Below are 117,500 nucleotides of genomic sequence, written 5' to 3' on the forward strand. Positions count from 1 at the left end.
AGACAGTATATGTAATGTGTCTCTGTAGTGAGTTTGTTAATATAGTGGCCCTCTACATCATTAAACAGACAGTATATGTAATGTGTCTCTGCAGTGAGCGTGTTAATATAGTGGTCCTCTACATCATTAAACAGACAGTATATGTAATGTGTCTCTGTAGTGAGCGTGTTAATATAGAGGTCCTCTACATCATTAAACAGACAGTATATGTAATGTGTCTCTGTAGTGAGTGTGTTAATATAGAGGTCCTCTACATCATTAAACAGACAGTATATGTAATGTGTCTCTGTAGTGAGTGTGTAAATATAGTGGTCCTCTACATCATTAAACAGACAGTATATGTAATGTGTCTCTGTAGTGAGTGTGTTAATATAGTGGTCCTCTACATCATTAAACAGACAGTATATGTAATGTGTCTCTGTAGTGAGTGTGTTAATATAGAGGTCCTCTACATCATTAAACAGACAGTATATGTAACGTGTCTCTGTAGTGAGTGTGTTAATATAGAGGTCCTCTACATCATTAAACAGACAGTATATGTAATGTGTCTCTGTAGTGAGTGTGTTAATATAGTGGTCCTCTACATCATTAAACAGACAGTATATGTAATGTGTCTCTGTAGTGAGTGTGTTAATATAGTGTCCTCTACATCATTAAACAGACAGTATATGTAATGTGTCTCTGTAGTGAGTGTGTTAATATAGTGGTCCTCTACATCATTAAACAGACAGTATATGTAATGTGTCTCTGTAGTGAGTGTGTTAATATAGAGGTCCTCTACATCATTAAACAGACAGTATATGTAATGTGTCTCTGTAGTGAGTGTGTTAATATAGTGGTCCTCTACATCATTAAACAGACAGTATATGTAATGTGTCTCTGTAGTGAGTGTGTTAATATAGTGGTCCTCTACATCATTAAACAGACAGTATATGTAATGTGTCTCTGTAGTGAGTGTGTTAATATAGTGGTCCTCTACATCATTAAACAGACAGTATATGTAATGTGTCTCTGTAGTGAGTGTGTTAATATAGAGGTCCTCTACATCATTAAACAGACAGTATATGTAATGTGTCTCTGTAGTGAGTGTGTTAATATAGTGGTCCTCTACATCATTAAACAGACAGTATATGTAATGTGTCTCTGTAGTGAGTGTGTTAATATAGAGGTCCTCTACATCATTAAACAGACAGTATATGTAATGTGTCTCTGTAGTGAGTGTGTAAATATAGTGGTCCTCTACATCATTAAACAGACAGTATATGTAATGTGTCTCTGTAGTGAGTGTGTTAATATAGTGGTCCTCTACATCATTAAACAGACAGTATATGTAATGTGTCTCTGTAGTGAGTGTGTTAATATAGAGGTCCTCTACATCATTAAACAGACAGTATATGTAATGTGTCTCTGTAGTGAGTGTGTTAATATAGAGGTCCTCTACATCATTAAACAGACAGTATATGTAATGTGTCTCTGTAGTGAGTGTGTTAATATAGTGGTCCTCTACATCATTAAACAGACAGTATATGTAATGTGTCTCTGTAGTGAGTGTGTTAATATAGTGGTCCTCTACATCATTAAACAGACAGTATATGTAATGTGTCTCTGTAGTGAGTGTGTTAATATAGTGGTCCTCTACATCATTAAACAGACAGTATATGTAATGTGTCTCTGTAGTGAGTGTGTTAATATAGAGGTCCTCTACATCATTAAACAGACAGTATATGTAATGTGTCTCTGTAGTGAGTGTGTTAATATAGAGGTCCTCTACATCATTAAACAGACAGTATATGTAATGTGTCTCTGTAGTGAGTGTGTTAATATAGTGGTCCTCTACATCATTAAACAGACAGTAAATGTAATGTGTCTCTGTAGTGAGTGTGTTAATATAGAGGTCCTCTACATCATTAAACAGACAGTATATGTAATGTGTCTCTGTAGTGAGTGTGTTAATATAGAGGTCCTCTACATCATTAAACAGACAGTATATGTAATGTGTCTCTGTAGTGAGTGTGTTAATATAGTGGTCCTCTACATCATTAAACAGACAGTATATGTAATGTGTCTCTGTAGTGAGTGTGTTAATATAGAGGTCCTCTACATCATTAAACAGACAGTATATGTAATGTGTCTCTGTAGTGAGTGTGTTAATATAGTGGTCCTCTACATCATTAAACAGACAGTATATGTAATGTGTCTCTGTAGTGAGTGTGTTAATATAGAGGTCCTCTACATCATTAAACAGACAGTATATGTAATGTGCCTCTGTAGTGAGTGTGTAAATATAGAGGTCCTCTACATCATTAAACAGACAGTATATGTAATGTGTCTCTGTAGTGAGTGTGTTAATATAGAGGTCCTCTACATCATTAAACAGACAGTAAATGTAATGTGTCTCTGTAGTGAGTGTGTTAATATAGAGGTCCTCTACATCATTAAACAGACAGTATACAGACAGTATACTTGCTCTATGTATTACTGGGTTCCTTAATCATGGTGTCTTACCAGATTCAATGTTATCTGTGCTGCTAGTGCCAGTTATCAAGGACAAAATAGGGAAAATAAATATAGACCGATTGCTCTAGCTAGTATTCTCTCCAAAGTCCTGGAGAAAATCCTGCTGGACAGATTGGACGGGTTTATTACCACAGTAGACAACCAGTTTGGTTTTAAAAGGAAACATGGTACCGATATGTGTATATATGCTTTGAAAGACATTTTAGCAAATTATAGAAGTCACAATTCCACCATGTTTTTGTGTTTTATAGATGCTTCTCGAGCATTTGACGGATTGAATCACTTCAAATTATTTGATAAGATGTGCCAAAGAGGGGTACCCATGTACATTATAAGGATACTTGCCTTTTGGTATGCTCATCAGACTATGCAGGTGAAGTGGGGTAATACTGTGTCTGAACATTTCTATGTAAATAATGGGGTGAAGCAAGGGGGGATTTTATCTCCCCTACTGTTTAATTTATACATGGACGATTTATCAAGGAATCTGAACCTGTGTAAAACTGGTTGTGTCATAGGGGACTCTGTTGTCAACCACCTTATGTATGCGGATGATTTAATTATCTTTTCTCAGTACAGTGCAGGCTTACAACAGCTTCTGAGGGTGTGTTCGCAGTATGGCATTGAATTCAATATTAAGTATAATACCAAAAAGAGCAGCATCATGATTGTACGAAGTAAAGAGGATAGAAGGGCTGTATTCCCTAATTTTATTCTCAGTAGCAACATACTATCTGTGTGCAGGGAGATTAAGTACCTTGGTCACTATATCTCTGATGATCTTACAGATGACAAAGACATCAATAGACAAAGATCCAAATTATATGCTCAGGCAAATATACTAATGAGGAAATTTCACAAATGTTCTGTACATGTCAAGGTATCACTTTTTAAAGCTTTCTGTACACCTTTGTTGACGGCTCACCTATGGAGTAATTACAAGGTTAGCAGCATGCAAAAACTCAAAGTAGCATATAATGATGCTCTACGGTTGCTGGTGAGGGTACCAAGATGACACAGTGCCAGTCAGCTGTTTGTTAACTTGGGGGTACCTACCTGTCAAGCCCTACTAAGAAACTAAATGTACAAATTCATATGTCGTCTTGAAGAGTCTGACAATCAGGTTATCAAGATTTTAATTAATCCTATCATGAGCTCCACTAGGTTCTCGTCCATGATATGGAAACATTGGCGAAACAGCCTCTACAGACTGTGAGCAGCTGTAGAAGGACTGACTTATTGTTTTATGTTTTATGTTTTGTTTTATATCGTTGTTTTTATCTGAGTTTTAGCAATGAGCAACTGTCATATGTATTGTTTTATGGACTTTGAGTCTGAAATAAAGATTGAATTGAATTGAATGTAATGTGTCTCTGTAGTGAGTGTGTTAATATAGAGGTCCTCTACATCATTAAACAGACAGTATATGTAATGTGTCTCTGCAGTGAGTGTGTTAATATAGTGGTCCTCTACATCATTAAACAGACAGTATATGTAATGTGTCTCTGTAGTGAGTGTGTAAATATAGTGGTCCTCTACATCATTAAACAGACAGTATATGTAATGTGTCTCTGTAGTGAGTGTGTTAATATAGTGGTCCTCTACATCATTAAACAGACAGTATATGTAATGTGTCTCTGTAGTGAGTGTGTTAATATAGAGGTCCTCTACATCATTAAACAGACAGTATATGTAATGTGTCTCTGTAGTGAGTGTGTAAATATAGTGTTCCTCTACATCATTAAACAGACAGTATATGTAATGTGTCTCTGTAGTGAGTGTGTTAATATAGTGGTCCTCTACATCATTAAACAGACAGTATATGTAATGTGTCTCTGTAGTGAGTGTGTTAATATAGAGGTCCTCTACATCATTAAACAGACAGTATATGTAATGTGTCTCTGTAGTGAGTGTGTTAATATAGTGGTCCTCTACATCATTAAACAGACAGTATATGTAATGTGTCTCTGTAGTGAGTGTGTTAATATAGAGGTCCTCTACATCATTAAACAGACAGTATATGTAATGTGTCTCTGTAGTGAGTGTGTTAATATAGTGGTCCTCTACATCATTAAACAGACAGTATATGTAATGTGTCTCTGTAGTGAGTGTGTTAATATAGAGGTCCTCTACATCATTAAACAGACAGTATATGTAATGTGTCTCTGTAGTGAGTGTGTTAATATAGAGGTCCTCTACATCATTAAACAGACAGTATATGTAATGTGTCTCTGTAGTGAGTGTGTAAATATAGTGTTCCTCTACATCATTAAACAGACAGTATATGTAATGTGTCTCTGTAGTGAGTGTGTTAATATAGTGGTCCTCTACATCATTAAACAGACAGTATATGTAATGTGTCTCTGTAGTGAGTGTGTTAATATAGAGGTCCTCTACATCATTAAACAGACAGTATATGTAATGTGTCTCTGTAGTGAGTGTGTTAATATAGTGGTCCTCTACATCATTAAACAGACAGTATATGTAATGTGTCTCTGTAGTGAGTGTGTTAATATAGAGGTCCTCTACATCATTAAACAGACAGTATATGTAATGTGTCTCTGTAGTGAGTGTGTTAATATAGTGGTCCTCTACATCATTAAACAGACAGTATATGTAATGTGTCTCTGTAGTGAGTGTGTTAATATAGAGGTCCTCTACATCATTAAACAGACAGTATATGTAATGTGTCTCTGTAGTGAGTGTGTTAATATAGAGGTCCTCTACATCATTAAACAGACAGTATATGTAATGTGTCTCTGTAGTGAGTGTGTTAATATAGTGGTCCTCTACATCATTAAACAGACAGTATATGTAATGTGTCTCTGTAGTGAGTGTGTTAATATAGAGGTCCTCTACATCATTAAACAGACAGTATATGTAATGTGTCTCTGTAGTGAGTGTGTTAATATAGTGGTCCTCTACATCATTAAACAGACAGTATATGTAATGTGTCTCTGTAGTGAGTGTGTTAATATAGAGGTCCTCTACATCATTAAACAGACAGTATATGTAATGTGTCTCTGTAGTGAGTGTGTAAATATAGTGGTCCTCTACATCATTAAACAGACAGTATATGTAATGTGTCTCTGTAGTGAGTGTGTTAATATAGTGGTCCTCTACATCATTAAACAGACAGTATATGTAATGTGTCTCTGTAGTGAGTGTGTTAATATAGAGGTCCTCTACATCATTAAACAGACAGTATATGTAATGTGTCTCTGTAGTGAGTGTGTTAATATAGAGGTCCTCTACATCATTAAACAGACAGTATATGTAATGTGTCTCTGTAGTGAGTGTGTTAATATAGTGGTCCTCTACATCATTAAACAGACAGTATATGTAATGTGTCTCTGTAGTGAGTGTGTTAATATAGTGGTCCTCTACATCATTAAACAGACAGTATATGTAATGTGTCTCTGTAGTGAGTGTGTTAATATAGTGGTCCTCTACATCATTAAACAGACAGTATATGTAATGTGTCTCTGTAGTGAGTGTGTTAATATAGAGGTCCTCTACATCATTAAACAGACAGTATATGTAATGTGTCTCTGTAGTGAGTGTGTTAATATAGAGGTCCTCTACATCATTAAACAGACAGTATATGTAATGTGTCTCTGTAGTGAGTGTGTTAATATAGTGGTCCTCTACATCATTAAACAGACAGTATATGTAATGTGTCTCTGTAGTGAGTGTGTTAATATAGAGGTCCTCTACATCATTAAACAGACAGTATATGTAATGTGTCTCTGTAGTGAGTGTGTTAATATAGAGGTCCTCTACATCATTAAACAGACAGTATATGTAATGTGTCTCTGTAGTGAGTGTGTTAATATAGTGGTCCTCTACATCATTAAACAGACAGTATATGTAATGTGTCTCTGTAGTGAGTGTGTTAATATAGAGGTCCTCTACATCATTAAACAGACAGTATATGTAATGTGTCTCTGTAGTGAGTGTGTTAATATAGTGGTCCTCTACATCATTAAACAGACAGTATATGTAATGTGTCTCTGTAGTGAGTGTGTTAATATAGTGGTCCTCTACATCTTTAAACAGACAGTATATGTAATGTGTCTCTGTAGTGAGTGTGTTAATATAGTGGTCCTCTACATCATTAAACAGACAGTATATGTAATGTGTCTCTGTAGTGAGTGTGTTAATATAGAGGTCCTCTACATCATTAAACAGACAGTATATGTAATGTGTCTCTGTAGTGAGTGTGTTAATATAGTGGCCCTCTACATCATTAAACAGACAGTATATGTAATGTGTCTCTGTAGTGAGTGTGTAAATATAGTGGTCCTGCTACATCATTAAACAGACAGTATATGTAATGTGTCTCTGTAGTGAGTGTGTTAATATAGTGGTCCTCTACATCATTAAACAGACAGTATATGTAATGTGTCTCTGTAGTGAGTGTGTTAATATAGTGGCCCTCTACATCATTAAAAAGACAGTATATGTAATGTGTCTCTGTAGGGAGTGTTTTAATATAGAGGTCCTCTACATCATTAAACAGACAGTATATGTAATGTGTCTCTGTAGTGAGTGTGTTAATATAGTGGTCCTCTACATCATTAAACAGACAGTATATGTAATGTGTCTCTGTAGTGAGTGTGTTAATATAGTGGCCCTCTACATCATTAAACAGACAGTATATGTAATGTGTCTCTGTAGTGAGTGTGTAAATATAGTGGTCCTCTACATCATTAAACAGACAGTATATGTAATGTGTCTCTGTAGTGAGTGTGTTAATATAGAGGTCCTCTACATCATTAAACAGACAGTATATGTAATGGGTCTCTGTAGTGAGTGTGTTAATATAGTGGTCCTCTACATCATTAAACAGACAGTATATGTAATGTGTCTCTGTAGTGAGTGTGTTAATATAGTGGTCCTCTACATCATTAAACAGACAGTATATGTAATGTGTCTCTGTAGTGAGTGTGTTAATATAGTGGTCCTCTACATCATTAAACAGACAGTATATGTAATGTGTCTCTGTAGTGAGTGTGTTAATATAGTTAGGGTCGCTCACAGAGAAAATCTCTACCTATGTGGATTCCTTTTTAAAACCACATGTCACTTCCCTCCCAGCCTATGTAAGAGACTCAATGGACATGATAAACACCCTGAAGAAAATGGGGGATATGGAAGGTGAAGTGATAATGGCCACTTTGGATGTGGAGAGCCTATATACCTGTATACCCCACACTGGGGGACTGGAAGCGCTCTCTTACTATTTGAACAAACGTGACACCCAGCTCTCACCAAGTACAAATTGTATCAGAGATCTGGCCGAACTAGTTCTAACAAGAAACTTTTTTATGTTTGAGAATGACTATTATCTCCAAACACGTGGCACCGCGATGGGTAGCCGTATGGCCCCAAATTACGCAGGTCTTTATATGGGTCTATTTGAACAAGATTCTGTGTTGGGTCCCAACAATCCCTTCTTGACCCATATACAACTCTGGCGGCGATATGTGGATGACATTTCTCTACTGTGGGGGGGCACTGAACACGATTTACAAATGTTCTTCGAATATATAAACTCGTGTAACCAGTCACTAAATTTCACCATGACTTCCGACAAAATGGAAGTGAATTTTCTGGACATCCGCATAATGCGTAACGGCAAAGGTTTTAAAACAGACGTCTACAGAAAACCCACAGACAGTAATGCCTTGCTGAGAGCTGACAGTTTCCATCCTCTACCTCTGAAACGCAGCCTTCCTATAAGCCAACATAGCCGCATTAGGAGAATTTGTAGTGATGGAACTGACTACAAAACACAAGCGGACCTCCTAGATATGCGCTTTAGAAATAGAGGCTATCCAGACGAGTGGCTAAAAAAGGCACGCGACAGATTCAGTGACTGTACACAGGAGGAAGTCTTACAGTCCAAACGGGACGCCTCCCCAAGTAACGCTCCCTATGCATTGTACAATATTCAGCCCTTGGTAAGGAGTTTGAACGCGCGCTGCGCACAATGTAATTTTACTGAAAAGAGCCACACTTTTACGCACCCTTCAACGGGTAAACGTTTTGATATTAACAACACATTGAGTGCCAAAAACGGTCCGGACCGTTTTTCATAATCCAAAAACGGTTATGGCCGTTTTTGGTGAAAAATATGATTTTTTCAATTTTTTTTTCATTTTTTTTTTTTTTTTTTTTTCACAGCACCAGGAGATATCATTTTACGAAGATTTAGACTCCAATCCACCTCCTGGTTGAGTTATGACTTCAAAAGCCTGTATCTCGGCTCCTGTGTACTTGTGTGCTCCTGTGTGCTAAGGTAAAAGTGACGTATATCAGCTACATACTTTCTTAAACATATGAGACAAATAGGAAAATCAAATGAGCAAGAGCTAAGACAAATAAGTGTATCAAATAAACAAGATCCAATAAAATAAAATAAGAGTTTGTACAACAAGGCTAAGAGGAAGGGTATGTTTCCTGAAGAGGTGAAAGACGGGCAGTGACTCTGCTGTCCTGACATCTTTAAAGCCATGAGACGTGATGCTGTTCTAAACCAGAGGACCCCCTGATTAAAATGTATTTGACCACGGACCCCCGTCAGAAAATGTTTTGTGTCAGAGAGAGAGAGAGAGAGAGAAAAGGGGAGAGAGAGAGAGCAAGAGAGAGAGAGAGAGAGAGAGAGAGAGAGAGAGAGAGAGAGAGAGAGAAAGAGACAGAGACAGAGACAGAGAGAGAGAGAGAGAGAGAGAGAGAGAGAGAGAGAGAGAGAGAGAGAGCGAGCGAGCTCTGGGATTTCTGTAAACCCAGAGGTGTTTCTGTTCAGTGGTGTTACAGCGCCCCCCAGCGGCCGCCAGGAAAATAGCTCAAGACAAAACTACACAAATAAACAACTACACTTTATTCTTCTGACCCGCCCCCTAACCCCATGAACCCTGACCCCATGAACCCTAACCCCATGAACCCTGACCCCATGAACCCTGACCCCATGAACCCTGACCCCATGAACCCTAACCCCATGAACCCTAACCACATGAACCCTAACGCCATGAACCCTAACCCCATACCCTAACCCCATGAACCCTGACCCTAACCACATGAATGCAGATGATTGATGCATGTTTAGTATGGCAGAGGGTCATTTCATATATATTATGTAGGGTTATAACAAGGGTCTGTCTTGTCTAACCTAACCCTTATGTAGAGTCCTCTGTATACATGGCACCTGTTTAAGATGTGGGACATGGTTTCAGCTGTTTGACCATGATGTATACAGTGAGGAGCATGGTTCCCTGGAAACCAGATGGAGAGTTTAAGTTTAGATGGTAAAACCTGCATCCTGGCTTTCAGAGTAAAGACAACAATGCACTCCTTCTAAAGCAACATTTTTGAACACAAAGTGAGAGAGAGAGACAGAATCGTCCGCAGCAGGGAGACATGCAGTCTGCAGAGAGAGAGACAGAATGGACAGCAGGGAGACATGCAGTCTTCAGAGAGACAGACAGAATGGACAGCAGGGAGACATGCAGTCTTCAGAGAGAGAGACAGAATGGACAGCAGGGAGACATGCAGTCTTCAGAGAGAGAGACAGAATGGACAGCAGGGAGACATGCAGTCTTCAGAGAGACAGACAGAATGGACAGCAGGGAGACATGCAGTCTTCAGAGAGACAGACAGAATGGACAGCAGGGAGACATGCAGTCTTCAGAGAGACAGACAGAATGGACAGCAGGGAGACATGCAGTCTTCAGAGAGACAGACAGAATGGACAGCAGGGAGACATGCAGTCTTCAGAGAGACAGACAGAATGGACAGCAGGGAGACATGCAGTCTTCAGAGAGAGACAGACATAATGGACAGCAGGGAGACATGCAGTCTTCAGAGAGAGAGAGAGAGAGACAGAATGGACAGCAGGGAGACATGCAGTCTTCAGAGAGACAGACAGAATGGACAGCAGGGAGACATGCAGTCTTCAGAGAGAGAGACAGAATGGACAGCAGGGAGACATGCAGTCTTCAGAGAGACAGACAGAATGGACAGCAGGGAGACATGCAGTCTTCAGAGAGACAGACAGAATGGACAGCAGGGAGACATGCAGTCTTCAGAGAGACAGACAGAATGGACAGCAGGGAGACATGCAGTCTTCAGAGACAGAGACAGACAGAATGGACAGCAGGGAGACATGCAGTCTTCAGAGAGACAGACAGAATGGACAGCAGGGAGACTTGCAGTCTCAGCTCAGTCCAGTGTTGTCTCTGTCTTTGCTGTTGAGCCCATAAGAGGCGCTGGGTCAACAACAACAACAACAACAACAACAAAACCCTGAACAACCAATAAAACAGCATGAATGTAACAAAGACAAACAGCAGGAGCATCATATTCATAAACTGCTCAAAGGGAACACGTTGATCCTTTAGGGGTGCATTTCTCCTTTCCGACATGTCTCCTTTCCGACGTTGACGAACCCTATACCTAACCCTAACCCTAACCCTAACCGCACGCGGAAGCCACTAGTCGGAGTGGTGAGATGTCGGAATGGAGAGTGAACACCATCCTTTAGTTATGTTGACACACATTCTGCTAACAAACTACTCAAAAGAATGAAGGGATCAAAGTGTTCCCTTCATTATTATGAGCAGTTTATATAGACATTCTGTTAGTAAATAAATCTTACCTGATGGATGAAACACCAAACATACAGCCTTGTATTCCATGTGTACACTCTCACAGTTACAGACCTGTAAGGGTTCATTTGGTTCCATAAGGGTTCATTTGGTTCCATAAGGGTTCATTTGGTTTGATCTATTGACCTATTGATCTATTGATCTATTGAAAGATAATCCTGTACGGAATGTATGGACAGAAAATAGATCATAACATGTCTCTATGGTGGCTTTCTGTACAGCTGTCATGTTGGGGACATGTCTGTTTGACTGTATCATACATCCAAACATGTCTGTTTGACTGTATCATACATCCAAACATGTCTGTTTCACTGTATCATACATCCAAACATGTCTGTTTGACTGTATCATACATCCAAACATGTCTGTTTCACTGTATCATACATCCAAACATGTCTGTTTGACTGTATCATACATCCAAACATGTCTGTTTGACTGTATCATACATCCAAACATGTCTGTTTGATTGTATCATACATCCAAACATGTCTGTTTGATTGTATCATACATCCAAACATGTCTGTTTGACTGTATCATACAATCAAACATGTCTGTTTGACTGTATCATACATCCAAACATGTCTGTTTGACTGTATCATACATCCAAACATGTCTGTTTGACTGTATCATACATCCAAACATGTCTGTTTGACTGTATCATACATCCAAACATGTCTGCTTGGATGTTGTCCATATAAATGTATACATATTTAATTGTATGAATACATATTAATTGATGTCAATACATGTTAATGTATAAAACTAAATATTAAATTCTATAAATACATATTAATTGATATCAATACATGTTAATGTATAAAACTACATATTAATTACTATAAATACATATTAATTTGAGGAGCTCTGGTTTCATCCATACATGAAGAACCTATTAGTCCTCTTTCTTCTGTTGTCATTTTACCTGAACCCTGAACCAGCTGCACCAAACATTACTAATGACACACACACACACACACACACACACACACACACACACACACACACACACACACACACACACACACACACACACACACACACACACACACACACACACACACACACACACACACACACACACACACACACAGACAGACAGACAGACAGACAGACAGACAGACAGACAGACAGACAGACAGGTAAGTTAAAGGTACATGATCCAGGAAAAGATAAAGGCAACATTTCATAAATATACAATTTTACAACAAAGTATAAATCTCATGATAATGTTTTATAGTAATTATGACCAGGAGGAGAACTTCGTTCTCCATTGACCATTATGACTGTATAGTTATGGAGTCATAGCACCCTCTGCTGGACTAACTGTGTCATTGCACCACTTATTAGCTATTTAAATGACATGTTTAACATTGTGGTCCAGAAAAAACATGAGAACAAATGACCATATATGGTCATTAGGACAAAGTACTCAACTCCAGTACTTGAGTATAAAGTATCTCTGGTCCATAGCGTTAGGAGAACTCCTTCTAACGCTAAGGACCAGAGCTAAGTATAAAGTATAAATATTCCCGGTCAAATATTACTTCAACTATTCAGTGAAAGTTACTTTGTCAAACGCTTTTAAAAGTATACATTACACAGTACTTTGTTTTGATAAATATTAATGCACTCCTGTATTGAAATGTAGAACTTTTACAAACTAATGAAACTATTTTACAGACAATTTTAAACAAAACAAAATCACATAATTATCACCATCTGTTTTAAGACTCCTGTCTGGGACAGGTTTCCAGTGGTGTAAAGTACAGTAACTAAGTACATTTACTCAAGTACTGCACTTAAGTCATTTTTTTAGGTATTTGTACTTTACTTGAGTATTTTCACATTCCAATACTTTTACTTCTACTCCACTACATCTCAGAGCTAAATATTGTACTTTTACTCCACTACAATTATTTGAAAACTTGAGTTACTAGTTACTTTGCTGATATAAATTATATTATAAAACATACATTAACCACTTTAGACCTATTTTATACCTAGGCTATTTAAAAATAGCCGATCTACAAGCTCACAACGAGTGAGCTAGTGAGCTTGTAGATCGGCTATGTTCAAATATCCAATGTATTTGTATATAGGTTTAAAGTGCTCATGTGGCCTAGTCGCTTCTTTTGGGCCTGTTTTCATAGACCTGGGCCCTATTCCACGAAAGGTGAATTAGAGCTAAAGCCTGGCTTTAACACCTATCCTGGCTTAATTTAGCCAGGATTAGGGATGACACACGTCTCTGCTTCTAGTGACTGATATTGTCCTTCTGATGAATGTTAGACTCATTAAAACACACGTCTCTGCTTCTAGTGACTGATATTGTCCTTCTAATGAACGTTAGACTCATTAAAACACACGTCTCTGCTTCTGGTGACTGATATTGTCCTTCTAATGAACGTTAGACTCATTAAAACACACGTCTCTGCTTCTAGTGACTGATATTGTCCTTCTAATGAACGTTAGACTCATTAAAACACACGTCTCTGCTTCTGGTGACTGATATTGTCCTTCTAATGAACGTTAGACTCATTAAAACACACGTCTCTGCTTCTGGTGACTGATATTGTCCTTCTAATGAACGTTAGACTCATTAAAACACACGTCTCTGCTTCTAGTGACTGATATTGTCCTTCTAATGAACGTTAGACTCATTAAAACACACGTCTCTGCTTCTAGTGACTGATATTGTCCTTCTAATGAACGTTAGACTCATTAAAACACACGTCTCTGCTTCTGGTGACTGATATTGTCCTTCAAATGAATGTTAGACTCATTAAAACACACGTCTCTGCTTCTAGTGACTGATATTGTCCTTCTAATGAATGTTAGACTCATTAAAACACACGTCTCTGCTTCTAGTGACTGATATTGTCCTTCTAATGAATGTTACACTCATTAAAACACACGTCTCTGCTTCTGGTGACAAATGTTGGACAGTATCTAAGTACATTTACTTGAGTATTTCTTTCTTTCTTTCTTTCCGCTACATTTCCAATATTATTTTAACTCTGCACTACATTTCTGAGAAGAGACTCTTGGAACTCACACTTAGATAAATATAATCATGAATTATCTGCTTCAGTCCTGTTTCAAATATGGTGAAAATAGCAGATATAAAAGCTCACAACACGTCGCACCCCAACACATTGTGAGCTTGTAGATCTATTTCATCATATTTGAAAATGAATGTGATTTTCAGAATGTTTTTTTTTACATGTAAGTTTTTTCTAAAGAACAACATTCTCTTCATGACAAAACAACCATTTTAAACACACATGATTATGGTTTTATAGTAGTTATTTGAATACAACGATATTGATAAACAAACATGATTGTGAGGATGATATACTGTATATTATATACTGTATATTATATACTGTATATTGTATACTGTATTATATACTGTATATTATATACTGTATATAACATAATAGTTTCTATAAGGCAAGGCTCTCAAACTGTTTCACATCAAGCTCAAAGCGTCTCAACTCGACGCTCCATAAGCTTGTAGATCTGATATTGTGATACTTTTGTGTTAGGCTGCAGGATGATCATTTACCAACACAAAGTTAAAACATGGAGATGAGACGTTTCTGCCCGACGACAACCATAAGTACTTTTTCCTGGATTAATTTACACCTACGTTTTGAGTGTTGGTATAAGTTATCAGACCGGTGTGATCCAGTCTACAGCCTGCTTTACATAAACGGTCATTTGCATAATGCACACATGATAATTAGTAATGTAACATTGGAGTCGCCTCTCCTTGTTCCTCATTGGTATTAGTTAGCTCCACCCCCTTTCCTGATCGGTCGATGTTTTTTTTTTTTTTTTTTTTTTTTCCCAAGATTTTGTAACCCTTTTTTTCACCCTTTTTTCACAATAAAAGCTATAGTTATTCCAAAATAGAATTCACAAACCCAGTTAAAACAAGAAAAATAAAAGTTCCATACATTTTTAACAATCTCCAAATATATATATATATATATATATATATATATATATATTTAAATAAAACCCCTCTCATTGTTTTCTTTTCAAAATTAAATCCCCAAAACCAGATAAAAAAGCTGCTCCTCAGAGCACAGGTCTCCGCCAGGTCAGATAGGTTATTGTGGATCAGCAATGTTCGGAATTTGCCAATCAGGATGGAATAAAAAATAGGACAGAACCATCTTGATCACTTGACTATAGAGGTAATGGGTACCGATTTGCGTGAAATTTGAAAAAAATCGGAAGGCTAAATATTAAAAAAATGTGTTTTACATAAGTCGGCCTCCAGGTGGCGCTATGAAAGGCAAATGTGAAAAATGCAGGGCAGATGTTTTTCCTTGGCCTCTAGACAGATCCGTGCGGTTATAGTTAAGAACGCAAATCGGCCTTTTATAGCGCCACCATGAGAATGATTAGAAAAATATCAAGTGGCATTTCTTCCTCGGCCTAGTGGGAATGTGTGTGTGTGAAATGTCACAGAAATCGCATGTTGCGTTCATGATTTGAGGCATTTTGTCCAAAACGGACCAATCCTGCAAACTTTGGAAGCCAACCTTAGCCAATCAGGATGGCATATGGAAAAACGGACCAATCTGTGTTGATCACATGACTATAGAGATACTGTGTACTGATTTGCGTGAAGTTTGGATAAAATCTGTAGGAGTAATGTCAAAAAAATTGTTTTGCAAAAAGCGGCCTCCTGGTGGCGCTAGATTTGGGGCAGAGGTTCTGCTCTGGCATCCAGGGAGTGTGTGTGCACAGTTTTGTTGTGATCAAGCCAACGGTGGTGGAGATTAGCTGTACACAGAATGACAGAATAACAGACAGGGGGTAAACATACTCTCGCCATGCCTTTCGGCCTGGCGGAGACAATAAAAGTCCCATACATCAATAACAACAATCCACCAAAAAAATAAATCAAAATAAAAGCATCTACATGGTTGCCCACAGATGTAGTATTTTTGTTTTCAAAATAAAAGCCATAGATATTATCCTTTGTAAATATAATACAAATCCAGTTTTTCTAAATATAAACTCTTTGTTTAGTTTGAAAGGAAAAAGATACCATGACATTTAGTTTGACATATTAACCTTATATTCTCATTAAATACCTGCAATATCCCCACGGCCCACCAGGGGGCGCCGGCCCACAGGTTGAGAAGCGGTGCTATAGAGAAGCAGGTCTGTGTGTCATGTTCTTTTTTTTCTACTTTTTTCCTTTTAACCCTTTTGTCCCCAATTTACTGTGTGTTGTCACTGTGTTGTTTCCTACTGACTCACCTACCAGTGAGGAGCCCCTACCGAGAGGACCTAGAGCCTTCATCCTACTCCTCCCACCCAACACTCCCTGCTGACAGGCTCCGCCCACCCCACCCCATAGGAGTACATACAGTGACAAATACCCCCCACCCCCCCCACCCCATAGGAGTACATACAGTGACAAATACCCCCCCCCCCCCCCCCCCCCACCCCATAGGAGTACATACAGTGACAAATACCCCCCCCCCCCCCCCCACCCCATAGGAGTACATACAGTGACAACCCCCCCCCCCTTCCCCTCCTCTCCTCACACAGGTCAGTCATGTAGACGTAGACGCTCCACAAAGCAGACACACGGCGCTGGATTCAAACCCACAACCTCCAGGATGTTTAGGTTGAGCGGGGTTTGGTCAAAGCCTCCAAGATCATGGACACACACAGTAAGAACAGCATAAAGGTTTAAACAGAACGGTGGACAACATGTGTAGTAAAGTGTTCTATGAGGATTCATTACAGATCAAACAGAACAATGCTTATCCGTAGGAACACACACTGAGGAGAGAAGAGCTTTGAATCAACATCTGAACCTTACCTTGGTCTCCAAAGCTCTCTGTCTCTGGTCAAAGTCTCTCCGCTGTGCAGTGAACTGTTCGGTCAGTTGTTTTTCCATTCTGTCCACTCTGCCAGAACACACACAGATTGATTGATTGATTGATTGATTGATTGATTGATTGATGTTGAAGTAACACACATACATGTAAAGAATGTACAGAATAGTGACACAATGTATGACAATAGTGATACTAATCTAGTAAACACTAGACTAGACCATACCCGTGGGGGGATATGCGCACTAGACCACCCACCAGTCCCGACTCACGAAAATGCTCTCACATAAGCGCTCGTATATTTCTAAAATAGCAGACCTACAAGCTCACAATGTGTCGTGATGCGACGCGTTATGAGCTTGTAGATCTGCTAGTTTCAAACAGCCAATGCAGCCAGATCTGCAATCGTATCTAAATGAATGTTAAAGCAGTTTGTTTAAATGAGTTTATAAAATGTTATGTTTTCACAGGGATTATTTGTCTGTCAAACAGTCAGACATGCTGCTCCACAGGTCTATGATGGAACAAACTGGTTCAGACAAAGTCTGCACGTCCTCAGACCTGACGTGAGATCTGAGCGAGCCTTAGGCTGAAGACAAAGTCAGGATATATTGATAAATGCCGAAAACTGTACAGTAAGTGATCTCACCGTACGGACATTGGTCATATTTGGTCTACACCACGTTGATAAATGAGGGCCACTGTGTATAGTTTCTCATACACGCACGCACACGCACGTACACACACAGGCTGGAAAGACACCAGACTTTTTTCACACACACGCACATATACGCACACACGCACTTTTAGATCCAGTCCTATTTTAAAGACTGCGTATGCGGGACTCGCATATCCGCGCGCCTGGTGTAGCCGCTATCATTGATATCAATTGGATCCAAACAAACGCGCTCTACGCGCCACGCATACGCGCGCTTAGAAAAGTCTGGTGTAGATCGGCCGACACACACACACACACACTCGCTTGCGCTTGCAAGCGCACGCGCACACGCGCACGCGCACGCACACACACACACACACACACACACACACACACACACACACACACACACACACACACACACACACACACACACACACAGATCCATTCAGTTAGAGCACATCTGTAGTCTGAGGTGAATGTAGTGATTGACATGAAGTCATTGCCATCTCACCTGTCAGTCATCTGATTAAACCTCTGGTCAATTGTTCCTGTCTGCTGTTGCAGCTTACTGTCCACTCTGTTACACACACACACACACACACACACACACACACACACACACACACACACACACACACACACACACACATGTTGTACAACTTCATTCGATTCAATATGATTATGTGTGTGTGTGTGTGTGTGTGTGTGTGTGTGTGTGTGTGTGTGTGTGTGTGTGTGTGTGTGTGTGTGTGTGTGTGTGTGTGTGTGTGTGTGTGTGTGTGTTTCCCTCATTTCATTCAGGTCGGTGCAGCAGAGAGACATTTTACATCACATTTATTATAGTATTTATTATCTTACTTGTCAGAAATCTGCTGAATCCTCTGGTCAAAGTTTCTGCTTTCAGTCAGCTGTTCCTGCACACTGTCCACACACACACACACACACACACACACACACACACACACACACACACACACACACACACACACACACACACACACACACACACACACACACACACTTCAATACAATACAATTCAGTACACTACACTAAACTACACTACAATACTGTTACGAAGGACGCCAGCGATATCCGGTACTACGCCCGTATATGGATACAACGCCAGCGTGACGTTATCTTACGACCGCATGGCATCATATCCTACCTATAAATACTATGGTCGTCAATTAGGATGGTAGTTGGCAATTGTAGTAATAATAATAATTAGATAAAAAATATCAGGGCCTTTTCACTCATATTCAAGGTGTGTGATTAAAGAACCATTTCTAGAACTATATAACCATATAACCTATAGAAATACAGTCCTTATATCTTGCAGTAACAAATATACAAATACAATGCAATAAACAGCCATTGAGTGATTTAGTGATTAACATGCAGTCGTCATCATCATCATCATCTTACTTGTCAAAAATCTGTTTAATCCTCAGAGTCACTGCTTCTCTCTGTCTCCCTCTGAGCTGTCAGGAACTTCTTCTTCTGATCCGTCTCCCATTTCTGAACTGCTTCCTCCGTGTAACGTCTATTAATGTCCTCCATGAATCCTAACCATTGGGGAAAATGGTTAAATGATTATCACGCACCATGAACATAATGCATACAGTATCTCAGCAGGTGTGAGCTGATGTTGGGCTGAAAAGCTTGGCCTGTACACTGTCGAGGGTAAAAAGAGCAGACCAAGTAAAACATCTGAACACACAATTTTAAACAATATAGAGGGGGTCCCTGCTTCATCTCTCTCAGCTAGGGGGTCCTTGGCCTGAAAACGTTGACTTGTCCCACCTCAGATTGCACACCCCCACAGTAGCAGCAGTCCATATGGACAATTCCAGGGGCACTCGCCAGCATCCATGCCCATAAACCCACACCCCACTACATCTGCCTTTATTCGCACAGCTAACGAAACCCCACACCCCACTACACCGGCCTTATTTCACACATCTGACGAAACACCACTCTACAGCAACAATGACACAAGACACCCCACAGCAACAAACATCCTCTTTTTCATACAGAGCACTGTTTGAAGACGACTGAAGCACTGAGCTTCACTTTGTTAAGTACGCAAGATGTTCACTTTATCTGTCATAAAGGACAGCTAACATGGTGCTTATTTGTATTACCTCATTTTATAAGGACGGTCTGGAAGTGGTTGCAGCCATGTTTTATTTTTCATTTAACACTTTGAACATCTCACAACTTTTATAATGGCATAAGCACTGTTTGAAGATGACTGAGCTTCACTTTATTGTGCTGTACTACGCAAGTTGCAGAACAAATTAAGGCCAAAAAGCATTCAAAACAGTACGCTTGAACACTACAATAGTTTTGTTATTCCTAACAATGGCTAAAATGTGACACTATATTATTGTAATGCTGTTATATCATGTATCATACACATATTTTGTGTACATTTACGCATTTGAAATGAATTGCCAAAGAGGAAAAGACAAAAAAGCACTGTTTGCTGTTAAATTGCTATTCTGGAGAATTGTTCAAGCACAGTTGTTGACTTAAGCACAAGGGGTTGTACTACGTACCCCCTCCTGGCCTGTGTGTGTGTGTGTGTGTGTGTGTGTGTGTGTGTGTGTGTGTGTGTGTGTGTGTGTGTGTGTCAGGGATTCCGTTAGCCGGTATTTACCGGCCATTGACGGGTAAAATGTTTAATTGGCCGGTAATTATAATTGTTTATTGATGAAAATGCTGTTATTAGGCTATTTTATCATTTAAGCCTATTATCAATATTATTATTTGCATAAGGTAGTTGGCTACAACCATTACAATCATAATCATTTAAAGTCTTTATCATGATCTGACTGTGTGGTTTAATTCTGAGCTGCTGCTGCTGCTGTGCGCTGCAGTTATAGATTAGCCTATTCGTTGTACGATGGTGTCGCACGTTGAAAATATCAGAGCTACAAGCTCACAGCACGTCTCAACGCGCCGCGTTGTGAGCTTGTATGTCTGCGATTTTTGATACGCCACAACAAAGCTGAGAGACACAGCTGTGTCTCCTCCTAATCCGCGCTGAGTAGGGTGGTTCGCTCGGGTGTTGATAAACAGAACCGGGATTTTCCGAGGTGATAGAATCTGAACCAAACCGGACCCAATTGTCGATAAAGGGACCCGTCCCGAACACGTGTGGGGCGTTGATATTATGCAAGCACAGTGACTGTCTGTCTGCAATGCGAACAGCCTTTTTCCATGCAGTTGAAGCACAAGGGGGCGGGCTATGTTAGTGCAGTGAGTGGCAGTTGGGGCAAACGCAGTCCCCACAACATCATTTACGATTCTGTGCCTATCGATACATAACTCGGACGGCGCTTAGTCGACTAGCAGACCATCGGCCGGTCGGCGCAACTCCTCGGCCTCAAGGTCTGCTGAGTAAAAGGATGGGGCGATACAACTAGATTGACTTACATCAACAGAAAGCGGGTCTTCATCAGAAAGTGATACTTACAGAAAAACAGGCATCTATCTACAGGGTGCAATACGTTAGTCCGACAGCGCATTCCTCCGACAGCGCAGTGCTCCGACATTAAACAGTAAACCCAAACCAAACCCGCACCCTAACCCTAACCGCACGCGGATGCCACATAGTCGGAGAAAAGGTCTGTCGGATTAACGCATGCCTCCCCTATCTACATGGGCTGCACGAAGCTGAAGCGGCATGGTAACACCACAAACTTTGCAGATGGATTCGGCCATCTTGCTGAATTCATGAGCTTCAGGAGAAAGTGGGGAGGTATCCAACTCAGTGGCATCAGTTCAGCAAGAGCTAAGGTATGGCAAGGTTAGGGTTGCCAACTCCCACAGATTTAAATAAGGGACACCTATCCTGGGCGAGCAGCAAAGCCGCACGGACAAACTTTTTTGGCCGTGCGGTGAGCCTCCGTTGTCCACTTCCTCCTTGATTAAACATATACAGTACATATTTTCATGAGGACAAAATGTTGAGAAAATAGTGGTTGAGCAACGGCTTAGAATATAGAGCTATTTAACACTTAACAAAATATATAACTTAACACCTGTTGCTGCCACAGGTTCAACAAAATGTCCACTCATCATACAGATGTCTTTTCTGGTATGTATTCCATCAAAACTCTCCAAACTGACACCATACAAGACACCGTGAAAACTATAAAGAAATAAAACATACATTTGTTCAGTTCAATCATTATGAAACAGTCCTCTAATCAGTAAGTCCACACAGGTGCATTCAATTATTCACATGCAGTTACACTGAAGTCTCTCAAACAAAGTTTAACTTGTACATTACAATAAAACACAACAAATAGACACATAAATCAATGAAAGGCACAAATACAATAAGCATTTACCGTGTGCGCCTCTTGAACCATGTGCAGAATATTATTCTCTCTCTCTCTGGAGTTTCTTAAATGTGACCTCTGTGACCTCTCTGGATCAACTCAGCTTGCTTCTGACTTTGATTGACAGCTTGTCAGCTTCACTCTGATCATGTGACTCTGTGATTACCACAAACCCTCTAAGCAAAGGGCAGAGCATTTTGACCTTAAACCCTTGTAATATAGACCTTTTTAATATATGTATTGTACCTTTTAGAACTATTTATTCACGTTGAAATTAATCTTTTTAACCCAGTGTGTACATGAATTTGACATAAACAAAACATATCTATAATTATCTTCTTCTGGGACAGTTACAACAGCGTTTTTTCACTGGGTAATCATTGCTACAAAGTGATTGTTTAGTAACAGGCATTTCCACATTTCTCCAGCTCTTTACAATTTAGGCATTTGGCAGACTTACAGTCTTTAGTAAACAGAACATACGTGTAGGTCAGAGGTCAGACAGTCAGGACAGAGAACTTGTACAGGAAAAACAAGTTGTGTCAGAAGTGACAACTTTTCTGTTGGAACCCTATAGATTTGAAGCTGAAAAATAGCTTCTCTCCTGATTGAATGAAACTGGTGACCCACCTGATAATGTCAATGGATGCACACACACACACACACACACACACACACACACACACACACACACACACACACACACACACACACACACACACACACACACACACAAAGACATGTTCACGTCGTTACCAATTGTCTGCCGTGCTTCTTCCACTTCAAATGGGGTAACTGAAATGTTAGAAATAGACAAAGAAAGAAAATGATGCTGGAATGTCGACAACCAAATAACTTATGAGTTGCAGGGTTGTATGATAATAATGTAAATCATCTACAGCATTTAAACACCACACAACAAAACCGGGAATAATTTATCATCCAGATGTCAAGGAAAGCTTAGGGAAACATTTGGATAAGAATTGATTCCTGGTTTTGATATCTTTCCACACTAGCATCCCTCCCAGTTTCAGACACATGCAAATAATATTGTTTACCCTCCGTTGATGTGCTAGCACGGGCATCACGATGCTTGGGCTTTAATTGAGATGTTGTTCGGGAACCTGACAGACAAAATATCATAAGGTCATGGTAATTATTTAGTATATCAACCTTTCAGTGGGCTGCAAGAACATCAACTGCCCCTTTCATGCCTGGTTATACCCCACACACACACACACACACACACACACACACACACACACACACACACACACACACACACACACACACACACACACACACACACACACACACACACACACACAGCAGGGCCCGAGACTAAAGGAATTCTGACGTCCCAGGGACATAAACATATGGATTTTGGCACAAATTAATGTCCCCTGGGACACAGACGGGACAAAGAGGTTTATTTGCCGATATCAATGTCACTGCGCAAAATCGCAGCACGATAAAAATGCTTAAAAAGGTTAACGGAGGCAGTACTGATCCGCTGCACTATTTGAAGAGGTTAACACAGAGAACATAGGTTCATAGGTTATCAATTGTTTTTATTATCCTATCAGCAATATAATTATGTTTAAATGAATACATTTTCAACAAAAACAAGATACAAACACATACACAACTTGAAAACAACACAGAAGGTTAAATAAAATAATAATAATAAACCCACCACCCCTCCCAGGACCAACAATGTCTCGAAATGCAAGGGCCAAACAGCATGCCTATACCTGGGTAACCGCCTTCCATTCCGACATCTCACTACTCCGACTAGTGGCTTCCGCGTGCGGTTAGGGTTAGGGTTAGGTATAGGGTTTGTTAACGTCGGAAAGGCGACATGTCGGAAAGGCGACATGTAACCCTATACCTGTGCAAAGATCACAACACTGTATACAACACTTAAACCAAGCCCTTAAGCTTATCTGCCACGTTAGACCACATATCAATGTTCCTCTCACTTGCTCCATGTAATACTCATTGCAAACTTAATCAGCACACTAGAATATGCATCTGAAAACATTTTAGGTTACAAATGCAACTTGGTTAGACAAACATTCTCTCTCCCTTGAGCAGCGTATAGTCTCTCAAATGGTCTTCATGGTTCCACCTGGTTTTGCCACTTTCTCCATCTACAACCCGTACGTCTTCATAAACGTTCAGATTATCAAATATAAAGTGCTTACCCCACGGCCATGGATGTAACAAGTTGAATCGGGTGTGTCTGAGTATCCGTATATTCCGTATTGTTCAATAAAAAGCATTTTAATCCAACCGGTGGCCATTTGTCCCAATTGTCTCCATAAGCTTTCGACTACGCGACCCTATCGGTTGGGAGGTGTATTGCACTATTGATACATTATCACTTTATGAGAAAATGGCCGGCGATCGGATTAAAATGCTTTTTATTGAACATTACGGAATATACAGGTACTTAGACGCACCCGATTCAAATTGTAACATCCGTGGCCAGGGGGTCAGCACTTTATATTTGAAACATGAACGTTTATGTAGATGTACGGGTTGTAATGGAGAAAGTGCCAAAGCTATTTTAGGGCTAAAAAAAAATGGTCTCAGCAAGCTTTAAGTAGTAACCTTTATGTCCGTGTTGTTTCAAAACAGCAACCAACTCATAATGACAGCAGTCAGTCAGATACACACATTCACACTAGATACACACTAGACTAGATACACACTATACACACATTCACACTAGATACACACTAGATGCACACATTCACATTAGATAACCCTTCGTTACCTTATTGACCAAATTACTTGAATTAAAGAAATTAAAACGTGTTTCTTCCAAACAAACTTTCAACCAAGCTGTTGCTGATTACTGAGTGAGTCACTTAATTGCGCAGTGTGTATGCTCATATTAAGCCACGCCCAGCTCAAGTGACGTTACAGATCAATATAAAGTGTTCTAAAATACAAATAATAAGTAAACAATACTTAAACCACCGAGCAATTTATGTTTACTCGCTCTTGTAAGTGTTCTAAAATACAAATAATACATCAATAATATTAATCACTATCACTAATTACTTTGAAGATGTTGATTATTATCACAAAACATATGGTACAAAAAGACCTTTGTTATACTTTGTCTATTCAGAAATAGCCGATCTACAAGCTCACAATGTTGTCAGCTTGTAGATCTGCTATTTTCAAAATGTGTCAAATTGGACATTCTGTATAATTTGTACTTTTAGTATATACATTTTATATTATAATGCCATTACTTTTGTACTTTTACTCAAGTATAATTTTGAATACAGGACTTTTAATTAGTACAAGTGAAGTTTACTAATATAAAGTAAAGTAAAGTATAAAGTTCTAAAACACAAGTGCAATTAAATGTTACTCGCTCTGGGCAAGTAAACAAAGATATCTTTACTCAAAACAATAAGTAAATTGTATGTTTTAGTACAGATTACTTGATTAAACCTAGTATTGTAACAAATGAGTAAAGCTAACTCATTTATCTAAGTCTAGATAGATATTGGATTTTACACACACACACACACACACACACACACACACACACACACACACACACACACACACACACACACACACACACACACACACACACACACTCACACTCTCTCTCTCTGTTTCTCTATTTCTCATACTCTCTCACCCACACTGTCTCTCTCTCTCTCTCTCTCTCTCTCTCTCTCTCTCTCTCTCTCTCTCTCTCACACACACACACACTGGGGGTCTGTGAGCCTTGGAGACACAAATAGACCAATGACAGACAGTCCCTTACATGTTTTACTGCCCGGCTGCTACTGGACACCCCACACACACACACACACACACACACACACACACACACACACACACACACACACACACACACACACACACACACACACACACACACACACACACACACACACACACACACACACACACACACACACACACACACACACACACACACACACACACACACACACAGGTTATTTGTGTCTCAGAGCGTTCAGGGCGTTCAGAGACTCAACAAAGTGAAACATTTGAACCTTTAAAACAGTGAGTTTCTTATTCATTCTTTCTGTTTAAACGACCTTGTTTTATCAGAGTGTGGATCTTTATATCTAACAACAGGTGGTTTCTATCAACAGGCGTCTTCAGGGATCAATATTCTACTAAGGATTAAAGGGTTCAACATGGCAGAAGCTTCAGTCACAACACGGTGAGTTCTGAACCTTTTTAATGTCCAGGGTTCAAATTTGATCCCATTGTTTTGTTTCTTTGTTTGTTTTATTAGTCGTTGGGACCCTCCCTCATGTGGGCTGTGTTCATGTGACTCTGAGAGTGTACAAATGGAACCAAATGGACCCTTTGTACACTCTCAGAGTTACAGACCTGTAAGGATCCATTTCGTTCCTATAACTCTGCATGGGGACCCCCTGGAACCCATCAAGGACCGCCTGGGGTCCCCCAGACCTCAAGTTGAAAACCAGTGACTCATGTGATTACGTCACACCGGTTCACTGATGATGTCACACTCATATATGTCCAAATATGGACGTAAAGCCACAACAAAACACACTTGGTTTGATTTTAAAAGTCTATGATTATTATTCTGAGAACCAGATGGTGTTCAGTGAGCTTGTAGATCTATGATTATAATTATTCTGAGAACCAGCTGGTGTTCCAAGTGACTGTCAGTGAGCTTGTAGATCGAATATCTTTATTTATTGTTTTAATATTTTTTAATGCATTGACATGAAAACAAAGAAAACATACTTATAGTGAATTGTATTTCTGAATATGTGGGTATTTACCAGTGGTAAAGTAACTAAGTACATTTACTCAAGTATTGTACCAAGTACAATTTTGAGGTATTTGGACTTTACTGGAGTATTTCCAATTGTCAGTACTTTTACTTCTACTCCACTACATCTCAGAGGAAGATATTGTACTTTTACTCCACTACAATTATTTGAAAACTTTAGTTACTAGTTACTTATACATTGCATTATATTTATGAAACAATCATTAACCACTTCAGCCCTATTTTATACTATTTGAAAATAGCAGATCTACAAGCTCACAACGCGTCGCGATATCTGAGTACTTCTTCCACCACTGGTATTTACTTTGACTTTGTTTACGATTACAATCAGACGCTGTTAATCCAGAGAGAGATATAATAATAATATATAATATAATATCAATAATAATACTTTGTTTCTACCCAGACTTTACTGTATCATAAACAATGCTTTGGCTCCACATCACTGCAGTAGTGTAAAGTAACTAAGTACATGTACTCAAGTACTGTACTTACAGTACAATTTGTTTTTGTTTTTTAACTTACTTCAGTATTTAAAATTGTCAATACTTTTACTTCTACTCCACTACATCTCAGAGGAAGATATTGTACTTTTACTCCACTACAATTAAATTAAAACGTTAGTTACTAGTTACTTTGTAGATTTTGATTATTATTACAAAACATACATTAACCACTTCAGCCCTACAGTATATACATGTATATACATTTCGGCCATTTGAAAATAGCAGATCTACAAGCTCACAATGCACATTGTAAATCGGCTATTTTCAAAAGATATTTTTTAACTTGTGAAATGGGACATTCTGCACTTTTGGTACTTTAAGTATATTTTGATGGCGATACTTTTGTACTTTTACTCAAGTATTTTTTTTCGGGAATTCTACTTGTAACAGAGTAATTCTACATTGCAGTATTGATACTTTTACTTAAGTAAGTACTTTTCCCACCACTGTGTATCATGTAAGACCTGGAGTGGATCTCAGACAGAGGAATGTGTTGGCTGAGTAAAAGTACTAAAGTACTGAGTACTAAAGGCTGAGTAAAGACCTGGAGTGGATCTCAGACAGAGGAATGTGTTGGCTGAGTAAAAGTACTAAAGTACTGAGTACTAAAGGCTGAGTAAAGACCTGGAGTGGATCTCAGACAGAGGAATGTGTTGGCTGAGTAAAAGTACTAAAGTACTGAGTACTAAAGGCTGAGTAAAGACCTGGAGTGGATCTCAGACAGAGGAATGTGTTGGCTGAGTGTCTCCACAGAACCTGATCCGCTTAGCAACACCACCGGTACTTTCCCACAGCATCTGCTAGCATATTTATACACTCAACTACTGAGTGCTTCTACTCTAAAGTATTTATACTTTAAAGTACTGACCGTAGCACACTCATCAGCTGGGGGCACACCTGGGCTGCCCCGAGTGCCAGAGGTCAGCTCCACGGCCTAACCAACGCAGCCCGCTGGTCCCCCTACCCATCACTGGCACTCCTTAGTCGAGAGGTTGAACCACACACTTAAACAAATGCTGAAAAAACTGGTAGAAGCTGATGGCAAGAATTGGGACCCGCTGCTGCCCTACATCCTGTTGGCCATACGGGAGGTGCCCCAGGCGTCCACGGGCTTCTCCCCGTTTGAATTAGCCTGATTATCAGACTTAAGCTGCGTGGAGCTTCAGTCTGACATTGGCTCCAGTGTAGGCGATCACAAGGGGGAGGTGATTAGAACTTCCCTAAACCAATGATAATTGGTTTCAAATTTCCCTAAACCAATCACAAGGGACCCGCATCCCCACCTCTGATTCGGTACGTTTTGTACCAAATAAATCCTAGGCTCACATTACAACACCAGACCAAGAGGGGCAGGTCCTCTCAGAGAGTGGGCGGGGTCTATGGTCTGGAACCAGGCTACGTTTGAATTGCTCTACGGCCGAAACCCCCGGGGGGGCTACTGGACCCGGCCAAGGAGGCGTGGGAGAGCCAGCCCTCGCCCCACCGCAGCGTAATAGAACAGGTTGACGTCTTACAGGAGAGGGCGAGGCGCGTCTGGCCCATCGTCCGGGAGCACACGGAGAAGGCACAGGCGGCCCAATGTCTCACCTACAACCGGGGGGCCTGCGTCCGGGAATTCCAGGTGGGGGAGAAGGTCCTGGCTCTAATGCCTTGCAGTGAGTGTAAGTGGCAGGGACCCCATGAAATCGTGGAGAAGGTGGGTCCCGTCAACTACAGGGTGAGCCAGCCGGGCCGGCGAAAAGGTCATCGGTTGTACCATGTAAACATTCTTAAAAAATGGACCCCGGCTGGACCTCTGCCCTCCCCGGCCCTGTTAACGTCCGTTTCTCCCCAGGCCCCACCCCCAGTCGTCAGAGGAGAGGACCTCGCACACTCACAACTCCGGGACATGAAGGAGATGCTGGGTCGGAGCCGGGATGTTTTATCCGGCCTCTCCGGCCAAACCGGTGTCATCCAGCACAATATCCAAACCTCGCCAGGGGAGCTGGTGAGGCCACGCCCCTACCGCATCCCGGAGACCGGAAGGGAAGCGATCAGAGAGGAGGTCAAGATGATGCTGCAGCTAGGCGTCATCCAAGAGTCCTTCAGCCCGTGGTCCAGCCCAATAGTGATTGTGCCGAAACCAGACGGCTCACTAAGGTTCTGTAATGACTTTCTCAAACTCAATGAGGTCTCCGTCTTCGACGCCTACCCCATGCCCCGGGTGGACGAGTTGATCGAGCGGTTAGACCCCGCCCGATTCGTCAGCACCTTAGGCCTGACCAAAGGCTATTGGCAGGTGCCCCCGACCGAGAGGTCCAAACCAAAGACGGCTTTCACCACCCCAGACGGTCTCTTCCGATACACCGTCCTCCCATTTGGCGTCCACGGAGCCCCCGCTACATTCCAGCGCCTGATGGACAGAGTGCTCCGGCCCCACCGTGCATACGCTGCTGCTCATCTTGACGACATCGTCACAGCGCCACCTGGACTGACCATCTGCTGCACCTGGAAGCCGTCTTGGGGGCGGGCTGGCTGCTAATGCAAAGAAGTGTCGGGGGGGGGGTCGCCTGTCTAAGGTTGTTTGAGGTCAAGTTGTTATTGGCTACAACGTTTATGCACCTGCTTGTCAATTCATGCATTAAAAATGATTGTCTGTTATTTTTAATCAGATGTCTGATACTTTGATTGTTCAGGGGCCACTTGAACCCCTTCCAGGACCCCTGGGGGTCCCTGGACCACACATTGAGACCCTCTGGCCTACTGTACTGTTTATGGACTGTAGGAGTTCAGCCTCATAAACCCAGACACCCTGCATGCTTTAAAATAGACACACTGGCATGCGTGTGTGTGTGTGTGTGTGTGTGTGTGTGTGTGTGTGTGTGTGTGTGTGTGTGTGTGTGTGTGTGTGTGTGTGTGTGTGTGTGTGTGTACACAAAGGTCAGCACAGCACTGACCTAGTTCAAAACCCATTTATAGTAATGATTCATAGCTGGCAATTAAAGGTTGTTTTTTAACCCAACGCCAGGATCAATAGTGGACCAGCCCACCAGCAGTAGTTCATTATATACATATATATGTGTGTGTGTGTGTGTGTGTGTGTGTGTGTGTGTGTGTGTGTGTGTGTGTGTGTGTGTGTGTGTGTGTGTGTGTGTGTGTGTGTGTGTGTGTGTGTGTGTGTGTGTGTGTGTGTGTGTGTGTGTGTGTGTATGTAGCTAATATCAGATGGAGATGTGCATTCCACAGTGAAACTCCTCTATATTTTATGAGGAACTGCCCCCTACTGGTGGGACACAGTGGGACATGCTGTTGTTGTTTGCTTGTCTGGTTGGATGGTGGTGAAAGCTGGGATTTGGCTGGAAATACAGTTTGAAATGATCTGGGAGGTGGGTGTACTGGTATTTAGTTTTATAGGTGAAGAGACATGTTTGGAGTAAATTTATATTGAAAACAGAGGTGAGGACGGGTCCCGTGGACTGGAATTTGTTGCTAATCTGACAAACCTTTTTCATATTATATATCATTTATGAAGAGAAGGAGGATAGGTACTAGACTACTAGCCCACACAATATTACAGTAGGGTTAGGTAAGGATGTATTAGGCTGTAGTAAAGGGTTTTTAGACAGGCATTTAGAAATGGACTGATTTCTCTAATAATCCTCACTGATTTTGAAACCTTTTTTGTTGCCTGTTCCATGTGTTCTTTCCACCTGTATTTTTCATCAATCATTATTCCCAAGAATGGGGTGGAGCCTAGGCTACTCTACTTATTTCCATACCCTCAATACTGAGCTTAGCTTCCTCTTTCTTTATTGAAATTTATTGAAATTTATTGAAAATGTTCTGGCACAGGATGCAATCCTCTACGCCAGACTCAACACAATATAAAAATATTTCTTTTCAAATTGCGACATTCACAATTCACAATGTACAACCCTTCAACCCACCCCACCCCACATACAATCCCCCACTATACATACGGTACACACAATTTCATTTTCATTTTTTTTTTTTTTTTTTTTTCCCTCAATTACAAATTTCATTTTCACATAAAAAATGTTTTAAAAATCTGTTGGTTAACCAGTCTATGAAGTTACAAGCCAGCCCTATAATTGTACAGAAAGTCTTTTGATGACCAGAATTTGTCAAGTCTATTCTTGAAGGTATTGACTGAAGGAGCCTGGACCACTTCCTCTGGAAGTTTGTTCCATGTTCTTACAGCTCGAATTGTAAAGAAATTCTTTCTCTTTTCAGAGTTACAGTTTAGTGGTAGCAATTTTAGGGAATTCCCTCTTAACTCGTACCTATTATCCCAGAAGTGGACAACAGGCTCGGCTGTGAAGTCATATATCTGGTGAACAAGTTTATAGACCTCAATCATATCTCCTCTGTGTCTCCTATATACTAACGTTGGTAGCTGTAAATGTCTTAACCTTCCTTCATATGACATTTCTTTCAGACCTGGAATTAATTTCGTAGCCCTTCTCTGAACCTTCTCGATTTTCTCTATATATTTGATTTTGTAAGGACACCAGACTGAGCTTGCAAATTCAAGATGAGACCTCACCAAGGATTTGTATAGTGGTATAAATAGTTCTTTGCGTAAATTTAAAAAGGTTCTTCTGATTATCGCCAACATGGAATTTGCTTTTTTTACTTTTTCAGAGATGTGTGTTTGAAATTCTAATGAATTGTCAACGACAACACCTATGTCCTTTTCTTCCTCTATTTGATGAATCACCAAATCTCCAACTGTATAGTTGGCCAAGTTGGCACTTGTTTTCCCAATGTGTAATTGTTTACATTTGTCTGGATTTAATTTCAATAGCCACCTATCACACCAGTTGCTAGTACTCTGGAGATCTGCTTGAAGTTGAGCTATGTCAGTGTCCTTGGTAATAATTCTAAATATTTTCGTGTCATCCGCAAAAAGGTAAGCATCAGATTGTATCACACTTGGTAAATCATTTATGTAAATAACAAAAAGCACAGGGCCTAATACGGATCCCTGTGGGACTCCAGAGGTCACTGCCTTCCAATCTGAAGTAGCTCCATTAACCACCACCTGCTGTTTCCTGTTACTAAGAAAATCTTGAATCCAACTGATAACTCTGTCATCTATGCAGTAGGACCTTAATTTTGATATTAATCTCTTATGGGGAACTTTATCAAAAGCTTTTTGGAAGTCCATATATATGCAATCAACTGACTCTCCTCTATCTAAAGCTGCTGACCATTTATCAAGAACCGTGAGAAGTTGGAGTGTGGTCGATCTTCCAGATATAAAACCATACTGTTTATTACTTAAGAGCTTATTGGACTTCATATGATCTACAATGTATGCCCTAATTAATTTTTCCATTGTTTTACATAACACAGATGTCAGACTAACAGGTCTGTAGTTCCCTGCTATTGCCTTACTTCCTTTCTTGAAAATTGCACTGATTTGTGCCTCTTTCCAACCACAAGGTACAGTTGCTTCCTCCAAAGTGTTATTAAATAGCATTGTTACTGGTTCAGCAATCACACTAGCTAGTTCCTTTACAATCCTAGGATGTATTGCATCAGGCCCTGGAGATTTGTAAATGTTCATGCTCTGTAGCAGTTTTTTTGTGTCCTCAGTGGTTATTATAAGACATTCTGTGTGCTGAACTTACACTCTTGGCAGTTCAGGTATCACATGCCCTTCAGGTTCATTCACAAATACACTGCTAAAATAATCTGAGAGTATTTCAGCTTTTTCCGAGTCCTTCTCTGTTTTGGGGGAGTTCTTGTTTTCCTGGTTAACATATAGATCTCCTACTGCTGTTTTAATTTTTGTCCTCTTATTAATGTAATCCTAAATAACTTTTGGTTTGTGTTTAGATTGTCTTGCTAAGTCTTCTTCATATAGATTTCTTAAATTCCGGGTTCTCGATCTCACACAATTTCTAACTCTCCGATATTCTTTTTGTACCTCTGGGTCTTTACTTTTTATAGCCTTTCTTGCAAGAGAGTTTTTTTCCTTAATTTTTGTTTTTGTAATAGTGTCTAAGGGAAAGTTGTGCTTCCTATTCAAAGGCCTGCTCTTGATATTTGGCACATATTTGTCCTCTGTTTCTTTCAGCTTCAACTTTAATAATCTCCATTTATTGTCTACATCATAGTCAGAGAAATAATTTTTCCAATCAAATATTTCCAATTCTCTAATTGCTGCCTCAAAATTCCCCTTGACCTTAAACAGCAAAACACAGTGATCGCTTTTACCTAATGGGCCTAGATATTGAACATCCTCAATCAAATTTTCCTCGTTTGTGAATATAAGATCCAACACATGTGGTGTGTCACACCCTCTCCACCTTGTTGGTTCAAGAACATGTTGAAACAGCAATGCATTCTGAACACAGTCCAAAAACCTATTGTCTAGTGTAGCTCCATCTCCCTTTGCATCAAGCAAATTCCAATCTATATTTGGCAAGTTAAAATCTCCCATAATTAATTCATGTAAATACTTCCTAGATGACACTTCCTCCATTAAAACCAGAAGGTTTTCGTTATTAGTCTCTGTACCACTGTCAGAAGGTGACCTATAGATAAAACCCACAAGCATAGACTCTTTGTTGTTACATTTTATCTCCACAAAAATATTCTCTTGGAACTCTGTCACTAATGTAACTTCCTTGACTTCTAATGACCTATGAATATAAAGCAACAATCCTCTCCCTACGTCATTGTCAATATTCTTGGAAAAAATATTATAACCTTCTACGTCATCCAAATTAAAATCCACTGGATTCATTCTGTGCTTCGATTTTTTTGGTTTAACTTCAGTAATACCAATAATATGAATAAGTGGGAGCACTTTCAAACGAGCAGTAAATTCATGCATTTTGTTATGGAGTTGGTCCGCATTTGTATATAAACCCAAGATATTTTCTAAGGGGGGGAAATTACCGTCCTGATGAGTCTGGGGTGCAAGTTCATGTTCATGATCAAGTCAATCCGTCTTGGGGATTCTCACCACTCTCCTAGCCCAGGGGGGGCCTCGGACTTTGTAGGTGGATTCCCCAGATGATTTTCGCGTCTTTTCTTTCGCCTCTTCATACAGCTCCTTCTCTTTCTCTCTCTCGGTCCTTGTAAGGTCATTTGCAATCCTTATGTTTTGATACTTCTCCGTTTGATGTAATGCGGAGATCTTCCTGAACAAGTTTGTCTTTAGTTCCATGCTCTGCAGCGTGACCAGAACGGGTCTCCCGGATCGTTCTGGGTCCTCCGTGCCTCCGCTGTTGTGTTTTCCAAGCCGTATCACTCTCGCAAATGAATCTGCATTCATACGGACTTTGCAAGTTTTGAAAACGTCCCTTACAATTTCCATATCTTTTTGTTGTCGCTCTTCTCCGCTGTCCTCCAGGCTTTGTTCCTTTATACCAAACACCACGATATTTCTTTCCCTTGATTTTCGCTCGTCTATCTCCGTCAGGACACTGTTAAAGGCAAGTGATTTTTCCTTTGGATCGGCATTTTTAACAATATCAGCCCAGCTTGGCGTGGCCTTTTCCTCGTCTTTCAGATGCTCCTGGATGATATCAAGAACTCTCTTCTCCAACTTCGACTCAAACTCACGCAGCCGCTCCTCGAGTTGTTGAGTAATTAGTTGGCATTTCTCTTCCATCATTTGTTCCACCGCAATGCTCTTTTCCACGCTTTCTTCACAATGTAGACAAAACCACATTATGCCTGTGTCTTGTTTCTGCAGGATCGCATACTCCATTTCATCCTTCTTTAAGCACGTTATGCAGTAGTTTTTCTTACATCGTTTACAGATCAGTGACTTTTTGTCCTGTCCACCTGTGGGGGTTTGGCAAAGTTCGCAGGCACTGTTCACCTGTGCTCCACAGCCGACCAGTGACTTCTCCCCCACGCCATTCTCCGTATTACTTGATCTCGTTCCAATGTGATTACCACTTGCACTTCCTTTTACTTTGTTTTTATCGCCCATATTTCTCCTTCAGATCTAGTGAAGTGCTTAGTTATTCAACTACACTTATTTCACTTTTAAGCTGAAAGAATTAAAGCCCCACTCAGCCAAAAAACCTCCCGGCCGCCATCTTGATATACGAGATGTAGACAGACATGTTTAATGATAGTGTTTAATGATAGTTTATTAAGTTGGAACCATTTGGAGAGTATTTGCAAACCTTGATTAGCTTCATTGATGAGAGAATTGTTTTTTTTTGTGGGAAAGGATGGCACTTGTGTCGTCGGCAAATAGGATTGAAAACAAAGTATTTGAGGCTTCGGGTAGATCGTTTATATCAATTAGAAATAGCAGTGGGCCAAGAATCGATCCTTGCGCCACTCCACATGATAATATTGCTCTGGATGATTCAGTATTTTTGACTGTCTGTCAGTGAAGACAGGACCACCAAACCCATATATGTAACATATATAATATATAATATAATATATATAATATATTGACTGTCTGTCAGTGAAGACAGGACCACCAAACCCATATATATGTAAGCAGTATATTATAATTGACCGTGTCAAAAGCCTGGGAAAGGTCTAGAAAAAGTCCTAGTGCATTTGATATTTAAGTAAAGCCATGTAAGCCGCGTGTTTTTTACGGAAGCCATATTGATGATTATAAAGTATATTATATGAGTTTATATGTTGGAGGATTCTTTTGTAAACAAGTTTTTCTAGGATTTTTGAAAAAGACGGTAATATTGATATAGAGGGCGATAGTTGGTAAAGTGGTTGTGATCCTCTGATTTAAAAATAGGGACGACTTTAGCGATGTTTAGGTCACTTGGTACCACTCCAGTTTTCAGTGAGATAACAGTACAGATGTTACAGATAACAGTTAGTGGGTCTATGATAGTTTTTTTTTTACCTCCTTAATGAGTGAAGTTCTGATTTCATCATGGCCGGCTGCAGTTGGTTTCAGCTTGTCTATGATGTCCAGTACCTCCTGTGGGGCAGGGCATTCACAGTTATAGAACATGGAGCAGAAGAAGAAAGAGAATAGAACAGGAGGAGAAGCAGAAGAAGGAGAAAAGAAAAGGATCAAGTCCACAAGCCTCTACTTGCAAGCATGTATTGCTGAACACAAGAACGTAACAGGTTTTGTCTCCTCTCCTCCCATTTCGTACACTTCATTTTGGAGGAATTTCAAACCCTAGGGTCAGAAAATAGCAACGAAGTCTGACGTCATTGCCACTAGAGGGCGCTGTTTCACGGGTTTGTGGCTTTATTTTTTGTGTTGAAATCCCCATTTGTGAATGTTAGATCAGGTCATATAAGAACTGTGTTCTAAACATAAACACACCACCCTGGCGTTTCTGTCAGGGGGCGTGGCTCTGCATCGTTTATGATATTCATTCATATTTGATACAGTCTGTTTCTCCTTAGAAGTCTGAAGAACTTTCCGGGTCTGATATCACTGTCCCTACAGCAGCCGCGTTCATGGGAAATGTAGTCTTTGTTTCTAGTGTTTATATTGTGTTACTCTTTGGGTAAATGTGTACATTTACACCTTCAGTCGATGCTTCATATCATATGAGTAAAACACCAGGGTGGTGTGTTTATTGTTGGAACACAGTTCTTATATGATGTGATCTAAGATTCTCCAATGAGGATATCAACACAAAAAGTAAAGCCACGAACCTGCGGAAAAGCGCCCTCTACTGGCAGTGATGTCAGGACTTCGGTGCTCTATTGGGTAAACAAATAATATGTTGGGTACAAAAATAACCCAATACCATATAAATAACCCAGAATGGGTTAGACATTTCATAACCCCATGGTTGGGTAGATGAAATAACCCTACTGTTTTTTTAGAGTAACTATTAACTGTAGGTACTTTTACTAGTAGGCTACCATGGTGCTCATGTCTGGGTTGAGACTGTCCTCCATCACCTTCAATAATAATTAGACCTATTTGATCCCATGGGAGAAATTCTGTTCTCAGTTACAGTAGGTGTCCAGTGTATTGCATAGGGACACAGTTACAGTATAGTCTAGGACGTGTGGAGCGTTGTCCAGAGTGTTTTAGAGAAGAGAGAAGAGTCTAGGACGTGTGGAGCGTTGTCCAGGGTGTTTTAGAGAAGAGAGAAGAGTCTAGGACGTGTGGAGCGTTGTCCAGGGTGTTTTAGAGAAGAGAGAAGAGTCTAGGACGTGTGGAGCGTTGTCCAGGGTGTTTTAGAGAAGAGAGAAGAGTCTAGGACGTGTGGAGCGTTGTCCAGGGTGTTTTATAGAAGAGAGAAGAGTCTAGGACGTGTGGAGCGTTGTCCAGGGTGTTTTAGAGAAGAGAGAAGAGTCTAGGACGTGTGGAGCGTTGTCCAGGGTGTTTTAGAGAAGAGAGAAGAGTCTAGGACGTGTGGAGCGTTGTCCAGAGTGTTTTAGAGAAGAGAGAAGAGTCTAGGACGTGTGGAGCGTTGTCCAGAGTGTTTTAGAGAAGAGAGTAGAGTCTAGGACGTGTGGAGCGTTGTCCAGAGTGTTTTAGAGAAGAGAGAAGAGTCTAGGACGTGTGGAGCGTTGTCCAGAGTGTTTTAGAGAAGAGAGAAGAGTCTAGGACGTGTGGAGCGATGTCCAGGGTGTTTTAGAGAAGAGAGAAGAGTCTAGGACGTGTGGAGCGTTGTCCAGGGTGTTTTAGAGAAGAGAGAAGAGTCTAGGACGTCTGGAGCGTTGTCCAGAGTGTTTTAGAGAAGAGAGAAGAGTCTAGGAATTGTGGAGCGTTGTCCAGGGTGTTTTAGCGAAGAGAGAAGAGTCTAGGACGTGTGGAGCGTTGTCCAGAGTGTTTTAGAGAAGAGAGAAGAGTCTAGGAATTGTGGAGCGTTGTCCAGGGTGTTTTAGCGAAGAGAGAAGAGTCTAGGACGTGTGGAGCGTTGTCCAGGGTGTTTTAGAGAAGAGAGAAGAGTCTAGGACGTGTGGAGCGTTGTCCAGAGTGTTTTAGAGAAGAGAGAAGAGTCTAGGACGTGTGGAGCGTTGTCCAGGGTGTTTTAGAGAAGAGAGAAGAGTCTAGGACGTGTGGAACGTTGTCCAGGGTGTTTTAGAGAAGAGAGAAGAGTCTAGGACGTCTGGAACGTTGTCCAGAGTGTTTTAGAGAAGAGAGAAGAGTCTAGGAATTGTGGAGCGTTGTCCAGGGTGTTTTAGCGAAGAGAGAAGAGTCTAGGACGTGTGGAGCGTTGTCCAGAGTGTTTTAGAGAAGAGAGAAGAGTCTAGGAATTGTGGAGCGTTGTCCAGGGTGTTTTAGCGAAGAGAGAAGAGTCTAGGACGTGTGGAGCGTTGTCCAGGGTGTTTTAGAGAAGAGAGAAGAGTCTAGGACGTGTGGAGCGTTGTCCAGATTATTTTAACAAAGGTCCTGTGTTATCTTATCTGATATGCAGACAGTGATGTGGCCCGTTTTTCACGTTCCCAAAATTTAAGCTGTTTATTAGCATTTTTGTGTAAACACCGGAGATTCAGAATTTGGGCTATATACATACATACATACATACATACATACATACATACATACATACATACATACATACATACATACATACATACATACGTACACATACATGTATATGTGTGTGTGTGTGTGTGTGTGTGTGTGTGTGTGTGTGTGTGTGTGTGTGTGTGTGTGTGTGTGTGTGTGTGTGTGTGTGTGTGTGTGTGTGTGTGTATGTATGTATGTATGTATGTATGTGTGTATGTATGTATGTATGTATGTATGTATGTATGTATGTATGTATGTATGTATGTATGTACGTACCTACATACCTACCTACCTACATACATACATACATACATACATACATACATACGTAAGTACATACGTACATATCTATATATATACAATTTGAATCCTGCGCCATGTCGGTTGTCAGTATGTTTGTCAGTATGTTGTATGTACGTTGCATCACTCCGAATATGGACACAACGCCAGTGTGACGTAATCTCACGACAGCATGACATCACGCATGACATCACATCCTACCTATAAATTCTAGGATGCCGTCAGATCGCACCAGTTCGACGGCTTCCATAGTGGGTTTTGGTCATTGGAGAGGTGATGCACGTCACCTCTTTCTGAAGTGGGTACTTTCAAAGCCTGCCGTGGATTTAGGAGAGCCGTCAGATCGCACCAGTTCGACGGCTTCCATAGTGGGTTTTGGTCATTGGAGAGGTGATGCACGTCACCTCTTTCTGAAGTGGGTACTTTCAAAGCCTGCCGTGGATTTAGGAGAGCACAAAACTCTCTCTCACACTGTGAGGTGCCTGTAAGGTGGCACTGCAAAGTGAACGACGCGTCACGCTAGACGTTCGGGCCGCGTAGCGGCCCGAACTTCTAGTGTATGTACATTTGTACATGCGTACATACATATGTATGTACATAGACAGATATTCCATGCTTTTACTGTCATATTAATGTGCCTGTTTTTTTCAGGAATTTGACGTTTCCCCACAAACTTCCAGACGAGCAGCAGGGGGCAGCACTGAGCGTCTGATCGCCCTCAGACCAGACGAGAGAGAGAGAGAGACCGGCGATGCGAGGGTCTCCCCGCCCACACGGCCTGTGACATCATCCATGACATCATCATCATGAGCTGCGTGGTGGAAAAACGCCACGGTGGTTACCGTGGTTATGCGGCTGGGGGCGGAGCCATGCTGCACCACCGTTTCCCCAACGGCTTTGCCGACCTGCTGATGGACGAGATGGACCGTGAGGTCATTATTATTGTCTCCGCCAGGAGACATTGTTTTCACTTTCCACATGTCAAGCTAACATTGGTCAAGCCTCACGTGACACGTGACAATACGGTGAAATAGTGTGATCTGATTGGCTAGTGACGTATAGCGGCCTATAAATACATGTGTCACTTTGAAAGAGTCTTTGCCTCTTTCAAAGTGAGGTAAGACAGGAATAATCACGAAATGGCTGAGAAATGGCGGATACTGTAACAATTGGATAGGACACTTACACAGACAGGACAGATAGGACACTTACACAGACAGGACGGATAGGACACTTATACAGACAGGACAGATAGGACACTTATACAGACAGGACGGATAGGACACTTATACAGACAGGACGGATAGGACACTTATACAGACAGGACGGATAGGACACAACACAAGTCTGCTGGCGGAGACTTGTGCTCCGAGGAGCACTTTTTCTAGTTATCTTTATTATCAATTTAATTACATTTAATTCTCTTCTCATCTGTCCAGGTCAGTACACTCACCCTGCTTAATTATTGTAATTATTGTGAGATTATGAGATTATTACCCCCTGTCTATCCGTCCGTGTGTCATTCTGTCATTCTGTGAACAGCTAATCTCCGGCACCGTTGGCTTGATCGCAGCGAAACTGTGCACACACACTCCCTGGATGCCAGAGCAGAACCTCTGCCCCAAATCTTTCACATGGGCCTGTTATAGCGCCACCAGGAGGCCGCTTTTGCAAAACTCATTTTTTGACAGTACTCCTACAGATTTCATCCAAACATCACGCAAATCAGTACACAGTATCTCTGTGGTCATGTGATCAACACGGATCTGTCAGATAATATTTCATCCTGATTGGCTAATAAGGTTGGCCTCCAAAGTTTGCAGGATTGGTCCGTTTTGAACAAAATGCCTGAAATCATGAAAGCAGCATGCAATTTCTGTGAAATTTCACACGCACATTCCCACTAGGCAATTTTCATATCAGCCTCATGGTGGGCCTATAAAAGACCGATTTGCGTTTTTAACTATAACTGCACCGATCTGCGTGAAACTTTGCGCACACACTCCCTAGAAGACATTTGCCTTTTATAGCCACCAGGAGGCCGACTTATGTTAAACACATAGTTAGATATTAAGCCTTCAGATTGTATAAAAATTGTATGCAAATCGATACACATGATCTCTATAGTCATGTGATCAAGACGGATCTCTAAGATCTAAAGTTTGCAGGAGTGGATCATAAACGCAGCGTCCGATTGCGGTGAAACTTGCCACGCACATTCGCACTACGTTGAGGAACAAATGCCACCAGGAGGCCGATATTTGCAACACTTTTCTTTTTCATATTACTCCTACAAATTTTGTCCAAACATCATGCAAATCGGTACATATTATCTCTATAGTCAAGTGATCAAGATGGTTGCGTCCTATTTTTCATATTCCATGCTGATTGGCAAATTCCGAACATTGCTGGCCCACAATAACCTACCTGACCTGGCGGAGACCTTTGCTCCGCCAGCACTTTTTATAGTTATTATTAATTTAATTTAATTTAATTTAATTTAATTTAATTTAATTTAATTTAATTTAATTTAATTTAATTTAATTTAATTCTGTCCAGGTCACCCAGCTTCATTATTATTATTAGAATGAATTAAATGATCTATTCCATTGTATTTATTCTCTCCTCATCTGTCCAGGTCAGCACGCTCACTGACCGGGCGTTCCGCAGCCTGTGCGTCGGAGACGATGCCGTTTACAACGATGAGTTGACGTATGGCGGTTACTCCCCGTTCAGCTGCACCAAGCCGCTGGTGGAGGAGCCGGTCAGAAAGGCCTCATCCAGGAAGCAGGGGACGCATCAGGGCCCCAACCCAGCGGCCAAAGACGCAGGACGGTCGTCATGGAAACAGACGCAGGAGAAGCGTGACGACGTGTCCGACGTGTCGTGTTTCCTCCAGGCACTCGGTGACGCGGCTAAGTCGCGTCGCCGCTGCGACGACGGGATGCCGATCAGAAACGGAGACTTCTGTAACGAGGACTCCAACGGGGAGTCCTGGGACAAGTCGGCGCTGCGCAGCATCCGCCAGGAACTCTCAGAGTTTTCCTCGGACTACCGCGGCGATCTAGCGGCCGCAGCCGCGGACGGACACTTCGGCCGCGGTCACAACCGTCACCACCGGGGGGCGGGGCCTTCTTCTGGCGACGACTCGGCCGGCAAGGCGGCCAAGGTGAAGAACGGGAAAGCGGCCGTCAAACTGAAGAAGCTGAACATTAAGAACTTGTTCCTTCACAGCGAGCTCAGCCCCTTCCAGGCCTGGAGAGACTTCAACCGCTTCCCTTTCAGAGGAGAGCCTGTGGCCTCCATGCTGCCCACAGACAGCGCCCCCACATGGTAAGTACAAGTACTACGGAATTGGTTTTAACCTTAAACCGAATGCATGGTTTAATACGCCTTCATGAACCGTGGATTTAAATGTAATATGAGCGAGCTGGACTCTCTCACAGGATCCCTGCTAAACTCTTTGTGACAGTACCTCCCTCTTCCCTGCAGGGGTGTGAGGCGTAGTGAGCATAATGAAAGGAAGAAAATACTGGAATGTGTCAGAATATATAAAATATAAAATTTAAATAGATGTTTGTTTTTTTACTGTACCGAAACGTGACCCAAAAAACTAAGGCGTGGCCAAGACTGATTTCGCGCCTGTCCGTCAGTGTGTGTCCATCTGTTAGTCCGTCCGTCTGTCCGTAGCTAATCTCCGGTTGCGTTGGAATGATTGGCTCGTACCTCTACCCCAAATGTCTCTCCTGTTATAGCGCCACCTGGAGACCAATGTTTGATCATTTTGTCCAAACATCACGTACATTGGTACATCATCTCTATGGTCATGTGATTCATTTTGTCTGTGAACAGCTAACATCCGGCACTGTTGGACCGATCGACGTGTAACTGTGCACACACCCTCCCTGGAGACCAGAGCAGAATATCTGACCCACATTTTCCACGTTGGCCTGTTATAGTGCCACCAGGAGGCCAATTAAAAAAAAACCTATATTTTTTTGTTACTCGGTACACATTACTTCTGGGGTCATGTGATCAAGACGTATGAGTCAGATTTTTCAGATCCCTTTCCAAGTGTCTATGACAGCCCTGGGTAGGCAACCCGGCCTGGCGGAGACCTGTGTTAAGAGGAGCACACTTTTCTATTTTTAGTTTTTTTGCAAGCTGATGATTTTCACTACATTTCTAATATAAATGTTGTACTTTTGACTCCACTACATTTCTAATATAAATGTTGTACTTTTGACTCCACTACATTTCTAATATAAATGTTGTACTTTTGACTCCACTACATTTCTAATATAAATGTTGTACTTTTGACTACATTTCTAGGAAGAGACTCTTGGGACCCAAACTTAAAAACATTGAATGAACCACTTATGCCTATTTCAAATGTAGTGAAAATAGCCAATTTTCAAGCTCACAAGCTATTTTCACAATTTCTGAAAATGTACTTTGTAATTCTCACCATTTGAATACTTGAGTATTTACTTGAGTACTGTATAAATATGTTGTCCACCACAGGTACGACTCAGCGTTCTACAAAGAGCTGACCGATCAAATAGAGACTCACCAGCAGGGGGCGACAGAGGCCCCTCCTCCTCGTAGTGCTGCTGCTGCTAAACCGGCCCCTCCCCCTCCCCCGCCCAAGCTCCTCCCCAAACCGTCCATGACTCCCGCTCAGAAGAGATGCTCGTCGGACGTGGGCGAGGCCTGCAGCGCCCCCTGGAGGAGACACAGAACCAGAGCGCAGAGCGCCGTGCCGGCCGGCCAGTCGGGGATACTGTCTCCTCCTCGAGGAGGTGGAGCTACGGGGGAGGAGAGGAGGAAGGGGGAGGAGGTGGAGGCCAGGGAGGAGATCAGCTCCTCAGCCTCCACTCCCTTCAGTATCTGCCAGCTGATGACTCCTCTGATCCCCTCCCGACAAAACACCCAGACCTCTGAGATACTGGAGCTAACGTACAGGTAGGATTACATATGATCTACTGTATCTAATGCTATACAGTATCTATACTGTAGGAATATATATGATCTACTGTATCTAATGCTATACAGTATCTATACTGTAGGAATACATATGATCTACTGCCACGGTTCTCAAAGTGGGGTCCGCGACGCATAGCCAGGGGGTCCGTGAACTAATTCACAGATTTAATTTTTTTTTTTTTTTTGATTAAAAAAAAAAATTGATCCTTCTTTTTTTTGGTTATGGGGGGGGGGGGGGGGGGGGTAGTGAAAGTTGCTTAAGTTCTAACTGTATGGTGTGTGTGATATGAAATGTGAGTTTACCATAATCACAGTAATCCTTAATCATATTCCATCATATTCAAAGGTTTTTGCAGAGAAATGAGACAGACTCCACTCACTTTCAAATTAGAGCACTGCAGAGGGCAGGTGTGTGTGTCTGTTTCCAGCTGACGCTCGTTGACGCTCGTTAATGTTATAGGCATCTGAGGCAATTATGCTTTTGCACTGTCAAATAGGCCAACATCTAATCTAAGATTAGTGGACTCATTCAAATGACCACCAGTGAGTCCCAGGACTAATTTAATTGAAAACCTAACAACATCACTGTATACATATTAGATGTATTAGATATTTATTAGATATTACATTTTTAATTACATGATTTTATAGCTATTTTATCTGATTAAATATGTGATGTTGTTACCTGACAATTAGTTGACTTTTGGTGAAAAGATATGGTACCGCATATATCGGTATCGGTTGATATGAGATATTGCCAAAAAAGTCAATATCGAATATCCCTAACAATACGTTTATTTTTAAATTGAAGCACCTACTAAAAGTCACCAGACTGGTCATTTTACATGTCTGTTTTTATTAGGACTAAAGAAAGGTTCATTTTCTGAAGTCTGAACCATTAAGATCAGTTACTTGAAAACTGTGCAGTCAGGTTTTGCACAAAAGCAATTTGAATAAAATGACTATTGGCACATGATTCATATATAGTAGTAGTGGTTTCTGTTTATGACTATGAAATGCGTCTGAATGATTTCGATTGACACGTTTTTTAATACAAATAGTTCCAATGGCATCTGAATGTACACATGTGGTTGTAAGTATATGCTTATCGGTGCTGCGAGGGTGAGGGGGTACCTGGAAAAAAATCTCCCCTCCAAGGGGTACCTGGGCCAAAAAAGTTTGAGAAACCCTGATGCTATAGTTAGTATCTATAGTATCTATATAGATACCATATAAAACACCCAGACTTCTGAGATACTGCTGTACAGCTACAATTACATAGTATCTTTGTTACAGTATCTTATCTAATCTGTCTGTCTGTCTGTCTGTCTGTCTGTGTAGGCCGGACTCTGAGCCCAAAGTGACCCCGGAGCCTCCGGTGGTCAAGCGTGACAACTACAAGTCCCTGGCCTCCAGCGTTCTGTTCAACCTCAAAGACAACAGGAAGCGGGTGAAGAGTCGCTACACCCCCCCGAGGTTCAGGACCTCAGAGCTGCCCTCAGAGCTGCCTGATCGGGGCACTCAGTCTCCCACGTTGGATCCCCCGAAAACCACCCAAGCTGAGGAGGGCAGCGCCTCGGGCCTCAGCACTCCGGCCATCCTGATAGATGGACAGGCCGTCTGTAGCCCTGTTTCATACCCGTCCAACCCACCAACGGTCGTACTGAACAGAGGCGATAACGAGTTGCCAACAGCTGACGATTATTTGATATCAAATCTGTTACAAACTAAAGGAGAGGCTGCAGGCAGCAGGAGCGTCGGGGAGGAGAATCATTACCCCTTGTTGTTGCAGTCCAGAAAAAATAAGAGTCCCAACAAACAGAGCTACCCATCTCTGAACCTGTACAAGAAGGCCAGTCCTATTGACAATGAAATTAAACACTTTCTAGTTCCACCACTAGGTGGTGCCGATTCACTTTCCCCCCTGAACACAGACGATTCTGTGGCACAAAATAAAGGTCTTCCAACATACAGCAAAACACTTTCACCTCACGCAGTGGCCACCAACACAGGACTGTCCCCAAATACTGCACCAAATAATGCTTCAAATATTGCTCCAAATACTGCATCAAAAACTGTGCCAAATTCCACTCCCATCCACAAAGTACTTTCACCAAAAACGAATACTTCACCCATCCAGAAAGGACTTTCACCCAACGTTGCACCCATTGAGAAAGGACTTTCACCCAACGTTGCACCCGTCCAGAAAGTAGTTTCACCAAACATTGCAGGGGGCAGTAAAGTACTTTCCGCCTATGGACTGGAGGAGAAAGATGGAGTTTCACTCAATTTGCCAGGAAACAAAAGACATTCAGCAGGTTTAACAGACTATGATATTGGCCCGCAGAGTGTTTCTAGTAAGGAGAAGGATGTGAGTGTTCTGCCTAAGAGTACGATGGATGTGATACGGGCGGCGAAGGAAGCGATTCATGCAGTGAAAAACAAAGCCCTGTCTGCAACTCAGTCAGAGAGCAACCAAAACACTCTGTCAGATGAAATAACAGAGACCAGAGAGAGAGACAGTAACAAACATGGCGGCGATTCAACAGAAATGTTCATTAATAATAAGGAAACGTCAGTAACAGAGATAAAGCACACCCTGTCTCCAAACAGAACCCAAGAAGCAACTACAGTCAGTAAGAATTGTGTCAAAAAAGATCCCCCGCCAGTGCCAAAGAGAAGTTTTGCTAAATCCGATATTCAACACTCACTCGAAAATCAGCCAGTTCTCAACGATGAACTGGACGACACAAAACAAGACGTTCCGGTGCCAAACGCTAACGATAAGGAGCCTAACGTCAATCCTGGGCGATTCAAACACGTCTTCTCAGCGCGACAGAACAATTACATCAAGAGTCAACGGTACGTGACGACTGAAGACGAACAGGAAATAGATCGCGAGGAAGGTGGGCAAAAAACCAACACGAAAGTGGAGAGGCGGGAGGAAGTGACAACACCGCGGGAAATAAACGACAGCGACCACATCATCAACGACCTGCAAGCTCTGAAAGAGCTGGAGAGAGCCCGCTTCAGTGACCGCATCATCGAGAACGCCAAGAATAAACTGAGCGCGGTAAACATTGAAGAGGAGACGAAGGCCAAGAACGACCTGATCTCCAGAGAGCTGAAGAACATCAAGAGGGGCATGATGTCCATGAGAGGAAACACCTTCACCAAGAGAGACGCCACGTCCAAGAGAGAGGAGAGCAAACACCAAATGTTCTCCCAGATCGACAGCAACGTGGTCGTCAACAAAGCACTTATAAACAACAACTACGACAGGGCTAAGATGGCGCTCGAGGAGATCATATCAGAGAGGCTGAAAAACAAATTTGTGAAAGAGGAAGAAGGTGAGGGAAACTCCCATGAGGACAGTTACGTGGCGAGAGCAGAGCACCCTAAAAAGGCTTTGCGGGATTCTGCGACGGAGGTTAAGGAAAGACAAAACGGCAGCGTGTCCACGTTACGAGAGAAAGATGCAAGAGGGCGGTTGGGTGATCTTCACCTGAAACAGATTCTGTTGCAGTCCGAGGCCAAACTCGGTGATGCTCATTGGTCCAGCGCTAAGGCAGCTCCACCAGGTGTGGAGAAAGTGAACAAAGAACTGGTCAAACAAACCAACCAAACTAAACCAGATGAACCAGTTGCTAACTTTAACCATACAGCTGTGGAGACTGGAGAAGACAGCAAGAGACATGTGGTCAGGAGGGCAGGCGACGAAAACAGAGAAATTCCAATGAACAGAAAGGAAACTGATGGGAAAAAGAAAGACGCTCCACCGGTTCCTCCGAGAAGCAAGAAAGGAGTCATGAGTAGAGAGGATAGCATTACAGCCGAGGCAGAACATGAACAGGAATTCTTTGTTAAAGATAAAACATATTTAAATGTAGCGACAGACACTAAAAAAGAAACCAAATATACAGAATCAGGGAAACAAGAACAAAAAAGACGTGTGTATGCAAAGGATCTGGAGCAAAGTCAAATCAGTTCCAATAACCGTATTTGGGATAATGAAAATATTGAAAAGACAAAACACGTTTCTGAAACACTTGTACCTGAATATGTTCGATCCCCAGAACTCCATCATCAGTCTAAAAATAAACCTTCACCTTTACCGACGAGGGCTGACAGAAGAGATGAAATAAAAGCAGGTAGCGGGCAGCCAACTGTAAGAACTGCAAGTGAAGCCAAATCAGATCATAACAATAGCTGTAATTCAGAACAGCAGGAGCAGCGCAAAGTCAAACGTAAGGCCCCATTAAAGCCAGACAATTTAATCTCAGCGGAACGGACAAAACAAGACACTACTACGAGTCCGGAAGGCACAGCAACAGCGACTGTAGTGTCAGAGGAGCCGAATGAAACCGGTGAGCGATTCCACGAGGATGAGGAAGTGTTCAACCACCTCCCCGGGAAGACGGTGTCGCCCGTTTTACTATTGAACGGAGTTCACTTCAATCAAAGCCCCCCTGATCAGGGGAGCTTGTCTTCCAAGTCATCGTATTTTTCGGTGGAGAGCGCTCTGCACCGGAACTCAACCACAGAATCCAACATTTACCACTCGCTGGAGAATCTGGACGACCTGGACGATCTGTCAGGAACCCTGAAGAGGGATTCAGACAAGAACGAACAGGAACGTTATTATTCTGTGAGCGATCAGGAAACCGAACCGGAAGTTGGCAAGCAAACGGTGGTCTCTCCTCTCAGAGGGAAAGAAGCGCTGTGGGCTGCGGCCGTTCACGATGGCGAACAAAGCGGTACAGAAATGGACAATGCCGGCGTCAGTCGAAGCTGGTCCGACGACGCCGACAAACGAATAGCGATGTCACCGGCCTCCGGCACCATGTCCCCGCTCACCTCCAGCACTTTCTCACCCGTCCTGGGCGTCCCCGTTTTGTTCAAAGTCAAAGACAACACCGTCATTAACAAGGCGGTGAGACCGGTGCATCCGTTCTCTCCTAGGGAGAACCCGATTGGTTTGGAATGGAAGGGAGAGGCGGAGGTACATCATATGAAGGATAATCCGCTGCCTCCACGGGACAATGAAACAACAACTAGCAGTAGCGGCAGAGCTAAAGGCCGCGTTACCGACACCGCCGACCTCCCAGGCGCTAGTTTTAAACACAACCACACTTTACGACCTCTTCCTCCCCTCGCACCTCTCTCTCCTCCACAACCTCTAAACCTCTCTCCTCCACAACCTCTAAACCTCTCTCCTCCACAATCTCTAAACCTCTCTCCTCCACAACTCAGCGACAGCCAGAAGAAAAGCCCGTTGTGCGGAGTGTTCCTCACGGTACCGCGGTGCAACAGCGGCAGAGTGTCAGGAGAGAGCCTGCTGTCGGAGGGGGTGGAGAGTTCTCTCGACGCCTCTGACGGAACGCCGCTCCTTCCCGCCACGCCGGCGGACGAGGTCGACGTTTCTTCCAAGGTCCCTAGCGAGCGCTCAGGGTCTCCCTGCAGCACCGGGAATGACAGTCAATCAGGACTCCCCAGACCACCGGTGGTCCTGCCCAAGTCGGAGAAGGCTCTCCTGAAGGCCATGAAGCTAGCCAATAGGAGGATCAGAAAGGAGGAGGCGCAGGCCAAGTCATCCAATCACAGGTCGTCCCGTGTTGGCGGGAGACACAGAGGGGATAAACACACACGGCCAGACGGCTCCGAGCAGAAATCGTCAGAGCAGAAATCGTCAGAGCAGAAATCGTCAGAGCGTAAAAGCAGCGGCGGGAACCACAACGAGAGAACGACCCAGAGTCCTCATGATGGAGACAAGGTAACGGTACATCTGTGCAATTATGATGTAAAAACAACCAGCAGGTAGAACATGAGAAAGGATTGTCTTGGAACTAAAACATATATAAAGATATGAAAAAACAATGTCACATTTTGTTCTACCCTGGGTAGGGGTATGTCCTAATTTCGGGGTATTGGTTCCTGCACTAATATTTACATACCACAATATGACATAAATGTAAGGCGCTATAAAGTAACAATGTAATTCAGGGGTGCCATGGATGAAAACGTTATTTACAGGGATGACCTGAGATAAAAACATTTGAGGACCACTGGGGTAGTGTATGTGTATGTGTGTATCTATGTTACAACCACTGCTGTAAGAGACTAATGATCCTTCTTCATTCTAGCAGAGCAGCAACAGGAGCGAGAGGAGAGGCTCTCATGGCGGCGACAGCCACCAGGGCAGCAGACTCGATCTCCCCGAGGAGCAGAGTGGCAGGAGGAGAAGCGGCGACGGCGAACGCCGAGGCCGCAGCGGCGAAAAACATACCCGGGAGAAGCCGGAGCATCGGCACTACAGCACTGAGCGCGTCTTCAGCAACGTTCCCGTCTATAAATCTCACGTCGGCGAGAGACGACCGGCGGCCGAGCGTCCGTTCCAGCGGTCTCAAAGCTTCGACAGGAGTGTCGGCGATAAAAAAACAACGGAGCGCAGGCTCAGCACCGACACGTCCACCAACGAATCGGCGACGGACTCCCGGGCTCGGCGGATCGAGAGATCCATCATGGACGAACTGCAGCTCAGAGGCCGGGCCAGAGATCGGCCGACCGACAGGGACAAACGCAGTCACAGCATCGACACGTCGTACGTCAGCGACGTCTCCTACTCCCACCCCTCCCCCCACCCCTCCAATGTCTCCCGTCAGTCCAGCACCACGGGGGGGCAGCTGTCCCGTCAGTCCAGCACCACGGGGGGGCAGCTGTCCCGTCAGTCCAGCATGGAACCCACCACCATCATGACGCAACGCAAACTCCTCCAGGACCCCGACTCAGGGCAGTACTTCTTCGTGGACATGCCCGTCCAGGTGAGTGGTGGTATAATCACCTGGTACCGATTTTAGGGGGACGGGGGGACGACACCATCTGTGAAGAAGTGCACAGTCTGGTATGGTTAACTTGGAACACATTGGAAATAGAGTTCATATAAAAGGAACTGAGTCGAGCATAGACTACAGGTAAAGTGGCAGTTGTATCTGTAAATAGCAGGTGTACACAACCCGAACCTCTACCAAAGTGGTCTAGCCCTTTTAAGTAAAGGTAACCACACAATCTAAACCTCTACCAAAGTGGTCTAGCCCTTTAAGTAAAGGTAATACACAACCCGAACCTCTACCAAAGTGGTCTAGCCCTTTAAGTAAATGATCTTCATTATTGTCCCCCTACAGGTCAAGACCAAAACCTTCTTCGACCCAGAGACGGGGAGTTACGTGCAGCTGCCGGTGCAGCCGTCCGACGGTTCGATTCCGCAGGCGTCTCCAATGGAGCTGCTGAACACACCGGTGGTGGTGTACCACCACCGCTTCGTCCCCGTGGCGCTGTCTTCCGCCCAGCAGGTGGAGCCAGAGTACGTACCGCTGTCCTCCGGCCATCAGGGGGAGCCAGAGTACAAGAGGTCTGGCGGCAGGCCGATGCGTGGCGCGTCAGAGGGATGCCCGTACCTGGAGCCTGTGTACGGTCAGGCTGACCTTCTGCTGGGAGAGTTCTATGGAACAGAGGAGCTGGACTGTGCAGGATAAACCATGCCCCCACTGTGTAGAATAAACCACGCCCCCCACTGTGCAGGATAAACCACGCCCCCTCTGTGCAGGATAAACCACACCCCCAGAACCACTGTGCAGGATAAACCACACCCCCAGAACCGTGTGGATTAGTGAAGCTGCGTCACCTGGTGGTCAAATCTGGGATTGAAGACTTCCGTTTAAAACGCTACTGCGCGTGCTTCTATTGTCTGAAACCCTAGTGCGCCTGCTCGGTGGTCAAGTCTCCCGCATTTGGGCACCAAAATTTGGTGCTGAAATGCGTAAGAATATGTATTGTTTACTAAGAGTCATAGAAGACAATGTACTGACATTAGTATGTATTGTTTACTATGAGCCTTCATCAGAGCAACAGCTGTGTAAGAGACCCTGTCCATCCTAAAAACGCACACATTTCAGCTCTCAGCAAAAGCACATCAAAACGCTGTGTTGTAAACAATTCAAGAAAAACAACCTCTTAGTGGACACGCCCCTAAATGCTCTCTTTGCCCTGAATGTGTAAACATTGTTGATTTGAGACAAATTCTTCAATGGAAATGTATTTTGTCCACTTTGATTTGAAGTTTTGAACATTTTGGAATTATGTTGACGGTTGGTTTGTTTTTATTTGTTTGTTTGCTAGTTTTTCTTGCTAATTTAACAAATCAGGGGCTTTGAGGAGCTCTGTGGAACTGCCATGGTGCCTTTCATATAAAATAAGAATGAAGTTAAGATGATTAATGTCTGAGGAAAGTGAAGGTGGAGGTCATTTATTCAGTGATTAGTGAAGGTGGAGGTCAAAGGTGAAGGTGCAGAGTGTAAATTCAGGGAATCGTGTACAGCCAATACTGAGGACATATTGAACTTTGACCTTATTCCATTTATTATGGAGCTTAATACTTTTGAACATAGAGGTCATAGAGGTCAAATATACTGTAATAACACCTTGTTGAGTGAAGTGTTACAGAACGCCAAGAGAAGTTTGATGTACATAATGTATTTATACATGTACTGTACATATGTGTGTGTACATATGTGTGTACATATGTGTGTACATATGGCTGCTGTCGGTGACAACCTCCAATGTCCAAAACGGTTACTTTCCGGGATTTAAAAAAATGCAAAAAAGTAGCAGATCTACAATCGTTGTGAGCGTGCGGATTCGCTGACTCACTGCCAGTGAGCAGTATTGGTGGGCAGGCACTTTACCACTGTTCCACATAGTGGTGGTGGGTGGTACTTTACCACTGTTCCACATAGTGGTGGTGGGTGGTACTATACCACTGTTCCACATAGTGGTGGTGGGTGGTACTATACCACTGTTCCACCTAGTGGTGGTGGGTGGTACTATACCACTGTTCCACCTAGTGGCACTTTTTGCTACTTTTAAAAGTTAAATTATGGAGAGAACAGGTTTGTGCCCGACAGCAACGATATGAACATGTATGTTTTCTACTTGTTAACAGAGACAATAAGAACATGTACATGTATGTTTTCTACATGTATGTTTTCTACATGTTAAAGGAGACATCCGGACATTTTAAGTGTTATCTTTGATGTGTCGCTAATCACTCACCAACATTGAAAGGGTCATTGAGTTATTCAATTCAATTCAATTCAATTTTATTAAAGTGTCAAATCACAACAAGTTGTCTCAAGACACTTTACATGTAGAGAAGAGACCCAACATCCCACCCTGAGCAAGCAATTTTACCCAGAGAGTCCCCTTCGTCCCGTCTGTTTCTCTTCCAGAACCTGGCAACTCGGTGTTGCCAGGGAGAGAAACAAGCAACCAGCGTTAGCTCGTTGTGCATTAGCGTTAGCTCGTCGGGGACTTTCAGTGTCTGTTAGGGTATCATGAGACTCCACAATGAGTAAAAAAACAGACTTTGCATTTGTTAAAATAGGCGAATTTCAGCTTTCCACGGGCTCCCATTATGCCAACGGAGGGGGTCGTTAGACGGGACGAAGGGGACTCTCTGGGAATAACTCAACGACCCTTTCAATGTTGGTGAGTGATTAGCGACACATCAAAGATAACACTTAAAATGTCCGGATGTCTCCTTTAACAGAGACGATATGAACATGTACATGTATGTGTTCTACATGTTAACAAAGACAATAAGAACATGTATGTTTTCTACATGTTAACAAAGACAATAAGAACATGTATGTTTTCTACATGTTAACAAAGACAATAAGAACATGTATGTTTTCTACATGTTAACAAAGACAATAAGAACATGTATGTTTTCTACATGTTAACAAAGACAATAAGAACATGTATGTTTTCTACATGTTAACAAAGAAGGATGCTTGAATGTAAATGATGCAGATTTAATATAAATAATAAGAGTTTATTTTATTCACCACCATGATTCAGGTCTGATTGATTTGAGTTTTAGTACTTGCAATGTTTTAGTTTTTCCATTTGCCAGTAGAATCACCGTTAGAACTACTTTACAGACGTGATCAAAACCACGGAGGTTTGGTCTGCGTTTAATTTGGCCACGTTTTAATTTAATCACTAAAGTACACATATTTTGTTTTGTTTTATTGTTTAATTTGGTTACGTTTTAATGTAAAGTACACATTGTTTTGTTTTGTTGTTTCATTTGGTTACATTTTAATGTAAAGTACACATTGTTTTGTTTTGTTTTATTGTTTCATTTGGTTACATTTTAATGTAAAGTACACATTGTTTTGTTTTGTTTTATTGTTTCATTTGGTTACATTTTAATGTAAAGTACACATTGTTTTGCATGCAGACAGCTTAGTGCAGGTTGTGTTGAAACGTCATGTTTTAGTTTTGTAACTCATGATACTTTGTAGGATAATAATTGTTGCATTTGATTCCTAGTCAAGTAAAGCAGGGCTGGTTTGTGTCTGTTTACCATTCCAATAAATAAACTCCTTTAATCCATTCCTCTGCCTTCTGCCTCTTTAAGTACTATAACCATAACCTCTATATACCTACATTACCTATTTTAAAAAAAAGTGAAATATCCCTTTTGAGTTCTCTTTTGGGTCTTGAGCTAAAAAGGTTTGGGAACAACTGATGTACAGGGTTATTGAATGTGAAGAAGATAACATAATGACATGTAGAACCATATAATATATCTTCTCTTCTCTACAGAGTTGTTGAATGTGGGGAAGATAAACATAATGACAGTGTAGAGCTCCTCCGGGAGCAGATGGGTTAGTGCCCCAGCCTGTGTCTTCCGTGAGGAAGCAGCCCAACAAAGCCACGGTGAGGCCTTTAAAGGGCAAGACCACTTTGGTAGAGGTTTGGGTTGTGTGGTTACCTTGCCATGATGTAACTCCAAAGGTGGGCAAGAAATAAAAAATAATTGCTCCATTGATTAGAAATTGATAATTCAAAATATGCTCCTCATTGACTTAAATTGTACGGTAAAACTGCTCTCAAAGTCACTCTTTTAGCACAGAAACGAACGCAAACAAAGTTGATTCAGACAATATAGAACATCACCAAACCAAGTACTGTTTTTTTTTTATAAAAATGTCAACTTCCTGTTGATTTTGCCATTTTTAACAAGTAGAAAACCCGGACTGGATCGGCGGATCCGGATCCAGATCTCCAAATAGCAAAATCAACAGGAAGTTGACATTTTTATTAAAAAAAAAAACAGTACTGGGTTTGGTGGTGCTCTATATTGTCTGAATCAGCTATGTTTGGGTTCATTTATGTGCTAAAAGAGTGACTTTGAGAGCGGTTTTACCTTACAATGTAAGTCAATGAGGAGCATATTTTGAATTATCAATTTCTAATCGATAGAGCAATTATTTTTGATTTCTTGCCCACCTTTGGAGTTACATCATGGCAAGGTAACTACACAACCCAAACCTCTACCAAAGTGGTCTTACCCTTTAAGGAGGGCCTTTCAGGCAAGCCGCAAGTGGAGCCTGCAGTACCACCACGGCCCAAGAAACCATCAAGCCAGAATGAAATGTTTGGAACGGGGGGAATCTGGTGCAACGCTCAGGTCCTGGACCTGGTGAGACGAAGGAGGAGCCCGGCCAGGAGGCCATCCACAGAGCCTAGTCCCTCCACGTGCCAGAGCATCTCCTCTCCCCCAGCCCCAGCAGAGTATTTCCAGAGAAGCGGACTGAGTGGCTCTGTCTTTCCCTAAAGGACTGACCGTGGGTACAGTAGCTACTGGGACGTAAGTCTGTCTTTCCCTCAGAAGACTGACCGTGGGTACAGTAGCTACTGGGACGTAAGTCTGTCTTTCCCTCAGAAGACTGACCGTGGGTACAGTAGCTACTGGGACATAAGTCGGGGCTTGATCAACCCCGGCTGGGTCACCTGGGTGGGGGGGGGTTCTCCTTCTATTCCGACATCTCGCCACTCCGACTAGTGGTTTCCGCGTGCGGTTAAGGTTAGGGTTAGGGTTAGGTATAGGGTTCGTTAACGTCGGAAAGGCGAAATGCACCCGGGTGGGGGTGTATGTTGTTGTGAGACCCCAAACACCCGATGACCACAGGCTACAACACTAATGATACGTCCCAGTTGCATCCAGTGGTGGAAAGTAACTAAGTACATTAACTAAGTAAAATGTTGAGTTATTTGTACTTTACTTGAGTATTTCCAATTTCCAATACTTTTACTTCTACTCCATTACATCGCAGAGGCAAATATTGTACTTTTACTCCACTACAATTATTTGAAAACTTTAGCTACTAGTTACTTTTCAGATATAAATTATTTGTATATTTTGAAACATACATTAACCACTTTAGCCCTATTTTTTATGCATAGGCTATCGCGATGCTCACAACGCGTCGCGACACGTTGTGAGCTTGTAGATCTGCTATTTTCAAATATTTTAGTACTTTTACTTTTGGTACTTTAAGTACATTTTGATGCCAATACTTTTGTACTTTAACTGAAGTAAATTTAGAATTCTGGACTTTTACTTGTAACAGAGTATATTTCTATATTGCAGTATTGGTACATTACATCAAGTAAAGAATTTGAGCACTTTTTCTACCACTGGTGCATCTTTCTCCTCTCTTCTCTTCTCTACAGGGTTATTGAGTGTGAAGAAGATAACATAATGACATGTAGAACTCATATAATATCTCTTCTCTTCTCTACAGGGTTATTGAGTGTGAAGAAGATAACATAATGACATGTAGAACTCATATAATATCTCTTCTCTTCAGGGTTATTGAGTGTGAAGAAGATAACATAATGACATGTAGAACTCATATAATATCTCTTCTCTTCAGGGTTATTGAGTGTGAAGAAGATAACATAATGACATGTAGAACTCATATAGTACTCTTATAGCACTCTGCTTCGTCCAGAGATGGAGTCGGCCAACATCACCATGCACATGGTGTTCCAGAACCAGAATCTCAGCAAAAACTGAGATCATTGTGTCTTGTAAATAGAGATAGCATATTTATGCTGTACATTTGCTGGAAATGCACATTTTCCTTCTAATAAAAGTAACTTTGTTAAAAAAAAAGGAATAGGAGTGGTTGCTCTGTTGAAAATATGTCCTACTTTTTGTTTTCAAAGTGTAAATTGATCTGTGGAAGGGACTGTAAACTTCACAGGTGATTTGTTGGCCTGTGAGTTTCACCCCAGCTTTAACTGTTTACAATGATGAACAACTAAGTACAGCTTTAACTGTTTACAATGATGAACAACTAAGTACAGCTTTAACTGTTTACAATGATGAACAACTAAGTACAGCTTTAACTGTTTACAATGATGAACAACTAAGTACAGCTTTAAGGATAAGGATAATTCCTTTTAACAGGTCGTTCATGAAAGTCCTTGCGGTCTTGTTTCCAATGAGAACCTGTGAGCAATTAGGGGTTAAGAGTCTTGCTCAGGGACAAATTTAATTTCATCGACACATATGCTGGCCTGGCCGGGAATCGAACCTGGGGCAACCAGGGCCTCTGGCTCCCTAGGCGGGCTCACTAACCACTCAGCTATGGCCGCCCCAGCTTTAACTGTTTACAATGATGAACAACTAAGTACAGCTTTAACTGTTTACAATGATGAACAGTAACTAAGTACAGCTTTTGTGTCACCTCATTTTCTTAGCAGTATTCAAAATATGTCAATTATGTAGTTATTGTAAAACATCTATACGTTTTTTAATTAACTAATTCTTATTTTTGCCCTCAAAATATTAAGTGTCTTCTCGCACGCACGCACGCACGCGCACGCACGCACGCACGCACGCACGCACGCACGCACGCACGCACGCACACACACACACACACACACACTCATTTTGCTAGGATTGGACGGCTTAGGGTTGAGGACAGAGTGCAACGTGCTATGGGCCTGGTCTTCAAGATACACCACAACATTGGGATCCCCCTGTATTTGTCAAAATACTTCCAAAATGTTAATGATGTCCATGATCACAACACCAGAGGCAGCTCCACAAACCTTGTCCAACCCTTTTTTGGCTCAACAAAGGGAAGTAACTCGTTCTCATGCTATTCATCAAAAATGTGGAATGCCCTACCAAAAGGAGTAAAGGAGTGTAAAACCCTACTCTCTTTCAAAACTGCCCTAAAGATACACCTTCAGGAGGCTGCAATTGAAAAATGGCCCCTGTCCAAGTCCTAACCTACCCCATGTCCTAACCTAACCTACCCCCTACCCCCCCCCCCCTCTCTTTCTCCTTTTGTACATATTTTTCACTCTTCATACCAGTAACCTGTAAACTGATTGTATGACATTCTATAGTAGTGTGTATATCTGTATGTCTCTTATATGTATAGTAGTGTGTATATCTGTCTGTCTCTTATATGTATAGTAGTGTGTATATCTGTATGTCTCTTATAGTGTGTATATCTGTCTGTCTCTTATATGTCATCATGATTTGTGTGCATGGGGATCTCATTTGAAACAAGCCCAGTGCTCTAATGAGTCTTCCAGTTTAGTAGACCTTGTATTGCGAATTTGTACTTCCATGTACTGTTGTTCTCATGTCTTACCAAATAAAGTACATCAATCAATCAACACACAGGCAGTTCAGGCCGTTGTATTTGTTCAGAGCAGATGTTTTCCACAGAGCAACACTGCCACTCTGTGGTCAGTGTGATGAACTGTTTGTTAATGACCTGTATTATTGTGTTATTTTGTTTTATGTTGATGAATTGAATACATGATAGGACCACAATGGAAACAAGTCCCCTGGTGTTATAATGGAAAGTTGTGAGTCAGTGAATATGTATTATTCATTCATACTATATTTACTATATTAATTATTATATTAACTGGTGACAGCCAGTTAATATGAAGATAGATGCATATTATGTTTTTTTACTGTGTCAACTAACTAACACACAAACAAACAAACAAACAAACAAACAAACAAACAAACAAACAAACAAACTAAATCAAAACACAGAACATTAATATTCATGAAAAAAATCTATTCATTAAGTTCTAATATAAAACAACTAGTTTATTCACATCCATTCATAAAGTCACTTTCCACCACGTGCTGGTACATTGATTTATCCACCGTCGTAGGACGGCGTGCGCCTAAATTAGCAGATCTACAAGCCCACAACGCGTCAAGGATGCGACGCGTTGTGGCCTTGTAGATCTGCTATTGTTTTCACCAGAAAGCCCGTTTCCTGGTTCCTCTTCTTTGACACTCAGAGAAAGGGACGAGGGCTCAGTGTCGCCCTCCTGTGGTTCATCATTACCTCCACACTCTGTGCTTTGAGTTTGTAAAATTGTGATGTAAAATGCATTAAAATGTGGATGATGGCGCCCTCTGGTGGTAGATTTACCAAGTCTATGTAATATAAAGTAAACACAGTCAGCTGACTTATTAGCTAGATAGCAAGTTAGCTAGCTTAGCTAGCTTCTTAAATGATGTAAAAAAAAAAACAAGTCCTGCATTTGTTGTAAAACGTTCTTTATTTCAATCGACAGTTGTGTTAAATAACCTTCTGTCCTTTAGTGCAATAATAAAACACATAACACCTGCTAATAGATATGAAGATAAAATAAAGCTGACTGTAGCTAAGGCTAACGCATACTGCGCAAAAGCGGAAATGCTTGCGTGACGTTAGACTTTGGACGCTTAACTTGACGTGCAGACCATGATTTTATTTTGAAAACCCTTCACCGGAAGTGGCCAAAGGACTGCTCACTTTTGACAGAACATTTGACTTGACTCATTGTGTTTACATCCGGTAGCCTCATATGAAGATAAAATAAAGCTGACTGTAGCTAAAGCTAACGCATACTGCGCAACAGCGGAAATGCTTGCGTGACGTTAGACTTTGGACGCTTACCTTGACGCGCAGACCATGATTTTATTTTGAAAACCCTCCACCGGAAGTGGCCAGAGGACTGCTCACTTTTGACAGAACATTTGACTTGACTCATTGTGTTTACATCCGGTAGCTTGTTAGCCTGTTAGCCTGCTAGCTTCAAAAATGAAGTAAAAACGTCCTGTATTTGTTATAAAACTGTTCTTTGTTTCAATGAATCCAACAGTTGTGTTAAATAATCGCCAATCTTGTACTATAAGAATAAAAAAACAAGTTATTATGAAGCTAAAATAACACTAACAATAAATAAAGACAACGCTTTATATTACATAGACTTGGTAAATCAACCGCCAGAGGGCGCTATCATTCACTTTTTAATGCATTTTGCATCACAATGCAACTCAAAGCACAGAGTGTGGAGGTAATGATGAACCACAGGAGGGCGACACTGAGCCCTCGTCCTTTTCTGAGAACCAGGAAACGGTTTTCTGGTGAAAACAATAGCAGATCTACAAGGCCACAACGCGTCTCATCCTTGATGCCTTGTGGGCTTGTAGATCTGCTATTTTAGGCACGCGACACCGTCATACGACGGTGGATAAATCAATGTACTGGTGGTGGAAAGTGACTTTATGAATGGAAGTGAATAAACTAGTTCTATTAATGAATAGCATTAGAATAGATTCTTTTTAATTAATATGTTTTGTGTTTTCATTTAGTTAGTTAGTTAGTTAGTTAGTTAGTTAGTTGACACAGTATAAAAACATAATATGCATCTGACTATCTTAATATTAACTGGCTGTCACCAGTTAATATGAATTAATATAGTAAATATACAGTATGAATGAATAATGCATTGTATTCACAAATTCACTGACAAACGGGTCCATTTGGTTCCATTTGTACACTCTCAGAGTTAAATTAACATTGATTTTACATTATGAATTGGGGTCCCAGAGGTATGAATGCCATTAAATGGGGGTCCGTAGCCTAATGCATGTTAAACTGGGAGTCCTTGAAATTAAAATGGTTGAGAATCACTGCTAGAGAGCCGTCAATACCTTCTCTTATTGGGGTCCCTGGCTTATCTTTTCAAATGGGGGTCCGCAGGCTAATAAGTGTAACTTTGGGGGTCCTTGACATGGAAAAGTTTGAGAACCACTGGTCTAGTGCCCACTCTTCTCTAGTGCCCACTCTTCTCTAGTGCCCAGTCTTTTCCCCAAAACAATGGTGCCCAGATGTCCCTAGTGCCCACCTATCCTGATGTTAGGGGCCCAGGTGTCCCTAGTGCCCACCTATCCTGATGTTAGGGGCCCAGGTGTCCCTAGTGCCCACCTATCCTGATGTTAGGGGCCCAGCTCCCTAGTGCCCACCTATCCTGTATTGGTGAGGACCAATTACATGAAGATAAGGTTGAAAATGAGCAAAGTGCTCCTTTAAGTATTTAGGTAAATGTACTCAGTTACTTTCCACTGCTGACATCATCAGTGTGCGTCACTGGGCTTCCCTTCAAGACTATCTGTGTTCAGCACATGGCTAATGTAAACATTACACACACACACACACACACACACACACACACACACACACACACACACACACACACACACACACACACACACACACACACACACACACACACACACACACACACACACACACACACACACACACACACAGTAAATGGTTCATTTATATAGAGTACAGAAGTCCTGACGTCACTCGTTCATCCCCTGAGTCGTAAAGTAATGTCTCTATGGAGAATAACATTGGGTCATCTTAGAATCGTCTCATATAAGAATTGTGTTCCAAACATAAACAAACTGTCTCTGTGATATTGTCAGGGAGGAGGTTCTGTATCGTTTATATTATATATAGATATAGATATTGTCAGGGAGGCTCTGTATCGTTTATATTATATATAGATATAGATATTGTGCTTCAAATCCATAAGAGACAAACCGCTGGGGTCATTTGTTTATTTTTGGAACACAGTTCTTATTTGACGTGATATTAAACACGTCTATGGGGATTCAGAATGGGGGAAAAAACACGACCCAGGTAGGATGTGTAAATTACGTCAAACTTCGGTGCTCTATAGCGCTTTTATCCAGAGCGCTATACATAGATTGTGCATTACATTCACCCATTCACACACACACACACACACACACACACACACACACCCATTCACACACACGTTAACACACACACACACACACACACACACACACACACACACACACACACACACACACACACACACACACACTCACACCGATGGAGGAGGAAACCATACAAGGCACCAACCTGCTCATCAGGAGCAGTTAGGGGTTCAGTGTCTTGCTCAAGGACACTTCTACACTAACTCTGGGGGAACCGGGGATCCAACTGGGAAGGCTGCTCTACCACTGAGCCACTGCCGCACACACACACACACACACACACACACACACACACACACACACACACACACACACACACACACACACACACACACACACACACACACACACACACACACACACACACACACACACAATCCAGAGTGATTTATTGTAACATGTTAACATGTTGGCTGGTTGAGGCAAATTGTTGTGGTTTGTCAAGTTTAGTCTGGGATGCGTGCGTGCGTGCGTGCGTGCGTGCGTGTGTGTGTGTGTGTGTGTGCGCGCGCGACGGTACGGGACGGCAACGGGACGCACGGGACGGGACGCCGCGGGGGGTTGGCGAGACACGCAATAACCCCACATTTGCAAGACCACTTTGGTAGAGGTTTGGGTTGTGTAGTTACCTTGCCATCATGATGTAACTCCAAAGGTGGACAAGAAATAAAAAATAATTTCTCCATTGACTAGAAATTGATCATTTAAAATATGCTCCTCATTGACTTACATTCAGTGAAAAAAAAAAATCTGTTATATGTTATCAAACATCTAACAACAATATGAACTATAGTGTTAACAGAGTGACAATGACATCCCATGAGTCATTGTGAAACAATTATGATTCATGGTCACACACTATTTCAGTAATATAATTAATTTGATTATATCTGATTGTATTTATTTCATTTTATTTGAATGCAAGGTCATTAAAATGAGTCCATATTCAAACACATGTGTAGAATTAACTGTGGAAAAACTTGAAGAACAAGGCACTGGATTAAGTAAGCTTGGCTGTTAGCCTGCTCCTGACCAGGCTAACTTCACAGCTAAATTGCCATGGTAACTAAGGTAGGATTGCTTCAATTCTCTTTTGAGGAATCGGCTCATGGCTAAACTTAGCCCGGGTGAACTGGCTAAACTAATCTTCAAGCTAATTCAGCTTTTGAGGAACCGATTCAGCCCTAATCCTGGCTAAATTAAGCCAGGATAGGTGTTAAAGCCAGGCTTAAGCTTTAATTCTCTTTTGAGGAACAGGCCTCAGGTTAAGTTTAGTTTAGTCTGGGATGACTCAGGATAGAGGACAGGGTTAAGTTTAGTCTGGGATGACTCAGGATAGAGGACAGGGTTAAGTTTAGTTTAGTCTGGGATGACTCAGGATAGAGGACAGGGTTAAGTTAAATTTAGTCTGGGATGACTCAGGATAGAGGACAGGGTTAAGTTTAGTTTAGTCTGGGATGACTCAGGATAGAGGACAGGGTTAAGTTAAGTTTAGTCTGGGATGACTCAGGATAGAGGACAGGGTTAAGTTAAGTTTAGTCTGGGATGACTCAGGATAGAGGACAGGGTTAAGTTTAGTTTAGTCTGGGATGACTCAGGATAGAGGACAGGGTTAAGTTAAGTTTAGTCTGGGATGACTCAGGATAGAGGACAGGGTTAAGTTAAGTTTAGTCTGGGATGACTCAGGATAGAGGACAGGGTTAAGTTTAGTTTAGTCTGGGATGACTCAGGATAGAGGACAGGGTTAAGTTTAGTTTAGTCTGGGATGACTCAGGATAGAGGACAGGGTTAAGTTTAGTTTAGTCTGGGATGACTCAGGATAGAGGACAGGGTTAAGTTTAGTTTAGTCTGGGATGACTCAGGATAGAGGACAGGGTTAAGTTTAGTTTAGTCTGGGATGACTCAGGATAGAGGACAGGGTTAAGTTTAGTCTGGGATGACTCAGGATAGAGGACAGGGTTAAGTTTAGTTTAGTCTGGGATGACTCAGGATAGAGGACAGGGTTAAGTTAAGTTTAGTCTGGGATGACTCAGGATAGAGGACAGGGTTAAGTTTAGTTTAGTCTGGGATGACTCAGGATAGAGGACAGGGTTAAGTTAAGTTTAGTCTGGGATGACTCAGGATAGAGGACAGGGTTAAGTTAAGTTTAGTCTGGGATGACTCAGGATAGAGGACAGGGTTAAGTTTAGTTTAGTCTGGGATGACTCAGGATAGAGGACAGGGTTAAGTTAAGTTTAGTCTGGGATGACTCAGGATAGAGGACAGGGTTAAGTTAAGTTTAGTCTGGGATGACTCAGGATAGAGGACAGGGTTAAGTTTAGTTTAGTCTGGGATGACTCAGGATAGAGGACAGGGTTAAGTTTAGTTTAGTCTGGGATGACTCAGGATAGAGGACAGGGTTAAGTTTAGTTTAGTCTGGGATGACTCAGGATAGAGGACAGGGTTAAGTTAAGTTTAGTCTGGGATGACTCAGGATAGAGGACAGGGTTAAGTTAAGTTTAGTCTGGGATGACTCAGGATAGAGGACAGGGTTAAGTTAAGTTTAGTCTGGGATGACTCAGGATAGAGGACAGGGTTAAGTTAAGTTTAGTCTGGGATGACTCAGGATAGAGGACAGGGTTCAGGTATTTAAGATACTCTATAATCAATACCTGTATACACAAATCAGCGGAGCGCTGCCCTGTAGGGGGCGCCGCCATTGCTGCGGTGTCAGACTCAGTCAGCTGCTGCTGTGGTTCTGTCCGTCTGTTGACGTTACTGTTTACCTGCTTGGCTATTTCTCTGTACATCTTCTGTATTCTACATCTTTGTAAAGTTAGTGTTAGTAAAAGTTAGTAAAAAGCAGGTGAAAGAGTAACGTGAGCAGGCAGTCAGTCAGTCAGTCAGTCAGTCAGTCAGTCAGTCAGTCAGTCAGTCAGTCAGTCAGTCAGTCAGTGACTGCAGCTCACTGACACCTGCTTATGGATCCCACCAACGCTCCAGGATTTAGACCCGCCCTACCTGTCTGATTGGCTCCCTGGCAGGCATAGTTTTACTGAGGTTAGGGTCAGGGTTAAGGTTAGGTATAGGCATAGTTGCAAAAACGAGAACTGTCAATCACAGCGACTACTGACCAATCACAGCATAATAACGCCTCACTGACACCGAGCAGCAGCAGCTGACAGAGTCTGACACACCGCAGCAATGGTGGCGCCCCCTACAGGGCAGCGCTCCGTGGATTTGCGTATAACTACATCTCCACAGTGACACCCAGACACACCACTAGGGGGAGCCACTACGATCTGATAACACCTTCTAGAACAAACATGTGACCTTCTCATTCATTTAGACACCAAACTCCTACAAAGTGTTTCTTTTACAGTCTGTTAACCCTATGGTGGCCTTAATGAACAGCTCTCCCTCAGTGCTGCCTCTAGAAACTCTGTATTTCATTTATTTTATATGTTGTAATGTTTTTTGAAAAAAAAAATCAGAACATTTTATTTTTCTTTAAATAAAATGTTATTCTCAAAATGTTTTTTTCCAGCTTGTAGATCTGCTATTTTCAAAAGTTTTTTTTCTAGCTTGTAGATCGGCTATTTAAAAAAAAAAAAAAAAAATCTAGCTTGTAGATCTGCTATTTTCAAATGGCCGACATGTATATAGGTCTGAAGTGGTTAATGTCGGTTTTGTAATAATAATCTACATCTACAAAGTAACTAGTAAATAATTATAATCGAGTAAAAGTACAATATTTGCCTCCGAGATGTAGTGGAGTAGAAGTAAAAGTACTGAAAATTGGAAATACTCCAGTAGTAAAGTAGAAAATACCTCTCAATTGTATTTTACATGCAGTACTTGAGTACATGTTCTTAGTTACTTAGAGTGTGTGTGTGTGTGTGTGTGTGTGTGTGTGTGTGTGTGTGTGTGTGTGTGTGTGTGTGTGTGTGTGTGTGTGTGTGTGTGTGTGTGTGTGTGTGTGTGTGTGTGTGTGTGTGTGTGTGTGAGAGAGAGAGAGTATTGGTGTTAATGGGGGGATCATGGGATTAATTAATTTAATTAACAATAGAACTCATTGATCATGTGATCTGACGCATTTCTGATCCCTTTTGTTCTCTGATTGACGGCTGATGATCCTTAATTACCCTGACTGTCTGGTGTGTGTGTGTGTGTGTGTGTGTGTGTGTGTGTGTGTGTGTGTGTGTGTGTGTGTGTGTGTGTGTGTGTGTGTGTGTGTGTGTGTGTGTGTGTGTGTACCAACTCCACTGACGCACATGATCGTTTGTTTTTCTTTTTTTCTCAGCCCTTTAATGAATAATATTTAAAGTCACAGAAACGCTTTAAATACATTATATATATATATATATATATATATATATATATATATATATATATATATATATATATATATATATATATATATATATATATATATATATATTATAAATGTATTATTTATATAATCCTTTATTTAAGTTGTTTCTATTCATTACTCTCAGCATAATCTCTTGTTTATTATTGTATGTTATTGTAAGTATTTAAACGAGTTAATAGTTACTTTGTAGAATTAGATGATCATTTATTAAGCACTTTGCAGACTTATATTTCGGCCATTTGAAAATAGCAGATCTAAAAGCTCACAATGTAGATCTGATATTTCCAAAAGATTGTTATATGTTTCAAGCAGAGATATTTAAAGTGAAACTTCTAAACAGACAGAAGTTCATTTAAAACATAAAGATGGATGAAGTGGTCCATGGACTGGAAGGTACAGTAACTGTATATGGAATACAAATAAATAAATAAAACCCCTCAAACTTCTACTCAAGTATTCACATTATATTCACATATATTCACATATATGAGGGCCCCCCTCATGGCCATTAACACCATGAGGGGAGGGGGGGGGGTAATATGTAATTCATGTTAATGATACATATTCATTATTCATAACGCTTTGCGTTGATCCGACCTATTAATCACTTGATCCAGGCTGATCCGACTTCAAAGGCGGAGCCGTGGCTTTATTAAGAGAGAGAGAAGGTTCTCTGTCCATCATCTACACTTCTTATCACAGAGCAGAGAGGAGAGGAAGGGTCTCCATCATCTACATCACTTTATCAGAGAGAGAGGAAGGGTCTCCATCATCTACATCACTTTATCAGAGAGAGAGGAAGGGTCTTTATCAGAGAGCAGAGGAACTTAAGGGTCTGATCTCCTCACATTAAGGATCTCCTCATCATGTCAGGCTATCTGTGGAGGATCTTGTTCTTCTCGCCGCTCCTCGTCCAGATGATCATCTCACACGCGTCTCCGCTCGTCATCCCGCATCCAGACAGCGGGACGCGCGGAGAGGATTACCCGGAGAAAGAGGCTCTAAAGCCGGGCAGAGCAGCGCTGTTTGACGGGAAGAACATGGAGGAATTCAGGGAGAAAGACGCTCCGTTCCACATGGAGCAACATAAGGTTATTATTTATGATTATTATTATTATTAATATTATTAGTTTTAATTGCTTTTAAAGCAGGTTGGGTCTATAGTTTTTAAAGTGTGAAAAGTCTTCGTTTAGTTTAGTTTCTTTTAAAGTTTTTTTAGTGTTAATTACATGTTTTTTTTTATAGTCAGGGGTCTGATTCAACTATAAACATAGCCGATCTACAAGCTCAAAACTGTCCCATGTAATGAGCTTGTAGATCTGCTTTTTGTTTTTGTTATATTTGAAGATGTGTGAAAGAAAAGGACATTTTTCTCAATGGGTTTAGTTCCTTTTAGTTTTCTAAACACGTCAGTTTGATGTTAAATATTATGTTTGTGTTAAAACCTGATTTATGTTTATTTTTAATTCAACTTATAATTATAATATTATAACAACACAAGTTTTTCAGAAAACTGTTTTAAAACGGATTTAGAAGATATGTATAGAATCTGCCTCAGATCTTAATGGGTTAAATTACTGTGTTTTCTCTTTATGTAATAATAATATTATTTTCTTCATGCAGAGGTCCATGCATCTTATTATAATAATTATAATAATATTATTTTCTTCATGCAGAGGTCCATGCATCTTATTATAATAATTATAATAATATTATTTTCTTCATGCAGAGGTCCATGCATCTTATTATAATAATAATAATAATAATAATAATAATGTTTTCTTCATACAGAGTCACAGGAAGGCTCTATATTACATATATCATATGTAATATATTACATATATCAATATATTACATATTGTAACATATGTAGTGTTTTCTTCATACAGAGTCACAGGAAGGCTCTATATTACATATATCATATGTAATATATTACATATATCAATATATTACATATTGTAACATATGTAGTGTTTTCTTCATGCAGAGTCACAGGAAGGCTCCTCTCTTCATGGTGGATTTGTTCAACACGGTGCAGCAGGCTGGGGGTCTCAGGGGGTCCTCAGGCTCCGGCCGGGGGTCCCTGAGGAACCCCAGGACCCCCAGGAGCCAGAAGGACATCCTGCAGGGTAACATCGTCCGCAGCCTTCAGGATAAAGGTGAGAACAACACTCTCTCTCTCTCTCTCTCTCTCTCTCTCTCTCTCTCTGTCTCTGTCTCTCTCTCTCTCTCTCTCTCTCTGCTGTCCTGGTCCCAGTGTTGTCAAAGCCTTTAAAAGCCTTTAATGTATTTAAAACATAAAGCCAAGACATACAGGCTGAAACAAGGCTGAAAACCACGTGAGACTGCAGAGCGTTGTGACGTCCACTTCAGTCCAGCCGCTACGACCCGTTAGGGTCCATTTGGTTCCACTTGATGCCCACTCTGAGTACACAGAGATCATTACAGGGTTCTAAAAGGACCCTTAAGGTCTGAGTGTTTAAGTCTGAACTCAACTGTTCCTTTTTTTAAATGTATTTTTCACTTCATGTTTGAGCTCATTTTATCGTGTTTGAACCTCAGACCTTCACTTACTATTTACATATTTGATATTATATTATCAGACACGCACCCTTCCTATAGACACACATTGTGTGAATCATGTTAGATTCATTTATCTCTAATATTATCCTTAAATTGCGTTTTTTCAATCATTATTTTTTAATTAGTTTGGGAAATGAAAAAGATTTAATAAGGTATCATTAATGTTTTATTGACCTACAGGTCCTGGAAGGTATATTTAATACATGTTTTATTGACCTACAGGTCCTGGAAGGTATCATTTCTTCAACCTGTCGTCAGTAGGCAGAGAGGAGAAGGTCATCAAAGCTGAGTTCCGTTGGTTCAGAACCAAACAACCATCTAACCCCAAGAACAAGCACTTCTACAAGGTACACACACACACACACACACACACACACACACACACACACACACACACACACACACACACACACACACACACACACACACACACACACACACACACACACACACACACACACACACACACAGACTAAGTTTTACACTTCCTGAAATGAAAAGTTTTCCACTGACAGAGTGATTTGTACAACATGTTGAACATTAACATGTTATTTTTCATTAATAAGGTGATTTGTACAACATGTTGAACATGAACATGTTATTTTTCATTAATAAGGTGATTTGTACAACATGTTGAACATGAACATGTTATTTTTCATTAATAAGGTGATTTGTACAACATGTTGAACATTAACATGTTATTTTTCATTAATAAGGTGATTTGTACAACATGTTGAACATGAACATGTTATTTTTCATTAATAAGGTGATTTGTACAACATGTTGAATATTAACATGTTATTTTTCATTAATAAGGTGATTTGTACAACATGTTGAACATTAACATGTTATTTTTCATTAATAAGGTGATTTGTACAACATGTTGAACATTAACATGTTATTTTTCATTAATAAGGTGATTTGTACAACATGTTGAACATTAACATGTTATTTTTCATTAATAAGGTGATTTGTACAACATGTTAAATATGAATGTGATATTTTTGGTCATCAGGTGGATTTGTACGAAGTGGAGGGCGGTAGCGCCTCACCGTGGCGAGGAAAACTCATTTCCTCTAGACTCCTCCCACTTCACACCCAAGGATGGGAGGTGTTCAATGTTACACTAACGGTACGACACACACACACACACACACACACACACACACACACACACACACACACACACACACACACACACACACACACACACACACACACACACACACACACACACACACACACACACACACACACACACACACACACACGAATACACATTCTGACTGAATGAATGTCTGTGTTTGATTGACAGGTGTCAACATGGCTTCAAAACAACCAGGAGAACAATGGCTTTCTGCTGGTGTCCAGCCTGCATTCTGCCTCACGGCCACAGAGGGAGCCAGAGAGCAGCCTGCATTCTGCCTCACGGCCACAGAGGGAGCCAGAGAGCAGCCTGCATTCTGCCTCACGGCCACAGAGGGAGCCAGAGTTGCAGCACAGAAATGCATACCTGGTGTTATTCTCTGATGACGCGCCAACAGGTTGGTGACACGTTTACTATTTACTATGTAGCCATTTATCAGCCATTTATTTTACAGTAAACAAGGTAAACACATAGAATACAGAGAGACAGTGTAGTGTCTCAGTAAACTATAGGATCATAGAATACAGAGAGACAGTGTAGTGTCTCAGTAAACTATAGGATCATAGAATACAGAGACAGTGTAGTGTCTCAGTAAACTATAGGATCATAGAATACAGAGAGACAGTGTAGTGTCTCAGTAAACTATAGGATCATAGAATACAGAGAGACAGTGTAGTGTCTCAGTAAACTATAGGATCATAGAATACAGAGAGACAGTGTAGTGTCTCAGTAAACTATAGGATCATAGAATACAGAGAGACAGTGTAGTGTCTCAGTAAACTATAGGATCATAGAATACAGAGAGACAGTGTAGTGTCTCAGTAAACTATAGGATCATAGAATACAGAGACAGTGTAGTGTCTCAGTAAACTATAGGATCATAGAATACAGAGACAGTGTAGTGTCTCAGTAAACTATAGGATCATAGAATACAGAGACAGTTTAGTGTCTCAGTAAACTATAGGATCATAGAATACAGAGACAGTGTAGTGTCTCAGTAAACTATAGGATCATAGAATACAGAGAGACAGTGTAGTGTCTCAGTAAACTGTAGGATCATAGAATACAGAGAGACAGTGTAGTGTCTCAGTAAACTATAGGATCATAGAATACAGAGACAGTGTAGTGTCTCAGTAAACTATAGGATCATAGAATACAGAGACAGTGTAGTGTCTCAGTAAACTATAGGATCATAGAATACAGAGACATACTATACTGTACATCTATAAATGTATACATGTATACTGTATAATCTAAACAGTCTTTTTGGTTGTTTTTAAATCAACAGTTGAACCTGGCGCTCCGGGCGACTCCCCCGACACAAACCCCTCCCCCGCCAGGAGGAGGAGGAGGAGGCGGAGCCCGGCTCCGTGGCCCCACCCCCAGCCCCGCCCCCAGCCCTGCCGGCGCGTGCCGCTCTTCGTGGACTTCGAGGAGATCGGCTGGGGCGGCTGGATCATCTCGCCGCGCGGCTACAACGCCTACAGCTGCGAGGGGGCGTGTCCCTTCCCGCTGGGCGAGAACCTGCGCGCCACCAACCACGCCACGGTGCGCAGCATCATGCACGCGCTCAGGCTGACCCGGGAGGACGCGGGCGGCGCCCCCTGCTGCGTGCCCGACAAGCTGCAGGCCATCAGCCTGCTGTACTTTGACGAGGACGAGAACGTCGTTCTGAAGCAGTACGACGACATGGTGGCTCTGAGCTGTGGGTGTCAGTGACCACATGGTGACGCCATACGCTGTGGGCGTCAGTGACCACATGGTGGCGCCATACGCTGTGACCAGGCACGTTGCACACATAGACATAAAGGGGGTTTGAGCCCCGTCTACAGATCATGAACGCAGCATTTGGTGAAAGAAATGCAAATGCTCGCTTTTCCTTTTTCCTTTCCATGCCGGACCCCAAGGCAGCGTTCAGGGAAATTGCCTTTTTCCGAACTCTCCTGAACTCTGAACTCTGAACTCTCCTGAACCTGAACGCAACATTTCAGTGGCGTGCACAGACATTTTGAGGGGCAGGTGCTCAAGTAAATTATACTTTTTTTTGTTGACTTGGTCTGCTCTTTTTTCCCTCTACACCTACACCTCTTTGCCAAAAATAGCCGATCTACAAGCTCACAACGCCTCGCAGCGCGAGGCGTTGTGAGCTTGAAGATCGGCTATTTTTGGCTAAAGTTCTCCTCAGAAAAGGGATGCTAGGTTTCAAGTGGTTATGGTAAAAAGAAAAATCCTATCACATAAAGATTTGGCGGACCCCCTGTAGTAACTCTGAGGACCCCCTAGGGGTCCCGGACCCCCTGTTGAAGACCCCTGCTGTAAACAGAAAAAAAACACTTTTTTTTTTTTTCAAAAGGGCACTTCTGGTCAAGAGGGCAAAGGGCAGGTGCTCTAGCACCACCTAGAGTCTATCTGTGCACGTCCCTGCAACATTTTACTTTGAAACACCTTGTCGTCCGTGCAGAAATCCATGTCAAAATCTTTCAAACTTTTCCGATATTTTTCAAGGAATGTAAAAAGTAGCAGATCTACAAGCTCACAGCACACTCCTAGTCTACGGGCTGGGGGCGGAGCCTATCCTCAGGGAGTGTTCAACGTGAGGATAACCAGTAGGGTACAACAGCACGTCCTCCCGGTGGAGTGAGCCAGTAATATACAACAGCGGCGGGAGGATTTAATGGGTTAAAACATATTGGTACTAATAAAACAATTACAAATTAAAAAATAAATCAATAAAAAATGTTATCTTTCACTGGAATATTTTTCCCAATAACCATTTCATACTATTTTCCCCCGTTGTTTTTTTTTTTTTTACAACTTCTCCACAATATTTATTATCATAAGTGTCACTCGCCCCAAAATGCCACACAGACATGTATGTATTTACTTATTTATTTATTCAATCATTTATTTATTTTATTTATTTGTCATTTTATTTATTTTAAGCATTTTCTGAAACCTCCTGGGCACCAGGACCCATTCTGAAACCTCCTGGGCACCAGGACCCTGCAGCATTGGTTTTGTAGTGGTTTTGTTTTGAACTGAATTGTAGGAATCGCAGTTCTAACAGACAGACCACTGTAACAGAGCTGCCAGTATACACTCCTGAAATGAAAGTCACACAGTTAAGTTCTATACTAGGTAGTACAATGGTGTTGCTCAAAAGCACAGATCTACAAGCTAACAACGTGTCGCATGGCGACACGTTGTTAGCTTGTAGATCTGTGCTTTTTTGGCGAGACACCATCGTGTGATGTAATATAAAGTCCTTTTTTGGGGGGCGACTTGATGTGAAATGAATGTTTTATTTGAGTCGACAAATCACTATCTATTTTGGTGGAATACGTTTAAATACTATTTTGAGAAATAAAATGAAAAGAAAAAAAACTGTACAACATATTTTGTGGTCTGTTGTGTTTGTTTTACAAGTGTGTGGCAAAGTAGAGCAAATAGCTGATCTACAAGCTCACCCTGCAAGATCAGTAGACTTGTAGATTGGATGTTTGCCATTTTTAGAATTTCTTTCAAAGTGAATGTTGTTTAAAGGCATAGAATGTAATCTCTCAAGAACAGATTCTGCTCTCCGCTTGAATCTGTCGGGGGGGTTCGTCATATCGGCTTACAAGTGGGCGTGCCTTCAGATCAGGAAGCAGGCCACGCTTTACCCAATCAAATGTAGTGGCCGGGATTTACGTGTGTGCCGATCCTTCCCCACTAGAAACAAACCTAAACTCATTTAACAATAGCGTCCTCGGAGCAGACAAAACCACAGAAAGATTTTCACATTTTAACTTGCTCTTTCATCATAGAAACAAGTGGGCTTATGACCAAAACCATCCATGTTCTCTGGGAGAAGTGGTGTTAGTGTTCCGTGTAGAAATATTGTTAGTGGGAATGAAAACATAGTCGCACCACCGGAAGTGAAAGGCTGAAGGCAGACCAAAAACCCGGTTTCCTTGTGCACGTGTGCTCCATTTTGCTCCCCCCAGAGCTAAGTGAAAATGTAAAAAACAGCCTTTTTTATTTAGGGGCGGCCATAGCTGAATGGTTAGTGAGCCCGCCTAGGGAGCCAGAGTCCCTGATTGCCCCAGGTTCGATTCCAGGCCAGGCCAGCAGGCCACACAAATCTACCTCTCCACCAAAACCATCACCGCAGCCACCCATTCCACCATCACCGCATGCCTCACTGAACTCAAAACCTGGATGCAAAACAACTTTTTAAAACTCAACTGCAATAAATCCGAAATAATCATCATCGGCCCGACTCCCTCACCCGCTCCACCCAGGACTTCTCACTCAATATCGACGGCTCCCTCATCAAAACCTCCCCCCACATCCGCAACCTTGGTGTAATCTTTGACCCCACCCTGTCATTTCTCCCACACGTCAACAACATCACCAAAATAGCCTTTTTATCACCTCCGGAACATTGCCCGTCTCCGTCCCTCCCTGACATTTTCTGCTGCCGAAACCCTCATCCATGCCTTCATCTCATCCCGGTTAGATTATTGCAACAGCATCCTCCACGGTACCACCGCCAAAACCCTCAATTAACTCCAATATGTACAGAACTCAGCCGCCCGCCTGCTCACCCACACCCGCTCCAGAGACCACATCACACCAGTCCTACACGACCTCCACTGGCTCCCGGTCAAACACAGAATAAAATTCAAAATCCTCATCACCACCTACAAAGCCCTCAACCACCAGGCACCCCAATACATCTCCGACCTCCTTCACAACCACGTTCCCACCCGTTCCCTCAGATCCAGCGATGCCAACCTCCTCAAATTCCCCACCAAAAAAACAAAGCGCACCTGGGGTGATAGGGCATTCTCCGTTGCAGCACCCACCCTCTGGAACCCACTTCCACCTCACATCAAAACCGCCCCCACCCTTGCCGTGTTCAAAACCTCCCTCAAAACCCACCTCTTCAGAACCGCTTTCCCCACCTAACTGTTCTCCTACCATCCTAGTCTCAACTTGTGTTGTATTCCCTGGCCTTCTGTAGCCTTTTTAACTTTTTAATCTCTGTATTTTCTCATTAAAGTTGTTTTGTTTTGATTTTATTCCACTTAGTTTATCCATGTAGAGCGACTTTGAGTACTCAGAAAAGCGCTATATAAATCTCAGGTATTATTATTATTATTATTATTATTATTATTATATGTGTCGATGAAATGAAATTTGTCCCTGAGCAAGACTCTTAACCCCTAATTGCTCACAGGTTCTCATTGGAAACAAGACCGCAAGGACTTTCATGAACGACCTGTTAAAAGGAATTATCCTTATCCTTATTTGGCAATTGGTTCCCAGATTGCATAGAATGTAACTTTTGCCTTGTGTTTACATATAAAGAACGGATACATTGTTTTAACCATCATTGTTATCAGCCACTGGAGTCGTGTAGGAGTGAGCCATTTAGCAGAATCCATCGACACGTCTTTTCTATTAATCATTTGGGGTTTCAACTTATCCAATGTTGGAATCGTTGCAAACAGACCCCTAGGGCAGTGGTTCTCAAACTTTTTCATGTCAAGGACCCCCAAATTGACACTTATTACCCCGCGGACCCCCATTTGAAAAGATAAGCCAGGGACCCCAATAAGAGAAGGTTTTTACGGCTCTCTAGCAGTGATTCTCAACCATTTTAATTACAAGGAGCCCCAGTTTGACATGTATTAGGGCTACGGACCCCCATTTAATGGCATTTATCCAATTCATGTTGTAAAATCAATTTTAATTTAACTCTGAGAGTGTCCAAATGGAACCAAATGGACCCGTTAGGGTCCATTTGGTTCCATTTGTACACTCTCAGAGTTACAGACCCATAAGGGTCCATTTGGTTCCTATCCCTCATTTAGCTGGGGACCCCCTGGAACACCCTCAAGTACCCCTGGGAGTCCCCGGACCCCACTTTAAGAACCAATGCCCTAGGGGGCGAGCCCAACTCGTTTGCAATGGTTTTTGAAAAGCTTATGCCGACACAATGCCAACAATCTAAAACTAGTTACCAAAGTGCACCATGTTACCATGTAAATGATTTTTAACATATCCCCTCCCAGCTTATAGACATTTTAAGCTCCCGGCGGCCATCGTGGACGCCATGTTGAAAACGATGCCTTTCCACAAGTTAGATATTCCTAGATTCTGAGTAGCTTTAGCTGCATGCCCAATAGTAACACAATCCATTGAAACATAATGTTTGATCAATCAACCACCTATCTAATATTGGAGTTATTGCAAACGGACCACCAGGGGGCGAGCCCAACTCCTTTGCCAAGGTTTTTACCATAACACCTTAAACGACCCCATTAGAAACAAGCCGTTAGGCCATAGGGGCCTTCAACGTTTTCAGGCCAAGGACCCCTTGGTTGAGAGCGAGACAAAGCAGGGACCCCCGTTATATATTGTATCATTATTTTGTTTGCCCCATAGATTTCATAGGCAGCTTCATCGTTTCACAGCTCTGTCATGTTGATGTGTATTTCCAGACATTTAACCACTTAAGCACTTAAACAATACTTAGCAAACCTGACCTTTCACTCTGTACTTAGTCTGCTCCCCCCCCCCCCCCCCACACACTATACCAAACCACTTTGCCGAAAATCTACAAGCGCTGCGAGGCGTTGTGCGCTTGTAGATCTGCTATTTTCGGCTAAAGTTCGCCTCAGGATAGGGATGCTTGGTTGGAGTGGTTCATGTACAAATCACACAAAGATTTGGCGGACCCCCTGTAGTAACTCTGAGGACCCCCTAGGGGTCCCGGACCACCTGTTGAAGACCCCTGCGTTAGGCTTTCATGGGCTTTTTAATCCTAATTAGTTGGCCTTGTATTTAAACTGTTCTTTCATGTGCTTTTTCTGTGCAAACTTCTAAATAAAGTATTCAATCAATCAATCAATCAATCAATCAATCAATCAATCAATCAATCAAACACCATACCAAAAATCACAAACTTGTCACCAAGAGACAAATCTTGGTGATTTTCGACGGTTTCCCTCCCAGCTATCACCTAACATTATATATATATATATTATATATATATATATATATATATATATATATATATATATATATATATATATATATATATATATATATATATATATATATATATATATATATATATATATATATTAACATATCTATCACCTAACATTATATATATATATATATATATTAACATATCTATCACCTAACATTACACAAAGGACGAACAGGACGTAACAGCAGTCGCTGTGACAACTAGTCTATGAAATTAATTCAAGGACCCCAATGGAAACAGGCCCGCAAGGACTTTTTTGGCCGGACCTTTTAGACAAAAGCATTATAAATGTAACTGTGTTGTTTTACATTCTTTTGCCTAATAAAAATTTCAATCAATCAAAAAAAACATGATGGGATCCAGCTCTTGTCTGTTAGTCAACACGCCGCCATTTATACCCAGCTGAGCTTAGATTGCACCATGTCGAGCTGTGTTTTATATAAATATATCAATAAACATACAATAAATACATATCCCACATAAATGATCTCAAAACTCTCAATGAACAACAAGTACAATTCAATTCTTCACGCTACTACAACAATTACACCACAACAATATCCTTAGCCATTACAAATGCATATGATATGCATTATTCATGTTATTATTATTAATATAGTGATATGCATTGATTTAGAAGACTGATTGTAGAATCCCCCAGAAGCAAAGATTTGAGTTACAAATGTTCACTTAAAAATATATACATTCAAAGATTTGCACAAAGTTTCACGATTTTTCAAAGATGGCCAAAATAAATCTAAAAATCACAGCCAGTGTGAAGTGGGCGGTGTGGTCATCACAGTGATGGAAGCTCACTTCAAAAAAAGTAGTTAAAAATAACCTATAAATAGTTCCCTATTTACAGGGACGTGCACAGATAGACTCTAGGTGGTGCTAGAGCAGCTGCCCTTTGCCCTCTTGACCAGAAGTGCCCTTTTGATCAGTTTACAGCTGGGGTCTTCAACAGGGGGTCCGGGACCCCTAGGGGGTCCTCAGAGTTACTACAGGGGGTCAGCCAAATCTTTATTTGTCTATATATCTATATTCTACTATTCATCTAAAATGTGGAATGCCCTACCAAAAGGAGTAAAGGAGTGTAAAACCCTACTCACTTTCAAAAATGCCCTAAAGATACACCTTCAGGAGGCTGCAATTCAAAAATGGCCCCTGTCCAAGTCCTAACCTACCCCATGTCCTAACCTAACCTACCCCCCCCCCCCCCCCCTCTCTTTCTTTTTTGTACATATTTTTCACCCTTCATACTTCATACCAGTAACCTGTAAACTGATTGTATGACATTCTGTATAGTAGTGTGTATATCTGTCTGTCTCTTATATGTCAACATGATTTGTGTGCATGGTGATCTCATCTTAAACAAGCTACGTGCTTAATGAGCTATCCAGTTTAGTAGACCTTGTACTGCGAATTTGTACTTCCATGTACTGTTATGTACTGCCATGTACTGTTCTCATGTCTTACTAAATAAAGTACATCAATCAATCAATGCGATATGATTTTTCTTTTTACCATAACCACTCGAAACCTAGCATCCCTTTTCTGAGGAGAACTTTATCCAAAAATAGCCGATCTACAAGCCCACAACGCCTCGCGCTGCGAGGCGTTGTGGGCTATTTTTGGCAAAGAGGTATAGGTGCAGAGGGAAAAAAGAGCAGACCAAGTAAACAAAAAAAAGTATAATTTACTTAAGCACTTGCCCCTCAAAATGTCTGTGCACGCCACTGCCTATTTATAGGTTATTTATTTCATCATGTGGTGTACTAATGTAGAGGGGTGTACTATCATGGGCCAATCACAGTGCAGCGATGTCCCATGTCCCAACCCCACTTATAGGGGTGGCTACACCGCCCAAAAATGATATTATACGTTCCCGCTCTAAATGAGTTAAAAGGCATTCAATAAATACTTCAAATTAATATTAAAGAGAGAGAGAGAGAGAGAGAGAGAGAGAGAGAGAGAGACAGACAGACAGACAGACAGACAGACAGACAGACAGACAGACAGACAGACAGACAGACAGACAGACAGACAGACAGACAGACAGACAGACAGGGAGAGACAGGGAGTGTGAGTGTGAGTGTGTGTGTGTGTGTGTGTGTGTGTGTGTGTGTGTGTGTGTGTGTGTGTGTGTGTGTGTGTGTGCGCGTGTGTAATGTTTACATTAGCCATGTGCTGATCACAGATATACTTGAAGGGAAGCCCAGTGACGCACACTGATGATGTCAGCAGTGGAAAGTAACTGAGTACATTTACCTGAGTACTGTACTTCACTCAATCAATCAATCTTTACGTATATCTTATTTCATACTCAATGCACTTCACATAAATAAACAGGTTATTTAAGATTTAGTTTAAAAATGTCCGCACGCGCACGCACACACACACACACACACACACACACACACACACACACACACACACACACACACACACACACACACACACACACACACACACACACACACACACACACACACACACACACACACACAGACACAGACACACACACACACACACACACACAAAGCTGTCACCTCAACCTGCAGCAGACGATTGGTTGCGATATCGCCCTGACAACCAACAACAACCAATAAAAACCCACGGCTGACTCAGCTGACTGTCCCTTCGGGCTATAGGATCTATTCTAAACTACGGTCTCCTGGGGATGGGATCCTAAAACTGTAGTCAGGCTTTGCATTTTACGTATGAAAGAGAGCAAAATGAAGCCGTAAAGTAAGGTTAATGTTTTACAAAGCTGTAAAAAGAATCCCTCATCTGACTGACCATCCTGTCAGCATCTGATAGCTTAGTGAAAGTAAAGTAAATTAGCTCTGGTCAAACCCCATACATTAATTCATTTTGCAGTTTTAGCGGCCTTGTAACATAAAACCATCAGAATAAACATGTTACATTCTGTTTACGGTTCATCAGTAGAGTTGCAGCTTAATTACATACATTTATTAGATAGATTAGATTTATTACACAGCCACAGAAAACACGCATTTTCCTCTTGGATTGTCAGTGCTCATTGTGTAGGATATAGGCTACTCTTCCATAATTAATTGCACAACTTTGGGTCAGCTGTTTTTACTACATGTTCTGGCAGAAAACGTGTATTTAGTCAAATATCTCCACTTTTCTATGATATTCACTCAGACAACATTCTCTGCGTGATGGGATGACATTCATAGCAGCGCACTCACTCACTCACTCACTCACTCACTCACTCACTCACTCACTCACTCACTCACTCACTCACTCACTCACTCACTCACTCACTCACTCACTCACTCACTCACTCACTCACTCACTCACACACACACACTCACACACACACACACACACACACACACACACACACACACACACACACACACACACACACACACACACACACACACACACACACACACACACACACACACACACACACACACATTATTGTCTCCGCCAGGCCGAAGGCATGGCGAGAGAGTAAGTTTTGCATGTCCATCTGTCTGCGAGCGACTAATCTCCGGCACCGTTGGCCCGGTCGCTGCGAAACTGTGCACACGCACTCCCTGGATGCCAATTCAGAACCTCTGGCCCAAGTTTTTGACATGGGCCTGTTATAGCGCCACCAGGAGGCCGATTTGTGCAAAACCCATTTTTTTTAATTACTCCTACATATTTTATCCAAACATCACACAAATCAGTACACAGTATCTCTATAGTCATGTGATCAACACGGATCTGATTTTCCATATTCCATCCTGATTGGCTAAGGTTGGCTTCCAAAGTTTGCAGGATTGGTCCATTTTTAACTAAATGCCTCAAATCATGAACGCAGCTTGCGCTTTCTGTGAAATTTCACACACACATTCCCACTAGGCCAAGGAAGAAATGGCACTTGAACATTTTCAAATCAGCCTCATGGTGGCGCTATAAAAGGCCAATTTGCATTTTTAACTGTAACTGCACCGATCTGCATGAAACTTTGCACGCAGACTCTCTAGAGGCCAAAAAAAAAACATCTGCCCTGTATTTTTCACATTAGCCTTTTATAGCGCCACCATGGATCTGTTTGATTTTTCATATTCCATCTTGATTGGCTAACATTGTTTGCAGGAGTGGCCCGTTTTGAACAAAATGCCACAAATCATGAACGCAGCGTCCGATTGCGGTGGAACTTTGCACGCACATTCGCACTACGTTGAAGAACAAACGCCACCCTTTTAACATTGCCCTATTATAGCGCCACCAGGAGGCCGATTTTTCTTTTTTATATTACTCCTACAATTTTTTTCCATGCAAATCAGTACACATTATCTCTATAGTCATGTGATCAAGATGGTTCTGTCCGATTTCTTATATTCCAGCCTGATTGCCACATTCCGAACACTGCTGGCCCACAATAACCTACCTGACCTGGCGGAGACCTGTGCTCCGAGGAGAACTTTTTCTAGTTAGCGATGTTGTCACATCACAACAGATGCACAATGTCTTGTCACAACACAACTACACACTGGCACAACTACACAACACAACTACACACTGCTGGACTGCTTCAATGGAACAGGACCTGAAGGCCTGGAATGCCTTGCAGGAGAGCGGAGAGGAGTGTGTGGACATTTAACATGAGAAGAGACATGAGCTGGATCTCCTCATGCACTGAGGACACTAGCTGGAGCTCTCATCCAATGACATCACCTCACGGTCTGTAAAACTACAGACCTCACAGTGGAGTCAGTACTGCTGTATGGAGCTGAGACATGGACCCTCACAGTGGAGTCAGTACTGCTGTATGGAGCTGAGACATGGACCCTCACAGTGGAGTCAGTACTGCTGTATGGAGCTGAGACATGGACCCTCACAGTGGAGTCAGTACTGCTGTATGGAGCTGAGACATGGACCCTCACAGTGGAATCAGTACTGATGTATGAGGCTGAGACATGGACCCTCACAGTGGAGTCAGTACTGCTGTATGGAGCTGAGACATGGACCCTCACAGTGGAGTCAGTACTGCTGTATGAGGCTGAGACATGGACCCTCACAGTGGGGTCAGTACTGCTGTATGAGGCTGAGACATGGACCCTCACAGTGGAGTCAGTACTGCTGTATGGAGCTGAGACATGGACCCTCACAGTGGAGTCAGTACTGCTGTATGAGGCTGAGACATGGACCCTCACAGTGGGGTCAGTACTGCTGTATGAGGCTGAGACATGGACCCTCACAGTGGAGTCAGTACTGCTGTATGGAGCTGAGACATGGACCCTCACAGTGGAGTCAGTACTGCTGTATGGAGCTGAGACATGGACCCTCACAGTGGAGTCAGTACTGCTGTATGGAGCTGAGACATGGACCCTCACAGTGGAGTCAGTACTGCTGTATGAGGCTGAGACATGGACCCTCACAGTGGAGTCAGTACTGCTGTATGAGGCTGAGACATGGACCCTCACAGTGGAGTCAGTACTGCTGTATGGAGCTGAGACATGGACCCTCACAGTGGAGTCAGTACTGCTGTATGAGGCTGAGACATGGACCCTCACAGTGGGATTTTATGTAGAGAATGCGAGTCTGAAAAGACGGGCTTTGAGAGTGGTTTTGAAGGTGGTGAGGGGTGGGGGGGGGGCAGCTCTGATGTGAGCTGGGAGTGTGTTCCACAGTGAGGGGGCGTGGCCACTGAGAAGGCCCTGGCGCCCCAGGTTCGCTTGTTTGTCCTGAGGGAGCGGGAAGGGGCGTGTCTTAGGGACCAGGGTGTCCAGGCGCTCTGCACCAGTGATCCAACTGATATGGCCATATATGGAGATCTCTATCTGTCATTGGTTGCAGGAGAACAGGCTAATTATTTAATGTAACTTACTTGCTTTAATTGCTAAGAAATACTGGTGCTTATTTCAATTCTTCAACGTGTTGCACGCGCTCTCTGTGTGTTTGTTATCAGCTCACTACCCCTCCCCCGTTGTGTACAGCCCTGTATAGGTACTCACGCAAGGTGAGAGAGAGCATTTTATAAAAGTAGGCCAAAGTCGCTTATAATTAGCGGACATGGCAACACTGTGCTGAATCTCGCTCTGAAAAGTAGGCCAAAGTAGCTTATAATTAGCGGACATGGCAACACTGAGCAAAGAGTACAGCAGTGCAGACAGCGTCACTTGCAGTACATAAAACACACTACAGTATGGCCCATCAGAACACAATAATAGACTATAGCAGACACTTGGCACAGCGGCCCATCAGACATAAACACAGTTTGGCCCAGAGGCCCATCAGACATAAACACAGTTTGGCACAGAGGCCCATCAGACATAAACACAGTTTGGCACAGAGGCCCATCAGACATAAACACAGTTTGGCACAGAGGCCCATCAGACATAAACACAGGTTGCCACTGCAGTGGCCCATCAGACATAAACACAGTGGCCCATCAGACATAAACACAGTTTGGCACAGAGGCCCATCAGACATAAACACAGCTTGGCACAGAGGCCCATCAGACATAAACACAGTTTGGCACAGAGGCCCATCAGACATAAACACAGGTTGCCACTGCAGTGGCCCATCAGACATAAACACAGGTTGCCACTGCAGTGGCCCATCAGACATAAACACAGGTTGCCACTGCAGTGGCCCATCAGACATAAACACAGGTTGCCACTGCAGTGGCCCATCAGACATAAACACAGGTTGCCACTGCAGTGGCCCATCAGACATAAACACAGGTTGCCACTGCAGTGGCCCATCAGACATAAACACAGTTTGGCACAGTGGCCCATCAGACATAAACACAGGTTGCCACTGCAGTGGCCCATCAGACATAAACACAGTTTGGCACAGTGGCCCATCAGACATAAACACAGTTTGGCACAGTGGCCCATCAGACATAAACACAGGTTGCCACTGCAGTGGCTAAACATGTTGCTTAATGACAAACGTTAAACACAGCAAGTCAAGTTGCAACACATGTGGAAGTGAACTGCAAGAGTATTGGGTAATAATTAGCTTCATATTAAAGGAGAATATTGGACTAAGGTTTTCTTAACGTTTCTATGATGTTATGATATGTTATCAAATAGCCACTGCTTATAGGGGTTAAAGTTATATCAACCCATTTTGCTGGGGACCCAACTTGAACCCCCTCAAGGACCCCACTTTGAGAAGCACTGATATAAAAGATTAAAATGTGAATCCTCTCACCAGCCTGCAGCAGATTCCTTTGTTTCCTTTGATGTTTGTGTTTGTCTCCATAACTAGATCATAATGATTCATCTAGATTAACATTTACTAGATTAATGATTCTATAAATCTGTCCTTATTTCAGGAGTTAAACATGAAATGCTTTAAAGTTCTGAGTCTGGAAACACTTTCTGATCAAAACAAACCAAACACTCTTTCACCCTCAACCCCATCACTTCCTGTTACTATTACATCACTTCCTGGAACTATTACCTCACCTCCTGGAACCCCACCATGGAGCCAGACTGCAGCCTTGAGTTTGGTGGAATGCATTGGAGTTAATGAGAGCCCAGTGGACCAGCTCATGTTAATGAGGAGTTAATGAGAGCCCAGTGGACCAGCTCATGTTAATGAGGAGTTAATGAGAGCCCAGTGGACCAGCTCATGTTAATGAGGAGTTAATGAGAGCCCAGTGGACCAGCTCATGAACTAAATATATTTCTGAATGACTGAGACCTTTGTAAAGTTGCTTCTGGAAATAAGAAGACATATCACACATTGTTTTCTGCTGTGTTGCTTTTCCATGTGTCCACTGTATAGTTTATTGAGCTATCTAAAGAGCACAACGTATGCGATACTGCAAAGCCAGAAACCAGTGTTGCCATGTCTGCTTATTATAACTTATAAGTGAAGTGACTTTGGGCTTATTTTTCTGTGAAGTTGCTTGTAAATATTGGTTGGGCTTTTTTCTAAAGTGTAGTTGATTATTTGGACTTCACAATTCTAAAATGATTTTAACCAGTGGTTCTCAATAATTCTTATGTCATGGACCCACAAATTAATATATATATATATATATATATATATAATATAACCCCCATCTGAAAAGATTTTGTGCCAGGGAGCCCCGTACCAGATTTGCGTTGTTAGAGTGTTTTCTTCAAATATTTCACATTTTATTTCAAGAGCCACAGAACAGCATAGTGGGAAACCAGTACAAATGAATCTCATCTACACAGCCACAGAACAGCAGTGGGAAACCAGTACAAATGAATGCATGAGCTTTGGACAAAATCTGCAGGAGTAATACTTCTACTAGCCTGGCCCGCACATCGGAGAGAGAGACAACAGAGCGTGTGGACGTTCATTGCAAAACCGGTGCTTGTTTCTCGCACATGATGCCCCCGGACCCCCGCAAATACATCGCAGGGCCGGGGTCTAGCTCACAAAATCACCACTTGTTCCACTGTCGAGGAACAGGCGTCCATAGGTCACCATTGTTGGTGTAACCCAGAGATCCAGACAAAAAAGCCCAGACAAACAAACAGCCGCACATGGATGTAAACAAATACAAGAACTGTCACCCCAAAACACACTCGCCCCGGGTCAAATCTGGTGACCTTGGAATCGTCGCCATGAGGTATTCCTAAACGTAACCTCAGTCTAAACCTAACCTTATTCCTAACCTTACCCTCAGTAAATCAGAATCAGAATCAGGTTTGTTGTCACATCACAGGTTTACAAGGTAAAAAAGTGGGTGAAATTCGTTTTTGTACGTCATTCCCATCGCAACGTTAATTTCCATAGAAAGAAGAGGGGGGGACGAAGAAGAAGAAGAGGGGGGATGGGGGGCAAGTGGGAAGGAGATCAAACAAGAGAACAACAGAAGCCCAAACAAGTTGTCTACATATTTACAAAGTACCTGAGATAAGAAACAAACTAAGGTGCCTGAGCATAGCAGCAATGTGTGTATACTGTGCATGATATATTTAAGGACGTTGAGGTGCTTAGAGAAAAAAAAGAGCACAATAAAAAAAAATACAAAGTCAGTGCGTTATACATGGGATTAAGGTGCAAAAGGTCAGTGCGTGTCCACCTAAGGTGGACTGACCCTGGTATAATCCGCAAGTAGCTCCATGAGGGAGAGCAACAGAAAAAAGTAATTTGTACCTGGTGTAGTCCACAGGTATGTCCGAGGGGGAGCTAAATCCAAGTAATTTGTCCCTGGTATAATCCACAGGTGTGTTCAGGAAGAGCCAGAAAAGTCTGCGACCAGCTGTACAGTACCGCCTGTTGTCAGGTTGCTGAACAAGGCTCATGCCTCATTCAGCATTCTGACAGCAGCCGGATTAAAACTGCACCAGAACCTGGTGGTGGAACTCTTGATACTGCGGTCGGGCCCCTTGCCCGGCCGCGGTTGTTGTAGGCTTTTGAACAGTTTGTGACTTGGGTGGTGCTTGTCCTTGATGATACGCTTAGCTTTGACCACGCACCGCTTTTTGTACAGATCCTGGAGCGCTGGGAGCTCGTCTCCCAATATTCGCTCTGCCGATCGCACTACTCGCTGTTGGCTGATCTTTTCTCGGGCAGTGCAGTTCCCATACCAGGCCGTGACACAGCCTGTTAGGACGCCTTCAACCGAACTGTTGTAATACAGCCTGAGGATGCGATGTCCTACTCCGAGCTTCTTCGGGCGGCGGAGCCAGTACAGTCGCTGCTGAGCCTTTTTCTTCACGTGTGTGGTGTGCGTCTCCCATTTTAGGTCCTCCTCGATGTGTACTCCGAGGAACTTGAACTCGCTGACCCTTTCCACTGCAGCACCGTCGATGAGGATGGGCGCATGGTCTCTCTGCGGCCTCCTGAAATCCACGATCAGTTCTTTGGTCTTGTCGACGTTAAGAGCGAGGTTGTTCCCCCGGCACCAGAGTGCCAGTGAGTTGATCTCCTCCCTGTAGTCAGACTCGTCGTTGTTGACGATTCGGCCTATCACTGTCGTGTCGTCCGCATACTTTATGATGGTGTTTGAGACATGTGTGGCTATGCAGTCATACGTATACAGGGAGTAGAGGAGAGGGCTCAGCACGCATCCCTGGGGTGCTCCGGTGTTCAGGGTCAGGGGGTCAGATGTGATGCTGCCCATTCTCACCACCTGATGTCGGTTGGACAAGAAGTCCTGTATTCACACATGCTTGGGTGTAGCCCTAGGTCTCTGAGCTTTTTGTCAAGTATTGCTGGGACAATGGTGTTGAATGCTGAGCTGTAGTCCACGAACAGCATACGTACATATTTGTCCTTCAGCAGCTTGTTGTCCATGTGCGAGAGGACGGTGTGGAAAGCCATGGCAATAGCGTCGTCGGTGGATCTGTTTTTGCGGTATGCATACTGCCACGGGTCCAGTGAGGCAGGTAGCGTGGAGCTGATGTATTCCCTCACCAGTTACTCGAAGCACTTGCTGACGATCGGTGTGAGAGCGACAGCTCTCCAGTCATTCAGGCATGTCACTCTGGCCTTTTTGGGAATGGGCACAATGGTTGACATTTTGAACCCTGCAGGGACCACAGCCTGGGATAGGGAGAGGTTAAAGATGTCAGCGAAGACACCCGCCAGCTGGTCTGCACATGCCTTAAGGACCCGGCCTGGAATCCCATCAGGTCCGGCTGCCTTTTGGATGTTGACCCGTGCGAAGGCTGTACGCACTTCTCTCTCCGAGATGGTTAGAGGGTTCTCCTCTGCTGGTGCTGCTGATGGCCTCGCGTGGCTGCCGCGGTTGGAGCTGATCTCGAACCGGCCGTAGAAAGTGTTCCGTTCGTTGGGGAGGGAGGCAGGCGGGTTCACCTCGCTTCTGGTTCTTGTTTTGCAGTCTGTCAAGGTGTGTACCGCCTGCCACGTGCTCCTGATGTCGCCATTGCTGAGTTGGTCTTGCATCTTTTCAGTGTAGGCCTTTTTCGCCTTCCTGATGGCGCTGTTTAGGGCCGCACGCGTCGTGTTGCGCGTTTCCACGTCGCCAGATTTGAAACCAGCATCCCGTGCATGCAGATGTACACGTACTCCGCTGTCTATCCATGGTTTCTGATTGGGATAGATCCGAACTGTCTTTTTTGGGACTATGTCGTCTAAGCACTTACTGATAAAGCCAGTGACTGAGTCTGAGAGTTTATTGATATTATTCCCAGCGGCGTTTTTAAACATCTCCCAGTCAGTCTGGTAGAAGCAGGATTGTAGCAGAGCGTCTGTGTCCTCAGACCAGATTCGGATCTCCTTCTCAACGACCGGCTCCCTTTTTAGCCTCTGTTTGTAGGCAGGTAGCAGCTGGATGGCGTAGTGGTCAGAGCTTCCTAGCGGTGGGCGGCGGAGAGCTTTGCATCCATCCTTGAAAGGCGTGTAGCAGTGGTCAAGAATATTGTCACCGCGGGTACTGCAGGTGACATGCTGGTGGAATTTGGAAAAGGCCTTTTTTAGGTCTGTCCGGTTGAAGTCGCCTAGGCAGATGACTGCGCAGTCCGGGTGACGATTCTCTTGTGCACTGATAGCCTGGTGTAATGCCCTCATAGCTGTGTCCTTATTAGCTCCAGGATGAATGTAAACAACAGCTAAAATCACAATGCTGAAGTCACGTGGTAGGTAGAAAGGACGGCAGGCTATGATTAAAAGTTCAAGGTCTGGTGAGCAGTGGCTATCCAGGATTTTAACATCTTTGCACCAGTTGTTGTTGATCAGGGCACAAAGTCGCCCCCCCCACGTTGCTTACCGCTCAGTACACTATGTCTAAACCTAACCTTATTCCTAACCTTACCCTCAGTAAAACTATATCTAAACCTAACCTTATTCCTAAACCTACCCTCAGTAAAACTATGTCTAAACCTAACCTTATTCCTAACCTTAACTTCAGTAAAACTATGTCTAAACCTAACCTTATTCCTAACCTTACCCTCAGTAAAACTATGTCTAAACCTAACCTTATTCCTAAACCTACCCTCAGTAAAACTATGTCTAAACCTAACCTTATTCCTAAACCTACCCTCAGTAAAACTATGTCTAAACCTAACCTTATTCCTAACCTTAAAGGAGACACACCATGAATTAAAAAAATATATTTGATATTCAATATCATATGGTGTATGTCCCTCAAACCATTTTCAAAAGGTTTGAGCCTAAATCAACACTAAGATATACTCACCCCGAGTCAATTCTCTCAGGCTTATAAAGCACTTTCAGCTGCAATACCAAAACATCCTGTTGGGCAGAGGGGTGCTACGGAGCAATTCTGTCTTCTGGGCAGAAAGTTTGGTGATGTAAGCAAACATGCCCATTCTGAGATGGCCTGTTCAGACACGCCCATTCTGAAAATCTCTGAAATGAGAATGAATGACTCAATGTTAAAAAAAAATATTTTTTGGGGTACAAGAGACACTGGGGAGCCAAAAAAATACCAAATAAATAAAAAAAAGTGAAATTCATGGTGTGTCTCCTTTAACTTCAGTAAAACTATGTCTAAACCTAACCTTATTCCTAACCTTACCCTCAGTAAAACTATGTCTAAACCTAACCTTATTCCTAACCTTACCCTCAGTAAAACTATGTCTAAACCTAACCTTATTCCTAACCTTAACCTCAGTAAAACCATGTCTAAACCTAACCTTATTCCTAACCTTAACCTCAGTAAAACCATGTCTAAACCTAACCTTAACCTCAGTAAAACCATGTCTAAACCTAACCTTATTCCTAACCTTAACTTCAATAAAACTATGTCTAAACCTAACCTTATTCCTAACCTTAACCTCAGTAAAACTATGTCTAAACCTAACCTTATTCCTAACCTTACCCTCAGTAAAACTATGTCTAAACCTAACCTTATTCCTAACCTTAACCTCAGTAAAAACTATGTCTAAACCTAACCTTATTCCTAACCTTAACCTCAGTAAAACTATGTCTAAACCTAACCTTATTCCTAACCTTAACCTTAGTAAAACTATGTCTAAACCTAACCTTATTCCTAACCTTAACCTCAGTAAAACTATGTCTAAACCTAACCTTATTCCTTACCTTAACCTCAGTAAAACTATGTCTAAACCTAATCTTATTCCTAACCTTAACTTCAATAAAACTATGTCTAAACCTAACCTTATTCCTTACCTTAACCTCAGTAAAACTATGTCTAAACCTAACCTTATTCCTAACCTTACCCTCAGTAAAACTATGTCTAAACCTAACCTTATTCCTAACCTTAACCTCAGTAAAACTATGTCTAAACCTAACCTTATTCCTAACCTTAACCTCAGTAAAACTATGTCTAAACCTAACCTTATTCCTAACCTTAACCTCAGTAAAACTATGTCTAAACCTAACCTTATTCCTAACCTTAACTTCAGTAAAACTATGTCTAAACCTAACCTTATTCCTAACCTTAACCTCAGTAAAACTATGTCTAAACCTAACCTTATTCCTAACCTTAACCTCAGTAAAACTATGTCTAAATCTAACCTTATTCCTAACTTTAACCTCAGTAAAACTATGTCTAAACCTAACCTTATTCCTAACCTTAACTTCAGTAAAACTATGTCTAAACCTAACCTTATTCCTAACCTTAACTTCAGTAAAACTATGTCTAAACCTAACCTTATTCCTAACCTTATCCTCAGTAAAACTATTGGTGCTGATATAGGGGAAGAAAACACCCCCTCAGTCTTATAGAGAGAAATGTTTGGCCTCGTGTAACATCCTTCGACACGGGTGTATGTTTGTGGAACAAACTTTTCCTAGTCGGTGTGGCTCGCTTTTAGCCAAGATCCGAGTAGGATTAGGGGCTTCTACAAACCGCAAGAGCAGTGAACACTCCACCCAGAGCCCTGAAACCTCTACGGCACCAGTCTCCTGCAAGATGGCGGCAGCAGTTGGGCGCGGGCTGCCAGCTTCTCTGGCCGTACTAAGCCTGAAGTGTACCGAACAACCGATAACAAGGTGATTGTGGAAGATGAACTATTGAACTTCCTTGTCATTAAAATGAAAACTTTGAACCATGATGATATTGTCTTGCTGGCCTCCACTAACTTCACATCTGAGTGGATTGAAGCCTCGAAGAAGACACTGTTTGAGCTGTGTCCACAAACGGTGCAGCGCTGTGTTGCACACAAAGGAGCACAGAAGGATGCTAACAACATAAAAACATGCTTGAAGGTTCTAAATGAATGTGGGGAGAATATACCTAGGTTTGTATCCCACTACTTGGATGACCTCCCACCAGTATCATATGATCACATTGATGTGTCAGCATTGCTGGGGAGGATGGAACAGCTGAATAAAGATATGAGGAGTGTGAAAAAAACGCTCGAAGCTCAAACAGTTGCCTGTGAGGGGCTACGGGCGACGACCACGGCCATCGACGACCGTGTGGCAGTCATCGAGAGATCCAGTGGACCGACCAGAGTGGACCCAGGAGCTGGGTACGTGAGGCCAGGCAAGAGAGCGCGGCCAGCAGCGGAGAACGCCGACCAGGAGGAAACAGAGGCGGGAGGAGGCTCCAGCAGCTCAGCGGGAGTCGAGTCCACTCCTCTGGCACCTAAATCTCCTCTATGGTCCCGGGTCGTGAAGGCAGGACACCGACGCAACAAGGCGACACCTGAGCAAAAGCCAGCTGCACGTCAACGTGGACCACAAGCACCACAGAAACGGGAGAGGAAGAAGGCGACGGGTATTGTTGGAACTGGCCCAGGGAGGGCTGATATACTCGTTGTAAACACGAAGATGGTGAGTGTGTTTTCCACTAAGTTTGCCCCTCAACTGGAAGCTAACATGCTTGCTGTCTACCTGAAAGAGAAACTTGACCGAGCAGTTACTTGTAGGAAGATTGAGTCGCTCCATCAGAGCAGATTCAGCTCATTTCATATCACTGCTGAATGTAAAGAAGTGGCTGAAATGTATGACCCAGCACTGTGGCCTGAAAGGCATATATGTCAGACGCTATTATGAGCCAAGACGGCCAGCTACCAGTAGGTTGCTTGGGGGTGATAGCACAGTTACAAATAATGTGATGGCTCCTGTCTCATCTGTGGATGAAAATGCCCGTACCACATAAACAGTATGATGCGGGTGGTGTCTTATAACACGCGGGGCCTACGTGTGGGGCACAGTGCTGGGGACAAAGCGAGGCGACTGGTTGTTGATAAACTGTTGGAGGAAAGTGACATTCTATGCTTGCAAGAGACATGGTTACCTAAACAAGACCTGGAAAGGCTGAATTCACTACATGCCAATTTTCATGGTGTAGGAGAATCTACTATTGATCTTAGTGATAGAATAGCACATGGGAGAATACCAGGGGGTGTGGCAATTCTCTGGAACAGTAAATATGATCCTCTGGTTACAGTGGTAAGACTAGATGTCAACTGGGCCATTGGTATAGAGATCAAGTATGAAAATAGGTCATTTATTATTGTAAACGTGTACACACCATATGAATCATATCAAAATGAAGATGAATATCGCAATAGAATGGCATTTGTTAATGCATTCATCAAGGAAAATGCCACAACCTGAGTCCTATAAAAGTCCTATAAATTACATTCAGGGCTATATCATATATCAGTAAGTATGATGAATATTTGCATTATTCTTTGGCCGGTTGTGTTATTTGTTCAGAGACATAAGAATGACTATGTTGCAGTGGAATCAGCTGATGTCTTACTCTAGCCGTATGTAAGAAATTGATGTCATTTTTGAGTTTTGAGAGTCATGTAGTTGACCTGAATGCTGATATATCAGATGATAAATCATTGAGAGTCATGTAGTTGACCTGAATGCTGATATATCAGATGATAAATCATTGAGAGTCATGTAGTTGACCTGAATGCTGATATATCAGATGTAGATGTAGATGTAGATCAGATGAGAGTCATGTAGTTGACCTGAATGCTGATATATCAGATGATAAATCATTGTTTGGTAAATGTTTACTGCAATTCTGTAATGATAATAACCTTATATTGTCAAGTAAATCTCTATTACCTGAGAAAAGCTATACATATATCAGTGAGGCATGGCATACTGTGTCATGGTTAGATCACTGTATATGCACAGCTGATGCACACGCTTCCCTGGATAACATAAATATATGCTATGATCTGGCCACTACAGACCATATCCCGATAGTAATGACCCTAAATGTTGAAAATATACCAGTTCTATCTGTGGATGACAGTAAAACATACACAGGGAGGCTGGATTGGACTAAACTAAGTGAGCAGGATATTAATCACTATACCTCACTCACAGACAAATCATTAGACTCTGTTGTTCTTCCAAGGGAAGCCATGCAGTGCAGTGACACTGTAGTATATTAGAATAAGCATATAGTCTTGTAATGAACACACATGAGGAACCCACATGGTCTGAGTTGAACCACACAAAGAACATACCTACAGACCCAGAGACTCTCCTCCCCCGCAGGATGCCACACACAGAAAATCACTGATCACTTGTTAATGAGGAACAGGCATTTAAACAGCACATGGTCCTTGTACTTACTTACATACATCCATACATAATATCATATATCAATATACACTAATGCACTAGTACTTATATTGTAATGCACTTACATTACAATATAACTAGGCATACTACTACTGAAGGTTTAATAGACACAGTCCATTGATTACTAGTTTGCCTAGCAAGGCATTCCTGATTAGGCACAGAAACCTTAAACCCTTCCATAAGATAAAGGCCCATTCTCTTAGGAGGTCCAGATGGCCAGTATCTCCTGGGGTCATCTGACCTTAGTTGACCAATATATTGTTCTAACCAACTCTCACAATAGACTCACACACACACCAAACTACTTAATCTAGCACATACACATTTACACACATAGTCTAACACACACACCTACGTGCACACTGAAGTACATCCAAACATGCCTATACATACACACAGGACACACCCCCTTTAGACATCTGGATCAGAACACATACACCTCGTGCACAAACCTATAGAAAACAGCGTGCATGTGCATACACACAGGGTATAAATATGTTCTCTAAAGTTGAATTCTGTCTCTTTCCTGCTGAAGCTGCGATGTGATGTTAACTCTTTACTCTCCTTGAATAAAGTAACCAAGTAGAAGCCATGCCTGGACTCCTTCATTCTCCTTAAACAAGGGCAAATAGTCTCACAGATTAATGCATTTTACCACAACACTAACTGTAAAAATGTGCAACATGGTAGAGATTTATGTTCAACTTATGATCTTATCATTAATGTTCTAAATGACTCAGGTAAAGGTCTTTATAAGGGAAAGAAAAAAGAGTTTGGTATAAAACCTGGTTGGAATGAACATGTGACTGAGCTACACACTGCTGCTAGAGCTGCTCTTAAAGTATGGTCAGAATCAGGCAGGCCAAGACATGGGTCTGTGTTTGAACAGAAAAAGGCCACGAATGCCAAATATAAGTATGCTGTCCGGTTCATTAAAAAGAATGAGGACACAATGAGGGCTGACTCACTTGCCAGAAAGCTGCGAAACAACAGTTGTTTTGACTTCTGGCAAGAGGTCAAAACTATAAATAGTAGTAAAACTCCTTTACCTTCTTCCATTGAAGGAGTGTGTGGGCCAGGCAATATTGTGGCGGAAACACTACTACGAGTTGTTCAACTGTGTTAAGAGTGACCCTTTTGTGGTGGAAAAAGTTGACCCCACTGAAAATGTGACAGTTAGAGCTGAGGAAGTTTACAACACTATAATGAAGCTAGAAAATAACAAAGCTTGTGGCCTGGATAACATCTCAGCTGAACACTTAAAACATGCCAGTCTTAAGCTTGCTCCGTTACTTGCTCTATGTATTACTGGATTCCTGTTTCATGTCTTACCAGATTCCATGTTATCTGTGCTGCTAGTGCCAGTTATCAAGGACAAAGTTGGGAAAATAAATAGCATTGATAATTACAGACCTATTGCTCTAGCTAGCATTCTATCCAAGGTAATTGAGAAAATCCTGCTGGACAGATTGGACAGGTATATTACCACAGCAGACAACCAATTTGGTTTTAAAAAGAAACATGGTACGGATATGTGTATTTTTGCTTTAAAGGCCATTGTAGCAAAATATAGAAGCCATAATAATGTTTTTGTGTTTTATTGATGCTTCAAGAGCATTTGATAGATTGAACCACTTCAAATGATTTGACAAAATGTGCCAAAGAGGGGTACCCATGTACATTATAAGGATTCTAGCCTTTTGGTATGCACACCAGACTATGCAGGTGAAGTGGGGCAATACTGTGTCTGAACATTTCTATGTAAGTAATGGGGTTAAAGGGTAAGACCACTTTGGTAGAGGTTTGGGTTGTGTATTTACCTTGCCATGATGTAACTCCAAAGGTGGACAAGAAATGAAAAATAATTGCTCCATTGATTAGAAATTGATAATTCAAAATATGCTCCTCATTGACTTACATTGTACGGTAAAACAGATCTCAAAGTCACTCTTTTAGCATGTAAACAAACGCAAACAAAGCTGATTCAGACAATATAGAACCTCACCAAACCCAGTACTGTTTTGTTTTTTTATAAAAATGTTAATTTCCTGTTGATTTTGCTATTTTATTAAGAAGAAAACCTGGACTGGATTTGCGGATCCGGATCCGGATCTTCAAATAGTAAAATCAGCAGGAAGTTAATATTTTTATTTTAAAAAAAAACAGTACTGGGTTTGGTGATGTTCTATACTGTCTGAATCAACTTTGTTCGTGTTCGTTTACGTGCTTAAAGAGTGACTTTGAGAGCTGTTTTACCGTACAATGTAAGTCAATGAGGAGCAAATTTTGAATTAGCAATTTCTAATCAATGGAGCAATTATTTTTCATTTCTTGTCCACCTTTGGAGTTACATCATGGCAAGGTAAATACACAACCCAAACCTCTACCAAAGTGGTCTTACCCTTTAAGCAAGGGGGGATTTTATCTCCTCTATTGTTTAATTTATACATGGATGATCTGTCTAGGAATCTGAACCTGTGTAATACTGGATGTGTCATAGGTGATACTGTTGTCAACCACCTTATGTATGCGGATGATTTAATTATCTTCTCCCCGTACAGTGCAGGCTTACAACAGCTTCTGAGGGTCTGTTCCCAGTATGACATTGAATTTAATATTAAGTATAATGCTAAAAAGAGTAGCATTATGATAGTGCGAAGTAAAGAGGATAAAAAGGCTGTATTCCCAAATTTTATTCTCAGTAGCAACATACTATCTGTGTGCAGTGAGATTAAGTACCTAGGTCACTGTATCTCTGATGATCTCACAGACGATAAAGACATCCATAGACAACGATGTAAACTGTATATGCCCAGGCAAACATACTAATGAGAAAATTTCACAAATGCTCTGTACATGTCAAGGTCTCACTGTTTAAAGCCTTTTGTGCACCCTTGTATACGGCTCACCTATGGAGTAATTACAAGGTTAGTAGCATGCAAAAACTCAAAGTAGCATACAATGATGCTCTAAGGTTGCTGGTGAGGGTACCAAGATGGCACAGTGCCAGTCAGCTGTTTGTTAACTTGGGGGAACCTACCTGTCAAGCCCTGTTAAGAAACTTAATGTACAAATTCATATGTCGTATTGAAGAGTCTGACAATCATGTAATTAAGATTTTAATTAACCCTACCAAGAGTTCTACACGGTTCTCCTCCATGATATGGAGTCATTGGCGCAACAGCCTTTACAGACTGTGAGCAGCTGCAGATGGACTGTTTTTGTTTTATGTTTTGCATTGTTTTATCTCTTTGCTTTTTATAGTTTTAAGCACTGTGTATGTGTCATGTCATACTGTTCTTATGGACCCTGAGTCTGAAATAAAGGTTGAATTGAAATATGTCTAAACCTAACCTTATTCCTAAGCTTAACCTCACCATAGCTGGGTGTACCATTGAAAAGAGAGAACCAAGCACAAGTCAACAGGCTTTTATTGTATTTGAACTCCTTCTCTGTCCCAGTGGTTCTCAAACCTGTTCATGTCAAGGACCCCCAAATTATATATATTCATATGAATTAATATAGATTTATGTAAATTAATAGATTCATATGAATTAATATAGATTTATGTTAATTAATATATGTTTATATAAATTAATATATATGTTTATATAAATTAATATACATGTATATAAATTCATATATATTTATATACACTAATATGTTTTTGGCTGCTGACCCTCATACAAGATGCGTTAAAATGTTTCAAAAATATTTAAAATTGTTCCGATTCTTTCAAGATTACTTTTTGAAAATAGCATAATCTATGATCTTATATATCTGTATATATATATACATATATATTCTATATTAACTCATTTAGCTGGGGACCCCCGGGGGTCCTCAGGCCACACTTTGAGAACCACTGCTCTACACCTGGGTCACCGTGGTAACCAGATCATCAACATCTGTCACTCAGCCCCTCCATGCTCCTCAGGAGGTAGAGCGGCCCGGCTCCTGGTTCGATCCCCATGGGTCAGTGTCTTCCTGTGTGTGTGTGTGTGTGTGTGTGTGTGTGTGTGTGTGTGTGTGTGTGTGTGTGTGTGTGTGTGTGTGTGTGTGTGTGTGTGTGTGTGTGTGTGTGTGTGTGTGTGTGTGTGATGCACATAGTAAAGTGCTTTTACCTCAGTGTCTCTTCCTCTGATAACATTCATTTATATCTGATAACTTTATGTCAATGTAAATAAATACATGTGGTTCATACCAGAGCCATACAAACACACAGTTATGTCTGTGTCCATGTGGTTCATACCAGAGCCATACAAACACACAGTCACTTCAACCCTCTAGACCAGGGTTCCCCAATAGGTGGCGCGTCGACTCCTGTCATTCTTTTTTTCCCCCCCAATTTAAAAAAAATAAATAAATAAATAATAATAATGATAATAATATTTATATATACATATATATATATATATATATATATATATGTATATATATATATATATATATATATATATATATATATATATATATATATATATACATATATATATATATATATGTATATATATATATGTATATATATATATATATATATATATATATATATATATATATATATATATATATATATATATATATATATATATATATATATATATACATATATATATATATATATATATATATATATATATATATATATACATATATATATATATATATGTATATATATATATATATATAAATAACACTGTATCAAATTTGATTAATTAGAGAAAAAAAAAAAAAAAATGTTGCGCAAAGTGTGGGCACGATTTCGGCGCTCCCTCTGGCCCTCAGCGAGCACCATGCCCCTGGCCCTCAGCGAGCACCATGCCCCTGGCCCTCAGCGAGCACCATGCCCCTGGCCCTCAGCGAGCACCATGCCCCTGGCCCTCAGCGAGCACCATGCCCCTGGCCCTCAGCGAGCACCATGCCCCTGGCCCTCAGCGAGCACCATGCCCCTGGCCCTCAGCGAGCACCATGCCCCTGGCCCTCAGCGAGCACCATGCCCCTGGCCCTCGGGACATTATTTGGCTCTTGGGGAAAAGTAATTGGGGAACCCTGCTCTAGACTTAGTAAACTGGACTTGAGTTGTCTTGTTTCCTGTCTACACCAAATCTCTTCGCCAAAAATTGCCGATCCTCAGCTCACAATGCGTCACATTGCCACGCGCTGTGAGCTTGTAGATCTGCTACTTTGTGGCTAATGTTCCCTCCAGAATATGGATGCTGAGGTCCAAGTGGTTTAGTGTCAGGGTCCGTGTTGGTCAGTCCACACTGTGAAGTTAGTTTAGTGTTGGTCAGTCCACACTGTGAAGTTAGTTTAGTGTTGGTCAGTCCACACTGTGAAGTTAGTTTAGTGTTGGTCAGTCCACACTGTGAAGTTAGTTTAGTGTTGGTCAGTCCACACTGTGAAGTTAGTTTAGTGTTGGTCAGTCCACACTGTGAAGTTAGTTTAGTGTTGGTCAGTCCACACTGTGAAGTTAGTTTAGTGTTGGTCAGTCCACACTGTGAAGTTAGTTTAGTGTTGGTCAGTCCACACTGTGAAGTTAGTTTAGTGTTGGTCAGTCCACACTGTGAAGTTAGTTTAGTGTTGGTCAGTCCACACTGTGAAGTTAGTTTAGTGTTGGTCAGTCCACACTGTGAAGTTAGTTTAGTGTTGGTCAGTCCACACTGTGAAGTTAGTTTAGTGTTGGGGTCCACACTGTGAAGTTAGTTTAGTGTTGGGGTCCACACTGTGAAGTTAGTTTAGTGTTGGTCAGTCCACACTGTGAAGTTAGTTTAGTGTTGGGGTCCACACTGTGAAGTTAGTTTAGTGTTGGTCAGTCCACACTGTGAAGTTAGTTTAGTGTTGGTCAGTCCACACTGTGAAGTTAGTTTAGTGTTGGTCAGTCCACACTGTGAAGTTAGTTTAGTGTTGGTCAGTCCACACTGTGAAGTTAGTTTAGTGTTGGGGTCCACACTGTAAAGTTAGTTTAGTGTTGGGGTCCACACTGTGAAGTTAGTTTAGTGTTGGGGTCCACACTGTAAAGTTAGCTTAGTGTTGGGGTCCACACTGTAAAGTTAGCTTAGTGTTGGGGTCCACACTGTAAAGTTAGCACCACAGATTTATTTTCTCCACAACATGGACTCCATGTGAACTTTGACCTTTTGAACAATACTCTCTTCCTTAGTTTTGAACCACGCTGTTGCATCACCGCCAAGGATGTGACATCACTCCACTCAGGAAGTGACATCACACAAGGATGTGACATCACTCCACTCAGGAAGTGACATCACACAAGGATGTGACATCACTCCACTCAGGATGTGACATCACACAAGGATGTGACATCACTCCACTCAGGCCCCCGGTCCACCGTCCCATTGGCTGAGCTGGCTGTCAGTCTGTCTCGGTTTAGGAGCAGGGTGAGCTGGGATCATGTGACCCGTTCTCCTGACTGGGACGGTTGCTGGTTCCATTCCCGCCGGGCTCAGGAGGCAGAGAGGCTGCAGGAGACAAACATCATGAAGAAGACATGTTGAGTTCTATTAACTCAGGAGACAAACATCATGAAGAAGACATGTTGAGTTCTATTAACTCAGGAGACAAACATCATGAAGAAGACATGTTGAGTTCTATTAACTCAGGAGACAAACATCATGAAGAAGACATGTTGAGTTCTATTAACTCATTGACTGCCTTTGACGAGTAATACTATACTCGTCCTTTCACCCAAGGCTCACATGCACCGCCATTGATGAGTCACTCGTTCTGTTGGTACGGATGGCTTCACATTGCAGTGTTCCGTACCCGAGTATGCAGCAATCGGACCCGAGACTACCTCCCCAACGTTCACACTGTCACAGAGACTACCTCCCCAACGTTCACACTGTCACAGAGACTACCTCTCCAACGTTCACACTGTCACAGAGACTACCTCCCCAACGTTCACACTGTCACAGAGACTACCTCCCCAACGTTCACACTGTCACAGAGACTACCTCTCCAACGTTCACACTGTCACAGAGACTACCTCTCCAACGTTCACACTGTCACAGAGACTACCTCTCCAACGTTCACACTGTCACAGAGACTACCTCCCCAACGTTCACACTATCACAGAGACTACCTCTCCAACGTTCACACTGTCACAGAGACTACCTCCCCAACGTTCACACTATCACAGAGACTACCTCCCCAACGTTCACACTATCACAGAGACTACCTCCCCAACGTTCACACTGTCACAGAGACTACCTCCCCAACGTTCACACTATCACAGAGACTACCTCTCCAACGTTCACACTGTCACAGAGACTACCTCCCCAACGTTCACACTATCACAGAGACTACCTCCCCAACGTTCACACTATCACAGAGACTACCTCTCCAACGTTCACACTGTCACAGAGACTACCTCCCCAACGTTCACACTATCACAGAGACTACCTCCCCAACGTTCACACTGTCACAGAGACTACCTCTCCAACGTTCACACTGTCACAGAGACTACCTCCCCAACGTTCACACTATCACAGAGACTACCTCCCCAACGTTCACACTATCACAGAGACTACCTCCCCAACGTTCACACTGTCACAGAGACTACCTCTCCAACGTTCACACCATCACAGAGACTACCTCCCCAACGTTCACACTATCACAGAGACTACCTCTCCAACGTTCACACTGTCACAGAGACTACCTCTCCAACGTTCACACTGTCACAGAGACTACCTCCCCAACGTTCACACTGTCACAGAGACTACCTCCCCAACGTTCACACTATCACAGAGACTACCTCCCCAACGTTCACACTGTCACAGAGACTACCTCCCCAACGTTCACACTGTCACAGAGACTACCTCCCCAACGTTCACACTGTCACAGAGACTACCTCTCCAACGTTCACACTGTCACAGAGACTACCTCTCCAACGTTCACACTGTCACAGAGACTACCTCCCCAACGTTCACACTGTCACAACATCTGCCAAGTGGTCCAGGGTCTGAATCCGCCCTAACATGCAAACAAGGTCCACTGGGCTTATGTAATTCATCTTTAATAAGAGTACAGTATATTCATATTTATGTGATTCAGCTTTAATAAGAGTACAGTATATTCATATTTAGTATCATGTGACATAAGCAATGTGATTGTGATGGTTTGTACAAACTGTTAGTAAACAAACACGGTTGCTAAGCAACTCACCACGTTGTCTCTAGGACCACAGGATGAAGGCCAGAGAGAAGAATAAAAACAAAAATAAAAACTGAAAGAGAAGAAGAACAAACAGTTAGTGTGTGTGTGTGTGTGTGTGTGTGTGTGTGTGTGTGTGTGTGTGTGTGTGTGTGTGTGTGCGTGCGTGCGTGCGTGCGTGCGTGCGTGCGTGCGTGCGTGCGTGCGTGCGTGCGTGCGTGCGTGCGTGCGTGTGTGTCAGGACCCTGACTGAAAACCTAACCTAATCTGAAACCCTCACAAGGTCCCGAGGGAGAGCACACTTTAAGAAGCGATGAGCTGAATATAACCCCTTGGGCATTATTAGTATTATCCACCCCCCCCACACACTCACACACTGATCATAAATTATTATTATCTACAGTGTAATAATAACATTAATGTATATGAATGTGATAGTATGATGTAAACACATTATCTGTGATCATTTTATTATTCATATATTGAGATGATTCATGATAATATATCAAATCTGTACCTTCTCTTCCAGCTCTTTGATCTGTCGCTTCTGTGCTTCAATCCACTCCTCTAACTCCTTGTTCCTCTGTAACACACACACACACACACACACACACACACACACGCACACACACGCACACACACACACACACGCACACGCACACGCACACACACAGTAACTACAGGGGGTCCGGGACCTCTAGGGGACCCTCAGAGCAGACGCGTCGCTAGGTCTCTACTAGGTCGGGGGCTTAGCCCCGCAGGCAACGGGCACATGCACGCGCGCACAGCGCGCGTGCATGTGCCCCTCCTCCCGCGCGCGATTTTTTTCGCGGATTTCGCGGATTAGGGTGCTTTTCCCCCCGTTTTTTGTTACTTTATTTCGGTTTTAGGGTTAGGGGTAGGGTTAGTTGAGGTTACTTGAGGCAATTTCAGGTAGAACAGGCCACTTAATAGCCCTGTGCTAAGTGGCTGGGTGGGGCAGCACAGCTCCAAGGATTTAAAAGTCAGGCTGCTATAGTTTCACCTCAGTGTGCGTTTCAACATCTGGAGTGAACATAGCTCCTGGCTGCTGGGTAGTGAGTATAGCATATTTCTTATCTAGCAAGTTACTAGCAGTGTAGTTTAAGTGCTTTGTTACTGGTGCTGTATTCTCAGCTTGTGTTAGTCTGTAGTTTCTATTTTTGTATTTGTGCTATAAGCTGTAGGCCATTGATACTCTGTGTGTGCCTCACAGAGCACTTGAGGCAATTTCAGGTAGAACAGGCCACTTAATAGCCCTATGCTAAGTGGCTGGGTGGGGCAGCACTCCCCGGCAGACAATTAGCAATCAAGCTAAGTGGTTTTAAACCAGCGCTGAAAGCGGCAGCTTGCAAAGCGGCCAGCCGAACGAAGGCTAGACGAACAAAGGCAGCTGCAAAGGCAGCTGCAAAGGCAGCTGCAAAGGCAGCTGCAGGCGACTTTGTCAAAGCGCGACTTAGTCAATGTAAGACCTGGACCATTGAGTGCTTCTTCTAGATATAGTAGTGTGTATATGTTTAGTGATCTACAATGGGCTTTCTTCCTATTCCTGTCCTCTCCTCTTTCTGGCGGTCGCAAAAACACTGGGTTACACCCAGATGTCGCGAGACCGCTAGTCTAATATATCCTACTATTTCAACTCACGTCGAGCAAGTGGTAACAGGGGGGCTCTGGAATTGCCGATCGGCTGTGGTGGAAGGCAAAGCTGCTTTCATCACAGGCTACGCATCCGGGCTCTCCCTTAACTTCCTTGCCCTGACTGAGACCTGGATCCCACCAGAAAACACTGCTACACCCGCGGCTCTGTCAGATGTGTTCTCTTTCTCTCACACTCCCAGAGGCGTGCGGATAGGTGGTGGTGCTGGTCTGATAATTTCCAGAAAATGGAAATACTCTCCTGTCTCACTGTCACAATTCTCTCCTAACTCTTTTGAATATCACATGGTCACGGTTTCTCATCCAGTCAAGCTCACCATTGCAGTTGTTTATCGCCCACCGGGCTCTGCTGGTGGCTTCCTGGAGGAACTCGACCATCTAGTCTCTCACTTCCCGGTCGACGGCTCTGGAATCATCCTTCTGGGTGACTTCAACCTCCCGACCGAGAAGCAGCTAGACCCACTACTGTCGTTTCTCGCCGCCTTCGACCTAGTCCTTTCCCCATCTCCCCCTACCCACGAGAAGGGCAACCAACTGGACCTGATCTTCACCAGAGGCTGCTCTACTGCTAACCTGTCCGTCACTCCTCCTCCCAGTGAAAAGGGTAAGAAACTCTCTGATCACTACCTCATGTCTTACTCTCTCTCTCTCTCCTCCCCCCCCCACAGCCCCTCCCTACCCACATGATTTCCTCACGTCGCAACCTTCGCTCACTATCCTCCTCTGATCTTTCCTCCTCTGTCCTCTCTGCTCTCCCTGCCCCCGAATCCTTTGCTCTACTATCCCCCGATACTGCCACTGATCTTCTTTTCTCTACTCTATCCTCTTCCCTGGACCATCTCTGTCCCCTCACCACCAGGCCTGCACGCCAAACTCCACCCGCACCCTGGTTGTCGGACTCAGTGCGTACTGAGAGACGGAGCCTAAGAGCAGCTGAGCGTAAATGGAGAAATGGCAACCTCCCGGAGGACCTTCTTACCTTCCAATCTCTCCTTTCTACCTTTTCCTCCTCTCTATCAGCTGCTAAAGCTGCTTTCTTCTGCACTAAAATTCAGGCTTCTGCTTCTAACCCTAAAAAACTCTTTGAAACTTTCTCCTCTCTCCTGCAACCACCTCCCCCTCCTCCCTCCTCGTCCCTCGTCCCTGACGATTTCGCCAACTTCTTTGACAAGAAGGTGAACGATATCCGATCCTCATTCCCTCCTCCCCCGGCTGGTGCCCTGCGCACTACCCACACCCGTCCCTCTTCCACCCTCCCCTCTCTAGCTTCATCTACTCCTCTCTCCCCCCCCTCCACCTCTCTATCCCACTTTTCTCCCCTTTCCCCTAACGAGGTCCTTCTCCTTGTTACCTCTAGCCGCCCCACCTCATGCTCTCTGGACCCTGTCCCATCCCCTCTGCTGCAGTCCACTGCACCTGAACTTCTTCCCTTCTTAACCCACCTTATTAACACCTCTCTGACATCTGGTTACTTTCCCTCTACTTTCAAGACTGCCAGAGTCACCCCCCTCCTCAAGAAACCGACACTTGACCCCTCTGAAGTCAAGAACTACAGGCCGGTTTCCCTTCTATCCTTCCTATCTAAAACTCTCGAACGTGCTGTGTTCAAACAACTGTCCTCGTATCTCCACCAGAACAACCTCCTGGACTCCAACCAGTCTGGGTTCAAAGTGGGTCACTCGACAGAGACTGCCCTCCTGGCAGTGGCGGAGTCACTCCATGCCGCTAGAGCGAACTCTCTCTCCTCTGTCCTGATACTCCTGGACCTGTCTGCAGTGTTCGACACAGTGAACCATCAGATCCTCCTCTCCACCCTCGAGGGGATGGGTGTCTCAGGCTCTGCACTCTCCCTGTTTGCATCCTACCTGACGGGTCGCTCCTACCAGGTGAAGCTGGGAGGGTCTGTGTCAGAACCACACAGGCTCACTACTGGGGTTCCCCAAGGCTCGGTTCTGGGTCCTCTTCTCTTCTCTCTCTACACTACATCTCTTGGTGCTGTCATCCGCTCCCATGGCTTTTCCTACCACTGCTATGCCGATGACACCCAGCTGATCCTCTCATTCCCCCCCTCTGACACACACGTGGAGGCACGCATTGCTGCTTGTCTGGCTGACATCTCGGAGTGGATGTCGACGAACCACCTGAAGCTCAACCTGGACAAGACCGAGCTGATGTTCATCCCGGGGAAGGGCTGTCCTCACCGAGACATGGCCATCACCATTGAGAACGCTGTGGTGACGTCAACTCGGACTGCGAAGAATCTGGGTGTGACCCTGGACGATCAACTGTCGTTCTCGGCTAACATCGCATCAGTGACACGGTCCGGCAGATTCCTCCTCTACAACATCAGGAGAATTCGGCCCTTCCTCACGGAGAAGCCAGCCCAGGTGCTCATCCAGGCTCTTGTCATCTCCCGCCTGGACTACTGCAACTCCCTCCTGGCTGGCGCTCCGGCATCTGCCATCAGACCCCTGGAGCTTGTTCAGAAAGCTGCGGCTCGTCTGGTGTTCAACCGCCCCAAGTTCTCTCACACAACTATCCTTCTCCGTTCCCTGCACTGGCTCCCCGTAGCGGCTCGCATTCAGTTTAAAACCCTGGTGCTAGCCTATAGGGCAGCGAAAGGAACAGCTCCCTCTTACCTCCGGGTATTGGTCAATGCCCACAACCCTTCCCGACCACTCCGGTCGGCCACCAAGGGGCGACTGACTCCCCCGCCACTCAACGGTCCTTATGGTCGATCGACACGGTCACGACTTTTTTTCTGTTCTGGCCCCACAGTGGTGGAATGAACTTCCCACTGATGTCAGGACAGCAGAGTCACTGCCCATCTTTCGCCGCAGGCTGAAAACCCACCTCTTCAGGAAACACTACCCTTCCTCTTTGCCTGGCCTACTTGTTGTTAACTAGTTGTACGAATGCTTGTTTTATTGTTGAATTGTTTATTGGATCTTGTTTAGTCAATACAATTATTTGTTTTTAGCTCCTGCTCATTTGACTACTTTGTCTCATCTGTTTAAGGAAATAGGTAGCTGATATATTGCACTTTTACCTTAGCGCTAGGTATGCTCTTGGTTGCTTGTCATTGCAGAAAATGCACTTATAACCTCTGGTGATTAGTAGCTTTCGTTCCCTACCTTTGTTGATTGCACTTATTGTAAGTCGCTTTGGATAAAAGCGTCTGCTAAATGACTGTAATGTAATGTAATGTTAGGTTAGGGTGATAGATATATAATTAAAAAAACAAAAAAAAACTTTTAATTTTTAAATTAAAAAAAAAAAAATATTGGTGGCTTTGGACAAAACATTGGTGGCTATAGCCACCGAAGCCCACCCCTAACGACGCCACTGCCTCAGAGTAACTACAGGGGGTGATGGGGAACATCAGCCTCATTATGAGCTTGTAGATCGGCTATTTTCGGAGAGATGGTGTAGAGAAAAAAGAGCAGACCAAGTACAGAGCCAACAGTGGAGCTGGCTAAACATTGAGGGTTTAAAGGGTTACTTTTATATTGCTATGGATATAATATAATATAACCCTAGGGTAAATATGGATATAATTTAACCCTAGGGTAAATATGGATATAATATAACCCTAGGGTAAATATGGATATAGTATAACCCTAGGGTAAATATGGATATAATATAACCCTAGGGTAAATATGGATATAATATAACCCTAGGGTAAATATGGATATAATATAACCCTAGGGTAAATATGGATATAATTTAACCCTAGGGTAAATATGGATATAATATAACCCTAGGGTAAATATGGATATAATTTAACCCTAGGGTAAATATGGATATAGTATAACCCTAGGGTAAATATGGATATAATTTAACCCTAGGGTAAATATGGATATAATATAACCCTAGGGTAAATATGGGTAAATATGGATATAATTTAACCCTAGGGTAAATATGGATATAATATAACCCTAGGGTAAATATGGATATAATATAACCCTAGGGTAAATATGTATATATTATAACCCTAGGGTAAATATGGATGTAGTATATTACCTGTTGTGCATGCTGCAGCAGGTCCATTCTCTCCCGTAGAATCTGCGAGTCTCTCTCTCTCAGCTCGCCCATAACGACCCTCTTCCATTGGTCCATGGACCTCTTAAGCCCCTCCCTCTCTTCGTCTGTCAGGACGTCAGAGAGGCGTTGTGTTTTCTCTTCCTCCGTTTTCCATCCCTCCATCCGGAAGCTCTCATCGTGACGCACCGCTTCAAACAGCATGGCCTCCAGCTCCAAGATCCTCTGAACACATAGAAACACATGTAGAGAACTACAAACACATGTAGAGAACTACAAACACATGTAGAGAACTACAAACAGCATGTCCTCCAGCTCCAAGATCCTCTGAACGCATAGAAACACATGTAGAGAACTACAAACACATGTAGAGAACTACAAACACATGTAGAGAACTACAAACAGCACGGCCTCCAGTTCCAAGATCCTCTGAACACATAAGCTGAATTCCAATCCCCAAAACTCGGTCACTCGCTCACACTCCTCGCGTCCTCCACTCGTGCCTAAGCCCCGCCCCTGCGAGGGGGAGAGGATTAAATGTGAGGACGGAGTGGTCGACCCGTTGGCCTCACAGGATGGGAACGCACTCTAGCGTAATTTCAAAGCAACGGCAAATTCCACGATCACTTCTGACGTCTCAAACAGCTGGACCAGAGCCGTGGATGAACATATACATGAATAGAATAATATGCAGGTGTAGAATAATAAAGAATATAAGAATAAATGGTAAAATGGTAAATGGTGCATTTATATAGCGCTTCTATCCGAAGCGCTTTACATTGATTGTGCCATTAACCCATTCACACACACATTCATACACCGATGGCGGAGGAAACCATGCAAGGCACCAACCTGCTCATCGGGAGCAATTAGGGGTTCAGCGTCTTGCTCAAGGACACTTCGACACTAACTCAAGGGGAGCGCCCCAGCCCGGGATCGAACTGGGAACCTTGCGGTTTTCCAGTTCACTCTACCCGGCCACTCTACCCCTGAGCCACTGCCTTCATCAATGTGGCTGATGGCCACATTGTTATCTTTATAGTTAACATTGTTGTGCAGTGTGTGTGTGTGTGTGTGTGTGTGTGTGTGTGTGTGTGTGTGTGTGTGTGTGTGTGTGTGTGTGTGTGTGTGTGTGTGTGGGGGGGCCTAGATGTGAGATCAAACCTCTAGTTATTATCATTATTATTATGATTACAACCTAACTAACCAACTAACCCTAACCTTATTATGATTACAACCTAACTAACCAACTAACCCTAACCTTATTATGATTAAAACCTAACTAACCAACTAACCCTAACCTTATTATGATTAAAACCTAACTAACCAACTAACCCTAACCTTATTATGATTACAACCTAACTAACCAACTAACCCTAACCTTATTATGATTAAAACCTAACTAACCAACTAACCTAACCTTATTATGATTAAAACCTAACTAACCAACTAACCCTAACCTTATTATGATTACAACCTAACTAACCAACTAACCTAACCGTATTATGATTACAACCTAACTAACCAACTAACCCTAACCTTATTATGATTACAACCTAACTAACCAACTAACCCTAACCTTATTATGATTAAAACCTAACTAACCAACTAACCCTAACCTTATTATGATTAAAACCTAACTAACCAACTAACCCTAACCTTATTATGATTACAACCTAACTAACCAACTAACCTAACCTTATTATGATTACAACCTAACTAACCAACTAACCCTAACCTTATTATGATTACAACCTAACTAACCAACTAACCCTAACCTTATTATGATTACAACCTAACTAACCAACTAACCCTAACCTTATTATGACTACAGTTACGTTTCTACTGACCTTATGAGCCTGGTCTATATACTGACCTTATGAGTCTGGTCTATACACTGACCTTATGAGTCTGGTCTATACACTGACCTTATGAGCCTGGTCTATACACTGACCTTATGAGTCTGGTCTATACACTGACCTTATGAGCCTGGTCCATAGACTGACCTTATGAGCCTGGTCTATACACTGACCTTATGAGTCTGGTCTATACACTGACCTTATGAGCCTGGTCCATAGACTGACCTTATGAGCCTGGTCTATATACTGACCTTATGAGCCTGGTCTATATACTGACCTTATGAGCCTGGTCTATATACTGACCTTATGAGCCTGGTCTATACACTGACCTTATGAGTATGGTCTATACACTGACCTTATGAGCCTGGTCCATAGACTGCTTCCTGTAGTCCAACTCTTCATCCAGATAACCTTTCTGTTTACTGAACAGGTCCTAATGCACACACACACACACACACACACACACACACACACACACACACACACACACACACACACACACACACACACACACACACACACACACACACACACACACACACACACACACACACACACACACACACACACGTTACAGTGCATTAGTACTAAACTAACATAAGCCATACTTATGCAGTGTTTTTTTTACTTTCTGTCAAACCAGAATACATTAACATTATAATGAATTATAATATAATTACATTAACATTATAATGAATTATAATATAATTACATTAACATTATAATTCACAACTTAATCATATTATGATTAAATAAACATTGTTTACCTTTTCACTCTCAATGTCCAACATCTTCTGTTGCAGAGCTGACTTTGTTACTTCAATGGACTCCAACCACTACAACCAGACATACACAACTAGTTAATATGGTTAACCTAGTTAAAAACACTAGACATACACATAGTAGTTAGGTTGATAGGTAAGTATTTAGTTATTAAGGTAGTAGTTAGGTTGATAGGTAAGTATTTAGTTATTAAGGTAGTAGTTAGGTTGATAGGTAGGTGTTTACCTTCTCCGCTAAGGTCAGTACTGTCCTGGCATGAATGATCACCACCTGCTCATCATTGGTCAGATTCTGTAGGAAATAAAAAATAAAAGAGTATAAAAAGGTTTATACCGAATCCTACACACGAAGTCACCTCCTACACATGAAGTCACCTCCTACACATGAAGTCACCTCCTACACATGAAGTCACCTCCTACACATGAAGTCACCTCCTACACATGAAGTCACCTCCTACACATGAAGTCACCTCCTACACATGAAGTCACCTCCTACACATGAAGTCACCTCCTACACCTCCTACACATGAAGTCACCTCCTACACATGAAGTCACCTCCTACACATGAAGTCACCTCCTACACATGAAGTCACCTCCTACACATGAAGTCACCTCCTACACATGAAGTCACCTCCTACACATGAAGTCACCTCCTACACATGAAGTCACCTCCTACACATGAAGTCACCTCCTACACCTCCAACACATGAAGTCACCTCCTACACATGAAGCCACCTCCTACACATGAAGTCACCTCCTACACATGAAGTCACCTCCTACACATGAAGTCACCTCCTACACATGAAGTCACCTCCTACACATGAAGCCACCTCCTACACATGAAGTCACCTCCTACACATGAAGTCACCTCCTACACAGACTAGTCACTTATCTGGATTACATCTAATATGAGTAGATTTCTCTGGATTACATCTAATGTGAGTAGATTTATCTGGATTACATCTAATATGAGTAGATTTATCTGGATTACATCTAATGTGAGTAGATTTATCTGGATTACATCTAATATGAGTCGATTTATCAACCCAATCAAAGTACGTATACAGGATATCAACCAGGTTAAAGTACATTTCATAGTACATGAAGACTAAATAGATCTACCAGACTATCCAGGCTAAATGTGTTAGTACAGCATCACAAACATTTGAACCACTTTATCCATGTATATGTGGTATAAGCCTAAGCCACCCCCTATTTATTTTTGTTTATTGAGCTATATTGTGTTGTTTATTTCATTGTAATTCATTGCTTTTCGAGTTCATAGTATATTTCATGGTGCAAGTTAAATAGTTAAAAAGAGAGAGTTCATGCTTAAGTGTATTTAATTTCTGTCATATTGTTATCTGTAATGTTAGTCTTCACTAAAATAGTCACTGTGTTCCAATCCTGCCAAAGATAACACATACAGAGCAATAGCTCCGCCGCGCCACAAGGGGGCATTACACTCCAGTGAGCGCTACAGGTTTCTGTCTGTCAAAGAGAAGGATCCAGTACATCCTGTCATAGTAATGACAGAAACGTGTCTAATTCATGTTTATGTGTTTTAAACTGTCTTGTTGCAGTAAAAAAGATCAAGAACTCAAATCACACTGATATGGACTCTGTGTAACATATACGTTGGCTAAGTATTCAAACATAGTAGATGGTAGGAGCTCATAGAGCTTGTACATCTGCTGTTAGATGAAGAGCTTGTACATCTGCTGTTAGATGAAGAGCTTGTACATCTGCTGTTTTAAAACATTTTTGAAAAATATCAAAAGCTTTTCAGATGGGGGTCCGGGGGTCCTTGACTTGAAAAACAACCACTGAGTTATATTATTAAAGTTATGATTTATAACCCACCCTGTGAGAACATGTACTACACATGTAATGTTCAATTTATAACCAACACTCCGATAACATTATTAACTCTCTCAGTGCCACACAACGAGATATCCCGATTTTTTTCTGAATGCCAGAATGTCTGAGTGCCAGAACGAAAAATCCAGAGTAAGAAAAATAATTTAAAAAATATATATTTTTGGAAAAAAATGTTCAGAACCCAAGATATCATTATCTGAAGATTTGCAGCTCCATCCACTCCTTGTTTAACTTATAACTGAAAAAGGCTGTATCTCGCTTCCTAAGCACTTTTTTTACTTTGAAAAAAAAAATTTGCTGGCACGGTATGAACATATTTTTATATATATATTTCATTGGCACTGAGAGAGTTAAAAAATACAATATTTACCAAAATATGTAAAAAATATAAATCAATGTACAACAAACCCTGTGAAAACATAGATTACAAAGAAAAAGCAACATACACTTACGGCGTTATCTCCCAGAATATCTAGCTTCTTCATCAACTCACAGATCACAATGTCCTGAAAAACACAAATAATAATAATAATAATAATAATAATAATAATAATAATAATAATCTGTTACTGAACAAACACTCTATAGTAATGATTACTATCACAATATAGATCTATTAACACTGTTAATAGCCTAATAGCCTAATAGCCTATAAAGACAGTTTTCTTACCGTCACTCCTTCAGCCTCACAGTACAGCTGCAGAGGACTGAGGCCTTCTGGGAAATGTAGTTGTTGGAAGTTGATGGCTGGAGACCTCCTCTCTCTCTCCTAAACAACACAATGTTTCCACAGAAACACATCAGATCATAAGAAACTAGAGAAAGCGCTCCTCGGAGCACAGGTCTCCGCCAGGTCAGGTACGATATTGTGGCCTCCTGGTGGCGCTATAATAGGCCAATGTGAATAAATGGCACACACACACACACAGACAGACAGACAGACAGACAGACAGACAGACAGACAGACAGACAGACAGACAGACAGACAGACAGACAGACAGACAGACAGACAGACAGACAGACAGACAGACAGACAGACAGACAGACAGACAGACAGACAGACAGACAGACAGACAGACAGACAGACAGACAGACAGACAGACAGACAGACAGACAGACAGACAGACAGACAGACAGACAGACAGACAGACAGACAGACAGACAGACAGACAGACAGACAGACAGACACACACACACACACACACACACACACACACACACACACACACACACACACACACACACACACACACACACACACATACACACACACAGAGAACGTGGGACACCAGGCCAGCTGGGGGCAGCTTCTTTGATCTAAGCGACCACGTGAGCAAACAACATGTTGGAGCCTCTGTAAACAAACGAACCCCGAAATCGGGCGATCACTGACTGATCATAACAACCTGTGTGAACCTCCTATCATCAGAGGACCACCACCCACCATGTGATCAAAACAGAAGTTGATAAAAGTTAATGGGACACGATGGCCATGTGGAGAAGCCGTCAGAGTGCTGGAGAGAGAGAGAGAGAGAGAGAGAGCGCAAGCAATCGATCGATCAATCAATCAAACAAAGAGAGAGAAAGAGAGAGAAAATGCCAGACCCTAAAAAGTCGGACAATGGGAAGCGCCCCGGCAAGCGCAAACGCGCTGTTGTGTCACGTCGACCCGTCGGTGAACAGGTCGCTGGGTCCAGCAGTGTGGATTCCGCCGGACAGCATCGCCAGCGACAGCAAACGCTGTATGAGACGCAGACGTTCCGTCGTGTCGAGGTGCCCGTGGCCGAGACAGACTCAGAGAGTGACCACTGCCCGCGTCTACGACGCAGTGGCAGGGCGAAGAGGCGTCGGGTTTTGGACACTGAATCCGAGCTCTCTGGTGCCGAGGAAGAGGAACAACACGCTGAACCGATCGATTTGGGGCCAGCTCCACGTCGCAGTGGCAGGAGGGTTACTACTCGTCGTGAGATCATAGAAAGTCCATTCAACTCCCAAACTGATCCGTCTGAGACGGATCAGGAGTCAGATGGAGAAGAATGGTCTCCCTTCTTGAGAGAGGACGACGCCGGGAAAAGACCACGTTCTTCAGATACCAGTTCTTCAGGTAAGAAGTACATTTTTATCGTGTTTGAGATGAAAGGAAATTAATGTTTTTAGTATACGGGGTCCATTTGGTTACATAAGACTTAGGCTACACTCAGAGTTGCACAATGCACATCTGCATGGGTCCATTTGGTTCCGTTAGTACACTCTCAGAGTTACAGACCTGTAAGGGTCCATTTGGTTCTATTGTATACACTTTACATACCTGTAAGGGTCCATTTGGTTCCATTAGTACACTCTCAGAGTTACAGACCTGTAAGGGACCACAGCGTGGCAAGGGGCGTCCACAACGTGTGCGTGGTGGCCAACCTGATCCTCTGAAGTGGTATGACCAGGGTCAGATGGAGTGGGAGCCAGAGGCATTTCCATTTACTGCAGAGCCCGGACCTCTCAACGGAGCTGCTCATCTAGATTCAGATCAACCAGCAGACTTTTTGGAGCTCTTTCTGACCGATGAGGTCCTCCAACTCATCGTTGATCAGACAAATGTCTATGCCACGCAGTCAATTGCGAGAGTCACAAACAAGCCACATTCCAGAGTCCATCAATGGAAACCACTCAAAGTTGAGGAACTGAAAACATTCTTAGGGCTCCTCTTCCTGACTGGTATAGTTTCAAAGACTGAACTGAACGAGTACTGGTCCACGGATGAGGTGTATGCGACCTACTATTTCGGCAAGGTCATGCCCCGTAATAGGTTTCAACTGATCCTGAGGTTTCTGCACTTTACTGACAACAGTGTAGCTGACGAGGAGAGAAGAGCAAAAGACAAAATGTACAAGGTACGTCCTGTTTGTGACTATCTAGTCAACAAATTCAGTGAGTTGTATCAACCAGATGCATCTATTTCAATAGATGAAGGCACACTGCTATGGCGCGGCCGTCTATCCTTCCGGGTTTATAACCCTCAAAAGCCTGTAAGGTATGGAATAAAATCCTACATTTTGTGTGACTCAGCTACAGGGTATTGTCATAATTTGAAACCATACTGTGGAAAACATGAAACCCAAGAGCAAACAGTAGTCTCTCTCATTGGTGAACTAAAAGGTCAAGGGTATAAATTGTTTATGGATAATTTCTATAACTCCGTCAAATTATGTCATAAACTCCTTGATATGAAGATGCATGTCTGTGGTACACTCAGAAAGAACAGGGGTGAACCAGAAGCCATTCACTCTGCCTCCACTTCCTCCCTCGGTGCTGGGAAGAGAATTGTTCTTCACAATTCAAGGGTGATGGTAACGGCATGGAGGGACACAAATGTAGTGAGGATGGTCACAACGTGCCATCAGGACAAAATGGCGACTGAAATGGTGTGGCGGAGACACCATATCCATCGCGTGCCAAAAGAAAGACCTGCCTGTGTGGTTGAGTACAACCACTCCATGAATGGAGTGGACAAACTCCATCAGAACATTTCTTATTATTCGTTTGCCAGAAAGACCATGAAGTGGACGAACAAATTTATCATATACATGCTTCAGATTTTGCCCCAATTCCTTCATATTGTACAAGGCCAAAAATCAGCAGGGCAGGTATAAAACCATGAAGAAATTCATGCACGGCGTCATCAAAACATGGACCAGCCCGAGACAGCCTAACCAGGATGCTAGGGCACCACGCATTGACCCCCAGAGCAGGCTGTCTGACATGGGCATGGCAGACCATTTCCTTGTTCGCCTTAGGCCCACCGCCAAAAAAGCGAACCCAGGTAGATGCAGGGTCTGTTATAGGAAAGGTCAGCGGTGTGAGACAAAGTTCCAGTGTGGTTCCTGTCATGTCCCTTTATGCACACCGGGGGAATGTTTCCTAGACTACCACACAGGTTTGAGCAATGTGAACTGTTTTTTCTTTTCTTTTTTTTGATCGCTTGGTCCATTTGTTACACTCTCAGAGTTACAGACCTGTAAGGGTCCATGTGGTTACACTCAGAGTTACAGACCTGTAAGGGTCCATGTGGTTACACTCAGAGTTACAGACCTGTAAGGGTCCATTTGGTTACACTCAGAGTTACAGACATGTAAGGGTTGTACGTTTTTTTTTAATGTTATTACTCATTTATCACTTACAATTGTACAATTACATTTGTTTTTTATTCAATCTTATTTTTTTTGTCATTTGTTTGTAAATGACTATGACTATTAGGGTTGTCCGATATTGGCTTTTTTACCGATAACCGATATACCGATATTGTCCAACTCTTAATTACCGATACCGATATCAACCGATACCGATATATGCGGGGATTATTGTGATTAGGGTAAGCTCAAATTTCATATCACACACACCATATACAGTAAGAACTCCTGTAACTTATTTATAAAGCAAAAAAAAATAAAAAATAAAAATCTTTTTTTCAAAAACCGATACCGATATTTTCCCGATATCAATTTATATGCTAATATCGGCCGATAATATCGGGAGGCCGATAATATCGGACATCCCTAATGACTATGCAATGTCTGATGCATCACAGGAGCCAAAATAAAATGCTCAAGATTGATTTCTGCCTGAGAGTTGTCACTTTTACTCGTTTTTTACTGTTTCTATTCTCAGAGGGTTGTTTTTGAAGAAAAATAGTTTTATTCAACTGCCTATAAATAAAGAGCGGAACATGCTAGCAACTCTATTTTTTTTCCTGGGCAAAGAAGAGAGTCTCATCTTTCTTTTGAGATATGGTACATCATTTTAGTCATAGCACAAAAAAATAGTTAGTAGTATTTCTAAACACTGACCTCCAGACTTGTAGTTAGTTAGTCAGTACTAGTTAGTACTAGTTAGTAGTATTTCTAAACACTGACCTCCAGCTCCAGGATTCTAAACTCCAGCAGCTCGTTCAGATCTTTGACGTCTTGAATGTCGTCTTGTAGTCTGAGGTCATCGGAGGTCATCTGCTTTACCTAGGAGAAGAAACATCTGTTAAAACATCTGTTTTAGTCTGAGGTCATCTGAGGTAATCTGTGTCCATCTTTTTCACATAGGAGCAGATAAACATCTGTTAAAACATCTGTTTTAGTCATCTTCGTGATTAGCAACCATCAGATGAAGCACAGTGAAACCCTCAGTGATTAACAACCATCAGATGAAGCACAGTGAAACCCTCAGTGATTAACAACCATCAGATGAAGCACAGTGAAACCCTCAGTGATTAGCAACCATCAGATGAAGCACAGTGAAACCCTCAGTGATTAACAACCATCAGAAGAAACACAGTGAAACCCTCTGTGATTAATAACCATCAGAAGAAGCACA

The 117,500-nt window shown here is 42.4% G+C and overlaps 3 protein-coding genes across 7 annotated transcripts in view; 2 read left to right on the forward strand and 1 right to left on the reverse strand.

The window, feature by feature from the left end:
- The first annotated feature begins 26,070 nt into the window (after positions 1-26,070).
- LOC311060951 (uncharacterized protein) lies at positions 26,071-54,538 on the forward strand. Of its 5 annotated transcripts, XR_014602340.1 has the most exons (9): positions 26,071-26,135; positions 26,228-26,298; positions 39,808-40,088; positions 41,795-42,489; positions 43,681-44,121; positions 45,484-49,915; positions 50,286-50,963; positions 51,324-54,206; positions 54,312-54,538. XR_014602340.1 is itself a non-coding variant. In XM_084079367.1 (8 exons), the coding sequence occupies exons 3-8, from the start codon at positions 39,963-39,965 to the stop codon at positions 51,672-51,674; spliced, it is 6,723 nt and encodes a 2,240-aa protein (XP_083935493.1). In that variant the 5' UTR covers positions 26,071-26,135; positions 26,228-26,298; positions 39,808-39,962; the 3' UTR covers positions 51,675-54,538. The 5 variants fall into 5 exon arrangements, 4 of the variants coding, with proteins under 4 accessions (XP_083935493.1, XP_083935495.1, XP_083935496.1 ...); XM_084079367.1 differs by having other exon boundaries at positions 51,324-54,538; XM_084079369.1 differs by having other exon boundaries at positions 50,289-50,963; positions 51,324-54,538.
- A 12,309-nt stretch (positions 54,539-66,847) lies between these two features.
- Positions 66,848-71,931, forward strand: LOC311060295 (bone morphogenetic protein 2-A; the record flags this gene model as incomplete). The annotated part of the gene is made up of 7 exons (XM_084078429.1): positions 66,848-66,875; positions 67,356-67,573; positions 68,470-68,641; positions 69,288-69,412; positions 70,081-70,197; positions 70,381-70,609; positions 71,501-71,931. 7 exons carry the CDS (start codon positions 66,848-66,850, stop codon positions 71,929-71,931), a joined length of 1,320 nt encoding a protein of 439 aa, XP_083934555.1.
- A 29,999-nt stretch (positions 71,932-101,930) lies between these two features.
- jakmip3 (Janus kinase and microtubule interacting protein 3) overlaps positions 101,931-117,500 on the reverse strand; it is a gene marked incomplete at both ends in the record, with an annotated part of 41,518 nt that continues 25,948 nt past the window's right edge. Inside the window, 9 exons of the mRNA XM_084077629.1 lie at positions 101,931-101,981; positions 102,426-102,491; positions 107,606-107,848; positions 109,838-109,915; positions 110,250-110,318; positions 110,491-110,556; positions 112,598-112,651; positions 112,816-112,914; positions 117,050-117,148. Coding sequence (XP_083933755.1) covers positions 101,931-101,981; positions 102,426-102,491; positions 107,606-107,848; positions 109,838-109,915; positions 110,250-110,318; positions 110,491-110,556; positions 112,598-112,651; positions 112,816-112,914; positions 117,050-117,148 — 825 coding nt within the window. The remainder of the gene's footprint in view (positions 101,982-102,425; positions 102,492-107,605; positions 107,849-109,837; positions 109,916-110,249; positions 110,319-110,490; positions 110,557-112,597; positions 112,652-112,815; positions 112,915-117,049; positions 117,149-117,500) is intronic.

Source organism: Gymnoscopelus microlampas (assembly GCF_963454915.1).
Source record: "Gymnoscopelus microlampas genome assembly, chromosome: 14".
NCBI classification, from domain to species: domain Eukaryota; kingdom Metazoa; phylum Chordata; class Actinopteri; order Myctophiformes; family Myctophidae; genus Gymnoscopelus; species Gymnoscopelus microlampas.

Excerpts from the sequence above, each read along its gene's own strand:
- LOC311060951 (XM_084079367.1), top strand. The coding sequence starts at position 39,963 with ATGAGCTGCGTGGTGGAAAAACGCCACGGTGGTTACCGTGGTTATGCG. Across the intron at positions 42,490-43,680 it reads ACAGACAGCGCCCCCACATG|GTACGACTCAGCGTTCTACA; the intron begins GTAAGTACAAGT and ends TGTCCACCACAG. Across the intron at positions 50,964-51,323 it reads TCGTGGACATGCCCGTCCAG|GTCAAGACCAAAACCTTCTT; the intron begins GTGAGTGGTGGT and ends GTCCCCCTACAG.